This window comes from Diadema antillarum, unplaced genomic scaffold, assembly GCF_040938485.1.
Source record: "Diadema antillarum isolate AM-2024a unplaced genomic scaffold, OU_Dant_1.0 seq00000243_RagTag, whole genome shotgun sequence".
In the NCBI taxonomy this organism is placed as follows: domain Eukaryota; kingdom Metazoa; phylum Echinodermata; class Echinoidea; order Diadematoida; family Diadematidae; genus Diadema; species Diadema antillarum.
The window spans coordinates 187,080-331,258 of NW_027271287.1; the positions used below are offsets into that span (position 1 = coordinate 187,080).

Consider the following 144,179-nt stretch of genomic DNA (forward strand, 5'->3'; position numbering starts at 1 on the left):
AATTGAAGATCACAAAAACAATGTGATAATCACTATCAAAAGAAGGATTTATATGGAAGATCACATAAAATGTTTAGAAAAAAAATGACGTTCAGAAAAAAAATTATCATGATGATGATGAAATGAAAGATAAAAAGTGAGTCACATTCAGTAATTAAATGAACAGAATCAATCTTGCTTGTGTAGGTGTATTACGAAATTGAATACTCAGTTGTGGAAATCGATCGCTCAAAAAATGAATTAAATAAATGAATAAGTGCTTTGAAGTTCTTACCCCGCCCATTGCACTCATCTGAATGCACAAATTTCGACATTCATGACCAAAGTCGAAATTGAATGCTTATAACGCTTCCAACACACGAATTTGAATGCATATAAAACGAGAATGGAAGATGATTTTGCGAATTTTATTGGTTGGGAAAAAAAAAAGAATGAAACTAATTATCACCATGGGCTGTTTTAAACTGACTATTATGAGGAGATTGTGTGATGAACCATTTTTCCTACACCCTTATGGGTTCATGAAGTCATTTCGTTGAGTGATCTCTTCAACGCCACTTCATGTCAACCATCCTGCGCTCCGATGGTGAACTCTCCCGTCTTGTTGGGACTCTTCGGTTCTCCCTTATGGGTAAAGCAATGGCCCCTTATTTGATCCTCGGTTGCCCCCCTCCACGCTCCAACGCGGTATCAATTCAATCATATTTCTGTCGTTTCCCGTTCCCCCTCCGCTTAGTCAGTCTTCCCTTCGCGATCAATATCGGGCCAGAGAGGATCGTCGAGATTAGTTACTCGATATCCCCGATAAATGTCTTTTCCTTCCCGCCAACAAATCATCCAAGCTGCTGTGATGGAGCGCTTGTCACAGGGGCGAACGAATCGTCGCTGTGTAAAGCATCGCTCCTCTGATCAGTGAAATTGCTCAGCTGCTCCCGAGAGCCGGGGCAGCTCGCATCATCATCATCACCATCATCGTCATCGCAGACCCGTGGTTGGTTCATCAAACGGACGAGAGGGGCAGGTGACGAAAGGACTGGGCGCACCCAGTACCCTCTATCGATGCATTTTATGGGGTGCGTGTGTTGTCAGCGAACTCTGAAGTTGTCGCCCGCGCTGCACCTGCTCGTTCTTCCCGGTGAGGGCGCTTTGATTATGCCATATTTAGATCCCTCTAGCCATGTTTACTATAGGAGGTAGGCCCCTAACCGTCACCTCCCTGTTCCCATCTGCACTTGCAATACCTTGATCCAATTAAGTTGTGCTGTCTTAGATACCTAGCTGCTAGATCGGGGTGGGGGGGGGGGGGTAGTTGGATCCACCTCCCCGATTGAAAAAGAAATTTAAACCAACCCCTCATGATTTCAGTCTTTTTCGAATACCTAAGTGCATAGTGTTTGTCACACGCTGTTAATTCCTTTGTATCTTTAATGTCCCCGTATAATTACACCAATATCGTATTAGACTTATTCGACAACTATGACCCGTATCCACTTTCTAACAATTCATACACACTTGTTAGTGAATTTTCAAGGAAATGATCTTAAAATCGATGTTTTGTTTGTTCTGCCAACGATTCCTCGTATATAGCCTACAACACTGACTATAGTGCATGCTCATCCAATGTAATATAGGCATTTCAAATTCAATTTAGGGGCATAGAAGCTCTGTAGAGATTGTGGAAAAAACAAGGAAAAACGGAGGCAAGTTAGTAGAATTTCACTTTGTCTATATGAGGATGTCTCTCAAAGAACTTAAGTCTATCTTCGATCTTAAATGTTAAGATCGACTTAAAACTATAGTATGCTACTGATTTCCCTGCTCATTTTTATCAGCATCTCAGGATCCACTTCAAGTTGTTATCAAAGTTTACATAAAAATTCCTTTGTCACGTAAGATTTTGTTTTGTGTATTAATGGCTGCGTGAAAAAGTCTCAAAATTTTGATTTTCTTCAGGAAATTAGAACACCATTGAAGACACGCACAGCATACCATAATTCTAACTTTATCTTAACCTTAAGATCGACCTACATTCTTTGTGAAAGATCCACAGGTCCTATAGTTACTGCAAAAATAATTATCTTGTCATCTTTAAATCTGCTCCGTTAAATTTCGCTGCATATCTTGCATGGGATGAAGATGATATGAAACTTGTTAGATTCATTAAATCTGCGCAAAATTAGAATAAAATTCTCCCCAGAAAAAAAAAAATCGAGAGAATTTAAAAGAGAAAAAGTACATGCACTTCAACCTTATGTGTAGGTATGCATTGCAAATTTGTAAATCAGTTATGAATTTAGCTATTGAGGAGCTTTTCAAAAAACTTTGCTACTGAGAAAAATAATAACTCAATAGCTAAAATTAAGGATTTTTTTTTCATACTCTACCTTATGAAAGGCTATCAGTGAAATGAATTGAAGAGATGTCACAAAAGATACACAACACCAAATCGTGGAAATGCGATGTCTGTGGCTTAATGGGTTGAAACGTTTATCCTTGTTTTCATCATAATACCCCCTGCATCATCTCCCGAGAATCCTCAACAAATGCGGCATCGATTGTCTCAGATAAAGCAAGGACAAGGACGCAGTACTCCACGTTGTGTTCCTCTGTAATTATCATGCAGTTGATGGGCATTAGTCGAATTAAACAGCGGTTTTATCGAGTCGATATCACGCAGTTATAGGGTAAGGAGACATGAAATCCACTTGTCTCCATTATCTTGTCGATGTAATCACTGCATAGACAAAACATCTCTCTTTCTCTCGCTGTTTGTTTGTGTGTTTGTGTGTTGTGTGTGTGTGTGCGCGCGCGCAAATAATGAAGCTCCACAAGATATATATCATTGCCTATATTATTATTTGTTTGATTTGTTTAATGTTAATCTGTATTTACAATATTTTGCTTTATATTATTGAAATTGTTTTTGTCTGTGTTATTGTTGCCCTGCTATTTTAACTCTGTTTTGTTTGTCCTGCTTCCCCCCCCCCCCCTCTCTCTCTCTCTTGGCTCCTGCACCATTCTCTATATTTTGTAAATAACATGCAATTTTCTGTGTATATATAATTCATAATGTAATAACTCATTCTATGTGTTCAGTATGATGTTTGTTCAAATTTTCTTCAATATCCATACTTTGGGTGACATAGGAACATTAAAAAATAGTCAGTGTCATTGTCATTGTCATCGTTAGTTAAAGCCAAAACATAGTTCTGGTACGCCTGCAAAATTGTCAAATTTTGCTCAAAAATGTACGCGTATGCATAAGAAATGTGTGGAATAATGGTTTGACAAGGTATTCGTTACGTAACGACGAATATGCGAAATATTAATAAAAAAGGTTCGCATCTCAGAACTTACCCGATCGGGGTCAGGCTAACTCGGACTCGGGGACAACTCGGCCTCACTTTGATGGCGGGGCCGAGTTGTCCTTTTGGATTGTACAGTGCTGTACTTATATGGGAGCGCTTCGCGTACTGGCTGGTCGCAGTCAGTGCCGTAGAGAGTCTGGCCAATTCTGTTTTCGACTTATGAGATTTGAAGCCCGTGGTTGGTCAAAAGCTGGTCCCATGATCTACAGGCGCCATGTCGTTACCAAAGTCAATCACGCGGGCGCGAGCATAATCTCACACGCAGTGCCCATTGTTCATAACGCGCAGCTACGCGATAATAGGGAGCTTTAGATTTTAGACGCGCGGACGTTCAAATGAAAAATAAAACAAAAAAACGTCCTCTGAACGTCCGCGCGTCTAAAATCTAGAAAGCTCCCTATACTATTGCTTGCCTTTGGAACGTCCCCAATATCGGTCACGGTGCAGTGGGGGAAAATAATTGTCATTGCCGTTGTCTACCCTATTGAAGTGGAAGGTATACACAAAAGGAATTTTGATATCTTAAGCCCCCGTTCCACTATCACGATTTGGACCCCGATCTGTCCCGATCTAGCAGATCGGGAGAGAGCGGCAAAAGCGTACGGGGATCGGAAGTATCGTAGCAGCAGCGTGTAGAGGTCGGGGTTGGAGCAGGCAGTTTTTCAGATCGGGAAGAAATTTTGAACCGGTTCAAAATTTCTTCCCGATCTCCCCGATCAAAATTGACATATTTTTAATCGTACGGCAAGCGGGGAGAGCGTAGTGACAGCGTAAACGCAGCGGGGAGAGCGTAATGACGGCGTAAACGCAGCGGGATGAGCGTAACAAGGTCTTTCTGAGCGTAGTAACATCGGCACAAGAACGGGAAGTAATTTTAGCTGTAATTTTCGAAGAAGAAGAAGAGATGAAGAAAAAGAAGAGAAGAAAGCAGCGAAGCAGCTACCCAAAAGGCGAAGAAAGAGAGACTGCACGTGATGCTGAAAGAGGAGGAAGAAGACATAGCAGAATTTTGAAGAATATGAAATCATCTACAACTGGAGGAAGACGGACTATAAAAGCAAGGACATCAAGAAAAATCCTTTGAAAAATCAGCACGTCTTTGTTTATACAATGCATTGCTGCAAAAGAACCGTGAGTTGAGGAGGCTCTTCAAGTTCAAGTTCAAGTTGATTTATTTCACTTCCAACAAACAAATGATAAAAAATACAAAGAAACGCTCATATACACAGACGTCATGAAATCAGTACCACAATGCGATGAACAGAATAACATTGTAAAAGAGATACAGGCAAATTATTAACAGAGATACAAATAACAGTTACGTCACTGTGGTAAATGCATACAAAATATTGCTGGAAATGGAGGGGACTGCTAAAAAGCAGAGCTTGTAGTATTAGAATGCAGTCCCCTCATAGAGAAAAATATATAATTGCAAAAAACAACAACAACAAACTTCCCTAAGAGCTCTAAGCGGTAGCAAAAAAAAAAAGACAGACAGAGTAATACACACATATACATGCACACATACGGACGCACATTAACAAACACATGGCGGCTCTCTTGTAAGGAAAAAAAATTGATGAGAGGATAGAAAGATATAGTAGTGAAGAAGGTAGTAAGTCCGAGGTGGACAAGGGGGGGGGGGGAGGGGAGAGGAGAGGGGAATGGTGGGTCATAACCAGGGCAATGGAGGCACAGAAGCACGGGCTCGCTGATGAAGAAAGAGTAGTGAGAATAACGAAGCAACAACAACTTTGAAAATCAAAAGTAAAAAAAAGAAGAATGAATCTTCGAGGTCCACAGTATATTTCTTCGGTTCTGCATGCTAATAAGTTGACTGACTGCTGACCCACAGTCGAATCGGGGTACATCGGGGCACATCGGGCACTTTTCAGCTCTCTGAACGGGGTAACAGCGTGATAAGATCGTATAGATCGTTCAGAGCGTAGATACAGCGTGCATTGATCGGATAACATCGGCAAAATCGCACTAACAGCGTAGCTACATCGTTCTAAAGCGTACCGGCAGCGGCAGAGATCGCAATGTCTAATTTCCGATCATCGTAGTAAGAGCGTAGCAAGCACTTGGTAGTCGTAACTGCAGCGTACTTAGAGCGTTCTAACATCGTACTGTGTCCAGATCGGCTCAGGTTTTACCCGATCCTTCCCGACCTGAGAAAATTGTCAAATCGTAGCGAGAACGGCATAGTGGAACGGGGGCTTTACCGCGATAAACTGAAGATTCGTCATGCATGCCTTCCTGCGCAGCATGGCGTTGCGCGAAACGACCTGGCTCAACTGTAATGACGCACCGCTTTCTGACAGATCCAAAAGGAAGGAAAAAGTGGGAAATCAGAGTGCGACCAGAAAACTGGTCATCGAGTAGCACCTCGTTTCTATGCCAGGTGAGATTCAGTAGACAGGTTAAAGGATCAATTTAAGGTAAAGTGTTGAAATTATACTATCTATTGTTGAAATATTATTACACAGTTCCTCCATACCTTGGAGATTACCCAATGCATTCGTTGCGCTTAACGGCCTGGCTCAACTGTAATGACGCACCGCTTTCTGACAGATCCAAAAGGAAGGGAAAAGTGGGTAATTAGAGTGCGACCAGAAAACTGGTCAACGAGCAGCAATTCGTTTCTATGCCAGGTGAGATTCATTAGACAGGTTAAAGGATCAATGTCAGGTAAAATGTTGAAATTCTACTATGTATTGTTGAAATATTATTCCTCAGTTCCTCCATACCTTGGAGATTACCCAATGCTTAAAAAAACCCACGGTATTTGCATGCTACCATTAGCATTACTACACAATGACGCGTAGGGAAAGATTTTGGCTATGATGGTAAAATAAGATCAATATACTAAAATAACAGAATTTTTCCCATATTTTTAAGATAGCCACTCAAATTATTGTCACGAAAATAGATTGGTCAAAGTAAAAATGCTCAAATTCCGTAATATTTGCTCTCTACGAGTCTTTAACCATAAAAGTCCATACATTCACGCCTAGTTTAAGGAATGTAAACACTCGACGCATGAAATTTTGTGACAAACATGCCATTGTCTTTTTTTTCTGCTGAAAATGTGGAAAATCCCCCTCCTCCCCTTCCCCCCCCTCCCATCAAGGCACCCCTGGATCCGCCATAATCAAACACAAAATTTAAGTCATTAATGTCTTCAAAGCACTTACATAGCTCTATCTTTTTCGGTTCGACAGAAGAAGAAAAAATCCAGAGTTTGGGGACTTTAGGGAGGCTTCAACTCCCCCCCCCCCTCTCTCTCTCTCTCTCTCTGCAATGAGTTTTGACATTCGTGGTTGACGCGTTATGACATTTGCAGTTAAAATTGAAATTTTGACATTTGTGGTTGACTTGTTATGACACTAGTGGTAATTTTTACATTAGTGGTCGATTTTGACATTTTGTGGGCTCTACATTCCCCCAAACCCTTTCCAGAACTATGTCTTCACTTTGAGAGCAGATTCTGAAAGAGCAGCCTTTAACCAAAAAAAAAAAGAAGTGTGTATTATTGTGTGTTTTGTTTTTTGTTTGTTTGTTTGTTTGTGTGTGTGTGTGTGTGTGTGTGTGTGTGTGTGTATGTGTTTGTGTGTGTGTGTGTGTGTGTACCAACTAAACCCATTAATGCATCGAACAGGGCGGTCCCGGTAAAATATCAGATTCTATATATCGTAGGGAGTAGAGAACCTTTCGTATAGGAGTGACGCAATAAGTCCTGCCGACATTATTGCTCCAAGAAGTGCGGTAGATGCTCTGATACGACATTTTTTTTTTTTTTTTGCTCCTCCGACAGTTGCACCACCGACATTGATGAGTTTTTGTTTCCATAATAATGTGGCTGGACCAGTGGAATCCCTCATGCCTAAACTGAGAAGCAAAAAATGATAAGAATGATATTAATGATAGTATAGTGGTGATGAACGCTATCTCATATTGAAGTTATTGGTAGAACAAAATCGTATGTTCGCCTTCTCCCCTTACCTATGTCTTTGATTTCATGATGCAATCATTCGTAGGCAGAAGTAAATGACCTCAAGAGCAATGTTTCATCACAAACAAACAAAAATATTGACGGTGTAGATGTCGCGGAGCAAATGTCGCACATCTTTGGAGCTATTAGCGACGAAGCAAATACCTGCCGACTATAGTGCCGAGCAATATTGTCGGCAGAGCAAATGTCGATGGAGCAAATGTCGGCGGAGCATTTGTCACGGAAACATAGAAAAAGGGCGGAGAGTATCCGTTGAGTAGGAGTTTCATATCTAAGCTTGCAAAAATGTGATTATCATTACGATCAGACTCTGATAAGTTAGAACAAAATACTTCCAAGGTTTAGAATTAATCGTTTGCTTGCTTGCACACATTTTTCTGCATTCGTTTCAAAGTAAATGTTAACAGCAATAATATGATAACGTGATGGAAAATAATGATATTTGAGTTCTAAATTTATGACTATATAAATGTTTTTATTTTTGCATAGCCACATTGTCCAAACATTATTATTTCTGTTGAGTGTAGGGGATAATGGGATACAGTATTCTCATTACACTCTTGCTCACGTGACCTCTTCACGCTCCCGATGAAAGAAAGAAACTTTATTTCTTTTTCTTGTTAAAACGATTAGATAGAACAACTAGAAAGAGAGGATCAAATAGAAAGAGGTTACCATAAGCTACAGTTTAATCTAAGATAGCATTAAATTTTCCAGAAATATCAAACAGATTTTGTGCAGCTGTGATTATGTAGTTTGTTTGTGTGGTTTTTTTTCTTTGCCAATGTTTATCCTGGTTGGGATAGCACCACACTGTTTTATCTGCAGTATCGACAAAGGATACATCACGTCATTTTCAGGGGTAGAAAGATCAGACTAACAGGAACTGTGGAAACACAGAGCGGAAGGAAGTTTCATCATTTCCCGCCAAATCGATTCAGTAGCCATGGATGGTCGTCTGCAGTCTGTAAATCGACTTAAAACAAAATCACACTTCCACTCAGTTCCACACACATTGTAGGCCTACTTAGCGAACGCGAGGGTGAGACGCACTAGGCATTGTCCTATTCTGATCAGACCAACACCATCAATGTCACCAAGCCTATCGAGACAGTTCTCTAGCCGGTTCTACAACGGACGTACCATAAGGATCACGGTTATACCATTGTATACGGAAATCATACCTTTTTTAATTTGCGCGTGAGAGGGTTAAACCGTCAGAGACTGAACTCTTAAAGGAGGAAGCCTATCACGTGGGCTGCGCCAAAATACAATTCAGCTCACCGCGCAAGAGCTGTCTTATTATGTAGCCATTACCCAGTTAAACTCTAGAAGAAAAAACAAAGAGAGGGAAAACAGACATGCAGAGGTAATTCCGTCAGTTGAGGATATAGCGCTGACACAGATATCATCGTAAAGAGGCGCTCATCTTTTTGTATCGTCCGAGTTCGTTTCTCTCATTATCATCCCCCTTTTTCACGGATTAATACAGGCCAAGGAACCACAGCTGTTATACTGCTTATACGTCACCAGATTTTCGTCCCAGTAAGTGTCAATTTTAGTGAAAGACTAGTGTTGCTGCTGCTGCTGTGATGTTTGTTGTTCTGATGCTTGTTGTTCTGATGTTTGTTGTTCTCTTTGTTTTTGCCTTTGTCTTTGTTGTTGGTATTGTTCTTTACATTCTTCAGCCATGTCTTAATTCCCGAAACTGTGACGGTAGGTAGATCATGAGAAGTCTGCGAAATTTGCCACCGAGTTCGGCTAACTTGTGCAGATTTTAAGAAAGATGTTAACATACATGGATGGTTGACTCACGTTCAATGTTTTATTTGTAAAGAGGAAAACTCGGTTCTATCATAACTGGAAGAAAATTGGCCATGCCTCGACACCATGACCGATGGTGTGGCCGGTTTGCGGCATCTCGTTCGAGTTAATGTTGTTGTTTGTTAACATAAGTCCATCATTCCATCACTGCTTGATACTGTGTTGCCAATTTCACCACCACTTGACTGGTAACTTTCAGCAAGTACAGTATTTTGTAATACACAAAGCTCTCACTAAATTCACGCCTACCACGTTGCATACGAGGTTAATCTCAAACTCCAGCGCACTTTTTTGGATTGTTTGCATTCTCTTTCGTACACTGCGATGAAAAATACCGTCAACGATGTGTGTATACAGCTAGGGAAATGACGATGGTAAAGCTAACATGCCTGGAATTGCTATTTACTGTTGAAAACAATGCAAATTTCAAACAATGAAAATTCTTCTTGATTATCGTATTACGCCGATCTGTCGGCGCATTGTCATTGTCATTCTGCAATTTAGATTATGCGCGTGGTATAATACACACTCCCAGAGCACATGCAGATCCGTTTCGGGAGCAATGAACTTAAACGACTGTTCACACAGACTATCTGGCTCACCGCGCTCGACAGATGAAGTGATCGTGCTTCGCTGATTATGATTGTGAACGACGTGGGAAGAAGACACTGCTCTCTATATAACTGCTCTCTCCTTCTTTCTCTCCCCCCTCTTTATCTATCTATCCCACTCTCTCCCTCACTGTCTCTCACTCTATTTCCAATCTGTTTGCAGGGACACTAATAACCGAAGTGGAATTTTATTAATTTGTGGGAGTCATTGCCATGGCAGACGGTAAAGCTGCTGCTGGGATGGAGATTCTCTCGGTGAGTGTATGTGTATATCCCTACGGTTTTAACGCTATTCCTCATCGTTTGATGCCCCGAGTTCTCACCTGCTCTGGGAAAAAACAAAAAGTTTGATGTTTCGCCTTTGCGTTGTACCGCCACCGTAGCACGTTCAACGCCTTGAACATGCTTGGCATATTTAATTCCAAAAGGTGCTAAATTCACTTTATATCATCATTTGTCTATATTACTTGCATTTTCTTTCCCAGCGCGTGTGTATAAGTTGATGTGTATGTCTATGGTGTGCCTTCCGTCATATTTTATGTGCATTTCATTGTATCGTGAATTTCGACAGCTTTTGCACACAAACAGTTCTTTATTTTTTTCCAATGATGAATTTCTTCGTGTTTAGGAAAAGAAGCTGCGTGACCTTAGTAATCATCAATTACGTTCGTCATGAAACAATGTGCAACGTTGTTAATTGCAGCCAAACAATTTATCACAATCATGGTAATATAATGAGCTTATAGTGTCGCAGTATGCTTGCTATTATGAAAAAAAAATATCAACTTTCACGTATTCCGATCTAATTGAAGGGCAGACGATCATTAACTCTTTCCTCTTTGTGATGAAACCAAAAGTAGGTCGGATGGATATCTAAGAAGGCTGATGATATATGATACCATTTTGTGAAAGAGATACCCGGTCTGTTCCTAAATAATAGCGTTGCGTTGACCATAAATTACAAATGCCAGATCATAAGTGGATGATGAACTGAAACTCAATGTTTTATACCAAGTTTAGATTGTCGTCACCTACTACAGGCAATTGTATATATATACGTGCCAGCACTGTTATTCAAAATGGCCTGTCCAGTACTGTAATCCTCAGTACCCATGCAGACATAATTATAGGGCCTACATGCATACATATAATTTCTTCTTCAAAAAAAGAGAAAAAGGTATGTATAATAAAAATGATAATTAAAAAAGAGCAATAAATTCAAAAACCGAATGGCTAGTAGCACCGAGCTCAAATCAGCTATACAGTTTTGATACTTCGAAGGGTTTTTTTTTTTTTTTTTTTTTTTGGTGTGTTATTTGAAAACGAACTACATCAAGGGATCCGTAACAGTAGTGATATATTATATTAAAATACAAATTGAGACGAAAGAAAAATCCCACAATACAATAACAACAGTAGCAACAACAACAACAAAATAAATGGAGATTTGTTTGATTGATATTCATGATTTCATGGTCATTTTAACGTCGGTCAGTCACCTTACATGGATGGTCTTATTCACGTTATGTGACATCGTTGCCATTCACATACTCCCGATCTTTCCTGCGCTCGTAACTTTTGATAACTTGCTATGTAACGCTAAAATAATTGTCACACCGATCTGATCACACTTAAAAAATAAGACCCTCTTCCGCAAATTTCTCATACTTTTCCTAAGTGGAAAAGATCATTTTGAGTAGCACTTAGACAGTTAGAATATTATTTTGTAATACTGTGTTTACAAGTTGAACCCGGATGTCGGATATAATTAATGTCTTTCGGTGCGAAGACACTTCAAGCCTATTATCTGACTATTACTCTGCAAGTATATAGGGAGTATATTGCTGTAAATGAGAAGGCACCAAGTACTAATGCAGGAGCATGTTTCTCTTGTGATTCATGAATTGACATTTATGTCACAACCGTTCGCATTTTGAAAAATAAGAAATTTAAAAACGGGAGAGAAATTTTGTGTTGAGCATAGCAAGTCAGTCTGTGAAAGTAACTAAGCATGAAGCTTTCAATTTTTTAAACAATTCGGGGTGTGAGCATCTCCATGTAGCCCCTCAAGACTATGCTTTGGAATCAATTTTGATTCAATTCCGAAGTGCATTTATATCTTTGGAAAGGTTTACAAATATTATTTAGCATATCTCTTTTCTTTCCGTATACTGCTCCCGAGAAGAGTGAAGTTTATCAGTATACAGCGATTGATACCTTCGCTAACCACGTGATCATTTTAGATCACCATTTGTTACTAAGTTCTTTTGTGAGCCCAATTTATCAGACAATGTCAGAGTTTTGGCATGATGGACCATTGGTGTACACACTGACAAGAAGATTATAATAACAACATCTTAATGTCTTGCTTGTCGGACGACTAAACGCACGGAAGTTCGGCTGCAGTAATTAATAGGTCCTATACAGCTTCAGACACCAGCAATATGAAGAGTAGTTCGCACAAGGTGAGATCTTTTGCTCTCATCGGTGATGACATCGTCAAATGTAACACTCACTGTAGTCCCATGTGTTTGAGCTGATGTCATGTTTGTTACTTTAGAATTGGCGAAGGGGAGGTACATTATATCAATCATTCTATACACCATAGAACATTTTTTTTTTTATCACGCCACCTTTTACGATGATGATGTGATGCATTCAGCCACACTTCACGTTTTATTTCTACTCTGCAGTCGCTCAAATTACTCCACATACTACCACGTATATTTATGGTTTGAATGATTATTTCGGCGGAACTTGTTTTTATCACAGTGGTAATGTCCTCACCTTGCTTATAACATGTCAAGGACACAATTCAAAGCAAGCATCAAAAACTGATAACCGTGTGTCAGGAAATTACCCAAAAGGACTTCCGCGTTTTTCATTTGATAATCATGTTCATATGCCCTCGCATTTGGTCTGCCTGTGGGGTGGTTTATTGAGTGTTAAAGCAAACATAACAGAGCGCATTTGCTCAGCTTTTTAGAAGGCCACGTGCTCAATATCTAAACTTAGGTCATTCACAAGCTAATTTGTTCAGCTCTTGACCACTAACCGCTGTGGAAGGTTAATTACCATGTGATAACTTCTGTGTATTCTGTACTGCGACTTGCAAACATATTAAGGGAAACAATATGGTGTGTATCTTGAAGTAAGACAAAAGTAGAGGTTTTTGTGTTGTGTTTTTTTAGCGCGATGGGATTGTTTATAAAGGCCTCGATTACAAAGATAATTTTTCCAAATTTCTTTTCAATTACTTCATTTCCATTGAACAAAAGGCGATATATAACACAAAGTACATCAAGCAGAAAAGTAAAGGAGTACAATGTATAGCACAAAATGTATATCTACGTACTATTGTATGTATTATATATATATGTAGGATATATATATATATATATATATATATATATATATATAAATTTATAGTATATGAGACAAACAATGCATATACTGTCAAAGAATGAGGTGAGGTGAGGTTTGAGGTGAGGTTTATTGTTCCTGAAATTGGCAGCCCAGAGGCTGAAGTACATTCAGTTTACAGAGTACATGTACAGTGTATATAGACAAAAATCACAGTACCTCACAAATAACAAGGTGCTTACAATAAACATATTGAAAAATTGTACATTAAATCATACATTTATCGATCTAAATCAACAAAAAAAACCCATACATATACAGTACAACAACAGAGAGAAAAAAACCTACATCAACACACTCACTTTTCTTTACAACACTGGATTATGAATATTTATAAAAACCTGTAATCTAAGCAACAACAACAAAATGACATATGCAGGGGTGTAAAAAAAGGGGGAGACGTTATTGCACAGCAGTTCCAAAACTTTTTACCACCATCCAGCTAGAACCTCCAAAATATTGAGAAAAAAAATCAATGAAATTATTAAACACCAAAAACACCTAACATAATGATATATTTCATCAAATATTACATTTTCATTTGACTATATTATATCATATCAAAATCTATATTACATAAACGAACAGCAAATACACTATATTACAATCAGTCTTCATTACTTTCAACATATTACAAAAACACCTTTAACAAAATTTATAAACATATGATTATACAATAAAATGATATCAAGACGTATATAAGGCGATGGGCAAGAGAGATGCACTAAAAGCAGAGCGTGTAGACGTGGATCACTCGGTAAACAACCTGCAAGTAGCACATATCAATCCCAAATTTATCTATGTTGAATAAGAGCATCATTTGTTGGCTGTTTAGGATAAAAACATATTGACGAGAGTAGGCCTACTTAGTACAGAAATAACACATATGTGATATAAGATGTCAGTATTGCGGCATAGACAATATTCATCGAGCCATGTGTACCAGGAAAATAATACGTATACCTACATACACACACTCAGGTTGATCATTATTGACACCCTGCTCTGGTGTCCTTTATTCAAAACCTCACTTTATCCGCTCAAGAATATAATACGATCTCAAAATTCCAATTATGTTGTTCATGATTTTCGTTTTTGTGGCTGTCATGGGATCGATTAGTGTGAAAACTAATGCATCGTTTATACCTTAAATCAATTATTTTTTTTCTACGATTTTCTTCCTATTCGAAAATGTTATCAAATGTTACATTGCTTGATACGGAATGTGCGATAACATCACGATTTTGGTAATTCAAAATGTTTGTTGTTGTGTGAAAAAAATGTAGAGTTATCCCAAAGCAAGGTTTAATCTCCTGTGATGCATGTATGGAAATGCGTTATTGCTTTGAGTAGTGCGAAGTATGAGTAACGGACAATGTTTAGTGTGTGTGTGTGGGGGGGGGGGGGGGAGGCCGGGAATAAGCCAGTTCGGGGTTAGCTCATGTGCACTCGAGTACAAAATTAATGACCTTTCATTTTTCTCAGTTGGTTAGGCACTTCACTTGATTTTTAAAGTGACAAAATGCATAAGCTTGCCAGACGTAACAATTTATGGAATCCATCAGTCGTGTTCAAACAAAGAATGAAGTTGTGTAGACCAGGTTGACGAGAATGGCTCATCAATTTACACTTGGGAAAGCAGCCATTTCATTATTCTGCATTGATTGAATTAACTTTTTTTTTCTTTTGATATTACAATATTTGTTGTCGGGTGGATGTGCTGGCAAGTATCATGTTTAAAGATTACATGAATAATCATTACACCACAGCTGCTTATATCTTAGTGAATCTAAATACCAACGTGCCCCCATTGGTACAAATGACCTTGTTCTGCTCATGCTCAAAGTGGAACCCCGAACTGGCTTACTGGTTTACCAAAAAAGAAAGAAGGAAGGAGAAAGAAGAAAATAAAGTAATAAACAGAAAAAAATGTTGCACGCCGTGCATGTTGTGAGGGTTTCTATTACTTCCGGTGTGGAGATCGCTTACATTTCGGGAATTTCTGCCCAACCGCAGATACCCCAGAAAGAGGAACGACATCCTCAGAAAGACAGCGGAATTGACCGATGCTCGTCAGACGCTGATAGAGTGAGTGTAGACTACACGTACTCACAAATGTGCGGTCGTTGGCATCTAGACATTACACGCTGGGGAAATCACAAGTGTTGCTTCTCTGAGTACACTTTACGCGGGAAGCTTGATGAGAAGAAATCAATGGACTAGAGTGGCAGATAATCCCGGAGATAATACACATTTTTTTCCAATGGTATTTATTCAGTTCAAACTAAATAATACAGGGACAGTAAATCTAACTGACATTATTGTAAAAATATATATATAATTTTTGCATAATTTTGACGCAGCAAAATATATTTGTTTTTGTGTACTATTTCTCCTTCTTTTTTTACGCGGTAGATGTCCAAATTAAAAGTGCATACTAAAAACACATTGCGTGTCATTATGTTCAGTTGATGACAGTTAAATGAAAACACAATTGTACAGCAAAATCGAATGGGATCGTGTTACCTGTGAACAAAGCAACTCTCCGTATAGCTGCCCCTCCTAACCCTGTACCTCTGCTTCTGTCCTGTCCCCTTATGTTCACCCTCTCATTTTCTTCCCTTGCGCCTATCTTTTTTCCCCTGTAATCTTTATTTCATCTCATTCAGTACGTAAATAATTGCATAAAGTGCAAACATTCACTTGAATGTGCACTGTATATAAAACAGGCAAAGAAAAAGGACAATGAAACATAACCATCATTCATGTGAAAACTCGTACACACGAAAGAAAATGGTAAATCATTATGGGGGAAGACGTTATAAACTTTCACGTTCCACCCAAGAAAGAAAGGCCTGGCTCTCGCAAACTCATGATCTCTTCTCGTTTATGATTAACCATTGGCTCTCGAAAGAACTGCTGGACAAAGAGACATCATCTGAAACAGATACTCGAGTATACATGACACCTGTCTCTTGAAATGAGCGATGTTATGTCAATAAGTCAATGGCGAAACCGGCTAACACCTACGAGTGTGTGATTGATTTTACAGCGGTTGGATGCTTAAAGATAACGTTTCTTTTTCACCTATTATTTGATATATAAACATTAAAATTACCAGATATTTATTGTGCATAGCGCACATCGCACAAAAAAATCATAGAATATATGTATATTATATAATCTCTCTCTCTCTCTCTCTCTCTCTCTCTCTCTCTCTCTATATATATATATATATATATATATATATATATATATATATATATATAGTCCTTAATTTAAAAAAGATAATGAAAGAATCAAGATAAAGCCGATAAAAGGATAATAGGCATATTATGATAATTGCTATATCGGTATAGTAACTTAATTTTTTTTTTCCCAACCTGAACGTACTTCTCAAGCGTACAGTCCTTTTTTTTAAATCCGAGTTGAGGATGTACACTTTTATTGTAATTGGTAAGCATTGTGTTTGTTAGTTTACAATCAGCGACCGTTAATAGTTTTGGTGTTCGACACAGTCATGACCAGGCAAATGATTTCGGCATAATCGTTCATGTAGCAGTTGAGTGCAGATTTACTAACATGAGCAAGGCAGTGTGTTTGAACATATTGAATGATGATGTACATGGGATGGGGCCAAAAAAAAAATGCTTAAGAAGAATATGCATGATTATAATCATATAATACAAGCTCGACATCTTCAGGCGTTTTTTTCCCTTGTTTTTTCTTTTCTGCACATGACACAGCAGTAATGTTTTGGTGTTTTCGATTCGTGTTTCTGTTCGCAGTGGCGTGCGTACAATTCATTCATATAATTCGCCGGAGTGACCTTGAAGGTATATGAATATTGCAGACCTGTTCTGGGCGTAAGATATAACATGGTAGTTAAGCACGACCATGAAACGACCAACATGAGTCAACGCATTAGAAAAAAAAAATAAAACCAGTGTCTGCTAGCTGTAATTCATCATGTCTGAGTGTAAAAGCAAGGAGGTGCCTCCTGTAGGTGTAAGTGTTTGTCTTTCTCTCTCTCTCTCTCTCTGTGTGTGTGTGTGTGTGTCTTCTGTCTATGTCTGCATGTCTGTCTTTTTGACTGTCTGTGTGTGTGTGTGTGTGTGTGTCTTCTGTCTATGTCTGCATGTCTGTCTTTTTGACTGTCTGTGTGTGTGTGTGTGTGTGTGTCTTCTGTCTATGTCTGCATGTCTGTCTTTTTGACTGTCTGTGTGTGATGTGTGTGCGTGTGTACATCTTTCTCTCTCTCTGTGTAGATGTCTACCATGGTTGTCTGTCTCTCAGCCTTCCTTTTGTTGTATGTGTGTTTGTCTGTACGTCTGTCAGTCTATCTATCATTCTGTCCATCTCTCTTTGCCTGTTTGTATACCTGTTAGACAATATGTTTGTCCGTCTGTCCGACTTTCTATGTCTCCATCGATTGGTATGTTTTCCTTTTTGTCAACATGCATGCCTGATTGCTCCTATAGTTGTTATTTTTCCTCTATATTTACTGATATTTGCTGTTGCTTTGATATGATACAAAATTGCACAACTTTCATCCATCAAAGTGACCAGTCGTCCATATGTAACAATGAATATTTCGTTTCTGCTGAGTGGCGCACATGGAATTTAATAAGAGACTCCCGTTTAGCGAGTACACGGTGACGTAGATATGGATAGAAATGTCATCACATCATGGAAATAGGGCCTTTACTACTTGGGCACCGGCAATTACACTGCTTGCACAGGGTTGTCTTTTGTCATTTTTCTCTGATTATGGTTGGGATCGAATTCCACGCGCGATGTTGGAGTCCTGTTGGCATAATAGCATGGTTTTCAAAGAGCAGTCGGCCTGTTTGTTTTATTATGTGTTGTTGAATAACCATGCTCTCACTGAACTGCATGCGAAGGCTATAATTGTGGCCTTCAACATTTTTTTTTCTAATTTGATGATCTCATTGGCAAGTAGATGCTGGCTTTTATCAAGTCACAATTGTCTGCTTTTTAACCAGGTCTAGAGGGAAGGACAATCAACCGATATCAATTTGCCTGATAATGACCGCCACGCATCGAGCGGGGAGTATACTCATATCCCAATTCATCAGCTTTGATATAGAATACAATGGCAGCGCCGCGGTGAGTTCGCGAGAGGAGAATCGCTGATGGAAGAATCGCATTTTTTTTTCAACCGTATGATATCCTCCTGTTCAATTCATTCGTCGAGCGATGTTATTAGTCATTGCGCGAGAATTCATCCTCATGTTTTTTTTCCATCCACCTATCTATCATTCAGGTGAATTACAAGCCATTTTAATTCATTTCTGTCTGTGGAAAGCGATACGAATACATTTGACGCTGAGCAGTCCACTCGCGTCTAGAGAATGAGATTTAACCCGGAAGGGTCTTTAACTCTCTTTTGGAGCCCTCACCGGACGGGGAGCTAAGAGGGCGAGTGTAATTTCAGTCCGTGTTTTCACCCGGATTATTTTGGAATGCATCAGCAGACGTATTCATCAGTTGTTTTTTTCTTACAACGTTAACACATAGGTAAGTCGCACATCCACCATAGACTTATTAAGGATGAAAGTTTCTTACAAAATCAACTCTGATTATTCCCTACCCCCTCCCCCACTCTTTCAACTCAAACAGTGATGACCTTACTGTCAACTTCGCAAATTTTGATTTCTTATCATTCAGCAATGCAGACATCACTAAAATTTAAAGTAACGGTGAATAGTAAACCCTGTGTAACGTATATACCAGTGTCGTTCTCGTGTGCTTAGTGAGCAATGTTCTATTACACTCAGAAAATGAATTTCTAGGCACAAGCAAGATGAGTGGCAGGGTGTTTTGTAGTTTGCTGACAGATATCTGTGCACCTTTTCACTCGTTGAGGACATTTCTTCACCTTCAGGCGTCTTTTTTTTTAACTGAATCGTAATAGTACAGATTACCTTTTCTATGGAATCCCATTGCACTGCATTCCTTGAAACGCTTGAAGAGACAATTGCGTTTATTCCTTAGTACGGGAAAACCTCAGATTTGCGGCTTTTATTGGGCAACAACGCACATAATGCACTAAATGCCCGTTGTGCGTTGTGACTAGGTGCAAATTTCGCGGCCGATTGTATTGACACTTCATCCGATCATTAGAGAGGTTCTGTTTGCGTTTTTTGTTTGTTTGTTTGGACACAATGGAAGGAAAAATTTGATTGATGACAGATGGGAAGGTATGAAGGACCACGGGGGAATAACATCAGGTTTCGTGATTGGAATGGAATTTCCCCTCGGGAAGAAAATGTGGTCGAGTATACTTCCATAGTTCAAAGATACGATGAATCCAGCCAAATAACCACATAATTCTAGACACACTGAATTTTTTGTGTACTTGAGTATACTTGATATGTTGTGACTAACACTACGTATTTCGCTATAAAAATGAATATCAACGATTCTACACTCAGCAAAAAAGAAAGTAAACGCTTTTTCAGATTTAGATTTCTCATTGAATATTCGGCTGAAAGCCAATGTATTATATACCATATTGAAGGTAATTTAATTGGCTATCAACCTGGTAGGTCAACAAGAAGGGAAACTTAACGCATGAGTGAACACCATCGTTTTTCTCTTCTAGGACACAAAAGTAAAAATTGCAAAACTGAACAAGTTGTCATTCATGCGTATGTGCTCTTCCATAAGAACAATAAGAACAAACAACAAATTTCACACTAAAAGAAACATGAATTAAGTTTCAAAAACAAACCTGTGATCTCTATGATATCGTTAAAGCCTAAAAGACCAATGAAGGCTAAAAATAATGGAGGAAAATAAAGCATCTTATGTTCAATCTAAATTCAAATGAAATAAGAGAAGAAATAATAATCAACAAAAAAGGTACAAATTTGAGCTTTTTTTCAAATGAGGACATTTTAAATAATGTTAGGTTCTTGAAATTGTCTCATGGATTTTAAAAGAAATATTTATCTTATCTTTATGCTTTTTGTTCCCTATGTCATTTGAAGTTTCACTGGACAGAAAATTCTTATTTTTCCCCTTTAGTTTACCACTTTGTTTTTCTTAGAGGTTATAAAGAGATAAAGAGAACAAAAACTTATTTCTCCTATTTCATTCATGTCTCTCATTGTGTAAAAGTGGTCTTTTGTTGTCAATGTTATTGTGAAGGGCATTTGCAAATGAAAGAGAATATGTCAATTTTTGCAATTTTCAATTTTGTGCCTTGGAGGACAAAAACAAATGTGCTCACTCATAGGTAAAGTTTTCTTTTTAATTAACCTATGAACGTAACAGCCAATTAAATTACCTTTAATATGGTATATAATACAATTGATTTTCATAAAAATCTTCTATGAAAAATATGACCTCGAAAAAGTGTTTACTTTCTTTTTTTGCTGAGTGTACATTAAAGTTTGGTAAGCTAACGTAATCGGCGGGAATTTCTCCATTAAAGTTTGGTAAGCTATAGTCTTCCATCAGAGTCTTCAAAATATTTGCGCACAAATTGAAATAAAAAGAAACGAGCTTCGGCTTATTAAAACACGGTGAAAGACGGTCAGTGATTTAGGATGACAACAATTCTGAATATTAACATAGATAATTTTCTTTGAGTTGGTGATCGGTATTGACCTGATTTATTCAGTAATCAACATCAACCAAATTATCAAAACAAAAGAAAGACAACACAAAGAGTAAAAAGAACTGAGGAGTACATTTCTTTTTCCTGCATGGCCTGGGCAGAAAGCCATTGCATTATTTTGTATTCATAATCATGCCATGAATAATGTTATGCTAATCAATTAATATATCGACACTGGCGGAAATACAAAACAAGAATTTGATAAAATTCTGACTAAAGCACGTCATTAGGCCTATGCCAATTACAAAATCCATTTCTGGGAAGCTTGTTTTTGTCATGCTGTCTCATTTTTAAACATGATTTCTCAAGTCTTGTAACACAAACCCACATCGATAAGACTGATGGAGGAAAGTGAACGAGCTCTGGAATTTTTGCCGATCCTTTTTCAAGAAAAAAAAAAAGAAGACAAAGAACCAACCATATTGCAGCCAAACAAACAGTGCTCAATGTGTGTCGCTATGGAAACTGAGGTCGCATTTTGTATGTCATCTTCGAAGAGGATATCGTGGAGTGAAACGAGATTTGAATACAATAGAATGTCGCAAAGACACAGACAGACAGATAGATAGACAGACAGACAGACAGACAGACAGACGGAAGCAGAGAGAGAGAGAGAGAGAGAAGAGAGAAGTATAGGAAAAAAGATTCTCAAACGCTGTCTAATTTCAGGGTTGCGTTTCACGGACCAAAAGTATGGCCTGTGCCACGTGAACTTCCTGATAGCAGTTAATATAATTTTTTAATACGTGATACATAAGCTTGCAAGGTGGCAATATGGCAACTGGTGTTACCTGGCGGACACCTCCGCTACCTGTGACTTGTAAAAACAAGAACGAACAAACCCCTGAAACTAAAATGAGAGAAGAATCGAGAGGAAGAAAAATGTATCAGTGATAGATGTTAGACCACCCCGATAAAACAAAACTGAAATAGATAAAATACATGAATAAATTGAGTAGATCTTGCCTTCAATTATTGATGAAGCCATATCATCGCAATCATAAATAGATGCTCAAGTCTTCAGTTTATAGACGTCTCGAGCTAGCGGTCTTCACGAGAAGAATGGAACTTGACGCACGCATTACATTATTCACGAATCATACACAATCATGATTTGGCGTAAAAAGTGAAATTCGATACATGCATGCTTCATGAACTTTGTCACTGTATCAATGCCATGTCTATTCGGTATATTCGCCAAGTATCGATTCCATCCATTGTGTGTGTGTGTGTGTGTGTGTGTGTGTGTGTGTGTGTGTGTGTGTGTGTGTGTGTGTGTTTCTTTGTCGTTGCCCTTTTTGAGAGAATCATTATGCAGTGAAAATCTATCTCTACCAAAGGCGTAAAGTTGTATGACATTGATAGTGGATTTCATAGGATATTGTCCTCTGGGTGAGAGGGAAAAAAATAATGAAGAATGGATATGAAAATGAAAGTGTTACACGAGAAGTTCTCCACACCGGCTGCGGCTGATGGACGTAGTCCTAATAAGACGAGACCGGCTGAGTCTCCGCAGCACCACGGCAGAAAAGTATCCCCTAATATACGTATAATTTGTGGATTTAGCACCTGCAGAAAGGTAAGTGAAACTTCTGCTGAAAGTTTCAAAAACAGCGGACAATCCATTCAAAATAGTAGAACACCATATGACAGACCATTATTTGAAGTAAATGTGAAATTATGCTCTTTTTGTTTATCAAAAAAAAATGCACCTTTCTTGGCATGTTATTGAACTGGCATGTCTTAACAAAGTTTTGTTCCCGATGCCTTTAATAGAAGATACTAATCGGTTGAGATGCTTATTTTGTCTTAGAAAATGGAGTTTATTTATAAATTCCCTTTTTGATTTCTGCAAATCTTTCCGATATACTTTCATGAGAAACTTCTCCTTCGCATTGTGGGCGGCGTATACATGCCAAGAAAACAAGGCCGTGATATAGCACTGGAAGAAGAATACGAGAAGGAGATATCAATATGGTGATTGCATGGGTGTGGATTATTATTCATGAGCGCTGGATTGGTGTCATTTTCTGGGATTTTTGCCGCGATGAATCTCCCAGGTGAGTTGGTCCAGTGGAATAATTCATGACGATAAAACACGGACAGGTAGCATAACATTGTCAACGTTAAGGAGATGTAGTTTGCTTCTTTTTTTCATTCCCTTGATAGATTTTCTTTTACTCCCTCAGTTGGTGGAACGGTTCACCTTTTACTGTTGTTTTCTATCATTTTTTTTTTGTCACGCCGGCCAGGTAGGGAAGGGTTTTGATTTCAATTAGAGTTTGTCGATGTGCCTATGGTCATTGAGTAGAAATGTAGGTCAGTAAGATTAGTCATTACTGGTCTATAGTTTTGGTGTGTGTGTGTGGGGGGGGGGGGGGAGGGGTCATTTGTTTGTACAGTCATTGCAATAGGAGCTGTATCAGGTGAGATACGTCGATGCCATCGTTGAATACATTACGCTGATTGTATGTATAGTTTACCGAAGTAAACGAAACACTGATTAACCCCATTCAGTTGATTTCACCGAGAAAACTCGTCCTAGCATGTCTAGCAACGATGCGACACTTCATGTGGACGGTGTGCACATTGCATCGCCGACGGACAAGAGAAGCGGGTGAGCCAAGGAGGTATATTCCTAAGTGAACAAACTGGACAGCGCAATGTTTGAGATGCGCGGCTCTCATCCCCTCAAAATATAACCTGAAAATGGGGGCAAACGGCTATCATGAAGGCCCATGATATTGGGTATCGCTGCCACATGACGTCTGTAGTTTGACCTGAAACAATAAAACAAGTGCAGTTTATGTGCCTTAGATGCTAAAATGTTGTTCTTATATTATGTTGTATGTGCATGCGTAAGCGGTGTAAAGCCTATCCATCTGAACTATTTATCACCATCCAAGATCTCTTAAAGGGCTGATATAGTTTTTGTTGTTGTTGTTGAGATGGGAATTCAGGTTTTTAACTTTTTTATAATGAAATAATGAGAAAGCTCTTATGAAATATATAAAAGCATACAATTCTGAATTCAAAGTTTATTTTTACAGAAATTGGTTTTGAAATGGCCGAAAAGCAAGGAAATCGTAAAAAAAGCTGGGACCTACCTTTTGTTAGGACCACTTTGTTTTACTATATTTTGGGGTATTTTGAACTTCCTTGAGTCTGCATGATTGAACCCACTCCTTGTGTGAGGAAATGTCATTGACTAAGTCTGGTCCAACGAAGGCATAAAAACCAGATGTTGTGGTATTCTTACTCAATAAAAGGTCACTTCCGTGTAGGCAGTCCTGATATGAAGTGGCAGACGAGGAAGAATAGCACTACAAAATACCCATGGCCTTGTGCAATGACCCAGTTTATCATTATTGTAGTCCAAGTACCGGAAGACGTCAGTGATGTAGTAATGGATTAATCGTCTGACCTTTGACCTGTGTGTTGAGTCGAAAGAATCTGTTGCTATTGCACTATTTTTAATCAAACACAAGTCATGTGGTTACTCATCTTAAAACTCATAGAAAGAGTTTAACTGAACTTTTGGTGAATATAACGCAATATGTGTGTGCGTATGCATGTGTGCATTTGTGTTTTTCGAAACGACATGCCCCGAAGTATCGATCATTTCAAGTATACCAGTGTCGATGAAAGTATTCGTTCGTTTTACTATTAAATTGCTAAGCAGCGTAATAATTCTGTTAGTTAGCATTTTAAGTATTTTGCCTTGTTTTGTTTTGTTTTTGGAGGGGGTAGCAGTCGAGGCTACAAGATTTTAAATATTTCGGGCTTGTTTTCAAGACAACGAAACTTATTTCCGAGCACGCACTGCGTCGAACGTGGAACGCTTCTTTATCTAACCTTTCCCCCCAATAAACGCGCGAGAAGGGTACTTGAAGAGTAGGATAACTTGCATCGTTATTTCATGTCCGATTTCAAGTGCGAAATACTCAAATCAGCAAGATGTCCATCGTGGGAAGGTTGTAACACTTCTAAATACTTACGTCGATAGTATTGCGTGGATTTAGGCTCTGCACTAGTTTGTGGTGGGATACGGTACCTGGGAATTCCTACATGTGGTCGTATATGTGATGCATTTTTGTCATTATGCATTATGCGAGGGAATTACCACATTGCCTGTGGAAAGAGATGCATAGATAAAATGAATGAGTCATGCAGTTATACCAACTAGCACTTTAAACCCAACTTTCAATATCTGTCATATGCATTATACACATTATGATGCAAGATATTTAGTGAATAGAAAATGAAAAGATTTCAAACACCATAGAGGTAAATCTGAACGTACTCTCTTCGAAATGTTTCAATTTTACGAAAGCTAGGAAAAGCATACATATTTTAATGTGGAAATGATTTTTTTTTTTTTGGTAGATAACACTTGTTTCAGTCACGGAAACTGTTATCCTATACTGACAATATACTAAACATGGCAACAAAAAGAACAATTTGCTTAGCCTGTACACTTACTGGCACTTTGGTAACCATTTTAATTCGTCATAGAACTTAACTTAAAAAAAAAGCATAAAAAAGTAATGATGAAAATAAGTATGATTACAATAATTCAAACATGCACGGGTAGCTTCAATCTGGCAATATTTTCTGGAGTCGATCTAATCGGCAAAACAGCGGCATCACGGGCCCACGACCGGTCAAGACACACCCACATATGCGTACTTTTTTAATGATATCTTTAATTTTTCCTCTTCTATTAAATGCAAATTGTTCACATCCTTCATAACAAAATCAAGCAAATTCATAACCAAACTCAGTGCATAGTGTATTATTTGATTTTAACATTAATTGCCATAATAAAAGGAACAAATTAAGAACATTTTCAGAAACTGTTGGAACATTATTTTAAAGTACATGATTAAACTGAAAGGAATGTATCTAAGAGAGAGAGAGAGAGGGGGGGGGAGGGAGACATAAAGCACACACACACACACACACACACACACACACTTAATTAATGGAGTGTATTTCACGTCTAATTGTCTTCCAGGTGACACGGCATTTGCTCCGGTCTTCATCTCCAAGGACTTACAGGGTTAGGGTTAGGGTTGTGCATACGGGTGTTGTTCGTTATTCCGAAGGTTCGCTATTCCGAAGGTTCGTTATTCCGAAGGGTAGTTAATCCGAAACACGCAAATTCCCTATACCTACAGGTTCGTTAATCCGAAAATGAAAAAGGGTTCGTTAATCCGAAACTGAAAAAGGGTTCGTTAATCCGAAAATTTGTGGCGTTATTCCGAAGATTGGTCAATCCGAAAATGAAATTCGGAACAACGAACCTTCGGAATAACGAATCTTAGGAATAAAGAGCCTTCGGAATATCGAACCTTCGGAATAAGCTGTAACCGTGCATTCGATGGAGCTACGTTTGTAGCTCCATGAGTTGTGATAGAATTTTAGGTTTAGTCTGATATGAGGATCAGGATTAGGGTTAGGATTATGTTTGTGGGTATCATTTATGTTTGGCTTAGCGTGCAGATATTAATATTTCATGAGAGCAATTAGTGCTAGAGCAAATGTCATGGAATCAGTTTGCCATCATCCTCTTTAACCATCTAACAAAAGGCTGCTACTCGTACAAATACCACCAGACATTGTAGACACAATAAGTGCCAGTGGGAAGGACTGTATTTGTGTATACGTGATGCAACGCTGCGAATCCTGAACTGATTCCACTTAGTTCAAGTGCTTGTATAAACAAAACGACTTCTTTGCGCCTATTTCAGTACCGTTTTCATAAACGAGATGGGATCTGCATTTTAATAATACTTCCCACCTCCCTGATTATGCTGGGCAGTAGGATTGCAATTGTGGGAAATGTGCCGAGATGCCAATAATGATAGCGAAAGTATGTGCATGGATTGTCTCAGATTTCTGGGAAACTTTTTGTGTGCGATTTTTGTCTGATATTCGGAAGTGGAAATCCTCGAACCTCTCGCCATCTGTATGATGCTGTTCTTGGTGTTTGAGCGCTCAACTCCTTCGGTTTCCGGTCAAGGTACGTAGCCTACGTCAAGGTCGGGAGAGAGAGAGAGAGAGGGGGGCGCAAACTGTGAGGGTTTGGCTGATCAGGAAATCTGTCACTCGTTAAATCATCAATTCTTAATAGTTTCTGAATAAATCGGCGGACAATGGCCCTCCACCCTCTCGTTGGTCCGCGATGATCCTGATGGGGTGTCGATAACGTGGTTGACGCGTCTCGGTTACTCGCTCGAGTCGGGTGGAGGGTTGCAAAGCTCCCCCAACAGGCCACATCAGGTCTTGAATTGGAATAATTCATAATGATGACAATCCCCCGAAGGCGCCCTCGTGCGGCCGATACCCTGTCGAGAAGGTATCGGATTCTCTGTGGTGGTTTTAAAACCACATCCAGTGCTCTCTTCTCTCTCCCTCCCTCTCTCTTTCTAAAAAAGACACAGAAACAAAACGAAAACAAAACTTTTTTTCGCACGGAGGCATAATGGTGTGGCTAAAAGGTAATTTCTTCCAAGTTGGTGAGGGTGCCTTGTTCACGGCAAAAGACTGAGACAGGCAGGGAGACTTGTTCAGAGACGTTTATACGTCTAGTCCAAGACGAGAAGAGCCAGACGGGAACTCGTTTGAACTGGAGAAGGCGCCGAAGACTCCACGGCGAGTTTTAAACATGCCTTGTTCTCGGCGCTCTTTTAAAGCTCTCGTACTTTTAGCTGCAGTTCCAGCGGAGAAGGACGCCCATTTTCGTGGATGGTCGTATAGTTTCGAGGTGACAATGTTCTCCGGGTGTCCTCCGGAGGTCCTCCGGAGGCTGTGCCTCGAGTTCTGTGGTCTGTTAAGAGGAGATCAGATGACAAATCACAGTAATGACTTGAAGCATCAGTGAGTGGACATAATATGCTGGTCTCTTGGTCCAACAGTGATTTTTACTGGTCTGGATTGTAGGACTAGTGCCAGTGTGCAGCGATAGTTACGTTCAGGCGGCAGGCCCTAACCTCGAGGTTAGGAAACCTCGGGGTTTAGCTCTTGCCCCTTAACTACGACGTGTGTCCACACGACGAATCTTAACCTCGAGGTTACGAAACCTACAAATTGGCGTCTCCTGTGGCCACCCTCCTCTGCATCTAGATACAGAGGAGGGTGGCCACTGGAGACCCCAATTTGTGACAATGGCTTCTTTCTTTAAAGAGGATGGCTAGTAACTGATCAGTGGGAATCAGTGGGAATGCTAGGGGGATGATTGTTCCAATCCTTGTGGGATTCATTTAAGTGTACATTATATATCTATTGTTGATATTCAAGTAATGTACAGTTTAATGTTTCCAGGTTAGCATGCCTGTGCAGTGACGGGGCGATCGTTAACGATTCTGAAAGCAAATAATTTTCACACAACAATAGATATAATGTAGGCCCTACTTTTAAATGAATCCCACAAGGATTGGAACGATCATCCCCCCCATCCCCCAGCATTCCCACTGATTCCCACTGATCAGTTACTACCCATCCCCTTTAAATGATATGACGTGCTTTAAGTGTTTAACATGAACATAATAAAGTTGATTTTTTTTTTAATGGAGACAGATACACTCACCATGATCACTGCAAATATCTAGCTTTTTATGTACATTATAACCAAATTTATCGCACCTTCGTGAAGCAAAACTGTTACTCTGTGTGAACGTGGTTTTGGCGTATTTCTTTGAGAGTTCTCCTTTTTTATTGTATGTGAATCGTTAACCTAGATGATGTCATAGGCGCAGAAGGAGGGAATACTTTGTGAAAAAAAAGGGGGAAAAGGGAAAACTACATTATTAAGGCCAGGTAAGTTAACTGAATGATTTATTGAGCAACGCATCGGCTTTCCAAGGAGTGTATATAAGGTTCCGGGAATGGTAGACTCGGGCGAAATGCGGTTATGCGGCTAGTGGTATAGATCGATAACAGGGATGCTAGCAAGTTCATCGATCGATCTGCCTTGCAGAATTTCAATCCTAGTCTCTCTTTCAGGCCTTTGAAGTTGTATTTCATAACAGACAGCCATGTTATTTATGAAGTGATTATTTTGACGAGTAATAATGAGAAAAATGCTACACTTTAACGGACTTCTATTTTATTGATTATATGATTGCGCCTATCATGAGTATTATAGTTTTCAAAGCGGCGTGGAGCATCCTGATTATTGCCTCCGATTGATTAAATGTCAAAACCAAGAAGAATTTTCATCCAGTTGTTGTCATTTTCATTCTCCAGAGATTATTTATTGACGGCTCTCATTGGCGCCTATACGTAAACGACGGTTTTGAGTTCTACTTGATTTCGTTGGAAGTTTTTGTTTGAAGCCAACTCTAATCTCGTTAAGTGAAGATTGCGTGTGTGTATTTCTCTCTGTGTGCATGCGTGTGTGTATGCGGGGGGGGGGGGGGTGGAAATATCAACTTGACATTTCTACTGCTTGCATTTCGACACAACGATAATTTCGTTTCTGAAATGTCATGCTGAATGTAATCAATGTAATGTCGATTTGACTGCTCCGACGGAAGCATAATTTGATTTGAGTGTCGCAATTTTTAGGACTTCTCCCGGGAGAAAAGCGACAAGCGCATTCAGAAAGACGAAAATAAACTTGATAATTTCTTGGCGTAAGAAACGTTGTATGTTCACAGCAAAACATTGACATTATACGGCGCAGTATTATTGACATGAATAAATTGCCTTATCAACTTTGGTTTGAATTTAAAAACGGGTTTTTATCTCGCAATCTATTGAATTTCCGTGTCTCTTGTGGGTCAGGAATGAATGTCAAAAGGAACATGGGACAGCAGAATCAAAGAAAGAGAAGTTCCACAACGTCAGAAAAGAAAGACTAATATATGCAGTAAAACCATTGAGGAGAAACTTCCAGCTCTCTGGTAAAACACACCACTGTCGTTCGATCATGTAGGTGCATAAGATCAGCGAAAATTTCAATAATATGACATACTGTCAGAGAACATGGAAACTGCCGGCAAAATGTATCTTTTTTTGACTTGTTTCATGGCAGTACTTCGAAATTGTATCTTGAAGAAACGTGTCGCCCGCCATAACAGCAAGTCGGGAGGGGAACTACCAGGGCTAAATTGAAAGGCACTTTCTGTCAGTCATTAGTGTGTACAAGTGCACCTGACCAGGATGAGTCACCTTCCTCCGGAGCAGTGTATCGTTACAGAGAGTGGGGTGAAACATAGTCTGCCTTTCCTAGGCCCTGGACCGCGTCGTATCCATCTACGCGTGAGCGCCAGTCTGTATAAAATATTCAGAATTTCTGTTTCGAGATAAGACCATGATTTTCTCCTAACTGTGTGAACGTACATAGGACAATTTATTGCATAACAATATCGCTTAAGAGGGTCAGTTTTTTGTTTTTATATCTCTTCTATGTTCAGCACTGATCATGTTGAGGAGGTGGGGGAAAAAGAAATATCATATAGCCTGGATGCAAGGCTAGTCACGACTTCCCCCCCCCCCTACAACAGTTTTGCTGTACTTGCGTATCCTATATACTCCAAGCCAGCAGTTTCAACCCGAGATAGCACTTTGAAAAGTAATCCATTAGAGCCACAATGTTTCTCTTATAATGAACACGGTAGTCTCTCCCTCCTTTTTTTTTTTTTACAGTGACACGCTGATCACAGTACTTTATCAAGCTTTGCGTGTTGATTTAAAGAACAAGATAGTTCAACTTTATCCGCCATGGAACCCCCCGCATAATCAATACAAATTGTTTGTAATAAAATCATCTGAGTCACCGACAAACATTCATTCGACGAGATTTCGAGAATCGTTCGGGTTTAGATAGATTCACATCTCCGTCATTAGATCGTGGAATTATTAAATCAATTTGTCTTAATAGTGCCGTTTATGGAGCGGTTTAATGCCGGTGCAATTGATGCCAATACATTAAGAGTATATTTGAAGGACTTTGAATGTATGCAGACGGTCAAACTTAATGTGGTTTTGCGGTTTCAATATAATACAACATGTGACTGGTTCAGTTCTCATGTTCTTGCATACTCATCATCTATAAGCTCGTCAAATGAATCGAGGATGAACATAATACGGTGTGTCATTTTGACCAATCTACATAAATCATCTTCAATCACATGCAGACCTATGGAAGTTCGGTGACTTTTGCTCTGAATCGTACATCTGAAGATAGGCTTACGGTTTCATCAAAGAGTGTAGCCCACTCTGGAGGGCATTCATGACCGAACAGCGAACTTTTCTCCCTTTTTTTGGGGGGGGGGGGAGGAGGAGACTCGCTGCAAATTTGGGCTAATATTGTACAAGTTCATATTGTTACGGGAATTCGCCAGTATTTCTCGTTAACTCGAGAACGAGTCAATCTGAGGCGAGAAAGGAAACTTGCTCGTTAGCGCCCATTGCCGTGGTGACGAGAGAAATGATTGGAGGACATGATGATGACAGTTAAAAAAAAGTGGTAGAAAAAAAAAATCACAATTCATTCATTTATTTGTTTTATTTCAACACGCGAACTTGCTTCAGCCAAAGGCTGTTCTTCCACAAGGTTACAGAGTTGCAGCCGCTAGAGGCAGTGTTGGTAGTGGTTGTGGTTGCGGTTGCTGATGGCCGAAGTGCAACTGCGGATGTGGAGTAGAATTGACTTGGAAACGCTTGCAATATATTCTATTGAAATGTAGGACCTATATAGAACTAGTTGTGCATGATAATCTTGATAATGCGAACGTTAAGAAGTAGTAATTTTGTAATTATAATATGATCGCAGTGGCTGAAATGGTAAGTTAGTTGAGATGGTGGTAGTGGTGATGTTAGCGACAGTGAATGTAGTGGTAAAACGAGACGAGACCCAGGAGTGGCGCATAAAGAGGGAATTAGACGTCTGGCATGAGGAAATGGAACAGCTTTCTATTCACTGATACCGAAACTGCAAAAATATCCTAATTTTAATGCCACGATCGAAAATGATTATACGAGTGAGGGCTTATCGTTCGCTCATGCTTGGATATAATCCAGTCGCAATTGATAAGCTATAGAAGCGAAAATCGTTTTGGATTGCTCGTTGATGTATATCGCACAGTCATTGGCCGAGATCTGTGAAGGAAATTTAACAAGAGCCTGGAAAACTCTTTATCGATGTTTTGTTTTGTTCTGTTTGTTTGTTTCATATTGTCTATGATCCTTTGATCTACTTGAAGTATATCGCCAGAGATAATATACCGTGCCGCAGGAAAGTTTGGGATGTACTCTCTGCGCGCTTTACTTTGGAGTTTCTCTTTTTAACACTCCAGATAGAAATATTCATGAGGGGTATCACTGTACAATTCTGTGACCTATATAACTTACAAACCATGTTGAATGACTGTATAGTATGTAGTAAAGGGCATGAATCGTTTACCTCGTGCGTGGCTATTTTGGCTTTTGAATAATTCCACAATCAGTAATCCCCAGCCCCTTTTAACGATTTACTTCATATCCCTGCAATCAAAAATCAGTTGCATGAATGACAAAATCTATCAAGCGCACCAAAGTTTGCGATGATATTCACGAAATCGTGAGATTTAGGCTATAACCGAGTCGATAAACCTAAATCGAAACTTTTTTCGCCCGTCCTTTTAGAAACATCATTATTTAACAAGAGTCGTTATGCACCTCACGCGCTCATCTTGTAAGTCAGCCTCTTACAGCGTGAACTGCATACTGACAAGACCTCGGGAAATCAGTGAATAGCGAGTATATAGTTAGCAGAATGTTCTAAGCAGCGCCGCGCGCCATATCACAGGGGTTTCATCAATTATGATAAATGTTGCGATTTCTGCTCGCCGAAGAAACACCCCTCGAAGAAGCCTTGATTGATTTTTGTGGACCTCGGGGCACAGTCTCACATCCCCGCTGACTGAGTGATGGTTGTCATAAGACGGTTAGATAAGCTTTCATTGTCACCTTCGATGCGTGCGGCGTCGTGCCCTGGATCCCCCGTGACATTCTCGCAAAAAGCGCTCGTCGAAGGAAAGACGTTTCCGTCATTTTGAGGCAAATTCGCTGGATGATTGAACTGCAACCGGGTATTATCATCCTTTTTTTTTTTCTCTCTTCTTTTTCTTCGTTTCTTTGCGGATTTTTAGTATAAGCAACAGGTTGTGTCATGGTGCGTGAGGCATGGCCAATAATATTGATATCGATGGAAATGTTTCCATCTCTGCCACGTTATTATAATATGTGATTCCAGACATCATCGTGATCATTATAGTCAGACGTGACACTAATCTTATCGAACTGATGTAAGCATGGCGATATCTAAGACAGTAATGCGCTGGTGGCAGCCCTCGGCGTGATGGCGGGGCCAAGTCAAATCTCGGCCTGTTTTCGTGCTTCCTTAAATGAAACCACGCGAAAGTTTATCTTCCTTGACTTTCTTGTAAGCCAGTTACATCGTCAGGGATAAATTAGATTTACATTTTCCCCCTCAAGTACATATCATGATATTGATGCCAAAGTAGATGTGACTCTATACCTATACGCTCCGAGGCATTTCGCATGCCATTCACACCGGGGCGCGTATTTTTCGCCAGTTATGTAAATGGATGGTTGTTCGAACAATGACGAACAACACTGCAATGTACTCCAAGCAAGACTCCCTTCTGAATACGTCTCTGGCAAGGAAAATGTGGGTGGCATTCATCTTAACATTATCATTATGTTGTGGTTGCAGGTTTTTTTTATTTACCCACGATTCTTGCAGTCACAGCGTAAGTCAATCACTTACATTCCTTAGGCAATATCCATACAGATCCAATACGAACGAAAACGTGATAAACTTATTTTTGTCAGCCTCTCTAGGTGAAGCGTTATGCTCCAAGTTTAACTTTATTTTTGCTTGTTTCTTGGTGTCTATCAGATGGCGTCTTGTATATCATATTTACAACGTATATATAAGGGCTACGGAATCTCAATAAGAACCAATTCACCTCTCACCATACTCACCAGAGACTTACAGCAATCTACTTCCAGTGCTGCAAAGCTGGCTTTAAGTTTTGTGCCATACACCAGCTCAGCGAGGTGGTATATATTCAAATTCCCAGGGTTTTTCGACGAGCAGCCCCTATGGCGATGCGCAATTACCCCAGTTTTCAATCAGGGCCATTTCAGCGCCTAATGATGTGTGAGGCATGGTGGTGATTAAAATCTTGAACTAAGCCTGCTGACGGATCACATAGTGTCCATTAATGATAGCGTATTATGGGCTCACCTTTTCTTCCTCACCCACGCCCTCCCCCCACACACCTTATTTCTCTTTGTCTTCAACCGGTATGATTGCTTCATATCTATCAGAGATGTAAAACTATCTGAACAGCACAATACAAATCCCCTCCCATTTCCCCGTAATTATGGCACTTCTCAGTTTTACTTGTTTTTTATTCTAATGTTCATCCATCAGGCTTCTTACTGCCCCCGCCCCTTTTTTCTTCTATATACCTTTTTCGTGCTATAGTGGTACCGAAATGCAGTTCCTAATTGGGATGCCCGACTTTGGTTTTGACGTTACCATGGATACAAATAGTAGAGATCATGAAAGGGTTCGAAGCAATCTCTTTGCGTTGTCCAACACGGTCGCGCGTGTCACAACATTATGAGTTGGACGAATATGTTTGAAAGAACAGAAGAATGGTTCTTTATACTTCCCTGATTTCTTTTAGATATAAAATTATAATTTGCAATATGTAACATGAGTATAGTGTCTAACAGCGCAAAATAACGTATATATTCTGAGAAGAGATAAGTGACGTACTTCTGGAAATAAATCACCATGAGATTCATGGGCACGCGCATGCGCAGTCTGCCAATAGACCGTGACTGTAAACGACGCATGACGTCTTGAATCTAGGCTATAAACTGCGGATATGAATGTCGAGGGTCGGTCTCAAAACCATTCCCAAAGTATGGCACGTCTTGACAATACTGCTGATGCAACCAAGGAAATGTTACTTCCTCTTTCCTCTTTAGCAAGGAAAAGGGCCAGTAAACAATTTCTCTGTTGGTTCCAGACTGCCGTTTTGTTCTTCCTTTTTTTTTTCCATTTCTTTTCTTCTTCTTTTTTTCTGTTTCTTGCTGAAAACTTACGGAAATTATCTCAGCCACGGTACTGGCTCTGAATGTCATATTGTGTCATTCAGATCTTCATTTTGCTTATTTGATTAGTGAATTTGGAATGTCATTGTACACACCATACATCATGCAGATTATACACATATTTACATTTGTGTGAATATTTAATACTCATAATTTAGTGAAAGGAAGGTGAAGCTGCAGCGCGGCTACTGTGATTTTATGCAAGAAGGCGTTACTATACCATAGATAGTCAGGCTACTCTACTTTTAACTTTTGGAAAGAATAAGTGAAAATGTACCTTTTAAAGGTAGGGAATCCCATTTGCACGCCTTAAAAGAAGAGCTGTATAAATACAGTGGTATGTTGAAGAGAGCATCATTTTAGGAACTCCCATAAAGTATTGAAAGTGGAAGGTAACATTTAGTACATTTTTTTGGCTGTTAGATTTTGAATTGAATTGTTTTCGGGGCTCACCGTAAATTCCAGTACATTACTAGGCTACCTTTGCAGACCCATGTACTGTATGTGTGTCCATCATGTATATTTTGTGAAGAAAGTTCATCAACACTTACAAACATTTCTATATACATTCTTGCCACACACTCTATATGTTATTACATCAGCTCTTGTAGTTTTAGATTTGTGTTTATAGATCACAAATACAGAAGAATGCAACAAAAAGGCTTAAGTGTGGCTGACACACAGAACTACTGAGTAGTTGCGTTTTGTGCATTATTCAAATTTTAGATAACTGTTGACTTCCAAATTTCTAAGCAGTGGCCTAAGCAAGTCCCCTGAGGTTCATATCTAATGTTTTGCTGCATTTTGGGAGGTCTGTAAAAGGTATCCCCTACCTTTAAGCCAGGCAAAGTCTTGAGAGAAAAAAATCACACGCAGACTGACTCAATGCCGACAATGTCATCGCACAATAGCAGTGTAATTTAAGTCGTCAAGGTACCTTCTGACGAGTCATTTATATACATACATCCATGATGCGAGCGGTGACGACAGCAAGCATATATTTAAAATGCATGTACGCGAAAGATAACCTCATACTGTGTGTGCGGATCACGTAGGACCATGTAGGATCGAGATTATGCTGTAATCTTTTGGATCAGATGAACATTCAGTCTCCTTCAGATGAACATTCAGTCTCCTTAAAAAACATTTTCAATTCTAAAGACATTGCTAAAAAAAACCAACAACAACAACTCAGCGACGCTGATTGCTGTTGTCTATTAGCTTTGATTCTAAATGATATCGAAATATTATGCTGACGAACATGGTAGATGATGACTGACCCAAAACTTCAATTTTAAAACTCACGTTCTTAATATGTATTGTTATGATATTGGTGGATATATCATGTACGCTGGTATGCCGTTGGTAACATGGTTTATTGTAACACTTATGTATAATGGGCTAAACGCAGCGTGAAAAATGCTATTTCACCTGTTAATGCGTTTAAGAATTCCCTTTCCAACTATACGATAAAGTTCATTCTTACACTATGTAAACATTACTGTCAGAGGGACTGCCTTCACACGTAGGACCATCCGCATTTCAGATTGTTCAAACTGGAAACAGTATGTTTTAAACATGGCTGCAATTTTGACTGTTATCAGATTCAACGCTTTGATCCACATATCGTCGAAGATAAAGGATAGTTTGAATAGTTTTATGGACCAGTAAAGATGTTTGGCGACCATTCGTGTGTTCGTCTTATCAGTCTGCATTTCAAATGTTTACTTTGATAAATTAATATCACGCTATGGGGCTGATGTATTGACGTTATTGGAGCCGATTTCAAAATGGTTCCTGCATGTGTGTCAACTTTTCACCATTTCATGATGTAGCGGAGGTGATTCCTCCGTGGTGAAGTGAATTGGGAATCATTCAGAGCATGGACCTATAGTCGTATTAATGGTCAACAGTTTTTATTTGAGCTATGTAGCTGTAAAAGCAAGGGTTGCTCTTTTGCGGAATAGAAACAAACAAGAGATGTTACAGAGATGACCTTTGCTGTAGACACACGGAGGTTTTATTTTCAAATAATCATTTACCGACTACCTTGAATTCGTTACTGACGTGGATTGTCAATGATATTTCAACCCCCACCCCCTTCATCTGCAACTAATGTTTGTCATGTATCAAAATGTGCACGACAATACAGTCAGAATACGTGTATCATTATCATGATTACGTTTGCTGTATAACTCGCACGTCTTATTATCTCTTGATTAAATCGAGTTCACGATTTTACGGGAAAAGGAGACAGTTTAACACAGTTTAGTATATTACCCACGCACGGTACCAAATTTAATTCGCGCTAATTTCGGTACCAGCTAGTGTACGTCAGTGATTCTATCAACTCTGTGATGTGAGCGAATATGACGAATAAGAACAAAGAAAAATCAAGGCTAATTATTGCCAAGTTTAATGACAGTGAAAGAGAAACCTTCGTTGTCAGTTGTCTCTCGCTAATTGGCCATCTTACCCTTAATCAATCCAACATGCTTAAAGGGACGCGGAGTGAAGGGCTCGTGCAACAGCCTTGTACGTCGTCTTCCCTTCTCATCCTTGGCAGAAGATGGGGCGGTACTTCCTCTCTTCTTCTTCCTTTTTTTTCAAGCGAAAACCATAAAACCAGCACCGTGCCCTCGAGGATGGGACCAATTGGAGCGCTACGGCATGTATCGATGTCCGCCTCGAGCACGACCTCTGACGCGCCTGCGAACCACGTGGTCATCGATCAGTTATTAGACTCGACATATTATATCTAGAGTTGATCGGTCGCTCGGAGCTATTTTCTTTTCTTAATATATTGCGGTGCGTGACCTGGTCTCCCGGGCTGTGATTCTACGGCAAAGACTTCGCCAGCGATATCGGCGTGTAACGAAGCTGTCTGATGAGGACACACACTCAGTCCCACTGCTGGGGTTATATAGGGACGGGAATGATGAGTATAGGAAATGGATTTCAAAGCGCGCCGTGAGTTGGGTAATTATTTTGGTGTATAGTATTGTTTATCAATGCGTATAATATTTTGCTGATTATGGTGTATTCAGCTTTTGTGTATCATCAGTTACCTGTGTGTCTGTGTGTGTATGCACGTGCGCGTGTGTATGTGTGTATGCATGTCTGTGTGTGTATGTGTGTGTAATGGTGTGTATAGGCCCAATGTGTGTTTGCCTGTCTGCTTCCATGCAGCTATGTAAATGTATCAAATGCTGGATTTAAAAAGAATCTGATCATGTGATTTTACAGGATGTCACTTGAATCGAACAAAGATGGAAAGTGAAAAATCAACAAAAACAAACAGAAAATCGCCACAATTGTCGAGAAAGACTAAAAAATAAGGTCATTTGAACGTAAGAACGTAAGAAAACGAATTCAGGAATACAGGGTGTAATGTTAAAAGCTGTCGGGCAACGTCAGAATAATTGTCATGTGAGACAAATTTTAAGCCCCGTTAACGAATTCTTAACATGAAGGTGATTAGCAATCAAAGCATACACATCAATAGCCAACTTGTGTGTGTGTGTGTGTGTGAGTGTGTGTGTGTGTGTGTGTGTGTGTGTGTGTGTTTTTTAGATACCCCGGATGTTATCATAATAATCTGTGAACGTAACTGTCAATGCTATCATTGCCACTATACATTAAGGGGTCGAGACCAAAAAGAATTCAGAAGTGCAAGCAAGCAATTTTTATTCACACTGCTATGCAGGAAGTACATCCCAATACAAGTTTTCCCTGTTTGTGTAACTTCTCGGGACATGTCCTCCTTATCAGATCACTGTGTAGCTATTATGTACCATATGAATGTATCCTTGTATTTTGTGATTGATCTAACTGGAATAGATTAATTGTATGAATTGAAATCAAAGCAACCAGTCCTGATACACTCGATATTGTACACGGCACATGAAGAGCTCATACCCTCGGTAACTCTTCTCTCTTTTAGCGCTTTGCTTATCGGTGATTGATGTTCACTGTAAAGCCAGAAGAAAAAGAAAACCAATAAAACAAAAACATAAATGCATATATCCTGCTTGCTGGAAGCTTAACATCGCAAGTAAAAAGAAGTGATTGATTGAAGCCCGTGATTATCCAACCGGAAATCCTCGTTGTCAATGACCCTCGGTTTTTATTAGCGAAATGTAATAGCAATTAAAATATAGCGTTCAAAGATCATCGAGGGATGATATGGTGATCAGTTGCTGGGAATTCAATATGTGGAAAACGGAAGTAAAACGTGTAGATATTTCGCATGTTGGTCAGGAAAACTGACAAACATCAACATGCATTCATATTTATGAGTATACTCAATGAAAATAATAGCATATATACTGCCTTTGTTCAAGGAGTGACTGTTTGAAATTCCTTGATTTTTTTTAACGTTAACATGCGAGATAGAAGAGGCAACAGAAGGGGCGGGATAAGTAAAGAAAATTCTTAATGACACTGTTTTCCAGGGCTGCAAAACTGCAATGTTTACGAAATAATATCAGCCATCCAATTAGAGAGCTAGCACACTACACCTTTGTCACATTTTACCTTTAAATCTAGTTTCATCTACTTTAAATCGGCTAGAAGTATGTGTGCTGGTAGCACTCCATTTAGAATGCAGCCGACAGTATTCTGCGTTGCCTGTTGTTTTTGAAAGTCAAAGTGAGTGCACTCGAACTTACTTGAACTCAATCTCAGCCGGTCAGGTGACGCAAGTCAGTGTGTCCCGAATTGTGATACGTCCGAGAAAAAAAGAAGAAGAGAAAGGTGTATCCAGAACAACATTGACGCTTATTAAAACATGGCACGCACGGGAGATTTCGGGTGTAGGAAATGGTGACCATTATACGAGAGAGGGAGGAATAGGATCGATTCAGGAAATTAGACTGGGCCGCCCTCAACTTTGTCTAAAAATGAACTCTTTCTCGCCCACCTTTTGCCCTTCTTTCTTCATGATGACGAAAGTTCACTTTCATGCTTCGCCAAGACGTAGCTATTAGCTCCATGGTTGAAGTATAGTTAGTGTTTGTTGCGTCACTGCGCGAAAGAACGCGGTTATATTGCAAAGTTCACCCCATTTACTACCAGATGTAAGCTCTTTTTTTTTAGAAGTAGGAAGAAGGTTGGAGGTGAATCCTTAACATTCATTTTAATGCCCTCTTTTGATCAAAAAGTGCAAATAAGGCATTTTCCATTTACAAGCGTTGTTTCTTTAAATGATTGGCTTAATTTGAATTCTTTGAAAAGAGGGAGATAGAGAGAACGCATCTTTTAATAAAATGATGATGAAATATCATGCATTTACACTGTATTCTGTTCGAACTCTCTCCGTGAACAGACCGCCTAAATTAGTTTGTCTGCAGTCATGGGTGTGATTTCTTTCGTTTGAACATCATTCTCATCTCGTGTAGTATTCAAAAATATCTGTGAAAAATCGTGAGCTGAGGAACTTCGTTTTTGACATCGTAATCTTTCCAAAGAAAGAAAAAAAAAGTTCAATTAATACATAGATCTCTTCCTTCTAAGATCTAGAGGCAAGAACCTTTCACACCTTTCTGCCCTAATTCCACTGACTGAAGATGGCACGGGAAAGGGGTGGGGTTATAGTTATGGGACAACTTGCTTAAGAGGTATGAATCCTGCCTCCAGAGGTGGCCCGTGTGCACAGTTCGATGGCTTTTTGATCGGGAGGAAAGGGCAGGTGAATCGGAGCGAGCCGACATCCTTTGTTGAAGTGTCTGCCATCCAGACGCTGGGAAGTCTATGATTAAATATAGGACGGAATATACCTCGCACGTACGCTCTGACATCAATTCTGGCATCGATTTTTCGACCTTTTTTGTAGTTGTTCTCTTTCTATTTTCTTCCCTCTCTCCCTCCCTCTCTTGCGTTCTAAATGATGTCGACAAAACACCGCACTTTTAACTGCTGGAGAAACATGAATTTTGAGCTTTGCGAAGTCTATTAGAATTATCGTGCCCAATATGTCGATGCTGTAAGGTTGAGGGCAAGTTTTATCGTCTGCACTCTCTGATGTGGAAATTTTTTCGATGGAAATTTGTTAGGACAAGGCGGCGAGTGAGCAATTTTCCCCCTTATCCGGAAGGGAGCGAAGGTGTTAATTGATAGGATTTGCACCACCTTAGGAGCCACGTTCGGACAAAATGCTATTTTGAGAATGCTGCTCTTTGAAAACTTTTGGAGAATACAGGAGTTAATCGGTAATAAAACGGATATACGGATATGCCTCGATGGGTGTGGCTTGTCCTTTTATATAAAGAACCGGTTTGGTCTGGTGGTTTTCGCACCTCGTGCGATGTGGGGATGGGTCCCAGAATCTAGTCTTTTGGTCATAACATTAGTGCTCAAAAGAATAAATGCCCATCAACAAGCCAGTTCGGAGTTAGCTTATGTATATTGGGTACACAAGTGACCTTTCTTTTTTTCTCAGTTAGCAAGGCACTTCGCTCGTTTTCAAAGCGACATAATGCATAAGCTCGCCCAAAGTAACAATTCATAAAGTTCATCAGTCATGTTTTCGCTATGAATGCATTGCCAATCTCTTTCTTATTGATATTGCCAAATACACCTTTTGCTGTCAGTTGGATGTGCTGGGAAGCACCATTTATAAGGATTACTTGAATGATAAATTACACCACAGATGTTCATCTCAGTAAATTTAATGACTAAAATGCCATGTCGGTACAAATTACCCTTTTTTGCTCATGCGCAAAGTGGAACCCCGAACTGGCTTAACATTGTGCTCTTCTCTCTCTCATGAGAACGCGTGCCTGGGCATCTCACGCCCTCTCTAGACCCGTCTTGACCATAATACATACACACGGTAGCGGTCAAATGGTCAACCGTCCATCAAGATGGACCATCACCATGCATAAACGAAATGTAGGCCTATACCTGCTACCTGTGATAAAGTTAAAAGGTTGTGAGAGCTCAAATGTGAATACAAATTTCACCGTCTTAAGGTGCCATCAGTGCTTAGAGTTCAGAAGGTGTCTGTCCGTCCGTCTGTACTAGTATTCCTAAATCTAATGAAGACGACGTGTGAAAGGCTAACAGGAAAATTCGAATCATGCTTGACTAGGGTGTGAGTTACGAGAAATGATCTGTTTTGACGTTTGACAAAAGGCGGACATTAAGAATATTACCCTTTCCTAAAACAACTTCCATTGTCTTTGGCCGGAAAGGTGGAATTATGACGGAGCTAGTGAAGAAAAATTGTACGTTCATGTATTTTGTATCTTTTGTTAAAGTTTTGTGTTGCTGTGGAGATCAAGCTCATTTGTTTTTATTTCTTTGTGTATTATCTATTTAGTTATCTGCATTCTGTTTAAAATCAGTCACGTTTACGGAGGATTTAGTTTTGTTTCAATATCGGTGCTTGCTGAGTGTGTGTGTTTTTTCTTTCTTTTTTAAACTGCGGTCTGGATGTAACTTGCTTTCCTGCTTTCTAGGATGTAATTAATGATAGTAATGGGTTAAGGAATGCCGCATCAAAGCAGGAATGTTGATACAGCGGGGATTTCCCCTTATGTGAGGGGAATTCCCCTGCACTGCAGGTCGTTGCGGCAAAAGGTGTAATGAAATTATAGTCAGAATTGATAGCCTCGTGAAAAGATGAGTATGCAGCCGGGAATGATGGATTTAGGATGCTTTCGAGCTTTAGTTGGCAATTTTGTAGTAATCATCTGAGGTGAACGTACACTTAACACGGTCATACACTCAAGATTGGGGTGGAGCAAAGCCGGGGCAGAAGTACGTACAGCTTTCTGTTTTTCCTTGGTGTGTTTCACATTCCTTCACGAGAGCCTTGGGGTAATTAAAAACAGTGTTTCTTCCTGTTAGTCTTAGACACGACGATAAGACTTCAAACCGCAATTTTGTGCTTTAACAATGTTGATCATTTAAGATAACAAAGACTCCATCGTGTACGACGGTGTATTTCTTTTAGAGCGATTGGTCGTGTTATCATTGCAAACGAACAAAAACGTCATATTATTACGACACTTTTGAAACAAATCACTTCCATGAAATTTACTTTCCGGGGAATATAATAAATAAAAAAAACCTATTGCTTTAATGCAAATACGTACAATGTATTTACAGTTTCGAAGTAATCTCTTCATCTTAGCTATAGCTATAAAAGTCTCGTGGAACGATATCATTGTTTTGGGGTTTTGAATAATAGAGTGAAGTTATTGGAGAGACGAGTCAGTCTGAGGAGTAAAAAGAAAAATGTAGATTCAAAGAGACATATAGTGATACTCATGTGTTTGGTTGTTGTTAAAGGAAACCCTCCACCTACGAGCATGTATAATTGGTACAGAAGAAGTGCATTAATATTTATGTAATAGGTTTTCATGAATCCCTAAGTGTCTAAAGGGGCCGAAACAAGATTTTCAGTGTCGGCTTCAGATTTTGGCTTAATAAAGGTTTCCTATTTTTGCTTACTTACATGTTTGTTTCTCAGCCTCTTATATAATCCTTCTCCTTTACTGAAATACGCAAAATCTACAACATGTATTATGACGAATTCATATGAATATGTATAATATATGATAGTACACATCAATCTCCCATTCCATTTGAACTTCCCTATGGAGGGTGAAACGCGCTGTCAAATAATGAAAGCGCTCTGCACCCCACGGAGAAAGGTGCCAAGTTTCAACTTCCGACCGAGATGAATATGAAGAAAAGACATACCATAAAAGAAGGGGGAAAAAGAGGCTTGACTCTGGCTCGATGTCAGCTTCGTGATGACATTGAACTCGTGAAAAAGCCTTTATCTTCTTTGTAAGACTCAGCAGACGAGGAAGATTCGGGCGGAAATACGGGAGGAGACCCGTACTGTTTTGATTGCCATGGGTGCGAGTGACATCCCATGCTCTATCATAACGGAGACGATGGGGAGGAACCAGAGAGAAAGAGATTAATAAATAGATGTATTATATATATATATATATATATATATATATATATATATATATATATATATATATATATATATAATATATATACACAAGGGGAAAATCCGAAATATCAAATCTCTATAAATCTGAAATCAATTGACAATCTGATGTCACCAAAGTCAATGCAAACTTGGGATTAAATTTCCTTCTTCAGTCATGTCAAACAGGAGATCAAACTGTGCATAAAATAGAACAAGATGTAGAAATGGTGAATGTTTAGACTCTTGGGCCCGAATTCACGAAGGTGGTACAATCTTGTCCATGGTTTAAACCAGGGACGAAGACCGTAGTTTTGGGGCTCATTTCGTAACGAAATGACAACATTTCGTAGATTATTTCGTCGACAAAGAATGACTGAGTTCGTAACGAAATAGGCCATGCGACACTTGGCGCCCCATAAAAACCACGGTCTTTGTCCATGGACAAGATTGTACCACCTTCGTGAATTCGGGCCCATATTTTAGGTTTGCTTTAGAGATCAAATTTTAACTATCTAAGTATTGCATTTGTGAGCATTTGCTTGGTTGAAATGAAAATAACTTTATTCCAAATCTATTACAGAATGTACCAATATTCGAGTGTGCGGGGATGTGTGAAGAAGTGAGTCGGTTTGAGTTGTTATTGCAAGTCTGATTACTCTTGATATATTATAGAATTCAGACAAATTTGATGACAAGACCACAAATTCTTCAGGTGATTCAAATTTCACTAACACAGCTTGGCTTAGGTCGATTCCAACGGCACCCAACGAAAATCATCTTTTACTTCACTTATGCGTAAAGAGACTCTTTTAGTCAAAGCGTCAGATCACACAAACATAACAGTAGAGGTTTCACATGAAAAATATAATACAGAGTTTTTATTCAAAGTTCGACATGTTAAATGGAAACAATGGTATTGGTTAAATCGGATATCCACATTCGTATCAGGACAATTTCTGAGTAGATGATTTCGTCGTTTTACAAGTCTTCCTTGTTTTGTGCACTTAAAATATCTTGTCAATATAGATTAGCAAAAGTAATCAGGCTGGTATACGTTATGTCCTTTTAGAAGTCACTATTGCTTAATCATTTCATATCTGGAATAAGTCATTTTGACTGATAAATCTATATTTTCAATTCTTGTAGGGAAAAAAGGAGGAAAATTTGACGAAATTTTCAGAAGAATGAAAAAACAGATGTGTGTTTTCGAGATGCGTTTTAGTCCCTCTCTACTTCGCGAAAGCATCGTCATGAAAATCAGGACGTAACAACCAAATCCGGCAGAACCGACGTGGTGGGTAGGACGAGCCATCTTCAAAGCAAAGAGGGGAAAAAAAAGAAGTCTGGGCACACAAACACGGTGCGCTTAAGAAGGAAGTATGGCCTGAATTTGAGTATTGAATGTTCCCAAAAGAGTTCGGCGGCCGCGGATTTGAATTTTACTCATAGGGAACTCGAGGCTTAAAATCGGAAATACCAGGTCAGGTTACTCACTGGAAAACTTCGCAAACGCAGACGGAGTTTTCAATGTGTTCCTTCTTTTTTTTTAATTCGAAAGAAGGCTAGATCTTCTTCACCTGTCACTCTTCGGACGTGTTCAGATGTTTGTTCTCATCTCCTTCAAAGTCTCAGAAAAGGAGCAGTTGTTCAGGCATCGTCTCTACAGCCATCGTCTTGTCATGCCACCCGATGACCAGAAGTACTTTTCTTTTTCTCTCCAGCGCCTGTTTCTCATTGTTGGGTGTGATTAAACTATATAGGAATACGTGGGTCTTACCCTGATGGGACGTTGAAGAGGGGTGCTTTTTCCGTTTCTGTTAATGTGGGGAAAAACAACATGGTGACACAGGTGCAACATCTGATATTATCATCTTCTTTGTTACAGCGTGTTTTGCCAGGACATGTGAGCCTCACTACAAGAGCTTCGCGCTTGTCTTTCACATGTCTTTGGTCTTTTATTCTTGTCTTGTTTTGTCTTTGTAGTGCCGGGTTTGTCTTGAGAGTGAGTAAAACATTACTTTGAATCACAAGTAACGCTGTTGATATCTTCGGTGCACAGTATTTATTTCGTCAACGTTATCGTCACCCCTATGATTTTTTTTTCTTCTTTCCATCTTCTTATATTCCTTCTTCTTCGCCTTTATTTTTTTCCCATTACCATATTTATCATTATGATGAATCTTCTTGGGTGTTGTACTATTTCTGTCACTGTTACAAACCTTAGGCAACGTCCCCAGACATGTCCTTGTAGGTCAGCAAGCATCTAGGATCAAAACTAACCAGAGATTTTTTTTTTTTTTTTTTTTTTTTTGCTTAGGTCCTGCTTTCCTCCTTTGTAACACGTGATAAAGATATCGGATGTATACGCCAATGCATTGCGCCAAAATTTCAACACCTATATTCATATTAAGAAAAAAATACCTAAGTGATGGAAGGGTAATACAGCATGGACATTGAGAAATAAATGATTGTGTAAACAAACGTCCGTTTTACTACACTTGAGGAGATGTCGAAGTCAGTATATGTATGTCATTGTTCATTGAAACAGAAATAAACGTTCAACAAAATAGAAACAGACGTGTGATGCTATATGAAATATGGCAATTGAACGACCATCCAGCGGCACCCAATCAAATTACTAATGAAACTCAAGCCATTAAAACGGTAAACGCATTTGTCAGCATTGTCTTGTGTGTGGATGTGTGTATATGTTTGTGTTTGTACTCGCGCGATTTCCAGTAATTAAAACTTATGTGTGTTCATCAGCGACAGGATCTCATTGAGCACAATCACACTATAATTGAATGCTCGTCTGTATACCACCAGTTCGTTTCTTTTTTTTTTCGTTTCTTTTTTTGATTTACAATTATCACTATAAGTGGTTCACGTGATTGTTTTGGCAATCTAAATTGTCTCCTCGTGACACTGGTTTAGCAATATTCACGTTCATACGCACACTCTGGTGGCTCGAGAGTGGGGTTCATCGGATGGTCAGAAAGTGCGAGCGCCACCGTAAAGGTTATCTTTGTTATGAAGACGAATCGCTTCATAATGGCGGGAACCTTGCGGGGATTTTTCTTCCGGGCACTGACGCCTGGCGTCGGATGCCGCGTAATCGTCTTCACTGACACGGTCGAAATGACTTGCGAAGAGATGAATGAGGCAGCCGCAGCGATGTAAGGTAGAGGAGGAGGAGGAGGAGGAGGAAAAGGAGAAGGAGGAGGAGGAAGAGGAGGAGGAGGAAGAAGAGGAAAAACAGAAGGGACATCGCAGCGACAATTTTGCTGATCAAAAGTCTGGATCCTAAACTGCAGTTTGCGACACGGGTGTCATGTGTTGGTTTGGGAGGAGGAGGGGAGGCGGATATCTAGAGAATGACAGTCCCGATGGTCAAAGGGTGTATTCATTATGTAATGGAGTTCGGCAAGCCTTGAAGAGGGTTGGAAAAGAAGCAGTAGCAGGGTGATGATAGGCAGGAAGATTGGGAGGAGGAACTCGGGAAGGGGGCGTATGTTTTCGTGCTAGTCGAAAGTTCTGCGCTATACAGCATTGTTCGTCGAGTCGTAAGGAGGACTTGGTTTGTGATGATGGGCATCTCTCTAAGATACTTAGGATGCACAAGGATAGAATTGCCTCTGTGCATTCTACGATACGTGTAACGGGAACGGAGGTCAGCCTGTTTCAGAGGCTATCGCCATCGCAACGTGTTTCAAATAGAGCTACGAAGTATAAACGCTTTAACGGGTTTAACTATAATACGGGACTGTTTAAGATTATTATTATCATTATTATTATTATTATTATTATTATTATTATTATTATTATTATTATTGTTATCATTATCATTATTATTATCATTATTATCATTATTATTATTATTGTTATCATTGTTATTATTGTTATTATTATAATTATTATTGTCATTATTTTTACTATTATTATTATTATTATTATTATTATTATTATTATTGTTATTATTATTATTATTAGCATTATTATTATCATTTTGCAAACTCGTTTCAGAGGATTCCATAGTAGCGGCAGTGTGGATATCGATGGGTAACTGGCTCCAATGAATTGATGCAAGTGTACAGAAAACTTTATCAATATTCAGTGAAAGTATGGGATCCAGGAGATCAGTGAGTAGTTGAAGATAAGCTAAGGGGCGTGGATGATGATGATGATGATGATGATAATGATAATGATCATGACGATGGTGATGATGATGATGCAAATGAGCAGGAATCATGTTGTGAATTATTTTCTATAATTATTACAAGATTCTTGAAATTATTAAAGACTGCTTAAAATCACTGGAACTAATGAAAGGAACCTGACAGATGAACTATACCTGAGCAAAGGAAACCGTACAATAACCTTACCCCCATTCGACCAATAACAGCAATAACATCAATGACGACATCACTGCCTTGCTCAGTAATGCAATTAGGCAATGGGAATATCCTGAAGTCGTTTCGTTTCGTTTCGTTTCGTTTATTTCATTTCCAACAAAGCAAAACATTTTCATACACAAAATAACACAATATCAATACAATGTAGTAACAAAGAAAAATACGTGAAGTTAACAATACTACGCATCACAAACGCAAAAGTCATCATTGAAATTATGATTAGTGATTGGAGGCGAATCTCCACTTTGAATTAACTCATAGATTTGAAACATAGGAATGATACATCGAGGGATAGTTAAGAGTGTGCCGTGAGAAAAAAAGCATTGAAGGGGGGAATCATATCCCCCTCCCCTTCAGCGCCTTGCGGTATACACATCGATGTATCACTCACAAAATGTACATGGTTAGTATTTATACTATGGCTCCTCCCTTGTATCTATGCTACCGCTGAAATGTGATATCATTATGTATCTTTGCAGCGAAATATGTATGGGGGTGGGGTGAGAAAGAATTGGCGGGGAAAGAACGGGAGCCCCCCCCCCCCCCCCCTCCCGCCCTAGAGATTGGAACGAGGATGGTAGTAGACTATATATACAGGGCGGGATGGGGGATGTGGTTACCCACAATGAGCGTTTCCGCCTCTATTTTGTCCTGTGCCAATGCAAACAACAACAAGGCTTGTATCACACTCTCATGTTGTTGTTGTTTTACTGATTTGTATGGGTTTGATATTATACATAGTATACATACACACACAGAGTTAGACACATAAACACTATTATACATTAATATATACATTTATAATATCATACATACAAAGGCTTTATATATAATACATGATGTATTTATATATCAGTTATTTAGTAGACTGATGATTGTGTGGAGTCATATCAACTAGACAGGGTGACAGAGAATGTAAACAAGTGACTTCTCATTGGTCTCGGGGGATAATGAAGGAGGCAGACGTTTATTCCCCTGCACCCGACCCCCTTACTCCCCCCGTCCCACCCCACCCCTCGTATACCGCCGTTCCTTTCCATACACCGCCTGTCTGCTGAGATTGGGGCGTAGCGTAATTGCAGGATGCGAGCCCTGCCTCGGGCAGAGTGCTGGCAAAGGTTTGATGCTAATCCGAGTGGGTGTGATTGTTGAGCAGGAAAGCATTGTCAGGGGGAGAGGGAGGGGAATGGTAAAAAACAATGAGGTAGCAGAGATACATCTACCTATCCTCTTCACTCTCTATCCCTTTGTTTCACTGCTGGATGCCGTCAGCATTCTGCCTTTTTAAAATATCATGATCGTACAAGGGAGATGTACCACCTCCCTGACCATACAAGTCCGCATGGAATTCTGTGTGGGCGTGGCAAAACATTCTCCCATGTAAACACCCTTAGTTATCAACTTGTAGGAGAATAAAACAACAACAACAACAACAACAACAACAACAACTTAATAAACCAAAGACTCTTATGAATTTACACGTAGACGTCCATTGCCGTAAACTATATGTAAAACGAAAAATTGGAACTAATTCTAATGAGACGAACTTATTCGCAATGCTGTATTTGCTATCATAACTATACAATTTTATTTTTTGTCTTCCTTGGGTACTAAAGAAAATATAAATCACAACAATAATAATCGTAATGATGATGGTTACATTACAAAATGTTGCAATACTGATACTTCTGGTAACATCAATTTTTGACATTTAATGTGATGTAAAATATATTCTCATGAAATCCATTAGCATTTTTGCTGACAATTCCAATGTTTTATCAAACAGTGACACTTGTCACGCGTGGACGTAAAGTGATTGATGACTATCAAACAATGACACTTGTCACGCGTGGACGTAAAGTGATTGATGTGTGTAATGTGAAATAGATAACCTGGTAATAAAACATAATATTATTATGTTAGGCTATGTAGGACAGGAGGGTGGCTCGCGATCACAGAAGTGAACGCGGTTAAATACGGTCAACGGTGAAGGCAGTGACTCTGCGACTTTAGTTGACGTACAGGAGTCGAAAGATGGACAGAGGAAGGACTAGCGCGGGGGGAATTCATCCACTAAGTTGCAGTCTTCTCCTCTTACATTACCCACATTACTGACTAATAGACTCGGGCCTGGAAGCTGGAACAAATCTATTAGGATACTTCCACTCATTCAGTCGCAGCTCGCTTCGACAATAAACGCACCAAATCGGGCCGTAATGGACCGGTATTCTGAGCTGAATAAGGGGGTTACTATAGTAGTCCTCCTGCTACGCAGAGGTTATTACTATTATGGCGTGTGTTTCATTTTACACGAAGTTTGGCCAGCCGAGGAGAATGGATAGAATGTAATAATTAGGTCTGTCGAAGCCTTGTTCGATCGAATGCAGAAGTGGGAAGTGACGAACTTGATTGCATCACATCATTCGTGTCACGTTCACTGGACAGCTCCCACCCCTCTTTACGGGGAGAAAAATCACCATTCCAAGGATATCGCGCGTGCGCAGTCGGGAGGGGGATGCGGATTGCAGTGGTTACTATGGTGATGCCAATGCATTCGTTTAGATCATCGGCTGCCTGAATGACCACTCGCAATTAGTAGTTACTGTTTCAATTACCTTACCACCAGTAGCAGATGATCAAGGTCATGGCGGATACATTAGAGAACTTCTGCAGCTCCATGGCTTTAAGGTTTTTTGGTTGTTTTTGTATTTTTAAATTGTTGAGCCTTTCTTCAGTAGCTGTTTGCTGATGATATACACGGATGATAGTACAAGTTGATATGTATTGAGTCCTAAATGATATCAACACAATAGTCCGGCCACTGTAGTTTGGTATCACTTTCCTTTCACAATAGAGTATGCATTTAATATCATTCCAACGCTCATACCGAAAGTCTAGATATTACCTATTGGAAGCGTTATACTAAATCATGATACTATAATACATAGAGCCTATACGTTCAACAGACCAGATTACACAAAAAACGATCGGAAGTGTTTGTTCCTCATCACAGTTTTCATATTCAATACATGTAAACTTGTCTTGTGACTTAGGGATCATTTTTCTATTACACTAACATACTCCATTCTCTATATCGACTACCCTTTTTATCTTACTGTGGACTAAATTGCCTATTTCGTTTGTGTTTTAATTGTACTGCACCAAGTCACTTCCGAACCTTTAATCAAGATTTTGAAAGGTTCAACTATGACTTTTTCAACATTGACGTTTCCCCGACAGTTTGTACGAACTGTGCCAAAGAAAGCAGAAAAAGTGCACATTGTGACCCCCCCCCCAATATATTGTGTTGGATTTGGTCTCAATTCGACCCAGTAGCGGGAGAATGACACTGCTAAATGCAGAAAAGTACAATGTAGTTGTTTTTACACAAAATATTGCTCCCTCCTTCCCCCTCAATACGTCATGAACAGTGATGAATGGGATATGTTGCAGCTCCATGACTCTACAGTAACTTTCATAGAAAGAACCCCCATCTACAGACGATGTTTCCAGAAGAGGGTCGTAAGTCTCGCCTCCATGTAGCAATATATACCTTTGAAACTTTGCTCTAATCTTATTAGCATGGCTCATGTGGCCCAGACGGTGAAACTCCTGCTCGAAAATGCCATGAATGTGCAGTTGATATCTTTAACGGCCTCTCCCGTCTCCCTCTATCTAACTCTCTGTCTATCTATCTGTCTGTCTATCTATCTATCTATCTATCTGTCAATTCATTTATCTATCTATCTTTCCATCTATCTATCTATCTATCTATCTATCTATCTATCAATTTATTCATCTGTCTATATATCTATCTATTTATCTATCGTAAGATCATCTTGTTTCCGTTGTCATTCCAACTCGCTGTCAGGAACTGCCTTTCCGTGTAAGAGGTGTGGTGCCAGGTCGATATCTATTATGATTATGTCATTTGCCAGTTTCTTGTGAGACGAAAGGAAGAGACACAAACACAGCATGCTAATAGGAGGATGTTATCTGTGCAAGCGAAAAAGAAAAGAAAACACGAACAGAAGAAGAAAGGTGAGGTAATTCTATTGATGCCAAAAGGCGCATTATACTGGCCTCTTTCGCTTTCGTCTCATCAGTGCTTCTCATTAGGGCTTCTAGGTTGTTTTTTTCTTTTCTTTTCTCTGTGCTGCGTGAAAGCAGCTCGATATCGTCGACTTCTCTTTCATTCATCTCGTGTTCGATCGGTCAGTCGTGTTCGGTGTTTTCTACCCAGGAGTGCGGTGTCATCAAGCCCGTCCATTTGGTTTCTCCAAGGAGGTACTAGGCGTACCTCCTTGGTTCCTCCTTGATTATTCCACTTTTACTTCCAAACTGAACGGAGCTGAAAGTGATAACATTTTACCAGCTGCGGGACACTCTTGATACCTTGATACCTTTAAATCTGACCTTTATACCTATCTGTTCCATCTGCTTCGTGAATAATATGCGACATATCGTGGGAGCCGGGGGCCTTTATGGTTTGTTTGTTGTTTTTTGGGTGCTGTTCGTTATCCCGAAGGTTCGTTATTCCGAAGGTTCGTTAATCCGAAACACACAAATTTCCTATACCTAGAGGTTCGTTAATCCGAAAATGAATTTGTGGCGATATTCCAAAGGTTCGTTATTCCGAAGATTTGTTAATCCGAAAATGAAATTCGGAATAACGAACCTTCGGAATAACGAATCTTCGGACTGAAGAGCCTTCGGAATAACGAACCTTCGGAACAACGAGCTGTAACCGTTTTTTTAACTGTTATGAAGTTATTTCTTAAATATTGTTCATTTTCATGACACCCCACATCTCCCCTTTCATTTAGTTTGATTGTATATGATACGAAGATATACCCTGTTTCTTCAGCTCTCTAAGAAGTGCATGACGTGTAGAAGGTGTATGTTGATGTTGTTTTTGTTGTGTTTGTGTGTTCGTGTGTTCGTGTTTGTGTGTCATGTGTGTGTGTTACCTCTATCCTAATTTCCATTCTGTTTCCTCTGTTTTAATTGCAGAGTAACCGAATTCGAGCAATGGAGGCAATAGTGTACATCCTTGGTAAGTAACACCCTTTTCATGTTTACAGACTCAGATAATCTGGGACAAAATTCCTCACATGCAAATTAACATATACAATGCTGAACTCTGTCTTTTGATCCATAATTTCTCGGTATAATGTGCTTTTGATATTTTTGTAGCAGCAAGCTAGAAAAGATCGTATAATTTTCAGCATTATTATCATCATCATTGCAGATATGTTGTAATCAGAATCATTCCAGTAACGTAGTTTTGAGAGAGAGAAAACATTTTATACATATCAGTATACAGCGTTTGATCGGTACATACAAAAGGCATAACATCTCCACGTTAGTATATTGGGTCATAATATGTTATGCATTACATTTCACAGTCGAAAGTGGAAAAACGATTAGCATGGCAATCGACGACCATCACACGGCTTTGAATACCAATTGATACATTTTGAATTGCCGAAAATGGTTATGCGTGTCGCAATAGACGCGCATTATTTCGGCTACAGGGGCATTAGCTGGCATCATTTTATGTTCAAACGAGTCGAAACATTTATCCACAGACTTTCAATGGGGCTATAATCGTTATTACTTTCGTCAGGAATTACATCTCTAAAGGCATCACGTGAAGGTCGTACCTAGAATTTGGAAATGTTTCCTTAAAAAAAAATACAGCAACAAACTGTTGCTCTGTATAATTATAGATACTTGGTACAACACAGCGAAGGGGTTTGAATGGTGAATATCATGTAGCCATTAGCCACGTCGTTATGGATGTGATTTTTTCACGATTGCTGAAATCAAGCAAGGGCTGAATTCACACCTAACCTCGTTTGTAATCAGTCTATTACGTTTTTACGTATAAAGTTCGGTACTATTCCAGCACAAAGAATAACAGATCCGGAACCGAATTCAATTCAAGCATAGCTCGTAATACAGTCGTTTTGAGGGCTGACTACAAAAGAACCCAACGAACATAACTCAGTTTTGGTTGTTGTTGTGTTTTTTTTTTTTTTTGCTTATTCCTTCTTGTATTCATATATTGATATTTTCAACTTAAATGTCATGTTTGCAGTTAAAATTGTTAAAGCTTTCTATCGTACCTTTTCACTGATGTAATGAATCAAACAAAGTTGAACTGGCCTCACCGATCAGAGGACTTTATTTTTACACAAGGTCCTAGAAATTCGGCGTAGTAGTATCTACCCGGCATGCATGCATAGATGGAATGGATCGAGCATAAATAGTATAGGGATAAGCATAAAGCTTCTCTTGATACATATTAACTGGACATCTTCTGCCATATAGTCGCTATCAAAAATGCTAGATGTGTTTAATTGAGGGAAGAAGTAGGATACGTACACATACACAATTTACTGCAATAGCAGTTTGATTGCATGCAAACGAAAAGTTTCACATCTTTATTCTTAACCTGTTCTTTGATTGACATGATTGATGTTGAAGGGTTGTAAATGACCATTTTTTTGTGTTTTTCTGTCGAAGAAAGCCATTTACAGAGAATGTCCCTTGTTCAGGGGAAAGTCACTTGACATTCCATCCTCTTCTTTTTTTTTCCAGCAATATTCTTATCCGTGCAATCTCTGGGTGCAACAACAGAAGGCGGCAGGACGCAAAATGGGCAGGGGTCGCTGGACTCTGCTTTGCCTACTCCGGTCGTTCAGACTTCACGTGAGAGTGGAAAATTATTTGTGACGGACGCTTTAAAACAAAACACCACGACCTTGCAGAATTCTCTATTAACCGTGTTGTCCACAGTGAATAGTCACAGAGAAATTTCTACATTACATTCGGTCGGTGAAAGGACAGAATCGTCAACTACATTTTCAGTGAGCAATGCAAAAACACCGTCAAATGATAGTATTCAAAGGACTACAGCTCAAGGAGTTCGGAGCACATTGACAACGTCGAACAGTAACGACGTAAATACGTCCACTGGATATCCTGATGTATCCACAACTCCTGCAGGGAGCAGATTTAGCCCGACTTCCTCCCACGGGAATGGAGAGCACACAAGTGTTTTTGAGATTACCTCGCAGTTTTCAAAAGCGTCCGAGAACATGACAGTACTTACCACGACCGAGTTGGTTGCCCCTTCAACCCCCACACCCTCTCCGACCTCTTCAGTCACTTCTACAGCACCGCCAAAAGTTTCAGCGTCCGTCGCAACGGCTGTGTCTGATAGCATGCTTCCAGCTAACTCGACGGAAAGAAGTTCGACGGGCGCAAGTTCCAGTTTCAGCTCTGTCCATAATGTCTCCTTCACGCAGTCGATGGAACCGCAGAATGCTTCAGTACACCCAACACCTGCGAACGTGTCCACCATGCCCTCGGCAGAATCTATTGGTCCCGAAGATCCCACAACCCCAGCTCTGTCTACGAGGCAAATCACATTAAACACTGGTAGTCCCTCAAATAGGGCTCCATTTAACGTGACGAGTACTGAAGGATCGGAGACGGTCGTTACGGTCACCTCTCTTGTTACAGACTTTACGACTGAGCCTATGCTACTTACCGAAGTCCAAAAGACCGAAATTATAAGCGAACTAGCAACTGATACATCTGAATATTTGACGACGCCCAGTCTTCTGCAAAACGCCACAGTCACTCCTTCGACGACGATTCGACCGGAGCCAAGCTCGTCAATGATTACGGAAGCCATAACGGATCTCGTCACGGAGTCCGCCTCTGAAGTGTCCGTGGAGACGCCGGAGGAGTTGCTGACGGTCGAGACGTCCACCGAAGTCGTGACGTATCTCGATACGACGGATGATGGTTTGAAGGATGTTACCGACTCCATTCGCGATTCAACCACGCCCATCGCGACGACACCAGTGTCGGGTAAGAGTTCGTGGTCACCCCTTTTCAAAAGGATGGATGTGAAAACCGAAGATGAAAAACCAAGGCTTGTGAAGTTTTGCTCTGGTGTCATTCCGTTCATTTCATGTTCTCTCGGATCTTAGTCTCGTGTTATCCAACTCCCGAAATTCCCCTTAACATGTAAAACTCAAGAGGCTATGGAGAAAAGTTATTGAATGCCAGTAAATGGGTAGGTTGTAAGGGAAAATTTGTTCAGACACAACAATGTGCTGTGTGATTCTATTGCGTATGTGCACGCACATTTAATTTGAAGTTAGCATACAAAGAAGAGTAGCTCATTCATGTGGAGATTGTGGAGTTGATTGACACCAGCTGGGCAGGTGGTGACTAGTGAATTGACATCGTGATGACGTGATTGGCTCTTATTTGTCACCATTTCACCGCTTGATTTCACTGTAACTTCTACTTCATCAAATCATGGTTAGAGCTCCCAGTCGGCAAAAACTTTCACTTCCAGAGCAAATTCAATAGAACGTATCATTTTTTTTATCGGTATATAATTGCGAGTTGCTTTTCTTTAATGTTCATGATCTGATATCATGATTAACTCAGATATTTACAAATTTTGAAAGTAAGTTTGAAATGGATTGTTTATAAGCTATACGTGCTGCTGCTGAGCGAGGATATTGTTTATTAGAAGTGAGGTTTGACATCGTAATTATGTTATTTCTTTTTTTCCCCGCCATTGCAGCAACCCCGGCACCTGAGCTCTGTGACTTCGAGGTCGCACCGACATCCGTGCACGTTTGCCTCTGCAACTCGTCCCTTGCCGCGTCCAACTACACATATCGAGTGGAACTGGTGCGCTGTCTCCACGGCAACTCGACTGGTCCGGACGTACCCGTCCATACCGATCGCCAAGAGCCAAGGCCTGGGTGCTGGAATATCAGCGTTCCCCTTGGCGCTTCTTATCGGCTGGTCGTCACTGCTTTCGATGGATTCGGGGGCAACGCGAGCACGCCGACGTCCTATTTTTATACAAGTAAGTTTGCATGACAGCGCGGCAGGAAGGCGGGCTCTGAGTTGTAGGAGTCACCCGCTGACAGATATTGGTCCCTTTGCGCGCGCTTACTACTCGATGTATCACGACAGGAACACTCATAGTTCAGTGTCAAAAGCAGGTAATGCAGAATTGTGACAGGCATTTACTCGAGCAATAGTCACAGGCAGCACTGCGACCTGCCCAGTTCTGTTTGGCATTCTCCATAGATGTAAATATTTTTCGGCAAACAGAGAGCCTTGGAGCCCCTTTCGAGCCCTCTAGGAGGTTAGTAAAAAACCAAAACGAAGAAAAGTTGTTGCTAACTGAAAACGTTACTTCGCGTCACTGGTGACGTCTGCCAAGTCAGAACAAAAGCGAGATCTCTCTCCGGTGCCAAATCTCAGGCTTTGCGAAACAGTGAGACACAGCTCACCGCTTACACGACAGAGGGGCATGTCCCTTCGAAAAGGGGGAACACGTCATTTTGTTTGGGATTTTGCCTTCAGAGGAAGTGGAGCTTTAAAAACACGCTTTGGTGTCTGTTGGAAGGGTGTAAGACAAAAGCACGTCACATAACAGCAGCCGAACGTCACCTCGATTGGGCGGATGGAGTTATTACACAGTGCTAACGTGCTGGGCTTCATGACACTTCGTAGCGTGCAGGGACAGGGCTAGTTCTCGGGGGTCGGAATATCATGCGGAGTGTTACCGTGCCTGCCTCGATGTCACGTCTGCGAACCAAGTCTGAGCTTTCTAGCTGGGCTTTTCTCATCTGCCTCATTACCATGCCTTGTTGGAATAATAATCACGTGATTGCCCTTACGCCGTATTTTAAGATAGGTAAGTGGAAAAGTTCAATATACGCGCTGATTTGCTGCAAAGTGGGGGAAAGGTTTCTATCAAGGGGCATCGTGAGTCACCAAAGAGCAGAACTTTCCTAAGCGAAGACTTAACTTTGATGATTTTCCCCCTTGCTCAATAGGACCTTAGTCTTGCAAATTGACCAGCCTCAACCTAGGCATATGCTGTCATATATTATATCATATTTCTTATACTTACTAGTGACATTTTCACACGATATGACCATGTACATTTGTGTCGAGTATATTTTTTTTCTTTTCCTTCTACAATCAAAAGACATGATTGTATATATTTTGTATTCTTGTCTTGTTGTCAATTATTTTGTAATCTCATCATTGAGAAAATGGAAATATGAAATAAATTAGAGCGCAAAAAGGGTGACGAACATTTAAGTGTTATCTTTTAGTATATCGTATGCTTGGATATACTAGTATAAAGGTAACTGCTCTTGCAATGGCCAATCAGTCAGGGTAAATCACAAATTATCACTGGTGCATCATGCCAGACCATCCCATGTCGTGAAGAAACACTCACACACTGTCTCTCACCAGGGAGGTGAGACCATATTACTCACCTCCCTGCTCTCACACACAGGCACCACACATATATATTTAACCGTATATGCATATTTCTATCAGCAAAACTATCAACCATTTAGCGCTTATTACACATATCATCCCCCGAAGTAATGCCCCGCAATATAAATCTGAATCGCGATCAGCCAAAAGCTTTGCACTGCAGAATATAGTCTGGAAACAAAAAGATTGCTAGAGTAAAAACACTGGATGAACCCAACAAACGAGATTATGCCAACTAGCAAGGGCTAAAACTACGGTACATGAATTTGTTGCTTTCCAAATGCCCTTGTCTTCCGGTCAAATTCTGTAGGTGAGGTGTTGTGTTTATATCGTGTATATATCATATAATAATCACTTACAGCAGTTTCTGTTTTCGCTATCTTGTGGCGTAACACCATTACAATCTCGTATGTGCATCTTAACGAGAATACATTTTAGACTGAATAAATTACCGTGAAAATTGTCGCACTTTATAAACATGGGTACATCAAATTTTGTTTAACGAAAACCGATAGAAAACGTTTATTTGATCAAAGGAAATTGTTCCATACACGCATGACACTCGAATGTAATGCATTGGTTTTGTGTGTTTTCACAATAAAGGAGGTATACTTGTCTCGCCTAGTACCTCATTGATACGATGTATTCATGCAGGTTGTGTCAGACGAAGAACTACTGGCAGAGTACAGTAATCGTTCCTGTATAATATGTAGGTCCTACCCTCTCTTCCACGCTCTAACTCTCTGCCTGGCATTCTATCTTTCTCTCCACTTTTATATTTCGTTCTCCCTTACCGTAATATTACCTCTCTTTAGCCTCATAACATGTCGCACTGCTATCAGTTCTTCCCACGTCTTCTCTCACGGCCTCGTTTAATTTTCCGCTCCTCGTATCTCCTTGCACGTTAGTCATTCCACACCTCACCTCGAGGTAACTGAAATATCACTCGATAGATCCATGATTACTCATGATATTTTGTGTGGGTGGAAGTCATGTTTTCGACTCCCTTTCTCTAATGTGTGTTTATATCCACAAATCTCTCAACGCGCAGGTCTGCAACCGCCCTATCTCTCCGTCACCAAGCGCGCAACCCCCGACCCCACCCTTGACCTCATTTGGGACTTCCAGCAAGAAGCATTCGTGGATTACGTCACAATCTACATCCAGGTGGACGATGAGGAGTACATGCAGAAACTGACTTGGCTAAGCGTAGGAAGGAATACCATACAGGGAATGTTCTCCTACTTTAGCACAAAGTTTGGGGCGAAGCATACGTTTGAAGTGCAGATACACTCCGGTAATGAGTCTGTCTTCTCAAACAAAGCCAGCTACATTCTGGGTGAGAGTTTCGTTCTTTTCCTTTTCTCTTTCTTAAAGATTTATTCGCGGATAACTTTCTCATTTGAAGAATGTAGTACCACAATCGGATAGCTAGCCAAGGAAATTAAGACATCAGTTCAGGTTTAATCCAACAGATGAAAGACTGGCGCCTCAAATCGCTCGTAGTGTCTCACTCTGCAATAAGCAAGCATATCAAGAACTCTGTGAGAGGTGTCACAATTCTAATGCGCCGATAATTCTTCAGCGTAATACAGCTTATCATGGCTCAGTAGTCGAAATCATCTAATAATCTGACACCTGCTACAAAATGCCCACCACCCCCCCCCCCCCCCCCCCACCACGAGATCCCAAGGGGACTTCGACAATTTGTGCATTCTATCAGATACAGTTTTATGATGATACTCAAAGATTAAGAAATTAGTAAAACACACAGGAATGTATTTCCTTACAGGAACCGAAGAAACGATTTTGTGAAGTCAGGTATGAATATCTATCAGTTTCCACTTGTACGACGTTACTGTTCATTCGTAAGTCATAGTATACTAGTCACGTTGCTTCAATTGCTTCATCTTTGACTTTCCACAGCTCCGTTGATCCCTGAGAAGGCTGATGTGACAAACGTCACAGAGCGGAATATAACACTGCAGCTGGCTCCCCTGGAATGTAAGACGTGCTCGTACCTGGTTCGTTACAAACCCACGGGAGTGCGCGATCCCGTCGTAGACACGCAGCAATTGCCTGTGGAATGCCAGGCTACTCCGGGAACCCGCCACCAGAGGTCCGATTGCTACACCGTTATCACGGCTCTGGTACCAGGCACCTCCTACGACATACAGGTCTTTACGGTCAGCTACAAGAAGTCTAGCTCCGGATCATTTGGCGTCCAGAGGAGAACGTGTACGTATCAGAATGATTATGGAATTGTTAGAATGAATCCTAACCAAATGATTGTCTGAGCTATGACATGACCAGTCTTTCGTTTTGCCTATAATGGTCCAAATTTACTTCTCACAGGCCTTAATTTTCCGCTCAGATGCATAATATGCTTGTGTATCACAAATGCATTGTAGTATATTGTTTTGTGGGCGATTTCGTTAGCTCGGAGACAGTGCTAGTCTTGGAATCTTCTGAAAATGATTGCCGCGGAATTCAAATCATGACACTGTTTTATAAAACAGATAAAGCACATCATTTGGTCGGGCGTGAGTGAAATCATCCACCTTCCGTAACTTTTGAACTTTTCAAAAGACTCTCCTCGTGTGTTTCTGACTGTTCCAAGGGTATCATTGGGTGGATAATTCTTACTAACATCCTGAGTAATGTGCGTTGATTGTATATCATCATCGTGCCAGACAATTATGTCCTGTGCCCGAAGCAGGGTTCAGTCATTAAAGCTGACCACTGACAGATTATGTTATTCAAAAGTCACATCAACAAATACATTGATTCTCCACTTGAAGGTAGTCTAGTTCAGCAACCACATTGCTCACTGAGTGATGGCAAGGGCAGGTCCATGATTTAAACCTTAATCCACGATAGCAATGTATTTGCCACAAGCCACATTTCGATCATTTAATGTCATGATAAATGATACAATTATCTGTACACAAGAAGATAATGGAAGATACAATGATCATATACTAGCTCGCAAGAACAGGCGGAGAATGTAATACTATCATCACTGAGTGTAGGTAATAGTGCATGTTGTTTTGTTGGCTTCTGATAAACCCTGTTACAGAGGGTATATCTAAGACCCACATGTTCCTTTCTTTGCTTTTTATTTTGTTTAGTACCCGCGTCACCACTAAACGTGACGGTAACGAACGTTACCAGAGAGACCATCACTCTCTCGTGGTCACACGGAGAGGGCTACAGGACGCATTACGCCTTGCGAGCTTGGGCTGAACACAGCGAAGAAGTCGGAAAGGTGCACGGGGACGTCACGCACTTCACCTTCCACAATCTGTTGGCTGGGGCCAGTTACTTCGTCTCCATCACAGCCAGAGTCAACGATATACATGGTGTTTACGTCATCGTAACAGATAGGACCCTGCCGACAGGTAAAGACTGAACGCGTGCCAGACTTAAGGGTTGATTAGTCATCGAGTTGTCGACGCGTTTTGTTAAAGCTTGTGCACGTCGTCTTTTCAGCAACCCGTTTCACGGCAATTTAACTGCTGTATCAATCCATTCCCTTAGAGATTTCCATTACATAACAATGTACCATAAACTTTAAGCATGACCTACCAGATTACCATGGACAGTGGGTTCAATGACGTTTATACGTACATTTAAGCCCATATTCATACTTATAGTATTGTCTTCTTTTTTTCCGTGAAACTAGAAAGGACTTGATTATAAGAAGTAGAAAGTTATCAACGTCATCATGGACATCACGTAAAGAAATCTTATTCAATTTCTCGATCCCTTACAGACAGATGAGGCCTGATTTAAGATCGAGAGCGTCAAATACGTACTTTATAAACTTCCATCAAACTTTGTCATTGTATTCTGTTCCCTTTTTCTAAAAAAAAGGAGAGAAAGAACTGTAGTCCCACGGTTGCAATATTCACGCATAAACATATTGCTTATTGACCAATATCAGTCCAGTCCTGACCAGTCTTGTACGAGAAACTTATGGCTCAAAGTGTATGTTGCCATGATGATTTAGGCCCACTAAAATTTATCGGAAAATGGTAGATTGAATAGTTTAGTCCACCACCTCGTTAAGCACTTTTGAGTATGCTTCCAGCTTCGCAAATGCTAATGTGGTAGACATATCAATCTTCCTTTAAATGAACATGACGCATAGAGGTCATATTGTTGTAAAGCCATAACTCAGCTCAATTTTATAATTTGGTAAAGAATTTTTACACCCTCTGTACACGTAATAATGTCGCTTACCCATCCCTTGAAAAAAACTCAACTTATGCAACTTCGACTGAACAGTAAACTGTATCAATGAGATCATCGTGTTCCGAAAGAAAACGTATAATACATAAGTCAACTTTAAGGTCCTTCTGTATGGAACCTTTGACCTCATAGAACCAGGTCCTGTGGATCGTCTCCTGCTGGAATTGCTCCAAGAACCTCAACAGATCAGGCTGGGATTCCTGGCGCCGATGCGTCCCAATGGTGTTCTGCGGGGCTACAGAGTCAAGTACAGTGGCAACAGGACAGGGGTAGGTCCAGTCATACCATGGAGTCACTGCGATTAAATTATGTACCATAATATGCCTATTCAAATACACATTGTACTTTATTATTACTACGGAAGACTTGTATTAAGATACTAAACATTGTTCTTCTGAAGTCTGTCTCAGTGTATATTCGGTTTGGTTATAGAGTGACAATAACCGATTCACGTTTAAAAACACGCACGCACTACACTACACACGCGTATGCTGACACAGCACAATATAACGAATGTTCCGGCTAAAGTGCTTAGAATCCGCCTTTGCTTAGAAGTTAATCTAGCTGACTAAAGGATATCTTCCATTATGTAGAGTGGAAACTATGATCGCTTGTTTGTTAGGAAAATGTCAATTACGCTTAATTATCCCAGTGACTCTTGGTTACGACGCATGCAAATTTATCCAAATTTAGTCGAAATTATCATGTGTTTGTTTGACGTTCATGTCCACTCAACGATAATAGTATGAAAGTACCACGAGGAATGCCCTCGAAATTTACATATCTGGTTGTTGTAGGATATATTTGTTCGTTACTTCTTCATTTCGAATGGTTGAGTGTATGTCCGCATATATGCGTGCGTTTTTTTAAGTGTGTGCAAGTCTGTAGGTCCTGAGTGTAATGAACTCCGCATATTTATGTATGACAGCATGATTAACGCTTTCACAAGCTGTGGCAGATCATGTCTTAAGCATTTTTTATGATTGGATGTCACTTAACTATCTCTCTCGCTTCCCTGGATGTATTGTTTATGTGAGTTTTTTTTTTCTCAACTTTGTCAAACAGGAATCCAGAATCTGTTCGAAGGATCAAAGATATTTACCCGTATCTCAGACTTCAGTCATCATTGAACAGCTCAAAGGAGGATGTAACTACACCTTTATTGTGAGTTCCTCTGAAAAATATTTCTGATTCACCGGATTGGTTGGACAGATATCAAAATAGATGGATAGATAGATAGATAGATAGATAGATAGATAGATAGGTAAATTGATAGATAGATAGATAGATAGATAGATAGAGGGAGACAGGAGAGGCTGTTATAGTTATCAACTGCACATTCGTGGCATTTTCGAGCATGAGTTTCACCTCTGGGCCACGTGAGCCATGCTAATAAGAAACAGAGCAAAGTTTCAAAGGTATCTATTGCTACATGAAGGCGAGACTTACGACCCCTTCTGGAAATATCGTCTGTGTAGCAGGGGGTTATTTCCATGAAAGTTCCTGTAGAGTAATGGAGCTGCAACACATCCCACTCATAAATATTGAGGGGGAAGGAGGGGGGCAGTATTTGTGTAAAAATAACTACTCTCATGCATTTAGCAGTGTCATTCTCTCACCAATGGATTAAATACCAATCCAACACAATACTTCTTTATAGTGAGTTCCTCTGAAAAAATATTTCTGATTCACTGGATTGGTTGGATAGATATCAAGATAGATAGATAGATAGATAGATAGATAGATAGATAGATAGATAGATAGATAGATAAATAGATATAAGATGAATGGATAGATATACAGACGGATAGATGTTATATGGATAGGTAGGTAGATATCAATGATGTAGATAGACGGATAGATGGATAGGTAGATGGATAGATAGAGATACATTTATATATAGATAGAGAGATAGGTAGACAGATAAATACCAAGCAGAGGGTAGATACAATGAATATCGTCAAATGTCAAATGTTGCTTAAATTCTATCATAATCATTTACCTATTCTTGTATGTTTGCTCGTAAGAAATAACCTATAATATGTCAATATATGACTACTGTTAATATCATACTCGTCATGTGCTCATTATTATCTATATCATCAACGACGCTTTTTATATCATGTGGGAATTACCACCTCTCATAACAAGATAGTTCATGTAAAGGCTTCAAAACATTGGCCTTCATACCAAGTTACCTTGCGTTACAGAAAAATAGCCATGATCATTTATAACTGAATACGTCTACGAGTCTTAAACTTTCTCTCTCTCTCTCTTACCATGTTTCTTCCTCTAATAATTTTCGTTATTCAGGTTCAGGCTCAAAATGAAGTTGGATATGGCCCAGAGAGGTCTGGTGTGATATTAACCAAAATCGGAAGTAAGTAGAGATTCTGCCTCATACTTCAGTAAAACTATATGAGTAATGCATAATCTTTGTTTAAGCATATTTGTACACTTTGGATGCTCAGTTCGATGCTGTACATTTCAACGATATATAATTACACAAAACCAACATACCAATTATCATCCTGGGAACCGAAATTGAAGAACCATACATGTAGTATATACACTTGTACATGTAATCTACTCATCTTATGTAGAACATCAATGGATATGATTTTACTTCAGGTTTTTCCAGACATTGTACTGGCAATCTGCGGAGAATGTTCCTCAAAACATTCAGCATGCCTATACGTGCATATACTATGTAAATAACTATCTGCACATTAATGGACTTCTTTTGTGGGATTTTTTTAATGGAATAATGACACAATGGGAGTACATGCCTTTTCACTTTCAGTTCCTGAAATACCGAAAGTGGTGCCCTCTCATCCTGCCAGCAAGTCCATACGATCGACAGGCTTTGATGTAACCTTTGACCCCAGCATTTTCAGTGATGACAATGGACCAATCACTCACGTCAGTGTGATCGTCGCCGAAGCGGCCGGTAAGTTCTGTGAGTAAACCCCTTCCTTTACCTTCTTCTACTAACTCCGCACCTCTTACTAACATTACCCCTCCCCTCCACCCCACCCAAGAACACCACTTCAACCTTCTCTCCACCCCTAAATGTTATGTGTTGTTTGTTTGTTTGTTTGTTTTTGTTCACTCATTTTTGTACAAAAAAAAATTATAATGAAATAGATTGCAGTAGTCCTCTTTTTGAAGTAGCCATGAGTTTAAAGGTGCCATTCTATAATCATATTCAATTGAATATAAATGACAAATATCCTGAGGCAACACTTACACCAATGGGAATTAATTTTATATTCTGACAACTTTTCCTAGAGTTTAATTAAAGTTATGAAAACAAAATTATAATTGATGTTTAAATTATTTAACAAAACACCATGTACAATTACCAAGCAAGATGTAGGCAGTGGAATTCAACAGTGTAATGTTGGGTTGTGTGTCACATTGCGAATGTGTTGGGAGTTATCACGTCCCTGCTATGGTATGTACACTTCTGTGGGTATATCCATAGATGCGTGTGCTTGTGTGTGGTGTGTGTGCGTGTGTGTGTGTGCGGGCGTGTGTACTCAAAAGATATTTTAATGTATGTTAAACATAATTGATTTACGGCACAAGTTAAAAGAATAATATAGCTGCTTAGTTTCGCTTGTATTCATTTCATTGTAAACATGATGCTGTTATTGAATGAAATTTATATCAAGAACATCATAAAAAAGTGTACGCATGCGCGCGCATATAGATGTGTGTGTATGCATTGTCAGGTTTCTCTGTATCAATTATGTACTTGTGCTTTGTATCTGTCGTCTGTCAGTCGAACACGTGACTTTATTATATGAATTATCAATTCGATATACAGCTGCACACATGTATGTTAGGTCTATGATTATTGTTGTTATGATTATTTGAATGAAAACTCATTAAAATTAACGGCAAAAAATAATGCAACAAATGATTATCAAAGTTCAAGGTTTCTATAGAAAGAAGGAAAAAGCTATATGCTCTGTTCAGAATGAAATTCTGGACCTCAAAATGCCAATTTTAACCCGGTATCTGTTTTATTCCAGCTGCCAACGAGCCGGAGAGTGGGAACTCAACACATCCCAAGATGACGACTTGGGCGGAGGCTATCTCTGAAGACGTCATTCCGCCATATCAGATTAGTGATCCAATTGACATCAGTGAAATGCAATCAGGTGACTGCCAGTGACTGGCTGACAATTCACAATGATTTATCTAAATTTTTTGTCTAACTTCCAGTCAATTTCAAATGACTTTATATAACACCTTTAATGTGGTTTTGCTTGTGATAATTCAAAAGGTGTAACTATTATATAAAGTCATAATATTCATTTTCCGTGACGTTTGTCTTCTTCTTAGGTACTAGTCTATATGGCTGAAATTTAAAACGTTTGTCTTCAACAAAGCATCCCACATAAAAGTAGTTACCTTTTACAAATTAGCAATATTTACGTATCGAATGATTTAAACATACTCAATGAAACAAAATGCTACTCACGTTACTGTCAGAGAATCGGTGTTGTATATCTTGGCCACGCTAGTGCCTCTTTCGAAAGTCAGTAATGAGGTATTAGATGGATGCTTATGGGTAATGCATAGTGTCAGACAAGCTACTATACGTGAAGGCATTCCCCGGAAGTGAATAGGGGACATTCCATTTAGCGTGGGGTATTGACAGATTTCCGCATTGAGGAAGTCATTGATTAACGGTAAAGGAGACGTTGTTAGGAAGGAGACCATGCTGTTTTCGATGAAGTCTGCCAACAATAATGATACATCCTCACAAAAGACTGTGGCTTTATGAACCGCTTCGTTTCGAACCCATGCCACAAAATGGAGTCACCCCGAAACCACAGATTTTGGGGAAGAAAACATGGATGGCAAGTTTGTCGTCACACATAATTTTCCGTATGTCGTATAGCCATGTGGAAGAACAGTACTATAGTATTCTGCAGATGTCTAGTACTGTCCAACGCCTCAGTAGGGGCCAGCGGGACAGGGGGTGAGCCGATGTAATTTTACTTTACGTGGCATTTCGATGAATAACTTCTTCTTTTTGACAATATGATAATGTGTGTAGAAAGTCAGATAAAGAAGGGAAAAATTAGTCATTAATAAGACACTTTTGCGTTGTGTATTTCAGGACGTCGCAGACGTAGGAGCGTGGCGACCACTTTATCCATTGAGATAGGAGGGGAGCGGTGCTCGAAGAACGAGAAGGACGTTTACTGTAACGGGCCGCTAGCTCATGGTCGCTCTTACGTGTAAGTCTCACTCCTTCCTTTGTTCGTTCATTCACTCACTCATTCATTCATTCATGCATTCATTCATGCATGCATTCATTCATTCATTCATTCATTCATTCATTAATGTATTCTTTCGCTCATTCGTGCATTCATTCATTCGTTCATTCATGTATTCTTTTGTTCATTCGTGCATTCATTCATTCATTCATTCATGTATTCTTTCGTTCATTCGTGCATTCATTCATTCGTTCATTCATGTATTCTTTCGTTCATTCGTGCATTCATTCATTCATTCATTTTGCCAAACCACATTCTTTCATTCATCCATCCATCTGTTCTTTCATTCATTAATTCAGTCAGCATGGTCAGTGAATCAATCAGTCAGTTAGTCTTGCCTTCTTCCAGCCGTTTGTACGTGCATAATTTTATTCATTCAATCAATTCTTCATTCAAACGTATACAACATTCAGCACAATGCATGGATTGTTACAGATGAAAGGGCTGTTTTCGTAGAATAATGTCTAACAAAAATAGTGTATGATGTTTTTGTAGTAAAAGGACATTAAATCATTTTCAAACACTTTTGTGTACTGCACTAAGTGCACTTTTCACGAAGTAGCATAGGAATTTGTGGAACGGAAAGGTTGGATTTACAGTAGTTGCTTTTAAGCAATTGTTACGGATGATGTAATTAGAGCATTCCTCATATACTTATTCAAACGATAAAACACTGTTGTAGAAAACCCCCATCCCCATCCCACCCCCACCCCCCCCCCCCCCCCAAAAAAAATCCAAAGCTATTCCAATTATGTAACTGACTTCACTTTAATCATCACTGGGGTCCTCACGTCCTCCTATCCAGCAGATGGCTTGCATACCGTGAAACATTGAGGAACAGGCAATGCAGAATGTTGGCAAGTTTTAGTTGCCGCAAAGTAGTGAGATAATTTATGAGTTTTTAGTGACACACCACTATATGAAGGTTGATAGGTTCGCTGTTCATTAAGTCCACAAGGAATTATATGATTCCTGATCACACCCCTACTGAATTTTGCTGAATTTGTTGATATACATAATGAACCTAAATTTGATTTGAATTGAATTGAATTCCATCAGATACCGTTTCCGAGGGATGTCACCCGGTGGCTACGCCGATACGCCGTTCTCCCTACCCGTGCCGTTACGTAAGTACTGTAAAGGTCGAATATTGGCTCATGATTTCCCTTTAAATTTCGTTTCCTTTTACGTAGGTGTATGCCCGACTGAGCCGTATTGCGGTATATACCTCCAGTGAGAGTCTAGTTAATTCTTAACCCTTCATTTCTTCGAAAGATTCTGATTTCGCAGAAGACAATCCAACATTCGCTACAAATCGTATCGATTTGTGTTCATTAGGTCGTGAAAGCCAGTGCCTTAGGGAATTTATTTATATCCGTTGCAATATTTCACAGGTATATGAAAAGTTGATTACTACAATACGTATGATAAAACACTATGCAAAACTTTGAAGGAAAGTTCTGAAGGCACATATTTTCCGATAGACTAATGATATCTTGGTTTGTTTAATTTGTTTATCTCCACTAATCATACTCTGATCCAGTGACTACCACTGAAGTGAGGATATAATAATTTGATCTGTATTTGATTGTATTTGTTTAATGTGCATTGGAAAACAGTGAGTTAACTCTAAGCTATTTTGCTCGAGCAGCCACGAGCCCCCATACCGTCATCATCGGAATCAGCACAGCACTCTTCTCCCTCCTCGTCGTGGTCATCATCCTCTCCATCATCGTCATCGTCCGCAAGTTCAGGTCAGAAGATGACAACGTCTTATTGCATCCCCGTGTAGTCTATAGTGGGTCTAACAAACTGACTGGCCGACGTATCGGAAGGTACCGTAGCCCCTGATTTCTCACGCAGCAACACTATAGAGCGTCTGTGGCGAAGACTAGTGAACGAGGGGTCAAAGGTTTTATCCATCAAAGTCAAACAGGGAACGGTACAAACCGAAATCGCCTCGACAAATTCACCAATATAATAATATTTGGTGCTTGCGCAGTAATTTGACAATAAATGTGCAGAACGTGGCGTAACTCCGATACCTGTCGATACGATGTCCATAGCGGCAGGGGAGCTTGCAACCCTCACTTGCAAAGCACAATAATGCATGGTGGCATTGAAGAATACACTCCACTGTGATATTTTAATCATGCCTTTGGAATCATGTTCAGACAGATGCACTCCACAAGAGATATTCATACTGGTATTTGCATTGCGAACAAGCTAGTTTTGATGAGGGAAAATTTTGCATGGATTAGATTTAAAAATGCAAATCTTTCAGAAAATGCCGTGCAACAGCCAAGCAGTTTTTGGTAGAACCACAGTAGTGTGTGCCAAATAGGGCGGGTGTCTGTTAAGATTGTAGCTTCCATGCGCAAGCCTTCAAAACTTAATCAAACTTCACTCGCACATCACATTTTGGTATATGTAAAGCACTTGACACAAAATCATGCACCTTTAATTCAGCTGTTGTACACAAAATGCAATACATATATTTAAGAATTATCTTTAAAAATAATTCATGTATATATTGATTAATTATTCAGTTTATATAGTTTTGTTAAATATTTCGTTCATTCATCCATCCATTTATCATCCATTTATTTATCGTCATTACGGCATCTTCCTCTCACTGTAACAAGGGAACAAGCTATAGTGCACTAATGTTTGATTTTATAGAACGATTTTTGTGTTCTTCCAGAGGACATAGTAACAAACTATTCAACTCATTTGTTCTTCTTCCTTGTCAATTCTTGCCATTCAAATTACACCTATTAGTATATACCACGTAGATCAAGTCTTCATACAAACATCAAGCTCTTTTTTGTTTGTTTTTTAATCGAAGTTTATGCATGAAATTTGAATAAATTAGTAAAGCAGTCAATATTGATTTTGTTTCCACTGTGCCCGCGGTGCTTTTGAAATTGGGGGTGCAAACTTCAACCGCAATTATTTCTGTCTTTGTTTGAATATTTTTTCGATCAAAATCGGTGTATTTTCGGCTTTCTTCTCTTTTTGTCGTTTTGACTTTCCCTGAACATTGAGTTGTAAACTTTGCAGAATTTACGTCGGCCGAATACGCGAAAATAAAAAAGAAAGAAAGAAAAATAAAGTAAAAGAATTGACCTTATGTTGACTAGTCTTATGTTCAAGACGCCTTTCTTCTTGTTGTAGCATGAGGGATTAGCAAAGTAGTTAGTAGTAGTTAGCTGTTACAGACTAGCAAAATAGAATTTCATAGTGACATGTGATCAAACGATAATATTTGCAGTACTGAAATGATTGTCTTTCTCGCAGTTGAGGAAAGGATGAGGTGTTTCTATTTTTATACAAAAGGGAAGCTATAAAGAATGTTCTCGATGAGTAATGGGATGCGTATTTGCAGTTGGAAAGAAAAAAAACAACAAAGGAGTTTCTATTTGTTCACTTGACTGGATGATTGTGTTAATAAACCAAGTTGAACAAACGAAACCATGTGTTTACTTTGCCTCTCTTAACATTATTTTGGCTGTGTATTAAAATTACGAAAATATGTGATAAAAATATAACCGTAAGTCATCTTCAAAGCCAAATCAGAAATCCTCGTAATGAATGTCATTGGTGTGCTGCAATGATAGGGGACTTAAGCACTGGAGTATAAAAACTATTATATGTTTACTAGCCACTATATACTACGTAACAGTAATGTAACTGACCTTTAACATTCCATGTACAGATCGCGATGTCGAATTGCGCCCAGGATTCTAACCCACTGAAATTCATATTCTTTTATATTTCTTTTCGTTATTCAACCATAACGTCTGTCACCGATTCTACTTTGACACGTTTAATTTTCTTGACAAATTTAACAAAGTTTTTTTTTTCATGTACAGCAACTTTTTGTTTTGTTCAATTGCGATTTTATATTGGGTTTTACTTATTTATATGTCACCGTTTTCCATGCTCGCAGACGGAAGGTCATAACACTCGTCACTAACTCACTCTTCGTTTGTACACATTTCTTTCAGTCATTTTGTCTTCGTCTTGTCATCATTAATCCTCACACCAGCGCTTTTGTTTTAAGAAAACTTTCAGCCAATAGCAACACTTTGAATTGTCCGGAATCTTTTCCGCATAAGTTTCCCCATAAGTTTCCATGGAACAAATTCCTTGTTGAATATATTCATCTTTGCGTATTTTGAGTTATATGACATTCAAAACATAAAACAATTCATTTTCCCCGTATGTGTTCAATTTCAGACTCAGTGACATAGTGCATGTTATCTCATCAGATGGTTCATGAATGTTTTGTAAAGTTGCCATGGCTTGCTATTTCACAAAACTCATCCGAGTTATTTTAAGTTTTACATTATTTTGGATTGCTCCACACAGACTACATAAATGTCTACGAGTGGTGCTACAGTGCAAACACAGGTAATGGACTGTAAAAAAAAAGGAAAGGTAGCATGTTTTTGAGAGCTAGTTCATAATTATAGTATCAGACTTGACGTGTGTCGTGCCAATTGTTTTTCGTTTTGTAGTGCCGTTTGTCAGGTGGAAACATTTCTTTCTTTTGCATTAAAAAAAAAATCAAGATTGAATGTATAGATCTGAGTTTGGTGTTCAGATCTAACGAAGTGACCAAAGTCGGTGTATTAAGGTCCCATTTTATGAAGTGTTTTAGAATACATATAGACCACTTTAAAGTCTTGCATCGGTCTTGTCAATTCTAGAGCAACTTGAACTTAGACTCTGACCCCTGCTGAAATTTGTCTGCATCAGTCCGCACATACCTAGTACCCTAGAAGTCTTTGTTACTATGATTTTTGTGCCTGATTTTTTAGATGTCTTCGTTTATCATTTTATATTGACATTCTCAATAACATGATCTGTGTAAACACTATGTCCCCTATTCAACCTTTCCTGGGCTTTGCTTTTAAAGTGCACACTTCCTTTGCTTCCTTGCTACTAATAGAAAATTCCTCCAGCTTATTTCCTATTTGTGGTGCCTTGCAGAACCATTTTAGTGTCATGTTTCCCGCTATCATAGCCAGAACCAAAATAATAGTTCTGTTCCATGATGCATTCATGTTTGTTGTGCTGTGCAAATGTGTATTGGTCGATTGTCATATTGCAGTGATCCGTATGTGATTGTGGTAAAAGATTGTCTCGTTTTGCTTTATTGTTAGAGTAAAAGTGAAGCTGTTGTTTTTGTGGTGGTAGCCATCGATTGCAAAGTAAGGCCTATCTAAAAATTCCGTGTATCCTTATTCGCTTATCATAGGAAAAAAAAATCAAATGACACGCCCAAAACAGAAAAAGCTCTAAGTGCATTGCTTTAATGTCGTTTTGTACTTAGGATTATTGAGATTATTTTGTATACCCATACTTGCATACACGTGACCTTTATTACCCTTTCATAATGAGATTGTATGAATATTTTTGCTTGTTTGTTTATTTGTTTGTTTTAAGGGGCTAGTTGTTTTCTTGATTATTTTCTACGTGTAAATGTGGGTCTTCATGTATGCTTCGAGACAACTTGAGCTCCTTGATTGTAGATGACAGGAAAAATCAACAATCAATATTGTATGCAGACTCCGATGAAATAGACAAGGCAGTTGAAAATCATGGAATAGTTGTCATAAAGTTAAGGGGGAGGAGGGGAAGACTGTAATCGTATGCTTATGTACCTCATATTTCCAAAGAATCCTGGTATTGCCACGGAACGAGGATAGGATCAGTGCGTCATGAAATCAATAAATGATTACAAAAGATAAAAGATAGTATTCCAGCTAAACTAATAATATATAATATCTAATATAATATTAAATCATTATTTTAAAAAGGAGATAATTATACTAGGTGCAATTCGTGGGAGATTTAATTTCTTCTCTTTCAAAACCGGGGATGCATGGTTCGATTTAAACTGGCAATTCCTAATTTAGAGCGATTGTCACCATCAGATGGGATTTATGTGTGTATGTATGTGTATGTGTATGTGTATGTGTATGTGTATGTGTGTGTGGGGGGGGGGGATACGAGAACCCTTATAATACTTCCAAAGTGTTGAGGGCAGTGGATATTATCAAAGGATTGTGGGGTAGAATTTGTTGTCAAAAATAAACAATGCTTCAGATAATGTAGTGTTTAAATTGTTTATTTTGTTGTTTGTGATGACGCTGGTAATGAATGATGTTGGCTATGATGTTCCTGGTGTTCATGATGTCGACAATGTTGATAAAGGATAGTAGAGAAATGAAAAGAAAATGGGCACGGCAGCAACAAATATATTACCATTACTGCTTACCGCAGAACTCTAAGAACTCAAATAATTAAGCATTCAATCTAAAATCACGTTAAGATAAGGATCACTGAAAGAGACCCTTCAAATATTTCGACAAGGTTAAGTGTTGATAAGTTAAAAAGGAAATCCTTTTCCTACAGGATCATGGTGTAGACAAGAGATAAAACAGCTTCAAGCAATGAAGGCATTAAGTATACACATCGAAATGAAGTAGCTTTCAGTTAATGAAAGGTTCAGCTTCAGTAGGTGTACCAAGAGAAAAGAGATAGGAGAAAGGGTATTGCACTATCTGGGAACACCTAGATTCAATATTATATCGTACTCCCTTCCCTAAAGACAGTGGGAAATCGACAAAATAATTACTATAAAAGGGATTTAAAACGCTTCGCAATAGATATTCGAAATATGCTCCAAACAAGAAATATTTTGTGATAAACTTCGTGCGCCCCCTAAACTGCAGCTTCCACTTTTTTTCCTTTTTTTTAGGTGGGATAAAAGGAAAAAAAAATATGTTTACTTTTTTATCCTATTGTTACGATGTTAGTCATACTAGACTAACCACGTTCCGTTTTCTCTGGTGCAGACTCGACGGCAGAGGGCGTTATCACCCAGCCAACTTGAAAGATGTCGAGCTGACGAGAGTAGCCAATAATCATCATCAGTCCACAGTGGTCAGCAAACAGAAATACTCGAGGTACGAGCCGGACACACTCGTTGGTCAGCGCTGGATGTTAAAGGGGGAAGTTATCCCAAAATATGTGAATTGAGTGAATACAGCAATATTAGTAGATCACTTCAGTAAAGTTATACCAATTTTTAAAGTTTTTGTTAAATCCATGTGTCGTCATCGATGTAAAAAGAAGACTACCCAACATTTCGTGATGCCACAGTAGAATTATGAGAACATCGATATAAAGAGAATTCAACATAAATAATCACTTTGCTAGCGTAATGAAGGAGCGCTTACATCTTTCAGAAAGCAGCGGGAATATTTCCCCAGTATAACAATATGTCAGTAACAAGTGGAAAATATGGTCATTATTTTGTTACAAAACTGTAGTCGTCTCGCAATTTCTTGATAAATTGTTTGTTGTTTTATACATAATTGTGTAATGCGTCTGTACAGTGAATACTTTCGTTCCACCTCTGTCACTGTATTGGCAAATTTATTGATCCAACCATAGCTCTCCATTCTTTATGTGCATAATTGAAATGTTTTGTGTATTTTTCTTACTTTGTTCTTCTTTTGTTTTTCGTCTATTGACCATTATTCAAAAAATGACATCATTTGGTGCTTGGTACCAGGAAACAATCAGCGACATTATCACTTCTCTTTTTCTTTTATAGGCCGGTTCGTCTGTCCGAATTCACACGAGACTGGTACTCAATGAATGCAGACAGTAACTACGGCTACTCGCAGGAGTATGAGGTAAGTGATGACAGCAAGGACATTTATATAATATTGACTGGCCTCGAGGGAGATACCAGAAAATATTGCCGAAACTGAAAGAATATTGCCCGAGTCGAAGACGAGGGCAATATTCTTTCAGTGCAGGCAATATTTATCTGGTATCTCCCTCAAGGCCAGTCAATATCATAATTATTACCTATCCCCTAGGTAAATTAAGAAAATATGTGAATACGGCTATACACTATGATATAGATCAAGCCACATTTTGACTACCTGTAGATCATTAACATGTCGAATAATTGAAAAATTGTTCATCAATGTATATCATTCAACTCCAACTTCAAAGATACGTATGTAGTTGTAACAGGCGAACTTCAAACAGGCGAACTTCAAACATCTGAACGCTTTTTCACTTTATTTTTACTTCTGTTTAAATTTGGAGAGTTGTAAAGCTGATGGTCACTGTGCAATTATTGAGCACAAATGGATTAGTCATTGTTTGACCTGTAGTGCTGCAGTAAGTGGTCGACCTTGTGTGAGTTGATTTATCAGCGTTCTTCTGCGGTGCGTGTAACCGACACCCAGCGACGTCCTGGAATGTTTTCTTTTCGTGGTCGATGGGATTGTTTACATTTAAAGCAGGGAGGTGGGGAGAGAGATTCCACTCTTTCTCTTCCCACCTCCCTGTGTAAAGTGAATGGCGAAAACCGGAAGATTGCACTGTTTGCACACATTGTTTTGTGTACGGTACGGTGTGTGTAACCGACACGCAGCGACGTGGCGAAACGAATATTAACTGCTGACCTTTAACCCTGCCAAATAACAACTGCAATTGCCTCGCAAAACTACCTCGTATAGGTAATAATATACAATATATTGACCGGTCACGAGGACGATGTATGACAACGTGGCCCTCAGGAGGGCAATATATGAAATTATTGATTCCATCTCTTTCCATGATCCCCCCCCCTCCCTACCGAACGGAGCTCATCTGATATTACAATTTGCAGTTTAAACTTCACCGTGTCATAAACAGCATGATTTTATATAATATCAAGGGCTTGCTCGGATTAAGAGAAATGTCCATATTCAACACTATTGTGTGACGCCGGAAATGAATCTTTAATAAGTATGCTATAGCCAGGGCTCGACACTAACTTTTATTGTGATGGTCCGCTCGGACCACTGTATAATCTTTACATTTGAAAGTTTGGTGGCCTGACGTAAAAAGAAACAAAACAGTCCGTTTAGAATCTTAGTTGCCCGGTCGAGTCACCAAAATATAACCTTTGGAAATTTGGTGGCCCGACATCAATTTTTAGTGGCCCCGGGCCACCGGGCCATCGCTAATGTCGAGCCCTGCTATATCGATCACAATATTGTACTTTGTATTGTTACTATATAAGGAAACTTGTGGGGCTGATTGCTTCTTTTCATTACCATTATTACTACTCGAATGGTACTCTTTGTGTTTCTCTCAATTGCAGATTTTTATTTGCATTTGTATATTCACTCAGCTCCTTTTGCTTAAACCTTTCTTGATTTCAGGCAATTCGTAAAGTTGGCAAGAAACTGACAACCAGTACCGCCGTCTCTGCAGCAAATGTGGGCAAAAATCGTTACACGAACATCCTTCCCTGTGAGTAGAACAATATTACAGATCACTAACAATGACAGATACAGAACATGACAAGTATGTTTTTAAGGATTGAAGACTGGAGATACTTTTTAACTCGTAAATGTACCGTAAAAGAATATCATGGCATAAGGACGTGATGAGTCATTAAGAGTTTTCGTAACAAGCTATCGTTAGCTCGTTTTTGTTTTTTTATTGTCCTCTTTGCTTGCTCATTGTCGCTTGACACAAAGGAGTTAGTGCCATATCACACGTTCAATCATTTGTGTCCTCATAAATTTCTTATTTGCCTTGATAGTCTCGATTTGTGTAATTCTTTTAAAAAGAATACTAAAATGATTCTATGCAGACCAGTAAATGTGTATTCTCCGACCTCACGTACTATTTGACACAATTCTGTCACTTTGAATCAAGATATTAGGTGACATTAGAACGGTCATAGCTCAACAACAACAACAAAACAAAACCAAAACATAAATGCTTTCTTTAGGCCATTGTTTGATATTACAAAACTCATTTTGTTTTCAGTGATAACGTGAGAATGAAATGGATTTCGAGAACACACCTTCACAACAGAGGTTGCAGTCTTTCATGACATAAAAGATAATGTCATCGTCGATTACCTTTAAGCACTATAATTAAGTCTATTGATTGACTGACATAGCATACCATGCACTACTAGTATTCGATAACTAACCTCTGGAGATGGATCGATTTGAACGATTTGTTGTCTTTATTTCGACATCAGATGATCGGACGAGAGTGAAGTTGAGCTCCGTCGACGACGAGGACGGATCGGACTACATCAACGCCAACTACATCCCGGTAAGAAACAACAAACTTGACTTTACACACAAAGTGAATATAATCATGGTTGCGCCTTTAACATTAGTATCTGAATATAGACTACCGAAGTGGTGATGTCACAGTCCTTTGTTATAGCTAGTATTGGGTTGGAACCAGGTGCGGGCATGGTTAGCAACAATAGTGTTCACAGATATTCGGGCCGGTTTCTATGGCAATGAATTGCTGAAACATCACACCCTGGTACTCTACACCTTGCTCTCCTCTTCCGTTTCATTGTGACTATACATGTATGTAACATATTTCTCCAGAAATGTGGAATGATTCTGACGAACACAAGAAGTAGAAACCCAAAACACACACATACACACTCGAGTACCAGGAGATACAAGATGTAAGGAAAACTGAACAAGTTGATTTCGTTTCTTGCAACCACCGATACATTCTTCAGAATTCCGGACCTCAAGGTGAACGGAGAATTAGAAAAAAAGAAACGATATGTCACATAAAGCACATAGTTCTGCAGATATTATCATTCACTGCATTTGGAATTCACTGGACGTATAAAAATTTCTGTCCTAAATGGTAGATTGACTTGAACACTTTCAGCAAGTCACTTACAACTGACTGCAAAAGTCCATCTACATACATTGTAATATGCAGGTGACGCATGCTACAAGGGCTTGACAGAGCATGCCACATCCTTTCAACCATTTTTTTTTTTTTTTTTTAGTGACTGTAACCTTTTCTACCTGTCATATCGAAATAGGGATTTACTTCACCGCGGGAATACATCGCATTCCAGGGCCCGCTCCCTGGAACCGCAGACGACACGTGGAGGATGATTTGGGAGCAGAACGTCAGTACGGTCGTCATGGTAACGCAACTGGTGGAGAAGGGAAAAGTAAGTCATGCAAGCAATTCAGTATTACTAGTATTCAATTCGATCACCACCTTTATATTATGTTAGACTTCTGCATTTTTTTTTAATTTTTTTTTTTTTTTTTTTTGGGGGGGGGGGTCATCTGCCTTTGCCTTATTGCAATGAGAAAGTTTCTTCCCCATCTTTTCTTTACGAATTAGTAGAATTTTAAATGCAAATCAATTATGAGCATGCTTTGATAAGGCAATGCCCTACTGCCATTGGGTTATCAAATCCCTTGCCGTATACAGAGAAAAGCGTATTTATACGCTACGCAGTGGTGGTCCATGCAATAACTAAATCTTTCCGAAACGCATTAGCATAAAAATGCACAAAGTCGGAGGGAAGAAGGTAATCGCAATCATCGCAGCGTGGAGAATGGAAATATATACACCCGTAAAATTAAGGCGATGACCACTGTGTCGCTCCTGTCGAGAAGATACCAATGTGTTTCATTCTCTTCCGCTTCAGGTCAAATGTGACCAGTACTGGCCAGATGACCACAAACCAGTCTTATATGGCGACATCCAAGTGACCATGACGCAGACATTCGAGGAAACGAACTGGAACATCAAAGAATTCATTCTTCAGATTGTGAGTTAGACTGTTTCCACTTGCAACTTTTGCGCTTTGCATACAGACCCGTGGCATACTGTTTCATTTCATTTCATTTCATTTCATTTCATTTCATTTCATTTATTTCCATCATTCCACAAGGATAAAAACACATTACATACAAATCAAAACAACGTTAACACAAGGTATTGTTACATTCATATGCTATACAAATCAGCACAAAGTACACAACTGTAAATGGAATGCACATGAGAAAGCCTTTAGATGGATTGTGAGACTGTGCATACCTAATAATGTATAGAAACAGATTTGAACTGAGAAAACAAACAATACAGAAACAAAGAAACAAACAAATTGGCATGGTCAAAATACATAAGGATATCACCCAAAATCTAAGACCGATACTTTCACATGGAATTTCAGTATAAACTCAGAAGAATCTTTTAAACTGTTTTCTTTAATATTACTAAATTGTGCATTAAAAACATGGTTCACGTTCAAATCATTCCACAATACAGGTCCAGTATACCGTAATGAATATTTGGACTTATCATTTGAGAAAGACCATCGGTGAAACTGATAACATGATCTAGTATAATGAGTGTAATGTAACTTTAGGTCGTGGTTTTTTTTCTCTAAAGTCTCGATGAACTAAAAACAATTTCAGTTGCTCTCAGTTCATTTACTTCTGAGTTTTTACTTGTTATTTTGCTTTGATGTCAATATGTTTTATGGACTTGTGGAGTTCATAGGATAAGATTTACCGTTATCTGTATCAGTGTAGTGAGAGGTATATTTGCAGAACGTGCAGATGAGATATGAATAGATGAAAACCTTTGATTGTACAAATGTACTTAAGTTATTGACGCACATACTGTCAACGCTTGAAGGATTATGTGAAAAGATCACAATGTATGTGTACTTTGTTTCTCAGATACAGCGCAAATGACGCGTACAATGCATTCTGCGTCTACACAGCTTTATGTTCACTGATCAATCAATGTAAAACCAACTGAAAGATTTGAATGCTCTTTTCATGATTCTACTAACGGGGCTCTATACGTTTAGACAATTTGAGATTTGTGCTCAGCTCTTGTGAGAATTCACTAAAGAAAAGCCAATATGTCCTTGTATTACTTACAACGGCCATGGTGTAACAAAATTTACCCAAATTCAAGGTAGATCTTGGCTCAGATTAGCCTCTCCAAAGACCTCTAACCTGCAATTAATTTAAAGAACAAAAAAGATATAAGTGAAAACGTGAGGTTAAAGATTGATCATGACGGTGGGTTTCGTGCTTAATGTTGTTACGTACTGTAGCGAGACCAGAGGAGACACGTGCGTCACTGGAACTTCCTGTCGTGGCCGGACCACGGGGTGCCAGACTCCAGTCAGGACCTCCTCTCTTTCATCAGGAGGATTCGGAGCACCGTCACGCCCCCCTCGACCACGCCCATTGCAGTTCATTGCAGGTTGGTTATAGATTGGTGTGCATTAAAGTGTTGGTGACTGAACTTTTTTTTTATTGGGAGGGGGGGCAGTTTTTTGCTTTTGTTATGAGCTTTGTTGTTGTTGTTGCTGTTGTTTTACAAGATGGTGTCCGTGGGCCCCATCTGAATGGTTCAGTGCAATGTATTTATCTATCATGTAGTTGTTTTTTTATGAGGGCTAGATGTTTTTCATATACATTCATAAACACGAAACTTCAGTCACAATCTTTTCAGCTGATCCTTGCTCATTCAGTGCAATGTCACTTCTTATTTCATTCCTTTGAGACAACATGAGTGTATGAATTTTATTGTTATTAATTTCAGTGTATCTTGTCAGGAAGTTTCCTACAATAAACAAACCTCACGCATACATATACGATTGCATGACAAAGTTTACTGGCCAGAAAGCTTACCCTTGCTTATCGGGCATAGCATCCTCTAGTGCGTGCGCACTGGATTCCCCTTTTTTTAATGGAACAGAATGAGCGTCGAACAGATTACTTCAATGCACTCTATGCCATTACTCGGTCCTCAAGAGGTAAAATAATATCGACAATAAAAAGACTTTCAATTAGTAACCCGACACTTGAAAATAAAATAAATAGATTTCACAGAATTTCATCAGTGCTATAATATGTCTCAACACATTGCTAGTTAATCGTCTACCGATGTGTTTTCATCACAAGATCTTTCCCGTTGCTTTCGATTCTTTTGACAGCGCTGGCGTCGGTCGAACCGGTACGTTCATCGTCCTCGACCGCCTCCTCCAACACATCGAGCAGTACGACTACGTGGACATCATGGGTATTGTTTGCGAGATGAGGATGCATCGAAACTTCATGGTCCAGACTGAAGTAAGTTGAACAACTCATAAGGAATATTCTAACTGTACAGTATACTAGTCATAATTTGGTGTATCAATAATAACACAATACATTACGCTCTATAGCGCCATCCTCTCACTATGCAGGTAAAGTTGGGCTCCGGTGTCCTGTCGTCTCGTGAACTCGTCACTGACGGTTGCAAATAAAATGATTGAAATCTACTCTACTTCCTCTTTACAGTTCTTTTTTGGTCAAGTCGACAGCAAACTGCACTTGTAATGCAATGCTAACGTGCCTGATAATTTGATACAGAATCTCTCAGTGACTTCAGTCAGTCAGTCTGTACAAAGGAAAATGTCCGTGTCGTGTGCAAAACTTGCTACTTTCATTTCAACCGTTATATCAAACCCGGGGGCGGATCCAGGAATTCTGAAAAGGGGGGGGGGGACGTGACTAATATTTCTGGTGCCACTTCCGGGTTTCATTTCATTTTTTTTTCTTTTATTTCTTTTGTTTTTAACGAAAAATAAAGGGGGGCGTGCGCCGGTTGCGCCCCCTCTGGATCCACCACTGAAACCAGCGTCACTTTCATATTGTTTCTCCCTTTCCGTTGCATAGCAACAATACGTGTTCATCCATCGCTGCTTGCTCGACGTATTAGAGGAGAAAGGACTAGCACCGATGCCGCTCATGGGTGGGAGCCTTCCCTGAAGGTCACCGGTTCGAATCTCTGGTAGGCCCCCTAACGGGGAAGCACATAGAGCACAGCACTTCACGACAGCACGTCCCCGACTCCGGCCGAGTATATGAGCCAATGGACAGAAGTAAACTAGACTTCAGAGATGTCACTTTGGAGATGAATTATGGACGAAACATTTTGTTTTATACTTCCTTCACGGCACACGACAAGAAGTTTTGATTGTCTCTGCCTGTGTTTAAAATTCGGTGTGATGGATCCGTTCGCTGTACTGTGTCGATGGAATCGTGGAATCACGTGCTTGCTTATCAACATCGTTACAAATACACGATTTAGGCTTTTTTATTCCATCGATTTAACCGTTCTACTAATGACCTCGTGCCGTCATGCAAAAGGGGAAAGTATGCGTTGAAAAAGCAACATTTGATTTGCTTTGCTTTTCTTCAACAAACAAAACGTGGTTCAATATAGATGATGTGGTAATATGATTTGGTTTTTTTTTTAAATCAGGAATGGATCTTAGGACAATCTCAAGTGGGAATAAAATATGGTATTTTGCTGCATTTTTGCATATTTCTTTTTCAAATTATGACTGTTCATGATGAAATCCACGATGTCACATATGGACAATCACATCGTTGTAATATTCCCAACATAAACTACATATTGGTGGAAATGACAAATGTCCAACAAAACATCAAAAGACCGAGTTTCTTTTTAGTCAAAATGTAATTTACAAATTCAGAGTACATAATGGCAATTAAAGAATATTTATGGAAAATATATTTTTAGAGTGGCTATACAAAATATTGTAATGTGAGTGTTATCAGAATAATATCATGCTGTAAAAGAAAGGAATGAATTCCAAATATTTTGCCTTTGTAAATCTGACCAGTTTTTTTTTTGATCAGTCCCGTCTTTATACGAAACGATATCCCTCCGAGTAAAAGCCAACATTATGAATTGCAATTTACATCAATGGCTACCAGGGTTTTAATGGACGTGCTCTATTCTGTATTGTTTTGAACTTTTACTTTATCTTTTATTGATTGGTGCAATATTGATTTCAGCAATTTCAAGTCGTAGTGCTTGTGCTTTGGTATATGCAGTAACTTTGTGGTGTTTATCGATGTTTAGTGTTTCCTAGTGAAGTTTTTGGATGTTGACAGTTCGTGTCTTAGTGTAATGTGAAATGGTTCCACCATTTTTTTTTGTTCGATTGTGATTTATTTAGAGCTTGTCTAGTGACTATAATACAAGCTCACTGTAGGGCCTATTGATTGTGGTGTAAGTCTTTGATGACTGAAATCAGCAGTAGGAAAAGTGAACGAACAGAATCACCTCAATTGCCGATATATCGTGCGCAAAATGACGCAGTTTACAGGTGGTTCGTGATTTGACAGTTGGTACAAAACACATCAGTTTACAATGCTTTGAGATTAGACACATGGGGGACACTACTGCTGGAATAAAATATGTGGGCCTCTAAATTGCATTCCAGGTCAAAACACCGATAGATCATCACTTTCCCAAACATTATCTGTATCATTTTCATACCACCTGTATACCATGCATCGGCGAGAATTTATAGATAATTGTCAAGTCAATAAGCATTAACTGATCTTTTTATATATGTAACTGAAATAGTATGATCTAATACTACCTACACAACTGAGAAAAAAAAATGGAGAGAAAGTAAAGGTTTACCTTTAATCATCAGGGGTTAGACGGACACTATTTCCAAAGTGACAAGTACTTGCATACTAGACAGTGAACATTTATTATTAAAAAAATAGCATTTATACTTTGACATAAAATTCACTTTTTACTGGCAAACCCTTCATTTTGTATAATTTTTCAATACGAGTGAACATGTTCAGTAAAAATAATTAGTGTCGATCTCTGAAGATTGAGCACTATTGGTGATATCAGAGCACCAGATCTTACTGTAAATAATTATTTTTCACATAAAACATTCCACTATCTCTGCGGTTCTACGCAAAGAGATCAACGACATGATATAATCGCGAAAAGAAGAGCACGCTTTGTAAACATGTGTGTACCGCAGTGAACACGTCGTGCATTGTGATTGGACAAATGTTCTGAACGAAAATTTCACGCGTCGATTTCATTGGATAAGGACGAGTTGGTCTGCTTCGGATGGTCCAATGTAATCACGGATACAGTGAAGCCACGCCTCTTGTCATCACACTCTTCCTTGAAATCACCTCAGTTATCTGTTCATTTTATGTTCGCTGGTTAGCTTAAATGTTCATGTACGATACAAAAATAAACAAAGCAAAACAACCGAACAAACCAGGAGAAATTTCACTTGTTTCGGATATGTGATGAATGAACTCATCAGAGAACGAAAGTCTTCTCAAATAGTGCCATCCTAGTACAAAGAAACTCGTGAAGCTTGAAAGAACAACAACGCGAAAGTAAAAGTGACATCGCTAAATGCGAACACAGGTTTGGATCGTGTGTAATGTACACTTTGTACATTCTGACCGATTTTTTGGTTGTTTTTTCATATGTACTGTACATATCAATTTTGATTTGCTCTCGTTCTCTAGTAATTTATAAATGAATGATTGAATGATTGAATGATTCAGATGAATATGCAATTATCTCAATTTTTGACGGAAAGTCTTGTCTTGCTCGCTGTGTGCTTGTCCGCTTAGATGTCTGTTCTACGATCAATCTCAGTGTACAGTGAATGAGAACATCAAATTGCTTTTTGTGATTACATTTGAAGGATGCATACGTGTCAAATGTTACGATATGTCTCAAGGAATTTTGGTATTGTTTGAACGATAATCATTCCTTTTCACCTCACATTGTTAAACGGCTATAGAATATTTTAATGGCGTCGTTTTCTTAGTTCTTAATCATTTTCTTCCGCGTTTAGAACCCAGGAAACTAAAGGAAATGAACAGTGATGAAAAGCCATCAGGAAAAACACTTTGCTACCACTCGTGGATTTCTAGTTTCTTTGAAGGACCATGAATCTTACGCAATTTACTATGAACTGAACTGAAGTATCTTTGTACCCTAGAGCGTCTTTATCGTCTGTAGATATCATTACTACCATCGTCATAAACATTAATAATTATCAATTGGTATAACTTCGCTTCAACTCAATAAGTACGATGTATTGTAATCATCGATTTATCATGGGAACTGTACTGGATAATGTGTCATAACAATTATAGGTTTCATTCCCGCTATGAGTAGAACAATGGTTTCGTGGTTTCCTTCAAATTTTGGATTTTAGAAAGACTTATACCAAAGCTATGAAATCGAGGGGAAGAAGGGTGAAATAGGTCAATTCCCAACTGGCATAAATCCCTGGTAAATCTACTAACTTGGCTCACATCATTGTAATGCACCATACTCCGAGGGCATGTGTTGTAGGTTTCCCCGAATCACTCGTTCACAAAATGCACTGTAAGAATACTGTAAACCAAGAAGCTTACCTGCTCAAAAGGACCGCCTGTTAGATCAACTACACATCTCGTTTAAGAGGTACAGTGTAATAGTCGTCTGTAACATATTTCAAGTTAATGCACATTAATTGCCTGAGGAAAGAAAGACCCACTATGATTATACCGGGTAGGACACTTTTGTGGTACGAATATTGTCCAGTACTATGTATGCTATATGTTCTTTTTTAATTTAAATTCTGAAATGTACTATGTATTTTACTGTCGATGGACAAAACGTACGTTGTATATATATATGACTTAGTTTGTTCAAATTTGAACAGGAAAAAGGTGAAGATCTAATAATCGCTCCCAATTTTGTCCTCCAATTACTACATACTTCCACTGCTGCAATATACCCACGTGACCTATAGCATTATAACACAGGGGAACTGAACCTTGTTGTCCTAGATGTATCATAAAAGGAAGTGGTAAATTCATTCATGTCCCCCGGACAAATGGGTAAATGATGTGCATGTGTGTAGTAGAATGTCTTGAATAATTCTCCCGAGATCCACTTGTTTTGTAATATCTATCAAAAAAATTTGAAGCCAAATTTGATGTGATGAATCAAGGCAATTGAGAATGGTATCTGATAAGGTATGATGAGTGATTTTGCACTCTAATTTGACATATTCAACGGTATAACACCTGCATTTTTGACAGCTGTTTCAGCATATAAACAGATAATCCACGGTGTGTTCCTGAACTCATCTAATAAATTGATATTCGTGTAGTTTAATCGGGTTTAATATTTCTTAAAACAGAGATTAATCAACCATTACCATGCCCTTAAATATCATTCATGATTTATGAAGAGGCTAGATATGTACTTCTTTAAATTGAATTTGTGAACTTCTTGGCACAATGGATGTAACTATGTTGTGTTCAAAAATCTGATGAGTTGACCAATTTACCTGTGACCTGTATGTGTATGAACAAATACTCATGTAAAATTTAGGTAATATTCTACATTGTATTATGCTGGGAAAAAAAACATTCAAACAGCAGAAACCTTCACAGAAGAAAATTAATATCTGTTTCTCCTAGCCTTTGCCCCACAATTGGTTCACAATTGACTTAGCAGACTCAGACTTGTAATTTGTCATATTGTGTGATTTTATTCTTGTCCCTCGTAACACGTCGTACAAACTAGCCACTCTTGCCTTTGCTTTGTGTCACTTCAATAAAAAAAAACAACAACTTGGTTTCTAAAAGTGAAAGTCATGTGTCAAGAGTACATTGTTTCCAATCGTTGAGGCTTTTGAAACATGATGATCATGACAGTGTCGAGAACATAACTTAATACATGTTTCTCTTTTCTTCTCTTGTACTCTCCTCTTTCTGGGCTCTTCTTTCGCCAAACAAGTCTTTTCATCAAGGACTACATACATAAATGGTGTTACCACAAACCTCTTTTCCTCATATACATCACAATGCAACACATAATCTATTTCGGTTGCTACTTTAGATTCATCTCAATACAATGTATTGCTTAAGAAGCTGCATCAGTGGCTGATACACACATCATGGCCAACAGTAATATCAGATGATCTCATAACAGATATCATTTCATAATTGATGAACAATCTGAATAGACTGTGAAGACCAGATGGGCGTGTGACCTGTAGGCCATATCGGCTTGTGCAGAAAATTTCAATTCTTAGTTTCTAGTCATTGTCTGTGGCGTTCTAACAAGCACCAGAGAACCACTTCAATTGGCCCATCGGGGAAATCCTCTCCCACAGATATTCAATCTTGCTATTTTGACATTATTATACCCTACACAAAGAAGAGAAAATAAAGCCATTGTCACAAGTCTTATAGATTGTCATGCAGCATACTGCATACACATTTAACATCAAACAGTTCGAAGGGAAACTACAAACATGTACTTTGTGATCATCATGAGCAACTTGACTCCTTCATTATCATTATCTACAGAATATATCACCAAGAGCCATGATGCCTTTTCTTAGAAACTCCAATATATAAATGTACTGCTGTGTTCTCATACAAGACCCAAGTGTTCACATTTCCCTTTGTGGCACTGATTTTGCCAAAAAACAAGAAGCATGAAGACAAGACCAGAATGCATCATTTGTCATCTCCATAATCAAATATTCCCAGTCTTGCCAACAGTCCCATGAGAATGTCTTTCAGCAGTCTATTCTATGTATGCTGTTATCACCTCAAACTTTCATCTACAGCCCCTCTAATTCTAACTAATTCAGTGGACCCCTGTTATAACATGGACATACAAACCATGACAATACGTTGTATACTCTTTTTGGGAATGTACATGTTTTCTAATTCCAGCAAGCAAAGTGCATTCCTTTTGCTGGCACCTTCTGCAGTGTTCGGCAATGACTGCTTCAACCTTTCAAAAGTGGAATGATCCTCTTCGCTCCAGACCTATATGATGTAAAGTGTGTCACCTCCTGAGAGCATCTTCACTGTCAGGAGCACCTTTGTGTCGACTCTGTTGGCTGATATATCAGACTTGCATCCATCAATCCACCTCTCCGCTTTTGCCTCCTCCCAAAAAAAAGATGACATTATCTGGTGGAGTAGAGCGAGAACATGTGACTCATGAGTCAATGCTATTCACAGACTATGTATGCCCTTGACACTTGTGCTAGACTGAGAATACAGTACATAGATAATTGAAGTCAGAAAAAGGGGGAGAAAAATATCAATGATTACAGACCCATATCTTTTTCAACTTTGATTTCTAAAATTTTTGAAAGAATAATAATATATCCGAATTGTGCAATCTCCTATAATTAGAGATATGTTTTCAAACTTCCAATTTGGATTTAGAGAAAATCACAACACCACACTCGCGTTACTTACTTTGTTGAGAAGGATACACATGCACTCGATACATTTTTACATACAATAGGCATCTTCCTTGACTTTTCCAAGACTTTTGATACGATTACTCACGATATACTTCTCTCCAAATCATACTATTACGGCATGCGTGGAAAAAGTCTTGCAATGGTTTCACGAGTTACCTATCAAGTAAACAGATCGCAATGATTACGTACATGTCAACGGCATTGATTCCCAAATGAATACAATATTGATTGTGGCTTTCCACCAAGGGAGCTCGATCGGCCCACTGAATCTTGGGACGTGCTATTGCACGGCATTTTCTGTAAGATTCGTGGTTTTTTTTCAGTCTTCTAATCCACGTATGTCTTTTCGCAATCAGCTTGTTCATAATGCCAATAACATTATATATAGCTCGTGTGGAGTACATCTGTCTTAACATGACTCGAAATGTATGATTAATATACCAGTCTAGCTTCTTTTGTTTTTTTTTTTTCAGGGAAGGCGTTTCAGGGGCTGAGCTGGGTATAGCAAGGGCGTAGCGACCGAGCCCGAGCGAACGAAGCGAGCGAGGGGGTAGGGTGTGGAAGATTTTTCATTTTTAGGGTTGCCAGCTTGCGATTTTAAGCATACTTGCATGCTGTATTTTTTTTTTAACCCAAATTCTTTTTTTTGGGGGGGGGTGTGGGAGGAGGATAGCCCCTCCCACGATAGGGACTTTTTGTAAAAACTGAATACAAAAGTCGCGTTTATAGAGCATTTAAAAGTAAATTTCTATTACGAGATCCTCAGCGAGGGAGCGAAGCGACCGAGCGGGGGGAGGGTATTTGAGGGGGATAGCCCTTCCCACGGTAGGGATTTTTTTAAAGGAAAAAAAAGAGTATAAAAGTCGCGTTTATAGAGCATTTATATCAAATTTCGAGGGATTTAAACATAGTAAAAAAAATCACTGCGAAGGACTATGATCATGAATAAAGCAACTATTCATTTTACTGTAAGTACGGACGGAGCGAGCAAGCCACGCTCACTTTGCCAATTTTTCGTCTGAACTGCATTCATTAAACGATAAAACGTAATCGCATTGTTCGAGCAATACAAATTAATCTTGTATTACTAGAAAGCATACAAGAAAAGGAAAACGTAGGGTTTACTAAAGGTATGTTCCACGGTCACACTCGAGGACGCGAGGCTACCATTTAAACACTGAATTTACTCATAAGTAAAGATTGGTGTATAGATATAATAATGCATATTGTTAGAGCATCATAATTTTCGCCCTCTTAGGGGCGAAAATTTAGCAATTTAAGTTATGAAATTGATAACTTTTAGACAAGAAAGTGCCGTTATTGTTCTGTTTGGTCTTAAAATAATTGACTATTTGTTTGTTGTTTTTGTTTGTGTGTTCTTTCTTTTTTTTAACATGGCAGCCCAAGGGGGTGGGGGGGGGGGGGGGTTAAACCCCCGACCTCCCCCCCGAAGATCCGCCACTGATGCCACCATGCATTATGGTGCTTTGCCAGTGAGGGTTGCAAGCTTCCCTGCCACTATGGACATCGTATCGACAGGTATCGGAGTAACGCCACGTTCTGCGCAATTATTGTCAAATTACTGCACATGCACCAAAAATCATCATATTAGTGAATTTGTCGAGGCGATTTCTGTTTGTACCGTTCCCTGTTTGACTTTGCTGGATAAATCAATGACCCCTCGTTCACTAATATTCGCCACAGACGCTCTATAGTGTTGCTGCGTGAGAAATCAGGGGCTACGGTACCTTCCGATACGTCGGCCAGTCAGTTTGTTAGACCCACTATAGACTACACGGGGATGCAATAAGACGTTGTCATCTTCTGACCTGAATTTGCGGACGATGACGATGATGGAGAGGATGATGACCACGACGAGGAGGGAGAAGGATGCCGTGCTGATTCCGATGATGACGGTATGGGGGCTCGTGGCTGCTCGAGCAAAATAGCTTAGAGTTAACTCGCTGTTTTCCAAAGCACATTAAACAAATACAATCAAGTAGGCCCTACAGATCAAATTATTATAGCCTCACTTCAGTGGTAGTCACTGGATCAGAATAATTATGATTAGTGGAGATAAACAAATTAAACAAACCAAGGTATCATTAATTTATCGGATATTATGTGCCTTCAGAACTTTCCTTCAGAGTTTTGCAGTGTTTTATCATAGATTATATCGTAGTTGCCAACTTTTCATATACCTGTGAAATAATTTGCAACGGATATAAAAAAATCCATAAGCCACTGGCTTTTACAACCTATTGAACTCAAATCGATACGATTTGTAGCAAATGTTGTATCGTCTTCTGCGAAATCAGAATCTTTCGAAGAAATGAAGGGTTAAGAATTAGCTAGACTCTCACTGGAGGTACATACCGCAATACGACTCAGTCGGGCATAACCAATACGTAAAAGGAAACGAACGTTAAAGGGAAATCATGCGCCAAAATTCGACCTTTACAGTACTTACGTAACGGCACGGGTAGGGAGAACGGCGTATCGGCGTAGCCACCGGGTGACATCCCGCGAAAACGGTACCTGATGGAATTCAATTAAATTCAAATTAAATTTAGGTTAATCTACGGAAACATTGGTATGATATAAATGTATATAGGGCATGATATGGGAGCACTTGCCCACCCAAACCTTTTTTTTTTTTTTTTATGGGGGGGGGGGGGAGGGTTGCCCACCCAAACAATTTTTTTTTGGAGGGGGGGGGGGCAAAACGAGTTTTGCCCCGCCCCCTTAAAAAAAAAAGAAATCAATTATTTAAAGACCAAAATTAATAAAAGCGTTTTTCTTGTCTAAAAGTTGTCAATTTCATAACTAAAAATTATAATACACTTATTATATACTATACATTATTACATCCATATATACACTAATATTTACTTATGAGTAAATTAAGAGTGTAGATGGTAGCCCCGCGTCCTCCAGTGTGCCCCTGAAACATTCCGTTAGTAAACCTTTCATTTTTCCATTTCTTATATGCTTTCCAGCAATATAAGAATAATTTTCATTACTCAAACAATGCGATCACGTTTAAGCTTTTAATGAGTACATTTCAAACGAATGGCAAAGTGAAAGTGGCTCGCTCGCTCTTCCCGTACTTATTGCAAAATTTATAGTTTTCATAAGTTATGATCATAGTCCTTTGAAGAGTGTTTTTTTTAAATTCCATAGAAATTTGATTTAAAATGCTCTATAAATGCGATTTTTAGAGTCTGTTTTTACAAAAAGTCCTTACCGTGGGAGGGGGTATCCCTCCTTCCACACCCTTCCCCTGTTCGGTCGCTTCGCTCTCTCACCGAGGATCTCACACCGTCACATAATGTAACCCGTATGTTATAATCATAATCCTTTGCACAGTTTTTTTTTTTTTACTATGTGTAATTCCCTAGAAATGTGCTTTTAAATGCTCTGTAAATGCGACTTTTGTACTCTATTTTTACAAAAGGTCCTTACCGTGGGAGGGGGGTATCCCCCCTCCCGCACCCTCCCCCGCTCGGTCGCTTCGCTCCCTCGTCGAGGATCTCACACCGTCACATAAATATATCCCCATAATATGTTATATGAATCATAGTTCTTCACAGTGATTTTTTTTTTAAACTATGTTTAATTCCCTAGAAATTTGATTCAAAATGCTCTATTAACGCAACTGTTACCGGTATACTCTGTTTTGTTTGTTTTTTTTTACGTGGGAGGGGGGTATCCCACACCCTCCTCCCGCTCGGTTGCTTCGCTCCCTCTCCGAGGATCTCACACCGTCTCATTAATATGCCCCCGCAGAGCCCATCCCCCCCCCCCATAAAAAAAGAAAAAAAAAACCCAGAAGTGTCCTGGCGTGCTTGGGTGTGTGTGTCACTTTGTGTATTTAATTAAATAATGTTTCTAAGTATGATGTTTAAAATGATACTCTATCAAGTGTGCACAAAAGTGGCGCAATTTCACATCCCAAAATATGTGTACATTGTAAGCGCATCGTAGACAAATACTTTGAAAACAACTTATGCTAACGAATACGTGCCACCAGCAGTGTATGTATACACGCATAATAATGTACAGTGCATTATGTGCATGTACATGAGGATACAGGAACCAATAAATCAATTTTTTTTTTAAAAATCGCAGGTTACTATTAGTGTCAAACCGCACCCCCTTGAAAAAAAAAAAACTGCTGACGCCCCTGAGGTTTAACATGTTATCAACAAATTCAGTAAAATTCAGTAGAGGTATGATCAGCAAATGAAAATCTTTGTGGATTTAATGGACAAAAAGAACCTATCAACCTTCAAACAGTGATGTGTCACAAAAGACTCGAGATTTATCTCACCATTTTGACGCAAAATATGCGGCATCTAAACTTGCCAATATTCTGCAATGCTTGTTCCTTAAACCAGTTCACGGTTCCAATCTGAGCATGTGCAGATAAAGGTCATAGCAGACCTTCTCTTGAAATGGATTTACAAATGTGGTATTCAAAACCTGGATAAGGCTTCATCGCAACTGTGTTGTAAATGAACCAGGAGCAGATTGGTATTTTCAGGTGAAAGTGCATTCTTTTCAGCAACATTTAACAAAAGCAATTCATGCAGCACTGACATGTAAATTACCACTTCCTGCATGGCTGTTTTCAACTGCTCTTCATGAAGACTATTCCATGTTTTTCAAAGTCTGTGGTTGGAGAGGTCATTGCAGACTAGTGCTAACTGTGAACTGGCTTATACCACATATGCAGAATGCAAGCCATCAAGTGAATACAAATATATGAAGGCTCCAGTGATGATTAAAGTAAAGTGAGTTACAGAATTGGACTAGCTTTTGATTCTATTTTTTTTTTTTTTTTGGGTGGGGTGGGGGGGGGGGGTTCTGCAACAGTGTTTCATCGTGTAGAAGGAATACTCTAATTACATCATCCTATCACGACTGCTTAAAAGGAACGAAATCCAACCTTTCCTTTCCACAAATTCCTCTGTTACTTCGTGAAAAATGCACTTAGTGCAGGACACAAAAGTGTTTCACAAAATAATTTAATGTCCTTTGACTATAAAAACATCATACACAATATAGTCTTTTTAGACATAATTCTACGAAATCATCCTTTTTATCTGTGACAATCCATGCGTTGTGATGGATTTTGAAGACGTCCGAATGAAGAGGTGATTAAATGAATGAAAGTGTGCACGTATGAATGAATGAATAAATGAGTAAACCGAACAAAAGAAGGAATGAGACTAATACACGTAAGAGCGACCATGAGCTAGCGGCCCGTTACAGTAGACGTCCTTCTTGATCTTCGAGCACCGCTCCCCTCCTATCTCAATGGACAAAGTTGTCGCCACGCTCCTACGTCTGCGACGTCCTGAAATACACAACCAAAAAAGTCCTATTAATGGCAGAATTTTCCTGCTTTATCCATGAAATTCTACACACGGCATCATATTGTCAAACGTCTATCCACCTTTTGTACATTTCTTTACCCCCCCCCCGGAAAAAATATGTATAATTATATATATATATATATATATATATATATATATATATATATATAATATATATAGATATATATAGATACATACATATACAGTGGAAACTCGATATAACGAGATGGTCGGGACCGAGTCATTTTCCTCGTTATAGCCGATATCTCGTTATATCAGTAGGCATAAAAGAAAGCATAACATAAAGACATTAATTTGCACATGTGGGACTACCCATCATCTTTCAATCAATACTGATAACTTGATAATGCGTGTGAGGGAATTACTCACCTTTATGGGTAAGAAGATTTTTTTCGCCAATGAAATCCAATATCAAGAATTTGTTTCTTATTAATTGTAGATGTTTGAATTTGTAAATTTATATAGCTTGCGATTGTGTCAAGATCGTCTGTGGATTGGTATGTGGTTATGGTATTGGTGTGTGTTGTATGTGGAATATGGTCTGCACAATGCTGTGTGTGTATGTGACACATTCTGTATGTACATTATGACTGCGTGTGTGTGAAGATGGGGAATTCCCTACGTAGAAAGCCAATCACAGCATCAGATTGCCTCACACCTGCTAAACGTCGTGATGATGTCATGTATACGTATGGCCGTCCCACCACATTTTCTGCATGTATCAGTGTGCGCGCACACACACACATACACGTACAACATGCGGTGCTAGCTGGAGTGCACTGAAGACAATATGTGTGTACAAGACTGTTTTTGGCGCATCGAGCTTTACAATCTCGGAAGGTGATAGCACAGGCGAAGTAAAGCTTTACCCGAAGACATTTTGCTTTACCTCGCTATAACAGGTTTGATTGGCTATGTTTTTCTTTGTTTGGAAGTCACAAAATTTATCTCGTTATAGCAGTTACTTCGTTAAAGCCGATCTCGCTATAAGAGTAGCATTTTACATAGACTTGTGTGGAAGAAAATTTGGGACCGGGAAAATTTCCTCGTAATAACCGATATCTCGTTATAGCAGTGTTCGTTATACCGAGTTTCTATATATATATATATAAGGATCAAATTCATCGTATTGCCAAATTCAAAATACAACTTTAGGAACTTATTTTCTCAAAACTTGGAATAATGTTCGTATGCAGTGACCGTGACGGCGGTTTAAATTAGATTTTGTTACTTGTCGGATATATTTTAGAAATGTAATCATGTGACTTTGTTGTGTTGTCGGTGCAAGAGATGAAAGAAGTTATATTGGAGCAAAACATAACATGAGTGACATCTACGATCCGTAAACGGCGTAGTGCCGTAAGCCAGTCACTGCCAGTCACCTGATTGCATTTCACTGATGTCAATTGGATCACTAATCTGATATGGCGGAATGACGTCTTCAGAGATAGCCTCCGCCCAAGTCGTCATCTTGGGATGTGTGGCATTCCCACTCTCCGGCTCGTTGGCAGCTGGAATAAAACATAATGTGGGGTTAAATTTGGCATTTTGAGGTCGACAAATACATATTAAGCAGAGCACATAGCTTTTTCCGTCTTTGCATAGAAACCTTGAACTATGATAATCATTCGCTGCGTTATTTTTTCCCGTTAATTTTACTGAGATTTCATTCGAATTATAACAACATAAAATCATAGACCTAACATACATGTATGCAGCTGTATACCGAATGGATAATTCATATAATAATAAAGTTATGTGTTCGAATGATATACGATAGATGCAAATCACAAGTACACTGTACAGAATTGATACAGAGAAACCTAACAACGCACACACACACACGTATGAACGCGCGCGCATGCGTACATTTTTCTTTTAATGATATGAATTTCATTCAATATCAGCATCTTGTTCACAATAGAACAAAACTAAAAGCTATATCATTCTTCTAGCTTGTGCTGTAAATCACATTCTTTTTTAACATATTTAGTGAAATATCTACGCGTACACACGCACGCACACACACACACGCACACACACGCACACACATGCACATACCATAGCAGGGAAGCGATAACTCCCAATACATTCGCAATGTGACACACAACCCAACACTGTAGCATTGCACTGCTTAAATCTGCTTGGTAATTACATGACATTTTGATAATGTAAACATCAATGGTAATTTTGCTTCCATACCTTTAATGAGACTATAGGTAAAGTCGTCATAAAATTAAATGAATTCCCAGTGGTCTTAGTTTTGTTTCAGGATGGCTGTCATTTATTTTCAATTGAGTATAATTATAGAATGGCACCTTTAAACTCATGGCTAATTTAAAAAAAAAAAGGACTACTGCAATCTCTTTCATTATTACTTTTTTCTTCGAAAAATGAGTGAACAAAAAACAAAAAAACAAAAAAACAAATAACATAACATTAAGGGGTGGAGAGAAGTTGAAGTGGTGTTCTTGGATGGGGTGGAGGGGAGGGGGTAATGTTAAGGGCTTTTTACACTTGTAAAATTTTGCTTAGCCCCGGACCAACGGTGGGGCTAAGGGGGGGCCTTAGCCCCACCGTTGGTACGGGACTATCCTTAGCCCACTTTCTGTTTACACTCGTTTTTGCCAAAGTGGGCTAGCCCCACCGATAGTACGGTACTATCTGGCCCTGCAAAATAGCAGGGGTTAGCACCGCAATTGCGGTGCTAGCACCGCAATTGCGGTGCCAAGCAAGTGAGTGTAAACAGAACGAAAAAATAATCCTGGGCTAAGCGACGGAGACGAAGTCCGACTCTCACTGACCAATCAGAAACGAGGTAATCAAGTGCTGCCGGTGCGTGCGTGTACGTGTACAGTACACAGCGTAATTATGAATATTCATGTGGTTTGGAAAGTCCGGGGCTAAGAAATACGAGTGTAAAAAGGTCAGTTTTCTCCTTAGCCCCGGACAAGAGATAGTACGGGACTAATTGGCGAGTGTAAAAAGCTGAAAAAATTGGTACGGGACTAACGATAGTCCTGGGTCAGAGAAAGTCCGGGGTTAAGAAACACAAGTGTAAAAAGCCCTTTAGTATAAGAGGTGCGGAGTTAGCAGAAGAAGGTAAAGGAGGGGTTTACTCACAGAATTTACCGGCCGCTTCCGCGACGATCACACTGACATGAGTGATTGGTCCATTGTCATCACTGAAAATGCTGGGGTCAAAGGTTACGTCAAAGCCTGTCGATCGTATGGATTTGCTGGCTGGATGAGACGGCACCACTTCCGGTATTTCAGGAACTGAAAGTGAAAAGGTATGTACTTCCATTTTGTCAACATGAACACACACATCCCATTGAAAAAAGATCCCACTAAAGAAGTTCATTAATGTGCAAATGACTTTGCACAGTACATGATTGTGTATAATGCACGAAGGCACGCTCAATATTTTGAAGAAACTTCGCCGCTGATTGCCAGTTCAATGTCTGGAAAAACCCGAGGTAAAATAAAATCCATTGATGATCTATACATAAAACGTACGAATAGATTATAACTGTATACTCCATGTTTATGGTTCTTAAATTTCGGTTCCAGGACGATAATTGGTATGTTGGTGTTGTGTAATCATATATCGTTGAGATATACAGCATTGAACTGTGCATCCATAATTATGTACAAATATACTTATACAAAGATTAGCATTACTCATATAGTTTTAGTGAAGTATGAGGCAGAATCTCTACTTACTTCCGATTTTGGTTAATATCACACCAGACCTCTCTGGCCCATACCCAACTTCATTTTGAGCTTGAACCTGATTAATGAAAAATATCAAAGGCAGAAACATGGTCAAAGAGAGAAAGTTCAAGATTGGCAGACGTATGATCATAGCTGTGGTTTTTTTTTTTTTTCTGTAACGCAAGGTAACTTGGTATGAAGGACACTGTTTTGAAACCTGGGGCCCGTCGCCTAAAAGTTACATTACGGTAACTTTGCCATGCAATGGCAACTTCCATGAAATTTTTGATTTTGATTGGCTGTTGAGTATTGTTACCATAGTAGTTACCATTGGACGGCAAAGTTACCATAATTGTAACTTTTATCCAACGGGCCTCCTGGTGTCATGAACTAACTTGTTAAATGAGAAGTGATAATTCCCATATGATATAAAAGGCACCGTTGATATATTCTAGATAATAATGAGTACATGACGAGTATGATATTAACAGTAGTCATATTGATATATTACAGGTTGTTTCTTACGAGCAAACATACAAGAATTGGTAAATGATTGTGATAGAACTTAAGCAACATTTGACATCTATATATATATATATCTATCTAGTTATTTTAACACATGATAATGTTCCTTTCTCCCCCCCCCCCTCAATATTCATGAGTGTCATGTGTTGCAGTTCCATTACTCTATATAGTAACTTTCATGGAAATAACCCCCTGCTACACAGACGATATTTCCAGAAGGGGTCGTAAGTCTCGCCTTCATGTAGCAATAGATACCTTTAAAACTTTGCTCTTATTAGCATGGCTCACGTGGCCCAGAGGTGAAACTCATGCTCGAAAAGGCCACAGATGTGCAGTCGATAATTATAACAGCCTCTCCTGTCTCCCTCTATCTATCTGTCTGTCTGTCTGTCTATCTGTCTGTCTATCTATCAATTCATCTATCTATCTATCTATCTATCTATCTATCATAAGATCGTCTTGTTTCGAAAATGCCACAAATGTGCAGTTGATATCTACAACAGTCTCTCCTATCTCCCTCTATCTATCTATCTATCCATCTACATCTATCTAACTATCTCTCTCTCTCTCTCTATATATATATATACATTGATATCTATCCAACCAATCTGGTGAATCAGAGATAGTTTTCAGAGGAACTCACAATAAAGGTGTAGTTACACCCTCCTTTGAGCTGTTCAATAATGACTGAAGTCTGAGATACGGGTAAATATCTTTGATCCTTCGAACAGATTCTGGATTCCTGTTTGACAAAGTTGAACAAAAAAAAAAAAAAAACCTTACATAAAACAATACATCCAGTGAAGCGAGTGACACAGCTTAGTGACATCCAATCATAAAAATGCTTAAAAACATTATCTGTCACAGCTTGTGAAAGTGGTAATCATGCCGCCATACGTAAATATACATTGATTACACTCTGGACCTACAGACATGCACACACTTAAAGACGCAAACATATATGCGCACATAGAGTCAACAATTCAAAATGACAGAAATAACCAACAAATATATTCTACAACAACCATATATGTAGATTTAGAATGCATTCTTCTTGGTACTTTTATAACATCGTTGCGTGGACACGAACGTGGAACACATGATAATTCCGACTAAATTTGGATAAATTTGCATGCGTCGTAACCAAGAGTCACTGGGATAATTAAGCGTAATTGACATTTTCCTAACAAACAAGCGCTAATAGTTTCCACTCTTCATAAAGGAAGATATCCTTAAGTCAGCCAGATTAGCTTCTAAGCGAAGGCGGATTCTAAGCACTATAAAGGCGGAACATTCGTTATATTGTGCTGTGTCAGCATACGCGTGTGTAGCGTGTGCGTGAATCGGTTATTGTCGTTCTGCACTAAAACACAACCGGGTATACTACTACTACTACTACTACTACTACTACTATTTCGAGGGCATGTATTAGCTTTCAGCCGATGCCAACTCGGGTTCCATAAACAAAGGCACGCCTCCAAACCTCTCTATCTAACATGACTGTCCTTAGGTCATTAATGCTATCAAGGTCTGCGTCCTTCTTCAGGACACTGATTAAAGTGGCTTTACGTCTTCCTCGTTTTGCAGTTCCCTGTTTAGGTTCCCAGAGTACGAGGGAATTCGCAGATAGCTCAGGGTGTCGCGCACAATGTCCCGCTAATCGCATCCTTCTCTCACGCACTTTGTCAGACACCTTTGGCAATGTACCATACAAGTCATCATTTCTAACGTATAAGTCACTCCATGACACATTAAGGGCTATCCTGAGCATGCGTGTGTACACTCCGTCCAATGCTTTCTGTTGTCTGGCTGTAAGTGTCCACGTCTCTGCTCCATACAGTAATACAGACTCAACTGTTGTGACAAAAAGTCGCCGTTTTATGTCGTCGCTACGCTGGGATTTCCACACTTTCCTCATACTGTGCAAAGCATTCCATGCGTGGCCACGTCTGATCCTGATGTCTTGTTCTGTCGGGGCAATCCAGGAGCCCAGATACTTGAAGTCGTTCTTCACATCGAGTACTGCGCCGTCTACTAGATGATATGAAGGTTGTGATAGTGGTGTCGTCGATATTAAATGACATCACCTTTGTCTTTTTTGCATTGAGCCGTAGACCAATCTTCTTGCACTCCTTTTCCACTGCAAATAGCAGCTCCCTTGCCTTTTCAGTCGTATCAGATATTAAGGCAATATCGTCAACAAAATCAAGGTCAGTGACCATTACGGGCGGTACACGACGGCTTTGACGGGGCACCAAAGTAAATGCAAGCTCCTCCTCCTTGCCATTGATGGCAAGCCTCAAAGCATAGTCAAGGGCTACGATAAACAGAAAGGGTGCCAGTGCCAATGTGTCTCCTTGTGTTACCCCAGCCAGTATTTCAAAATACTCTGTCTCTCCATCAGGCGAGCGCACTTTTGCATGCGTCTTAATAATAATAATATAATAGTGAGACTCTTATAAAGCGCACATTTCTACCTAAAAAAAGATACTCAAGGCGCTATAGAACAGAGTACATATTGTGTCACGTTACAACAGTATCACAGAAAATAATAAGACAATAAACCAACAAACAATAGTCCTATATACGTACACATACTATACATACAGGTATACAATATTTTCAATTCAAATTAAAAATATATGTCTTGAGATTCTTTTTGAAACTATCAATGGAAGATGCTTCTCTAAGAGATTTTGGTAGGCCATTCCATAGTTTTGGGCCCATAATTATATGAAAAAGCCCGATCCCCCCAATTATGCTTGATTCGAGGTACCTGTAATTTTAGCGAGTTTGATGAACGGAGATTACGTGGTGGTTGGTGAAGATGAAGAGTATTTTGAAGGTAGTCAGGGGCAAATTTACGCAATGTACGGTAAACAAGAAGAAGAATCTTGAAGTTAATACGTTTTTCTACAGGAAGCCAGTGTAGGGACCGAAGTATTGGGGTAGTATGCACAGTTTTCTTCTTGAAAGTAAGTAATCTAGCGGCACAATTCTGAAGACGTTGCAGTTTACTGAATTCTTTTTGTGGAAGGCTGCAAAACAGAGAATTGCAGAAATCTAGACGAGACGAAATAAGAGCATGCATCAGTTTTTCTGCTGCTGATCTAGTTAAATATCTCCGAATTGAGCCCAGGTTACGCAAATGAAATCTTACAGATTGGGATACATATGAAATGTGGTCTTTGAATGTCAGATTTGCATCATAAACAACACCAAGATTACGATACGAACTTTGTTCGAAGGCTTGATATTACTATTGCCAATTCTAACAAAACATGTATCAGAATTCACTTTAGACAACATCTGTTTGGATCCTATCAGAATAAATTCTGACTTACTGTCATTAAATTTGAGACCATTTCTTTCCATCCATGCCTTAAAGGGTGTGTACAGTTCTGGTCGAGGTGAAGATTTAGCTTTTAACGTTTTGTGAGATATTCAGAAACCACTCTATGAGATGCCAAAGAGCATGCAGTTCTAAGGGGTATCAAAAGTTTATTCGATGAAAATCGGTTTTGAAATGACTGGGATATCCAAAAACAAAGTGAAACAAAGAGATACTAATAAAGTTGGGGCATGTCGCCTTTTATTATTAGCACTTTTTTGGATACCTCAGCCATTTGAAAACCAATTTTCATCAAATAAACGTTGAATCCTTCTTAAAATGACATGCTCTTGCATATTTCATAAGAGGCTTTTCATTATCTCACTTAAGAATGTTCAAAACATGAATCCCTACATCAACCAGTACTGTACAGTCCCTTTAACATCATCAATACATAATTCCAATCGTTTTACAGCTTCAGTGAGTTCAATCCTGGTTGGTGAAAAGGATACAAATATTTGTATATCATCTGCATAACAGTGATACTGAATGTCGTGTCTTTCAAAAATGTGTCTAATCCTTGAAAGATATAGTGAAAATAGAAGTGGTCCACCTACAGACCCTTGCGGGACTCCGCAAGTAAGTGCAGCCGGATCAGAGTTACTGTCATTGATCTTAACATATTGTGAACGGCTGGCAAGGTAAGATTGAAACCACTCTAATGCAAGTCCTGTGACACCAACAGATCTGAGAGTGTGGGTGAGAATGGAATGGTCAACAGTATCAAAAGCTGCCGACATATCAAGTAAAACAACTGCAGTGATATTCCCAGCATCCATTTGTCTCAAACATTGATCAGTTAGGTCAGTAAGTAATGTCTCTACACTATGATCAGGGCGATTGGCTGATTGGTGGCTATCAAGAAAATCATTCTCCTGCAAGTAGTCTCGTAGGCGTGAAAAGGAAACACGTTCCATAACTTTGCTAACAAATGGCAGGTTTGAAATTGGTCGATAATTGTTTAACATGTTCTTATCTAAATGAGGTCTTTTGAGGGTTGGAAATATCACCGCTGTTTTCAATTCATTTGGCACAACACCTGCTGCAAAACTGCCATTTATTATGCTCGTAATGGCAGGGGCAGTCACTGATACACATTTTTTTATCAGATCCGTACAAAAAGGGTCTAATTCACATCTCTTATTTGGAGACTTCATAATCATATTCTTAACCTCAGTTACAGAGGTTGGATTTAGTGAGTCTAATTTTGAAGTAGTTGCAACTTCAGCTTCACTTGTAACCACACGGACACATGGTAAGGATAAACGTATATTCGCTATCTTATCAACGAAAAACCGATTAAACTCGTTAGCCAACTCTTTGTCAGCATCATGCTCAGGTAGAGGGGATTTCTGTTTTCTGCCAAGAAGCTTATTTACAACCTGAAAGAGTTTCTTCGTGTCTTTACCACAGTCATTAACTTGTTTAGAGTGATATTCAGTTTTCTTGGAGTATAAGTGACATCAATCGCACGAACTAGTTTCTCAGGAATGCCATAAGCGTTGAGAATCTCTAGGAGCTTCCCCCGATGGATGCTGTCAAAGGCCTTCTTGAAATCGATAAATGTGATCATCGCAGGGAGGCTCCTATCTCTCACTCCTTCAAGTATTCTTCTAAGTGCTAGGATCTGTCCTACAGTCGATCGTTCTTGTCGGAAGCCATTCTGAGAGTCCCTAAGCAGTGGATCAATGTAGGGTCTGATACGATTCAAGATCATTCTGTTACATGTTTTGGCTACTACTGAGCTCAGACAAATTCCATGGTAGTTGTCAGTCTTGGAGAGATCCCCTGACTTTGGTACTGGGATGATGTTAAGTGTAGACCACTGTTCCGGCTGGTACCCATCCTCATATGAGCGGTTGATAAATTCTAAGATAATATCATCCACAGGAACATATTTCAGAACTTCAGGGGCTACCCCATCCTCCCCACTGCTTTTGTTGTTCTTCATGTCTGCTTTAGCCTTCGTGTGCTCACTCATCGTAAACGGACCATCTGGTATGGGAAGGTCACTAAAAATAGGTGCTATTGGTTCATTACTTTCTAGAAGTTCAGGAGTGTTGCCCAAGAGGTTCTTGAAGTGTGAGTACCAGGTCGCTACTCTCTTTTCTGCACTTTCACCTCGAATCCTGACAGACTGACATGCCTTTCGTCCGGAGATGTCATTGATGAGCTTCCAGCTCAGTCCAGTATACACTGAGCTCAGTCCAGTATACACTGAGCTCAGTCCAGTATACTCAGTCAACCGAGTATAAACTGAGACAGACTTCATAACAGTGTGTGGTATCTTAATATAAAATTAAGTCTGCAGTAGTTAAAAAACAATAATAAAGTATATGAATAGGCATATTATGGTACATAGTTTAAATCGTTGTGGCTCCATGGTATGTCTGGACCTACCCCTGTCCTGTTGCCACTGTACTTGACTCTGTAGCCCCGAAGAACACCATTGGGACGCATAGGGGCCAGGAATCCCAGCCTGATCTGTTGAGGTTCTTGGAGCAATTCAAGCAGGAGCCGATCCACAGGACCTGGTTCTATGAAGTCAAAGTTTACATACAGAAGGACCTTAAAGTTGACTAATGTATTATACGTTTTCTTTCGTAACACAATGATCTTATCAATACAGATTACTGTTCAGTTGAAGTTGCATAAGTCAAGCTTTCCACGGGATGAGTAAGCGACATACCGGTAATTGTGTGTACAGGTGGTGTAAGAAATCTTTATGAAAACATAGAATTGAGCTGAGTTATGGCTCTACAAAAACGTGACCTATTATATACGTAATGTTCACTAAAAAGGAATCGATATGTCTACCACATTAGCATCTATGAAGCTGGAGGCATACTCATAAGTGTTCAACGAGGTGGTAGACTAAACTATTCCATTTACCATTTTCCAATGAATTTTAGTGGGCCTAGAGCACCATGACAACATACACTTTGAGCCATAACTTTCTCGTACAAGACTGATCAAGACTGGACTAATATTGGTCAATAAGCATTGTGTTTATGCGTGCATATTGCTACCGTGAGAGGACATTTATTTAAAAAAAAATGAAACGGAATACTATGACAAAGTTTATGGAAGTTTATAAAGTACGTCTTTGATGCTTTTCATCTTAAATCGAGCCTCATCTGTTTGTAAGAGATCGAGAAATTTAATAAGACTTCTTTACGTGATGTCCATGATGACGTTGTTGATGACTTTCTTCTAATAATCGAGTCCTTTCTAGTTTCACGGAAAAAAGAAAACACGCCTTACTTTGATTTCGTGTGAGGTGATTAAGACCTGATGACAGTACTGTAAGCACGAATATGCGTTTAAATGTACGTAAACGTCATTAAACCCACTGTCCATGGTAACCTGTTAGGTCATGCTTAAAGTTTATGGTACATTGTTATATAATGGAAATCTCGAAGGAATGGATTGATACAGCAGTTAAATTGCCGTGAAACGGGTTGCTGAAAAGACGACGTGCACAAGCTTGAAACGAGCCACCCCGTTACTTCTTCGTTCACCCTGGGAGATGTCTACGCTTTATTTAACAAAACGCGTCGACAACTCGATGACTAATCATATCCCATAAGTTTGTCACGCGTTCAGTCTTTACCTGTCGGCAGGGTCCTATCTGTTACGATGACGTAAACACCATGTATATCGTTGACTCTGGCTGTGATGGAGACGAAGTAACTGGCCCCAGCCAACAGATTGTGGAAGGTGAAGTACGTGACGTCCCCGTGCACCTTTCCGACTTCTTCGCTGTGTTCAGCCCAAGCTCGCAAGGCGTAATGCATCCTGTAGCCCTCTCCGTGTGACCACGAGAGAGTGATGGTCTCTTTGGTAACGTTCGTTACCGTCACGTTTAGTGGTGACGCGGGTACTAAACAAAATAAAAAGCAAAGAAAGGAAAATTTAGATCTTGGATATAAAATCTGTAACAGGGATTTATCAGAAGCCAACAGAACAACATGCACATTTACCTAGACCCAGCGATGATAGTATTACAATCTCTGCCTGTTCTTGCGAGCTAGAATAGTATGATCATTGTATCTTCCATTATCGTCTTGTGTACAGATAATTGTATCATTTTTCATGACGATAAATGATCGAAATCTATCCCGTGGCAAATACATATTGCTATCGTGGGTTAGGGTTTAAATCATGGACCTACCCTTGCTATCACTCAGTGACCAACGTGGTTGCTGAACTAGACTACCTTCAAGTGGAGAACCAATGTATTTGGTGATGTGACTTTTGAATAACATAATCTGCCTGTGGTCAGTCTCCGTGACTGAACCTTGCTTCGTGCACAGTACATTGTTGTCTGGCACGATGATAATAGGCAATTAGCGCACAGGGTGTTAGTAAGAATTATCCATCCAAGATACCTTTGGAACAGTCAGAAACACACGAGGAGAGTCTTTTGAAAAGTTCAAAAGTTACGGAAGGTGGATGATTTCACTCACGCCCGACCAAATGATGTACATTATTTGTTTTATGAAATAGTGTCATGATTTAAATTCCGCGGCAATCATTTTCAGAAGATTCCAAGACTAGCCCTGTCTCCGAGCTAACTGAACCGCCCACAAAAACAACATACTGCAAAGTATTTGTAATACACAGGCATATGTACACGTTCTCCTCTGGACGCCAAATGATCCGGAGCTAGACTTCTTGTAGCTGACCGTAAAGACCTGTATGTCGTAGGAGGTGCCTGGTACCAGAGCCGTGATAACGGTGTAGCAATCGGACCTCTGGTGGCGGGCTCCCGGAGTAGCCTGGCATTCCACAGGCAATTGCTCCGTGTCTACGACGGGATCGCGCACTCCCGTGGGTTTGTAATGAACCAGGTACGAGCACGTCTTGCATTCCAGGGGAGCCAGCTGCAGTGTTATATTCCGCTCTGTGACGTTTGTCACATCGGCCTTCTCAGGGATCAACGGAGCTGTGGAAAGTCAAAGATGAAGCAATTGAAGCAACGTGACTAGTATACTATACCATGACTTACGAAAGAACAGTAACGTCGTACAAGGAAATATATTCCTGTGAACTTTATTAATTTCTTAATCTTTGAGTATCATCATAACACTGTCCCTGGTAGGATGCACAAATTGTCGAAGTCCCCTTGGGATCTCTTTTTTTTTGGGGGGGGGGGGGGACACTTGCAGCAGGTGTCAGATTATTAGATGGTTTCGACTACTGAGCCATGATAAGCTTTATCAGCGCATTAGAAATTACGACACCTCTCACAGAGCATTTGATATGCTTGCTCATTGCACAGTAGAACACTACGAGCGATTTCAGGCGCCAAGCTTTCTAAACAACTTGTTTGTTTTTTTCAGTCATCTGTTGGATTAAACCTGAACTGATGTCTTAATTTCCTTGACTAGCTATCCGTTTGTAACACTACTTTCTTCAAATTAGAAAGTTATCCGCGAATAAATCTCTAAGAAAGAGAAAAGGAAAAGAACGAAACTCTCACCCAGGATGTAGCTGGCTTTGTTTGAGAAGACAGATTCATTACCGGAGTGTATCTGCACTTCAAACGTATGCTTCGCCCCAAACTTTGTGCTAAAGTAGGAGAACATTCCCTGTATGGTATTCCTTCCTACGCTTAGCCAAGTCAGTTTCTGCATGTACTCATCATCGTCCACCTGGATGCAGATTGTGACGTAATCCACGAATGCTTCTTGCTGGAAGTCCCAAATGAGGTCAAGGGTGGGGTCGGGGGTTGCGCGTTTGATGACGGAGAGATAGGGCGGTTGCAGACCTGCGCGTTGAGAAATTTGTGGATATAAACACACATTAGATAAAGGGAGTCGAAAACATAACTGCCACCAACACAAAATATCATGAGTAATCATGGGTCTATTGAGTGATATTTCAGTTACCTCGAGGTGAGGTGTGGAATGACTAACGTGCAAGGAGGTACGAGGAGCGGAAAATTAAACGAGGCTGTGAGAGAAGACGTGGGAAGAACTGATAACAGTGCGACATTACAGTATAAGGGAGAACGAAATGTAACTGTATATAGAAAGATAGAATGCCAGGCAGAGAGAAGGAGAGAGAGTAGGCCCCACATGCACGATTACTGTACTTTGCCGTCCAGTAGCTGTTGATCGTAACACAACCTGCGTGAGTACGTCGTACAAAGGAGGTACTACTATAGGCGAGATTAGTAGGTCTATACCATCGCTTGATCGTACATGTACTTCTATAGGCGAGACTAGTACCTCCTTGATCGTAGGCCTACTAACGACAGAATACAGAAAATATGATTACTTCGGGAAAATAAGCCACGGGTGGTTAACACTTGGTACTCAATAGTCTCTTTGCTTTGCTAATAGAAATCATCACAGTCACATAATGTACGTGTGATATGATGTCTGGTGTGAGAGAGAAAGTTTGTGTGTGTGCGTGTGTGTGTGTGTGTAAATGTATGAGTGTGCTTTCTTCACGATATACCAAGTATCAAAAACTTACACTTAAAGCAGTAATTTATAGAGAATCTAGAAATATGACAAGTTTGATATCTACGGAAAGCTAAGAAGCTAGTTAACAAAACTGGATATCTTTTAGACGATGTAACTTTACCCCCAAACTGTTTTTGAGATTGAAAAAACACTCAATTTCCATGACCACGTAGCTCCGTTCGCTACAAGAAACATCGGATTTGAGCGACGTCACCAAATGTGTATGAGCTGATTTGCCGTACGGCTACATGAGACCCGCTCTGGCAAAACCCGAAACTTCTCGGCAAATGTGATTTCGCGCTACAGCCCGAAAAAGGTCAAAAATGACCTCAGGGGCCAAATTGACATTTTGGTATCACGTTGTAGGGGAAATTTTCTAGTTTCTGATTGATCCATATCAACAACGTTTCGAAATACAACCTGCAAAATGTGGAATTTTGAAGAGAAAAGTGGGATGTCAATCTCAAAAGTTGGCCAAAATCTTACGTCTAAAGACCAAATCGCCTTCGCTTACGGCGAAAGTGTTCTTTTGGCGATCGTGTCTTAGAGATTCTGCGTTGAACCCTGACACATTTGGTACCTACAGAAAGCTCTACCTCTGCTTATTCCAAATATGGTCATGGCATGATGTCATGCTACTCACTTTCATTCATAAATTCGTCTGAAACATGCGTACGTTTATGCAAATCGTCTCCCAGACGCGTAAACAGCCTTGTTACCAAGACACGTGATCGAAATACGTGCAACCTACGTGTTATACTATGGGGATCGCTGCAGGAGCGGTGCATGCTTGCATGCAACACGTGTATCGTGACTGCTACTCAGCACGGAAATGTTGCAGTTTCCCGCTTTGTTAGACTGGGGTTTTTTTAGCAAGTTGAGGTAGAAATTAGAATCTAAACCAACACATACGAGAAAAAGAAGGTCACATTTATCTAACAAACCTTCATCATGCCATTTCGAAGAAGAATCAAGCTGAAATCACGGCATCAAGGAATACCTCTTCACTGCCGATTCTGCTGGTACTGTTGTGCGTACACCTTATCACGGCGATCGCGAATCTTGAACTGATTACGGTAGGTTTTGTGCTTTTCAAACGTCGTATTTCCGTAAATTTATGGGTGTAAAAATGATTTCCAATCAATTGCAGCTCTTTGACTTTAATAGTTATCATCCTTCATGAGTATGTAAGATTACCTCAGCTATACGCAATTCCCCCACAATGATCGATTTGTTGTGTCAATAATAACAGCAAATTGTGGCTGTACGAAGGAACAGCTGATCACGGCGATCGTGAATCTTGAGCTGATTACGGTAGGTTTTGTGCTTTTCAAACGTCGTATTTCCGTAAATTTATGGGTGTAAAAATGATTTCCAATCAATTACAGCTCTTTGACTTAGTTATCATCCTTCATGAGTATGTAAGATTACCTCAGCTATACGCAATTCCTCCACAATGATCGATTTGTTGTGTCAATAATAACAGCAAATTGTGGCTGTACGAAGGAACAGCTGATCACGGCGATCGTGAATCTTGAGCTGACGATAGGTTTTGTGCTTTTAAAACTTTGTTTTTCTGTAAATTTATGGGTGTAAAATATTATTCCAATGAACACAAACAAACAAACAATTTCACGACGTGAATATATAGCTTTGGCGGACGATTTATACTAGATTGACAACAAATTACACACAAATTTCCTGAAAAGTGCACACAGTTTGCCTATAGATACTGTTACATTTCCAACAAGAGTCAATGAATCAATCACACCAACATAAAATCATTGCATTTACAGAGAGCACATTTATTGGCGTCTTGACTTCAGGAGGACCAAATTCAGACTGACTCCCAAACAGGAGTTTTAGCTTGGCACCATTCCCAGCCAAGTATACAAACAATTAACCAGTTGGCTACTTCCATAGTCATAGAAGAGATTAATGAGAAACTATTACAGGTACAATCGAGTAATAGGGTGGTAATTGGAAGGAGGCATGGCTACAACAATAGGACAAAGAGACATAAAGTTGAGACTACAAAGGGGTTTGGACGTCAGATGTCTAGCTACTAAGGGAGGACAAAGGATAGGTTCTTGCATGGTCAGTATAGTAGATGAGAAAAGGGCTACAATTACTGCTTTATTCTAGGCACCAACACTAAGCTTATACGTGTGTGTGTCGGTTCAATTAACACATAGGGCTAACTAAGCCCTCCACTTTATGACTTTAGGACAAAGGATATTCAATCTGTACAAGATATATGTGTGGGAGAATACTGATAAGAATTAGGACATTGACCCTGACTATGAAGTGTAACCAGTCTGCAGGACAACTTACTGACCTTTACACTACTCCCCCCTTTTGAAAAGAGGTATTGTCCTCAATACACAACCTACCACAGGGTGAATTTAGCAGTACGGATACATGACATGGAAAGACAGAGAGAGAGAAGACACTTGACAGAAAGAGAAGAGAGAAACAGAATCAGGAGGTGTGACAGAATGATAGTGAAGATTTTGTACAAGACGTTAGAGAGGTTGTCACATTTATCCAAACTATAATTGATAAATAGTCCAAATTATTCTATAACTCCCAAATAGCGAACCCATCACAAAACAACTCGAAACATATTTTACAACTGACAGCGATGTATAATCATGTACAAGTATGTGCCAAAAGTAATGACACGAACAAACAGCATGTAACAGAAATAACAACCCAAATTTACATTGTGTACATTTCCCCTCTACGTCCCTCTATCAACAAATAACGCTTACCTTTAATCTCATATTATGCAGTTACACTATAACATGCACATTGAAAATCAAATAAAGACATTGGTTATTGAAGCTTCGACAATCTAAGTTTTGTAGAAAGAATGAAACATTGCAGAAGAAAAGATAACGAAGAAGTAAGACAGTTGTAAGAGAAGAAGAGAAGAACAGACAGTATCCTAATTCGAGGCAAAACATTAAACGGAAGAGATGCTACTTTGTAAACACATCGAGATCAAGAGTAAAACGACATGTACAGTGTAGACTTGTACAATGTGGTCGCCATTGACAAGAAAATTAAAGGTTAACCACGAACAGGAGTTAAGAACAGATCAGTACTGTAAAATATTAATTCATTTTAGAACCTTTTGCAACATAAGAGCATGGGCACCACACAAATTCCTCTTTATAATGCATAGGTGTAAACATTCTGGTCTCTCAGTGTAATGAAATAAGATAGAAAACTAGAGTGAGGGATGGAATAAACGGAGACAACAAACCCTGATATGAAACTTGGATCCTATGCAAATTAAATACCAGCATCAACTGAACAATTAATCACAGTGTAAAACCTAAATTGGGTGACGAGTGGTGACGCAAATCTTGATACCCTTAGTCTACTTCAACATTCTATGAAACAACTACATGCAAAACTCTACAGGAATTTCTCTGCGGCCCGGATATATCCGGCTAAGGCATCTTTGTATAGATGCAGGGCAGATCGTTCCTTAGCCTCAACACAAGTTTGTACACTCTACAAACCTTGGAGCTTAACCTCTACAACACTGGCATGTATTATTTGTACACAACTAGTCAACTCAACTAAAGGGGTACTGTAATTGCATTCACTTGACATATCCAACTAAATTCTATCACACATGTATAAAAGTTCACCTAATCACTGGTATGCCAAGCCAGGAAAGATAACATGCTGTCATAATTTTCCATACGGTTTATTGGTACAACTGTATCTATGAAATGATATTTTTAACTACCAGCGACCCTGCGGAGAAATCCTCTTGTTATGTTTTCGATAAACTGTAGCTTTATTCACATACGTGTGCTATTACAAGTTGGATCATTGCTGCCTGAAAATTTCAGCTAAGGCAACTTTGTATAGTTGCAGGGCAATTCACCAGTAAAAACACCCATATTAATACGAACAGCAATGCACATTACTGAATTATCTCTACAATTCATGACATCTAGGCACCTTCACTCACTATCTGATTGACAACCCCAGGGTTTCAATTTCATCTGTCGTCTTCATTTTCATGCCAATAGCAAAATTCCATCACACATTTCTCGTTTTGCACGCTTTCTCTACAGCCATATCGAAACATAACGCATTACTTTCAACAACAAAAAACAGTTGTGAAACTAACTTAATTTCACCAATATCTTTAAATAATGAAATTAACTACAAATTACAAAGCCAAAGAGCATGTGTAGTAATGAGAAACGTACCGGAAAGGAGAAAAACTAATTCGTCAATCAGTGCACTCATGTCGTGGTGTGGTCAAAGTCTCTTCGTTGTCATGGTGATATTGTATGTGCCGGGTTGATCTACCAAACGATGTGCTTCCCGTCCAGCCAAGATGTCTCGATGGTCGTGCTCTTACTCATGGAGAACAGCAATCCGCTCACGTTCCTGCCAACGTTTGTCATGCTCATCCAGCCAGGTCCATGGTAGTTTGGCTTTAAAGTTGTCATCATCAGTCCTGTCGTCATCCGTGTCATCTTGCCTCCAGTGTCATCTCCACGAGGAACGTCCCCGCCCTGGATCATGACGAGATGGAACTTGCTACCTTGGTATCCGCATACTTTCAAATGAATTGCAAGTGCAGCAAAGTTCTTACTTGGCTTTAGCATCGATTTCAGTAGCAAATCAGAAACATTTCTCCTCACTTCCTTGTCGCTGGTCACGGGGTAAAAGAAACCATTTTCAGTGATCACTGTGTCTACCGATGATTCGATCCCTCTTTTGACATCTGATGATGTAACAAAGTAGACCAGAGCTACTGATGCCAAAAACAGAAGAGTAAGGACCTTCATTGTCCTTGTGGTGACGGTTGTCATGCAGACTTTACAGCATACAGAAGTCGCCAGCCTTTGCCTTGTGGTCCATCTTGTTTGCAGGTTGTTGGCAGTGCATATCCAACGTCTTTAATTTTGTGGCGTTTCAAAGATGAAAGTGTTAGCGTTTCGATGGCATGTATAAGTCTAAATCCCACCGCTGCTCACCAGTGTTGCGTTTCCAACAAGAGTCAATGAATCAATCACACCAACATAAAATCATTGCATTTACAGAGAGCACATTTATTGGCGTCTTGACTTCAGGAGGACCAAATTCAGACTGACTCCCAAACAGGAGTTTTAGCTTGGCACCATTCCCAGCCAAGTATACAAACAATTAACCAGTTGGCTACTTCCATAGTCATAGAAGAGATTAATGAGAAACTATTACAGGTACAATCGAGTAATAGGGTGGTAATTGGAAGGAGGCATGGCTACAACAATAGGACAAAGAGACATAAAGTTGAGACTACAAAGGGGTTTGGACGTCAGATGTCTAGCTACTAAGGGAGGACAAAGGATAGGTTCTTGCATGGTCAGTATAGTAGATGAGAAAAGGGCTACAATTACTGCTTTATTCTAGGCACCAACACTAAGCTTATACGTGTGTGTGTCGGTTCAATTAACACATAGGGCTAACTAAGCCCTCCACTTTATGACTTTAGGACAAAGGATATTCAATCTGTACAAGATATATGTGTGGGAGAATACTGATAAGAATTAGGACATTGACCCTGACTATGAAGTGTAACCAGTCTGCAGGACAACTTACTGACCTTAACAATACGTAAATCCCACTGGGTTGCATACACATTTGGTGACGTCGCAGATTTGGCACTTTTCGTAGCCGTATCGAACTTTTTCCAGTGCTCAAATTTGGTAAAAATAAAGATTCTTATATTCAAAGCAGAAACAACTTTATTGCATGATTTATGTCAGAAATTAAACGAAATAACATTAAATGATGGAATACAGTCAATTTATATGATATCATTTCCTATAAATTTCTTCTTTAAGTATTCGTCAATATCTAAGCACTTTAATGAATGACAGGCTAGCTACCCTGACACTTGCACGAATTTGGCTTTGCACATGGTTTCGGCATTGTCAATTATCATTTCGTGCCTATGCGAGAAACATTCGTGGCGACCTGCGGTAGGATGCTGGCCAAAGCCGTCAACACATCTTCCCCAGTAGGCAAGAGCGATCATTTAGTTCTTGAATTTGAACTCTATTTGCCAGGTTGCTACTTATCTACTGAGAAACCTGAACGTTATGCATTTTTCAGAGGAAATTATGATGGTATGAGGAAATATGTGTGTGTCAATGAACTTTTTGATGTGTTGGATACAGAAGGAGATATTAACTCTGCAAATGATGTTTTTGTGAATGTACTTGGAAAGCTTACTGATAAGTTCGTACCGAAAGTCAAACCAGGAGTGAAGGAGAAACCTCTATGGTTGAATAGCTCTGTTAAGCAAGCAATTGTTAAAAAACATAAAGCTTGGAATCGTTATCAAAAGACAAGAAGTCAGAAAGACAGAGATTGCTACAGAAAAGCTAGAAATGAAGTAACTAGAGTGGTATCTGGAGCAAAAAGGGATTTTGAATGCAAACTGATATCTGAATTGAGTTGTAACCCCAAAAGTTTTTGGAGGTATGTGCAAAGCAAAACCAAATTCAAGCCCTGTTTAAGTTCTCTGGAGAAACCAGATGGAGGTATAGCAGTAAGTGATGCACACACAGAGAAATTAGGGTTCTATTAGGGTTCATATTTTCACCCTACGAGCAAATCTAACTAAAAGGCACCTTATAGGGTTCGGGATGGGTGTAGGGGTGCAAATCCGAACCCTAAAGGGAGCCAAGTCTTAAGGGTTCGAATTTGGAACCATTCCATAGTCTTTCCCGAAAGCTGACATGTGGGTGTTGAATGGTGTTTGCTTGAAATGCCACACTATTTTTGGATATTATCGTATATTTTTATTTGAAAATATAACTACACGTTGTTAAAGAGTAACAGTGTCATCAGTAATACTGTACTAAAAAAAATACTACTTGAATTAAACATTTGTTTTTTCTTCTCGCACCGGGATCAAGAATATCATTTCAATGACGTTATCATAGAGTACACGTATTATGCGTGCACGCGTGGACCGTTCAGCACATACACAAGTTGGTCAATGGCAAAGCTAAAATCGCATGCGCACGCCACGCCGTTGGTCGCGCGGTATACGTACGTACGTGCATACTACTGACGTTCCTCGTTTGAAATGGACAGACGACCGTGAGGTTGGGATGATGAATTAATCTTTTTGATGAGCCAACCGTTGTGAGTAGATAGTTGTACTATAATTCCGTTGAAAATATTTCACAGTAATCGATGATGATATGTGTGAATTATGCTAATCGAATGCTGAGTGGTGAAAACTGATGCGAAAGAGTTGTATCGAGGTACATGTGTACTAACATGTCAGAAGTGCGATCATACATATCAGGTACATACAGTAAAGCATAGCGAATAAGTCAATGAAAGTGCACAGTAATACGGAAAGCCTCAACCAAGGTACTAACTACGACCAACAGCCCCATACGCATAGCCATAGCGTAATTACGCTATGCGTATGGGGCTGCCGGACGCAGTTACCAAGGTACGTACGTAAATAGGTGACCGGATATAGTCGCATCATATTCGTTAATAGGAATTATTACGTTTGAGCCGAGTTGAGGCTCAGTTGGATATTGGTTTCTGTGAAGTTGACACGAAGAACGATGTAGGCATGTATGATGTGCCTAATGAAGAAAAATAGCGTTCCTGGTTCATTTAGGAGAATTTAAGACATGTATGAAGATTGAAGTCAGAAAATTTAGGTTGGCCTTGACTCCTCGTTGTCTATCAATGAAAATAGAATGTGTGTTATAAATTAGCAATGCCATAGTCACAGAGCATAAGCAATGATACACGATATGTGAATTTAGATATTTTCAATATCTACTGGAGAAGTTGCATGTGCTAGACATGACATAAAATAAGTCACACAAACAAGGTATGTAAACGGTAAATCACTTCAGAAGTACAACTACTTGATCCCATACTTTAGCAGGTAGATATTCCAATATTGATTGTATGTTGAACTTTGTTTTATTCAATTACAGGTTGAGCCTTGCTGATCCATGCTGATGCATGGTGTTAGCTTGGTCTCATACTGGACCAAAGGGACCTGTGATTATTCATCATCGAGTTCACTATGCATCAAGTTCAATAATGGTCTTCAGGATGAGTGATGCAGGTCAACCTCGAGAGACTGGTGAGCCATATAGAATGCCAGAGCTGGAGATGGAAGATGTTCAGGATGTCAATCCTGGTTCCTCGTTGAGTCAGTGTGGAAGCCATGCCAGTCCTTCTGAGAGTGATGGCCAGAAGGGCATACTATTTGGCAGCTGAAGCAGGTGCTATAGAAACGCATCAAAAACTAGAGCTCGAGGAGTTTCGACTTATGCAGCGTAAGATGAGATTAGCAATGAAGACCAAGCTGCAGGTTGCTGAAGCAGAGGATCAGATATACCTTGACTACGAGAACAAGAAGTTGGGAGTCGGCTTTCCTGTGAAAGCAGAGGATGAAACCTTGCTGTACCCAACTGAATGCGCCAACCAACCAGTACACACGAGTACACCGATTTCCCTGACTAGAGAAGTAGCAAAAACGTTATTTTCAAATTTTCTTTGACTTTTAGCAGATATAGTCCAAAAGCCAATAAGATCATCAGCATCATGTAGTATCCCTGAACCAGGTTTGATGAAAGCCCATCAATTTTTCCGTAGATACATCCGCACAGACCGGGAGACAGACAGGCAACCTGAAAACATATGCCTCCGGCACCATTCAGGGCAGAGGCATAATAATGAGACTCCTATGTCATAGGCTATGTCATGTATGTTTAAACCATATACAATTTGAGACGGGTCACATTGAATCCCCCCCCCCCCCCCATTAGAATTGCTAAACACCACGGCTCTAGAAACATCTTTCCATTTTAATCCAGAAAGTAATCACCTCCCTGTTTTTAGCCGAGGGTGAGCATGAAGCCACTCCATGAAATGAAGATTAGCATTTTTTTTTTGCAAAATATATGTGAAAATGTCTAATTTCATAGATAACGATAACTATTTATTCTGTCTTCTAAACTGTTGTCAGGTTATTCCCTTTCTTAGAATGCACTGGGCTTGAATATTTACAAGAATACTCTAAAGAAATATATAATAGAAAAATACAAGAGAACGAACTGGCAAATTACAAATTTAAACACAACCTAAAGAGAACTTGACTTCTATTCACTTTTATCTTTTTTCTTTTTTCTTTTTTTTTTGGGGGGGGGGGTGGATTATGGATGAAAATATGAATCTGCTAATGGATATGAAATACTCAAATTATGCTTTCCATTATATTTCATACTAGATGGGGTTAGTTTGTATTGTTCATATATTAGATATTTCTTCACCATCGATAGCCTCAGTGCTTCAATAACACATGCACACTTTGAATTGATTGTTTAAGTAGGGAACAAAAAAAAAAAATAAGTCGCCTGCTGTTTTTTGTAGTAGACAGCCACACAATGTATGTCAATTTTGGGCAATCTCTGGCAATGCAATGTCATAAGTGGAGTAGCTTTGTGACACTTGACAGAAGCATGATTTTCTCACAAACCCTTTATGTATATAAGGATTGAAAAATAGAGTTTGTTCCAAAACCTGAGAAAACTCAACATATCATATCTACTTTTTTTTGCATATAAAAGAACACTGGACATCACTCTTTAAGAAGGCAGAAACTACATGTATTATCATTGCCCTTACATACGTCAGTGACTTGTTGAGGAAATGTGCATGTTTTACCTAAAAGAAAACAAAAAGTGAAATTCTCTTTAGGTTTTCCTTGAATTGTTCTACGCATGTGACATCATAAACTCTTCTCACTCTGCTGCGACTGCACAAATGATTTAAAGATTATTAACTTTTGAACTGAATGTCCGCTTTTCACTTTTTTTACTGATGTGTTCTAATAGTATAAGCCAGTTCGGGGTACCAGTTTGAGCATGTGCGGAAAAAGGTTATTTGTACCGAGAGACAGGTTGGTTTTTTAATTTCACTGAGATAAGCATCTGTAATGCTAGGATTATTCATGGAATCCTTATAAATGGTGCCTGCCAGTACATCCACTTGACAGCAAGCCTGGTATTTGGCAATGTTAACACACAAAAAAAGTTTGTTAACATATTCAAAACAGCACTTAATAAAATAGATGATTCCCTAAGTGTTGATTGACGAACCATACTGGTCACTTCATCTACACTGGTTAGGTTCATTCTTTGTTTGAATATGAGTTCCATAAATGGCTATGGTGGGCAAGCTGCTGCATTATGTCACTTTGAATTGAGTGAAGTACCAACTGAGAAAAATGAAAGGTCAGTTGTACCTATGTGCACATGAGCTATCTCCGGACTGGCTTATTGCTGCGCATTCACTCAATCCACATGTAGGTCTATATGAAGGTGGACTTGCCCTCTAACTCTGATTATAATTTTAAGCTTTCTTTAAGTAGGTTGTATAAAGTGCTGATATATTTGTGTAAGGTTTGGTGAAAATTAAGTGTTAAAATGATTGGAAGAGTTGTGAGACTGTAACATCAACACTTGAGGTATTTCTCATGCATGATCATAAATCTCTGTAAAATATTGATGGTAATACATGTAGTAATAATGATAATGATAATGATAATAATAATAATAGTAGTAATAATAATGATGATGATAGTAATAATAATATATTTTGCTTCTGATCATTATGCTTGTGATGGTGCCAATACCAATACCTGCTTTATGAATGTGAAAAATCGACTGCTCTTTACAATATTTTGAATGTTGGGGCTAAACTGCATACATTGTGTAATTATATTTATGGTCTACTGAGTACAATGTGCTTCTTGTTTCCATCGCTTGAAAAAACAACAACAATGTATCAAAAAAAATTGTTTTTAAACTTGTCTCACAAGACATATTCCTTCCTCTTTATGTCCAGTTTGTCATACCACTGATTGGTTAACTTTATTTTCCCTTTCTGAGGTTACATTTTCTGTGGAATTGTTAATGTTAATTTGATGCAGTGAAAAGTGTTTTCAGATGTGCTATTCTGCCCAAGATTTATAACTGGGACATATCTTTAGCTGTGTGCATAAAAAAGTAACCAAATTTAGATGTGCATTCTTCATTTTTTGATTCTTTTTTTCACCTTTCTTATCATTGGTGTAATTGTATATGAAAAACAAAATGTGAAGTATACTAATTGTATAATGGCGCACATTCGCTAGCTCTCAAGTTTGGAATTGGATGGAATATGTCAGTACAAGTAGTGAGTTTCAAATATATATGACAGAACTTTGCCATACCCTTCATTGTTTTGGCAATAACTTGTGTACGAGAAATCAGAGTTGACATATCGCTGTTAATGTCTAAGAGCGTCATAAGAGCGTCTTTTGATTACACATAAAGGTGCTTAAGATGTACCGGTAAATTCAAGGTACATATCTATGATCCATTCTAGAAGTAGAAGGACAATGTGAAAGATATTTGTCACATAGTTTACTATTACTCTGCACAAGCTTCAGGGATTTTTTTAAATAAAAAGAATTAGTGCTTTTTGTCAATGTGGTAACTTCCTTTAAAAGAAGAAAAAGTAATCATTTGATGGAAAGAACAAATATTTTTTCTTTTTCAATGCACTGACCAAATTTCATACATTTTTGATTTACATTGCCCTTTTTATGACAAAATATGCATCTCGTATTAGAATTTGTAGAAATACAATGTATATTTGATGTTCACTTTAAAGTAAACCATGAAAAAGAAAATCGCTGTTAACTTGTCCCTCTTCCATTAGACATATATTAAAATGTTAATAATTTATATGTAAGTATGCACTGTATTCATCATGTTTATGTTCTATTTGTTGTTGAATTGAAGTCTCTGACTTCATTTTTCGAAAGATTGTGGATTTAATTGACTGAGAAACTGTGTGTAAATCTATGCATGCTATTTTGCGTCATGTCTGGAGTGTTGCCTTAGGTAATTGTTTGTGAAGTCAGTGAAGGCATCCAGTAGACATTAGGTAATTGTTTGTGAAGTCAGTGAAGGCATCCAGTATATAATTATTTTGGTTTAAAAAAAAAGGTTATAATTTTCACCATATGGGGTGCAGAAAGGTAACCCTATATAGAGACGTGTGCAAATTGTATTGCATCCTATATTGCGGTGACTTTATCACCCCATAGGGTGCAAAATTACAACAATAACAATATGAACCATAATGGGTGCAGGTATGAGGTGCAGAAAGGGAACCCTGTATAGAGGTCCATATTTGCACCTTATAGGGTGTTGAATATAGGGTGCTAAATAAGAACCCCCCAAAATAGAACCCTAAATGGAGCCGCTGGTGTTACAACGATATGAACCAGAAAGGGAGCAAATTTGCACCTGAATTTTTGTTCACCATATGGGGTGCAGAAAGGGAACCCAATGTAGGGGTGCAAATATGCACCAGATATGGTGTTGAATATAGGGTGCTAAATAAGCACCCCCAAAAATAGAACCCTAAATGGAGCCGCTGGTGTTACAACGATATGAACCCTATTGGGTGCAGAAAGGGAACCCAATGGAGGGGTGCAAATATGCACCATATGTGGTGTTAAATATAGGGTGCTAAATAAGCACCCCCAAAAATAGAACCCTAAATGGAGCTGCTGGTGTTACAACGATATGCACCCTGTAGGGTGCAAATTAGAACCGTAATTTCTCTGTGTGCAGAAAAGGCAGAAACACTGAACAACTTTTTTGCCTCTGTTTTTACACATGAAGACTTATCAAATGTTCCAGTTCTGGATACTAGAATTCATGATGTACAGTTAGATACAGTCATTTTTACAGAACAAGTTGTGAAAGATGTTATATTGAAACTGGATCAAACAAAATCCCCCGGTCCAGATAATGTGCAGAATCGTATTTTGAAAGAAATTGTAGATTGCGTCTCGAAACCACTTGCAGACTTATTTACTATGTCAATGTCAAAAGGTGAACTTCCAAAGGCATGGAAGAATGCTAATGTTTCTCCAATTTATAAGCAAGGAGATACGAAGAAACCAAATAATTATCGGCCGGTGAGTTTGACTAGTAATATTTGTAAGTTAATGGAAACCATTGTCAGAGATAAGATTGTACAACACATGGACTCAAATCTGTTATTTACAGAGGAGCAATATGGTTTTAGGAAAGGAAGAAGCTGTGGTGCACAGTTATTATCTGTATCAGAAACATGGACTAAAGTATTAGACAATGGTGGAAACGTCGATTGCATATATTTAGATTATAGTAAGGCGTTTGACAGTGTACCTCACGAACGACTGATTAGGAAAGTAGAAACGTACGGGATCACTGGGAATCTTTTGAAGTGGATTAAGTCTTTTTTAAGTGAAAGATCACAACGAGTGGTGGTCAATGGTGTTTCATCTTCACATACTGCAGTATCTAGTGGAGTCCCACAAGGTAGTGTTTTGGGGCCGATTTTGTTTCTGTTGTGTGTAAACGACCTTCCTGATGTGTTGATAAGTGGCAGATGTGAAGTTAAGCTTTTTGCTGATGACACCAAGTTGTATTCGCAGATATATGATAATGATGATGTACTGAATCTGCAAGCTGAACTAATTAGAGTGATGGAATGGTCAAAAAAGTGGCAGCTTCCTTTTAACCAGGAAAAGTGTAAAGTTATCCATTATGGAAGGAATAAACCATGTGTCAATTATACAATGGATGAAACAAACGCGCCCATTCCAGTAGCTACATATGTAAAGGATCTTGGAGTGAATTATGACAAGAAGCTAGATTTTACTCATCATGTGGACATAATTTGTACTGCAGCGAATCGTAGGATTGGGATTATCAATCGTACATTTTCTACTTTTAATGAGAAAGGATTTATTCAACTGTACAAGTCTATTGTTAGACCGACATTAGAATATTGTTCATCAGTGTGGCATCCTCATTGGAAGAAGAATGTTGTAAAAGTAGAGAATGTACAGCGTCGAGCTACCAGAATGATACGTCCACTTAGACCTTTGAGTTATGAAGCAAGACTTGAACATTTGAAATTGCCTTCATTGGCATACAGACGGCATAGAGCCGATATGATACAGATTTTTAAGATTGTGAATGGGATTGATGATATGAAGTCCTCAGATTTTTTTGAGTTTTCAGTTGGAGGAAGGACGCGTGGTCATAAGTTTAAGATGATGAAGAAACATGTAAAGTCCAAAGTGAGACAGTGCTCTTTTTCTCAAAGAGTTATTAGTGAGTGGAATAAGTTGCCATCATTTGTAATCGACAGCCCATCCGTGAATAGTTTCAAGTCTAACCTAGAGAGGTTTTGGAGTCAAGACAAGAACAAATACAACCCCGATGGGATATTTTTTTGTCCATGTTACACTGCACAGCGCCTAACCAAAAGTTATTAATGTCATGTAATGACGACACCGAGGGGCAAATAAGTTAAGTATAACTTTACGCCCACATCCAAGGTATGTTAGCCAAGGTATGTAATGCGTGACAAATTTTCGAACTGTTCAAAGTTTTGGCGCGACGAAATTTTTGATCAAGTATCGCGAACCCTTCGTGAACTATGCACAACCTATGCCCCAACTAGTCGTACAAGTACGTACCAATGCGTGTCCATCAACCTAGTGGCACGCAGGTCACGACTAGATCACGACTAACTCGGAATTAGTTCACGACTAACTTGCTTATCCTTTGCGCATAAAATACGCATACTCCCGCATACTTTTCGCATGTCAATCGCATAGTCTACGCATGATGTGCGGGTTAAAGGAAACCAAAACCCAAATATGATTTTGGATTGAGTGAGAGTAGCAGTATAGGCCTATAAGTAGATCATAATATCAGCCAACGTTTGAGGAGAATTGCCTGTCGATCATAGAAAAGTCATGATTTTTTTTTTTCGCTTCAGTAATTGCTGGATAAGGATGATACTATGCAATTCATGAAAAAGTGTAATTTTCATGAAAAGTACATATTCAAGTTGCAAGTTACTGACATAGGTTAAGGGTGATATGAGTTTTTCCTCTATTTTCTGGAAGAGGAAAGCCAGATGCTCTACATAATATTAAAAAGTGAAAATATGTTAAATTGTTTTTATGTTTCTTTTATATATCGTTGTCCATAATGACATCATGAACTGTGGTACTCTACTTGTCCAGCGATGGCGGCAGCGAAACATTAAAAATTCATAACTTTTGAACGGAATGTCCGATTTTCCTCAAACTTTCACTGATGAAATCAATATTGCTGCTTCCACTCAATCTACATTTATGTTGGGGCTTTGGTTTCCTTATCAAGAGTTTCCTTATCGTCACTATCCGTACAAATGATAATCTGTTCGTATCATGGCACCAACCAGCTCCTCCTCTGACAGAACCTCTGCAATTCAAGACCAATTGTTCAAAGGCCAAAGACAAGGGAAGGAAGACAGTGGGTCAAGGAAGGATTTCTTCATACACGACAATGCTGTTTGTTGAATTTTTCACATGCATTGCATTAAAGGAAAAGAGATAAAAGACTTGTTCACAGGATGTATAAACTAAGCTTGGGTGCAGCTAGGATTACAATTTCTTATACCGTAGTTTTGTAGGTATTCCGAATGTTTGTTTATCCTAATGATGCAGGATTCGTCAATGCCAAAACATGGATAATGTTCTTTAATTAGAAGGTTCATTAATAGAAAGAAATGTGAAGGTTCTATAATCCGATGATTGCACACTTTTCACAATGTCAATCATGAAAAAAAAAATGCGTGACTCATCCTGATGGTTATATACAGAAGAGAAGAGTATTTCTTTTCATTAGAATTCATATATAACAAATTACGATAGCATCCCAGTTCCCAAATAAACGTATTACTGAGTAATCTTTATTGTATGTCTGTATATGTCAATCGCTCTGTGTGTGTGTGTGTGTGTGTGTGTGTGTGCTGATCGTTAAGTTTAAAAGGATCCTGCGTGTTCCCCTGTTCATGATGGACTAGCCCCTTCCCACACGCATATAAGTACTCGTCAGAAACAGTGATTATTAACGGATTATTAAATGACCTTCGGATTTACAAACCTTTTTTCATTGTTGGATCAACGAGGCTTTGGAATGACGAATATTCGGAACGCAACAATTCATTGATGCGATTTTATGGAACGCTATTTCATGTTAGTACTACCGAACCTTCGGAATAACGAACGTATTTCATTTTTTAAGACTTATATATCTTCGAAATAACACACATCCCGGCAAACATCATCGCAACTTTACCGACCTTTGTTTCTCATGCTTCTTGCTCCTTTTAAGATTTAGTGTTTCTCAAAAAAAAAAAAAATCTCTGTAGTCACTGCATTAAAAATACTTTCTTTGCTCTGAAACAGCTTTACAAGTATTGAACGTCTCTAATGTCGTTGATTTTCTTATTATCATTAGATACAATCAAGTAGGCCTACTTGGATGAGGAAGCAAGTTTTATGTTCTAAAAAAAGAAAGAACAAAATACTGCAAGTATAGTGCCCTGGCAACGAATGCGAATACGTAAATAATACGTAAATAATGCGTAAATGTGTCGTAAACATGACGTGTCATTTTCATTTAGAATACTTCTTGAACTACTCGTAAATTCGAAATGACTAAACTCGGCCTGCGCGCCACTAAATACCACGTACTGGCACGCCATAAAGCGATGCAGTGCGCGAGCCCAAAATCGTGCAAGTGTCAGGGTAGGCCTAACTTGAGGCTGGCAAGAACCGATGAGCAAATTTATTGAGTAAGGGACAAGTAGATCATTTAACTTAATTAAGTCCTCGCGTTGGAAAGTCCTGGGCCCCGTTGCATAAAACCTTAAAAGGAATTTTTTTCAAGGTTAAATTCAGAAACTCCGTTTAAGAATTTCTAACCTGAGTTTTTCTCAGGTTGCAACAGGGCCAGGAGTGTTACTTCCGTGATACATCGAGTGGTAAGCGCGCGCAAAGGGACCAATATCTGTCAGCGGGTGACTCCAACAACTCATAGCCCGCCTTCCTACCGCGCTGTCATCCAAACTTACTTGTATAAAAATAGGACGTCGGCGTGCTCGCGTTGCCCCCGAATCCATCGAAAGCAGTGACGACCAGCCGATAAGAACCGCCAAGAGGAACGCTGATATTCCAGCACTCAGGCCTGGGCTCTTGGCGATCGGTATGGACGGGTACGTCCGGACCAGTCGAGTTGCCGTGGAGACAGCGCACCAGTTCCACTCGATATGTGTAGTTGGACGCGGCGAGGGACGAATTGCAGAGGCAAACGTGCACGGATGTCGGTGCGACCTCGAAGTCACAGAGCTCAGGTGCCGGGGTTGCTGCAATGGTGGGGAGGAAAAAAAGTGACATGATTATGATGTCAAACCTCACTTCTAATAAACAATATCCTCGCTCAGCAGCAGCACGTTTATGCTACACACAACCCCCCTCGAACTTACTTTCCAAGTGTCTAAATATCTGAGGTAATCATGACATCAGATCATGAACATTAAAGAAAAACAACTCGCGATTATTACATACCGATGGGAAAAAGATTTTCTTGAATTTGCTCTGAAGGTGAAAGTTTTGGCAACTGGGAGCTCTAACCATGATTGATGAAGCAGAAGTTTGCAGTGAAATCAAGCAGTGAAATGGTTACAAATGTATACGAGCCAATCACGTCATTACCATGTCAATACACAAGTCACCACCTGTCCAGCTGATGTCAATCAACTCCTAATCTTTTCATGGATGAGCTATAAACTCTCTTTTTTATGCGAACTTCAAATGGTATGTGCGTGCTCATATGCGATAGAATCAAAATATTTGAACAAAATAATTTCCTCTCTCAATCGTATCACAGCAATTACCCCCCGAGGGCACTTACCTCCCGAGTGAATACTGATTAGTGTTAAGGTTACAGTAAAGCACAGGGTTAAGGTGAGGTTTACGGTTTAGAGTTTGGGTTAGGGTTAGGATTAGGTTCAGAATTAGGAGTAGGTTGGGGCCAGGGGAAGAGTCCAGGATAATGCCTAGACCCCGTTTAACCTACCCGGCTTCAATAACTTTCCTCCATAGCTTCTTGATTTATATACCTGTTCAGGGGAATTTCGGGAGTTGGATAACACAAGACCAAGTTTGATTACCAATGCGCATGATAAACTGATTGGAAAAATTTGCGAGGCGTACCTTGATGATGTGAGCGTACAGCAAAACCATTACTGATCAACTCGACAGGCTAGACGTTGTGATAGTTGAGAGACTTTGAGAACAATCAGGAGTATAAGCTCAACCGAAAAAGTGCGTCCTCCTAAGGGGACAAGTTCCTTTCATTGACCATGGGATGTAGTCCCTGCAGATAATGTGACAACAGATCTCGGTAAGATTTACTCTGTTGTGATGGTGGCCTTTTCCCAAGAGTGTGCATGACATCAGATGTTTTCCAGATCTCCTAGATTCTTGAGGGATTTTTGGATATATTTTTCGCTCTCTCCACCCATTTCGAGAGAAAGACAAGTCATTTATTTTGGCCGAAGAAAGCGAGGGATCTTTCGTGAGACTGAAACACAAGCTGATCAGAGCTTCCATATTGCCCTGTCCTACAACAGAATGATGACCAATTAATTTTAGTCTAGACACGGATGCGCGTGATGGCGGCCTTGGAGTAGTCGCCTTGCAGGCACAAGGAGGAGAAGAGAAAGGCATAGCTTCCTACATAAAATGGTTGAATAAAGTGGAAAGATGGTATTGTCTTACTCGAAAAGAAGTGCTGGCGGTACTGTGGTGTCAAGTATTTCCATTACCACCTCCATGGCGGAAATTCATCATTCGGTCTGATCACGAACCACTGCGATAGCTGACAAGCTTTCGAAATCCTGAAGGCCTGGCAGGTTGCACGGTTGTTCAAAATGTTGGGAACCTACTACTTCATAATTGAGCACAGAGCTGGTCGGGCACATTGCAATTCCGACAGTCTTTCGGGAATACCATGTGGTGATTGTGCATGTAGCCAGCGACTCGACAAAGATGCTGTCCGGACCTCCTTCATATTAAGTGGCAATGACTTAGATGACCAGAATGTTATCAATGACAAGGTTCGTATTGCTAATATCAATTGCGAAAGGTAGGAGTTGAAGAGGTGTAGATCGGTTCAGGAAAGAATGGAGAAGAGCGGAGGGGGACATCTTCACACATCAAATTGCACAGCGTCTTGACCCTCATCTGGGACTTGTGTATAGTTATACTGCAATGAAAAGAAGACGGAAGACGTCCTTCACGCCATAATCCTAAGGTGAAGTCTGTCTATGTAGAGTCAGTGGAGTTGAGTTGATACAAGAGGGAGTGTCTTCTACCTCTGCTTGGAATCTGACAGTGACAGAGAAACATTTTTTCAGTTGATCTTGCCTCAGGTGACCCTTCCCAAAAAGGAGATTCAAGAGGCACTTAGCACAAAGGTTGTTGTTCATATGGGAACAACAAGGACCTTAATCGGATAAAATAAGGCGACGATGTGTTACTCTGCATGGCCATGAGTGTAGAGTTACTTGGAACTGTGGTGTCGTCTGTGTACTCTTAGCGAATCAAAATCTACAATATTGAATATAAGTATTGTGCAGTCTTCCTTTTTTTCTAACATGTCCCAGTGAGTAGAAGTTTTTATCACTGAACGCGTACTGATGATCAGTAGAAGCACCGCTCAGGAATACGCGCGTGGCTGTGGCTTGCCGTAATCACTCTCACTTACGTCACAATTGCATATGTTAGCAATGTCGGATGGATCATCCAGGCCGCAACCATTGTGTCGACTATGCTCTTACAGCACCAATAGTATGACTTGGAACTGTACACCATGACCATACTAAGATATCATCAAGGTCGAATAAACCGGACAAGAGACCATCGAGAGTAGTGCTTAGCATATCCGGGGGAGAGAGATTTTGACAGGTGCACGGTCACCACGCAAGAAGATCACCCAAGCCCAAAACGCAAGAAAAGGGGAGCGTCAAAGGAGGGAATGGAAAGCACCATCAAAGGAGAGCAGTCGTGACGGGTGATCAGTGGCGCTGCTAAGAGAGGGTCAATAAAGTTCCAAACAGCAGATGACGGATCAGCCAAGAAAGGAGTGTCGGGCAGAACATAAAAAGGGCTGTCCACATGGGAAACCGGTGCAGAAACTCCGCTATCCTTGCGGGATCCCCAGGGTCCTGCGTACACTCAGTCGTGATGCAAGGAAAGGAAGACAAAAGGAGAAACAGGGACAAAGGGCCGGGTGATGCAAGAGAGAGTCTGAACTCCTGCTAACTATTTTTCGACCTTTTATACTGAGAGTTAGCTCGCTTCAGGTCCGCACCTTAAGCGAGCTAACGCCCAGTATAAAAGGGGTATGTGGGGATCACGACCGCCTAAAGCCCCGGTCACACAACGCTTTACGGCTTAATCACGGCCAAAACCCGTCTAAAAGTGGTTCCCGTGAAGCAGACGATATTGTTCGCGTTGATGACGAGTTTAAGACGAGCTACGGTCGATTTATAGACGTGGCAGGACACGGGGAAAATCGGAACGGCGTCGGACGCGGTAAAAAGTTTTGAACTGCTCAAAATTTTACTCCGCGGACAACCACGGGTGACAAACGTGGTAAAGACGTGCAACACACTTGAAACACACGTGATAATCCGTGTTCCGGCAGTGATTAAAACTTTGGGAGACGCGGTAAGACGCGAAAATTTAGCGGGCAGAGCACGGTCATCTGACGCGTGTTACGCGTTGGTATCACTGGAAATAGCGCGTGTCCAGTTAGCGGCTTATCACTGACAAATTGATTTTTCCCCGTACATACACGTGCCTGAACGTGGTTAGCTGTGCTTAAGCAGTGCTTCAGCAGTGGAACAGCCGACAACGGCCATACCCCGTACGAAGCACGGTGAAACCAAAATTGACCAAAAAATTACCCCTTACGACCACGTCCACGAGATTTTCATAACTTTTTGTACGTGATTTAGACGTGGAGTACTGTGTGACCAGGCTTTCATAAATGAGACTCTGGTTTACCCAGATAGGAAACTGTACAGTCTCGAAACCGAAGAATGAAACTCAGATGATCTTCAACAGTTACTGTCGTTTTCAACAGATCACAGTTTTCATAGTTTGTTTTCGTTGATTTCCTCTAGTTTCAACACGGATTATGTGAAGAATGTGTTGTATTAAATGTAAGTTGTATGGTCAGGGCTGATGAAGCAAAAGTTCACAAAAAAAGGGGGAGAAGAAATTGCTTGAATTTGGTTCGAGTGATTGTTATTGTGACGTATACTGGATGTTACACTTTCCATAATATTGTAGGGAAAGTTGATGGTTTACATTTGTGCACAACCTTTGATGTAATTAGTCTAGACAATTGCATGCCTGCTGCTATTTTGTTTCATTTTTGTAAAGATTGGGAGTCTAAATCTTGTATAACTGCACAGGAAAGGTTTGACTTTTTTTTCGATGGAAGTTAAGGAAAGTTTTTGCAGCATGAACTTAGAAAAGTCTTCAAATAATCATTGTACGACGTAATACACCATAATATCTTTCTTCTCTCTCCCTCTCTCTCTGTATATGCAACAAACACACACTTACCAACACGTACACACACATACATACACACACACACACACACACACACGCACACACATTGATACACAGTCCCAGTACAGTTTGTGTGTCTGTGAAAATAAAACAGAAGAGCCGAAAAACAAGCATCAATACCCCCTGTTTTTTGTCAATATGCCTCCATTGTCAATGACAAAACATTTTGTTGGAATTTGTTTTAACATAAAAAACGATGATCGACAGCAGACCATGAAAGGGGGATTTCCCTCATTATCTGATGTCAGAAGCCGGAAGTAGAAGAGAGTGGTCCTTGGTAAGTTTCCAAGTTGGTAAGTTTCCAAGAATCCGTTTGCACTGAAATGGGCAGAAACTGCCACGAAAATCGCGGCGTGTTTTCCGAAATAAGGCGAAATTTGCAAGTGTTTATCAAATACAGAGAGCAATACAGGGACACTAACAGAGAGGATTTTCTGAATGTTTATATCAAAAAGTAGGTGCAGTCAAACTTTTGACTTGTTAGAAGGTTCATTTAATTTTTTTTCTCAAAAGCCTCTAGTGTCATAATGAATCAGCAAATCCTCAAAGCTGTTTGTATGCACGCCATTTAGATACCAGAATGCATCTGCAGCTCGTGTAATACGAATTAAGACCATCGATGTAAAAGTTACTGTGTTTACCAATGTTCTAATGTGTGAACTATGTGTACAACGGTTAGCACTTTTTTTAAGTTTGCAGTTTTTAACCATCCTGGTTTCATTTGATTACATTTATTGGATTTCTAAGTTGTCTGAATTAAAGATTTGGACCATCTTTATGGATGGCACGTAAATCATTAAGATGTCTCGTATGTCCATAAAAGTACCAGTCAAGACTTAATCGCATATATTATTTGGAGGGCGCACTATGTATGTTTTCAAAACGTATTCAAAATGTCTATACCGCAATGTCAGTGGCAGATATCCAAAAGCATGTGAATGTGAACTACTTACCTGTATCGGATGTCCAAAAAAGTGCAGCAGGACCCTCCGAAATGATAACTTTAAGAATAGTGAATCAACCCAAATACAATTTCAGGGTATGAAACTATAACTTATTACCCACGTCTTGCAGAAAACCCAATCCGATTTGCTGCAGTGGTCAAAGAGAAATGAGGATTTCTGTAGAGCATGTCAGGAATATATCCCTTCCCTCCAAGTTCTGTCCATTGTGTTCACACAATGCAGTTCCACGAGCATCGAAGTGCTAAACTTGGAAGAATCATATCCATGACATGCTTCACAACGATTCATATTTCTCTGTGACCACATAACCAAATTGAATGGGGTTTTCTGCAAAATATAGGTATTGTGTTATATTCTTACATCCTGAGAAAAACATTCAGACAGTTTAATTATATTGGAAGTTATCAACGCAAAAATCCGATTGTATTTTTTTTTTTTGGGGGGGGGGGCTGGACCTACTGTATAGTGAATGATGGAGGTGGCATATCCCAAGAAGGAATATCATTCGTCTGTGAGTCATCACGGCGAGCATCTGTGCAGACCTGGTTATGAGAAGTAATGATTGATGAAGAATAATAAGATTTTTAAACTACAGAAAAATCAGAAGGTAGAATGATATCACTTAGTCTCCGTAAGGATTAAAACACATAATGTGCGTCCTTGCATTGTTTACATGAATAAAGTTTTTGCTGTAACAAGATACGAGACAAAAATGATTATTGTCTCTGTGAAAACGAGAAAGTTCAACAGAAATTCATGAATCACCTTAAGACACACGATGATTACGTTGGTGATGCGGAAAGAATAAATCCGATATCCAAACATTGATGTTGGAGTCAGGTCGACGGCGACGCATGTATCGGTGACAGTACTGATCGGTGAGGTCAGTATGCTTTGTATAGTGTTGTGTGAAGTCTTTAACGTGTACGTGTGTGTACAACCCATTTATTGGATAATTGCTTGGTTGGTCGTCTGCTGTATCAATCCGCGTCAAACTCTCAAGCATTTCCCCTCATTAATATCGAGAGCGTCTTGAAATTGACTCTATGATGGCTTTTTTAAAGGAAATTCAACAATACATTCAAAGAGATGATATGAGATTGTTTTGATTGTCAGATTCAATTTATACTGTGCTCAATTTGTTTGTTCTATTGACTTTGTACTTCATGTACAGTGCATGTATGAAAAAGAAATTCAGAAATAAAATCAGAATCAGATTTTGTGTTCACATCTATTTTCATTTTCGTGGAGCTGTATTGCTTGGAGACATAGATTATGACGATGATTCGCAAAATGCTGCAGTTTGGTAATCACCTTTTTTTAACTCTTCCGTTTTTTTATTGATACTTTTTCGTTTCAAATAAAACGCAATATATTTTTGCCCTCTTAGGTTTCATGACAGTTTCTGCTTCGACCAAATCGACACGATTTGAACTATACTCGATTCACTTTTCTCATAATTTCTTTTGTTTTTTTCACAGAAATTAAACAAAGATGTCCCTCTGGGATGGATATCTCACGTACAAGATTTCGTCTGTGAAATTTCAACCACATTCTCATAATATGAAGCTGGTGTTCTTGACTGTACAGAGAGCTAACATAATATCACTGCATATTTCTCTTCTAAAATGCGTCAGGTTTTTTTTACTTCTTGTTTATATAGAAAGCAAAGTGGTTGGCACTTGTTCTCATTGTTGGCAGATTTTGCTACGGACGAAACTGGATACTTGCAAGTATCTACTCGCAAGTACTCTTCATCCGTTCGAAAACAAACGTCCTATTGTTATATAATTATGTCAAAGTTTAATTCCAAACACAGTAATGTATAGCAGTCTGTAAGCTTATCATACTTATAAACTATGAGAACACAAATACATACATTGTATCCACATGCATAGGCAAGTAGAAGTTTTATGTATGTGAATTGAAGGGGTCGGTGCAATATAGTGCTAATACACAATTTGGTCAAAATTGAGTTACATGCATTTTCATAGTCCTTATCCTTTCACTCTAACCTCCGTGAAAATATCATATTTGAATTCAACCAATACGATGGTAAAATATGCATGCATTCATGTTTTATTAATGTACAATGTATGGACTTTCCAAAGATTCAACAGCGATTATCTCAAAATTACTACTGTGTGGGTTAGCACTATATTGCACCGACCCCTTCAATTATATATACCGTATATATGTCCAAAAAAAAAAAATGCAACGGGACCCTCCGCAATGGTAACTTTAGAATTAGCGAATCAATCCAAACAGAATTTCAGGGTATGAAACTATAGCTTATTATTCACATCTTACTGAAAAGCCTCTCCGATTTGCTTCAGTTGTCAAAGAGCAATGAGGAGTTTCGTAGAGCATGTCAAGAATCCCTTCCCTCCAAGTTCTATCCATTGTGTTCACACATTATGCACTACCAAGAGCATCCATGAGTGCTAAATTTGGAAGAATCAGCCCCATGACATGCTTTATAAAATATATCCACATTTCTCTGTGACAAATTAACCAAATTGAATGGGGCTTTCTGCAAAATATAGCTCAGATGTTATTTTTAAGACCCTGAAGTAGCATTTAGACAGTCTAATCAAATTGGAATTTTTCAATGCAAAAATCTGATTGTATCTTTTGGGGGGACATACTGTGTATAATACATCGAGATATTTTGATAATATGCAATTATCTAATGACACATATTAATTAGAATACTGCAGGCATTATCGAAAGTTGGTTTGATGAAAAATACTATAATTTCCTGCAATATGGTATATAGACATGGTAGGATTAATGTTTGTCGTAGCATCGCTGTTGAAAGACGGGTCATTTATTTAATTTGTGAGAAATGAAATTAATATCATTTATTTCGTTTCTCATAAATTAAATAAATCGTCAAGCTTGTTTCCTGCTGTAATGTTTGGTTGTATACCTCGCATTCTTTCCCTTGACTTTGATTGGCTGCCCTCACCATTTTGTTAAACCTAAATAGAAGAAGATGAAGAAAATATTCCTGATGATAAAAACAGACACATCATCATAACTTTCAAGAAGGTATATCAAAATTCCTTCCATATTCGTGACACCTTTACCAAATAATATAATAACACAACAACCATTGAATGGCCTGCATCATTGGTTTCCTGTAGCAAAAAGATTGTTCATTTCTGTGTTAGAGTTGCAATATGATAACCCCTTCCTTCCTATTTATATACTATACTCTATGCACACCTATTACAAAACAAAATCCGCGCTTCTGATAAGCATTTAAGCTACTTACTGTATATTAGTTTCATCCACCTTTGTACACGGAGGTCGTTCATTGGCTGTTGTCGCCGCATTATGCTCTAGCGCCATCTCTGCACCAAGTAAGTGAAGTGCATTGGACCAAGGAGCTTGTGTTTGAAGCTCCTTGATTGGACCTAGCTGTTATGTCGTTCTATGAAAATGCTCCTGTCGGTTGCAAACGAAGTGATTGAAATCAATAAGAAAGTTAGAGTTGGCTCTTCTTCTTCTTCGTGTATACTGTCCAACACCCCTTAGTAGGGGCCAACCGGACAGGGGGTGCGTTGGTGTTAAAGTTGCGCGGAGAGAGAAGTGTGGGGTTTAGTTGCTTTGCTCCTGGATGTATTGTAGGGTTGCTGCTTTAAAAGAGTCCTTGCTTGCGATGTTAGAAACTGTTGATGGGAGTGAGTTCCAGTCTATGATTGTTCTTGGAATGAACGAGTATTTATAACAGTTTTTGTTCGTGGCGATTGGGATGAAGCTTGTAGTGGATGATTTCCGGAGAACCCTTCGGACCGGACGCAGGGCTTTTCGAACTGGGATGGATAGGCGACCCGCAAGCGCTTCGCGGAATGTGGTGATGCGGCCTACTCTGCGTCGATGTTTCAGTAGCCTTTAAACAAGGCGACTCGCTCTGCGTGCCCCCGTATAGCGCGTTTACCCCACAAACCTGTTGGCCGGCGAGTGGAGCGAGCCGCCTTTATCCACTCGTTCAGGGATGTGTACTTTTGTCGTTGTTGTTGCTTTATATTCTTTGACAAATTTGCGTACAAATTTGACGCAGAAAATACACACGGCACCAAGGCAAGCCTCGTTAATATTAAGTAGAATAAGAATAGTTACTTAATATTAACGAGGCTTGCCTTGCTACTTGATATTAACGAGGCTTGCCTTGGTGCCGTGCGTATTTTCTGCGTCAAATTTGTACGCAAATTTGTCAAAGAATATAAAGCAACAACAACGACAAAAGTACACATCCCTGAACGAGTGGATAAAGGCGGCTCGCTCCACTCGCCGGCCAACAGGTTTGTGGGGTAAACGCGCTATACGGGGGCACGCAGAGCGAGTCGCCTTGTTTAAAGGCTAATGTTTCAGCAGCTCCCAGCCCAGCTCACGCTTCATTTTAGTAACACTACTGTGTCTAGAGAAATCACCTCTAACAAAATGCGCTGCTCTGCTCTGCACTGCTTCCAGTCTGTCTACCAGAGTCTGAGTGTGGGGGTCCCAGACTGTAGAACAATAATTTAGTAGTGGTCTAACAAGAGTCTTATATGTCGTATCTTTAATTCTCTTGTTACAGTCATGAAGGTTTCGCCTTAGAAATCCTGCAACTCTGTTGGCTTTAGCACATGTTCTGTCGACGTGCGCATTCCATGATAAATCTGATGATATATCAACCCCCAGGTATCTGTGACACTTTGTCTCTATCAATGTGCTGTTGTTTAATGAGTACTGGTATTTAACCGGGTTTTTTGCATGTGTGATGTGTAAGACATGACTTTTTTGGGCATTGAAGTCCATCTGCCACTTATCCTGCCACTCAGAGTGTCTAGGTCTCTCTGTAGGTTTTGTGCATCTTCTACGCTCGAGACCTGTTTGTAGATGATGCAGTCATCAGCGAATAATCGACAGGTGGAGTTTAAGTCATTAGGCAAGTCATTGATATATAATAGAAAGTAGAGTGGACCTGTGACCGTACCTTGCGGGACTCCTGAGTCTACGGTGACCCATTCTGATCTTTCTCCTTCCACCACCACCCTCTGTTTCCTGTGGGTTAAAAATTCCTTAATCCATCTGTGAGTCTTTCCTGTTATACCATACGATTGCAGTTTTGTTAGCAGTCTGTGATGTGGGACCTTGTCGAACGCCTTCTGGAAATCTAACACAATCAAATGTGCACATGGGTTAAAATAACCTTTCTTTTTCTCAGCTAGACGCTTCACTCGTTTTCAAAGCAACATCAGGATACATAAGCTTGCCCGACGTAACAATTTATGGAATTCATCGATCATGTTCAAACAAAGGATATCATTGCTACAAGTAGACCAGGGCCCCGTTTTATCAAAAGATATAATCGATTATAAATTTCCTTACCACACAGGCTTTAATGACATGCCGCACACGGCAGTCTCGCACAAAGATGGTAGAGCGGCGCTCTATCATCTTTGGTCTCGCACACAACGCCTGTGCATTCTTTGCCGCTTGGTGGCGATACCCGGAGGATTTGCACGCCCCTCAAAAAAAAAAAAAAAAAGACAAACAAAGACAAACAAAGAGAAAAACAAAACAAAACAAAAACAAATACAGAACAGAACACACACACTAACGTTCAGACCATTCCTCCGAACATTTCCAATGGTCAACTCGATATCGCAGGTGGTTCGTGATTTGACAGTTGGTATAAAACACATCAGTTTGCAATACTTTGAGATTAGACACATAGGGGGAATCTACTGAAATAAAATGTAATGGGACTCTCAATTGCATTCCATGTCAAAACGCCGATAGGTCGTCGCTATCACAAACATTACCTGTATTATTTTCATACCAACTGTATACCATGCATCGTCCAGAATTCATAGATAATTGCAGTCATAAGCATTAACCGACTTTTTGTATGGAACTGAAATAGTGTGGCCTAAACAGGGCTCGACACTAACGGTGGCCCGGTGGCCAGGGGCCACCAAAAATGAAAGTCGGGCCACCAAATTTCAAAAAAGGGCAAATTTGGTGGCCCGCCTCAGGCCACCAAAATTTTTTGAAAAGTGTCATTTATTTATGTTAAGATGTTGCAACCCATGTGCCTGTCAATGAATATTCATACTTAGTCTTACCATTCAGCAGTCAAATTTGGATGAGAAGGACTGAATGAGTGCCTGAGAGTGAGTGTTGCGAGTTTGTTGAGGTTTATTTATGAGTAGACATGTCCAGCTTCCAATTCTTACTATGATAAAACTTAAATATTTGACTTATAAAAAAAAGAAGAAAAAAAAAAGGAATTTTAATGTTTTTCATTGTTTTTGGGGGGCCACCAAATTTTTCTCTCGGGCCACCAAAAATTTGAAATTGATGATTTTGGTGGCCCCATTGGGCCACCAAATAAAAAAGTTAGTGTGGAGCCTACCTAATACTACTGACACAACTGAGAAAAAAGAATGGAGAAAGGTTTACATGTTATCATCAGAGGTTAGACTCTGACCCAATATCTAAAGTAGCGAGTACTTGTATACAGGACAGTATTTTTTACGAAAATAACGTATATACTTTGTCATAAATTTACTCTTTTTTTTTACAGACAAAACCCTTCATGAATGAAAGAAAGATATTATTCAGAGGGGTGAAGGCTCAGGTTTGAGTTTCTTCAGTTTGTCTCCCTCTACAAATGAAAATTTGTTAAGATCGCAACTGCTGATCTGTAAATTAACAAACATGTCGGAAAAAAGGAACCAGTGGGATTCGAACCTGTCATCTACTGCTTTCCGGGCAGCGACACCACCACCAGGTTGTCCCTGGTTGCCGGCAGTGACACGATGAACATGGAACAAATACCCAAGCTCCGAGATTCCATCCAACATTGTTATGTTAAGTAGTCCAAGGCGGACAAGGCATAGGATGAATGAAAGAAAGATATTATTCGGAGGGGTGAAGGCTCAGGTTTGAGTTTCTTCAGTTTGTCTCCCTCTACGAATGAAAATTTGTTAAGATTGCAACTGCTGGTTAATTTGCAGATCAGCAGTTGCGATCTTAACAAATTTTCATTTGTAGAGAGAGACAAACTGAAGAAACTTAAACCAAAACCCTTCATATTGTATAATTCATCAACACGGGCAAAGAATTTCTACATTGTATTATGCTGGGAAAAAAAACATTCAAACAGCAGAAACCTTCACAGAAGAAAATTAATATCTGTTTCTCCTAGCCTTTGCCCCACAACTGGTTCACAATTGACTCAGCAGACTCAGATTTGTAATTTGTCATATTGTGTGATTTTATTCTTGTCCCTCGTAACATGTCATACAAACTAGCCACTCTTGCCTTTGCTTTGTGTCACTTCAATAAAAAAAAAACAACTTGGTTTCTAAAAGTGAAATTCATGTGTCAAGAGTACATTGTTTCTAACCGTTGAGGCTTTTGAAACATGATGATCATGACAGTGTTGAGAACATAACTTAATATCTCCTTTGTTTCTCTTGTACATGTACTCTCCTTTTTCTAGGCTCCTCTTACGCCAAACAAGTCCTTACATCATGGACTACATACATAAATGGTGTTACCGCAAACTTCTCTTCCTCATTTACATCACAATGCAAACTTTCAAACGACACATAATCTCTTTTGGTTGCTATTTTAGATTCATCTCAATACAATGTATTGCTCAAGAAGCTGCATCAGTGGCTGATACATGAACACATCATGACCACAAGTAATATCAGATGATCTCATAACAGATATCATTTCATAATTGCTCAACAATCTGAATAGACTGTGAAGACCAGCTGGGCGTGTGACTTGTAGGCCATATCAACTTGTGCAGAAAATTTCAATTTTTAGTTTCTAGTCATTGTCTTTGGCATTCTAATATGCAGTAGAGAACCAACAGGGAAATCCTCTCCCACAGATATTCAATCTGGCTATTGTGTCACAAATTGTGCACTATACAGACTATACACAATGAAATAGAAAATAGAGCCATGGTCACAGTCTCATAGATTGTCATGTAGCATACACATTTACCATCAAACCAGTTCAAAGGGAAACTACATGTACTTTGTGATCATCATGAGCAACCTGACTTCTTCATTATTATTATTACAATATGTCACCAGGAGCCATGATGCACTTTTTATACACTCCAATATATATATACATGGAGTGTCTGTCTTCTCATACAAGACCCAAGTGTTCAAATTCCTCTTTGTGGCACTGATTTTGCCAAAAACAAGGAGCATGAAGACAAGCACAGAATGCATCCTTCAACATCTCCATAATCATCCCAGTATTTCCAACAGTCCCATGAAAATGTCTTTCTGTAGTCTATTCTCTGTACACTGTTTACAGCTCAAACTCCCAGATAATACAGTGGAACCTTGTCATGGCAAGGTCCTATACAGACCATGACAATAGACCGTTTCAGTATTGCATTCAAATTCTACAATGTGTGCATGCTTTGTTCACAAAAGTTGCCTTTGACAACCACAAAGCTTGCTGGAGGCTTGTCCTGCCTAGCAACAATTGAGTGAATTCCTGGCTAGGGAATTTCACTGGAGGGAGCTGGCAAATGAAAGGTTTTGTAACTTAATAGCCTGTAGGAAACAAACATGAATTGAAACATGAATATTGTTTAATGTGTATTACAGAAACAGTCTAATGTTGATTTGCTATACAAGTGACTCCCATTATAACAAAGTCCTTGGAACCGGCAGTACATAAAGACATATTTATGATAATTTTGGGACCTTAACTTTCACTTTGTTTTGATTGGAATTTCATTATAACCATGTTCACTATAACAGGAGTGCACTGTATAAGGTTTTGCACTAAATCAAGGTACAAAAACAAAGAAATATAAAGAATTGGGACCTGAAAAATCACCTTGTTATATGAGGACTCTGTTATATCCAACCTCTTTGTAATGAGGTTCCACGGCATGCTGGGAGTTTAGCATAATCCAGTCTGACAGTCAATATCACAGGGAGAGAGGGAGTTAGAGAGAATCAGTGACCTCTATAGATACTCAGAGTACTGTAAGATTGAAGTGTACTCTTGATGCTATTCATCACTTTCAGAAGCTGAAAATGAAAGTGACGTGAAAATGAATACACAGTTTACTGCACCCACCAATGATTCATATCATACAATGAAAAGACATGAACTTTGAAGTTGCTGCACAAGGCATAAGCAACAAGTCAAAATGCAACTGTATTACATTGCACTCCATGATATATAACTCAACCTACAGTTTTACTGTCCATAAATGTAGTTATTTGGCAAAAGTGACAACAAAGAAGACAATTTTACAAAGAAAACTAACACTTTTCTGATACACCGTGTATACAGCCATGTACAGATGATGTTAGTCCATTGCCTGCATGACTATGTCAAAGAGTTAACTCATAAACACCTTATTTGTGGAAGAAGCTGGTCAAAATAATAAACCTTTTTTAAACTGTGTATTTCAACTGATTACGATGACAATTACAAAAACAACCTATTGTTATTTGCACACTTAATCACAGCTGGTTGGGATATATAGCATCTTACCCATCAAATGTCAAAGCCCTCTCTAGCAAAGCATCACAAAGGGATGAAAAAGGCATTGTATACTCGTTTCATGACGTTCAAATGACTTGACAGGCAAACACATAAAGATGTTTTGGCACCATTGTGTCTCATGTTTTGAAAAATGTAACCCAAAACATTTCTTTACTTCCAGGGTTTATGACTTTGAAAACAAACTCACATAACATCGCAATCTCTAAATACCAACATCGATATTACAGTGTGTTTGATTCAAACGTTCATACATGCTACCAAATTTTGTCTGTGATCTATCCCTGGAGAGATCTGGAGGTAAGGAGAATTTGTAGCATAGTTTTGGACAGAGTAGGGAAGTTTGCAGAGGTCAAAAGTGTCTGGAAAGGTTGAGAGGATTTGCGAGGCTTGTCAGAAGGGTTTGCCAAGGTTGCATGTTGTTTGCAACACTGAACATCAGCCTGAAGAGCAAACCAGGTAACCACACATTGAGGGTGAAAGTCGACACTGGAGCGCAAAGCAATGTACTGCCTCTTTGCATCTTTAAGATTGCGTTTCCTGATCTCGTTGATGAGAAAGGCTATCCACTAGAGTCTTCTGTCACACCGAGTCAAACCAAGCTCTACGCCTACAATGGCTCCATTATACCGCAGTATGGAAACATTGATTTTCCACACCAGTATGCAGATGGAAAATGGTTTCGCACTGGATTTTTCATTGTGGAAACTGCGGGTCCTGCCCTTCTCGGATTACAGAGTGCAGTGAAGATGAAACTCGTCCAAGTTCATTGTGAAACTCATCAAGAGGCATTCCCAATTAGGAGCATAGGAGACCTCGAGTCAACGCACATGGACAGATTCAAAGGACTGGGGAGGCTTCCAGGTGAATGCCACATCACCCTGATGCAAGATGCTGTACCGATAGTCCATCCGCCAAGGAAATTCCCTATAAAGCTCAAGGATAAACTGAAAAAGGAGCTTGACAGGATGGAAGCAGCTGAGGTGATCGCCAAAGTCACAGACCCAACAGACTGGATTTCTTCTCTGGCTTTCAGCAGGAAGTCAAACGGCAAACTTCGAGTATGCTTAGACCCAAAGGACCTTAACAGAGCATGCAAGCGCACCTACCACAAGACAACTACCAATAGAAGAGACCACTCACAAACTCCATGGTGCACAGGTGTTTTCCAAGTTGGATGCCAGGAGTGGATATTGGAGTATTGTACTGGATGAAGAGTCAAGTTTCTTGACTACCTTCAACTTGCCATTCGGAAGGTACAGATTCAGACGCTTGCCATTTGGGATCACGGTCGCGCAGGACGTGTTCCAGGCAAGAATGGACCAGATCCTCAAACAATGTCCTAGAACCATAGGCACTGCTGACAACATTGTTGTCTTCGGACGCAATGAAGCTGAGCACGACAAGGCTTTGCATAACTTGATGACAGTCGCCAGGAAATACGGTCTGGTGTTTAATGCTGAGAAGTGCAGTATCAAGCAACTGCACATCACCTTCTTCGGATGCGTCTATGACAAAGATGGGATCCACCCAGATCCAGCAAAAGTGAGGGACATCGTGCCTGCCTGAACCAACCAACATTCGTGAACTGCAGCAGTTTCAGGGAATGGTTCAGTACTTGGCTCCGTTTACACCAAGTTTGTCGGACAAGACAGAGACACTACGGGCCCTCACCAGAAAGGAGAGTGACTTTCAATGGTCTGCATCGCACCAAAATGCGTTCGAGGAGCTTGAGAGAGTTGTATCGACACTCTGCACTCTCACCTACTTCAAACCCATGAAACACTCAACAATCCAGGCTGACGCTTCCACTCGAGGAAAGGGAGCAGTACTCCTACAGGCAGGGAAGCCTGTAGCCTTTGCCAGCAAGGCACTCACAGACACAGAAAGGAGGTATGCCAACATTGACCGTGATATGCTCGCGGTCATCTTCGGATGTACGAGATTTCACACATACGTCTATGGCTCAAAGTTCACAGTGAAATCGGGCCACAAACCGCTGGAAAACATCCACCAGAAAATCTTGCCAGTACACCTCCAAGATTGCAGAGAATGCTTCTTCGCCTCCAACCATATGACTTCAATCTGGTATACAGACCAGGATCAGAAGTGACTCTCGCTGATGGCTTGTTGCAACTCAATACAGAGGTACAGCCAAGCATCAAGTTTGATGAGACTATCCATGTGATCTCTGTCGCACCAGACAGGTTGAAACAGCTCCAGGAGGAAACAGAGAACTGTCCAGAACTGAGAACACTCAAGGAAGTGATTCATAAAGGTTAGCCAGAGACAGCAAAGAAGGTGCCAAAGGAAGTACTGCAGTACTGGTCAAGCAAAGACTCGCTGACTGTGGAAGATGGGATCATCTTGAAAGGCGAAAGGGTTGTCATACCGAAACCAGTACAGCTGGAGATACTTCACAAGCTACGTGAAGGACACCTGGGTGTGACAAAGCCCCAGCTCAGGGCAAGGAACTGTGTGTACTGGGAAGGAATCTCAAAAGACATTGAACGAATGATCAGCTCGTCTCCTACGTGCCATGAATTCCAGCATGTACAACCTAAAGAACCACTCCTCCAACACGAATTACCACACCGCCCTTGGGAATATGTTGGTACCGATCTCTTCAGCTGGAATGGAGACGAATATCTCATCATTGTTGACTACTGGTCAAAGTTCCCCTTCATTCGGAAAATGGGTGGTAAATGTTCCAGCGCTAAAGTAATTGAGGCTATGAAAGGAATCTTCAGTGAACATGGCATTCCGATGACAGTCATGAGTGACAATGGCCCACAGTTCGCTAGCCAGGAATTCAGATCATTCGCAGAAGCCTGGGGATTTCAACATCTGACGTCCAGTCCGCACTACCCCCAAAGCAACGGTTTGGTTGAAAGAACCATTCAAACAGTGAAACTGACACTGACTAAGGTGAAGCAGACAGGACAAGATCCATACAGTGCAATGCTATGCTTACGTACAACTCCACTAGCAAGCAACTTGCCCTCGCCTGCCAAACTTCTGCAGAGCAGAAAATTCAGGAGTGACTTGCCTATGATGGCAAGCAGCACATCACGTGATGAGGAAATCACAGACAAGCTTCAGAAGCGCCAAGAGAAACAAAAGGAAGATCCAGACACCTAATGGGAGTGCTTTCCGCAGAAATAAAATAAACTTACGCAGCCTCACCCCTCTACCAAAACAGGTCCGCTTTGAAGATGAGATGCCAAAAGATGGAGGCAT

At 39.5% G+C, this 144,179-nt stretch overlaps 2 protein-coding genes and 1 long non-coding RNA gene across 3 annotated transcripts; 2 read left to right on the forward strand and 1 right to left on the reverse strand.

Moving 5' to 3' along the window:
• The first annotated feature begins 9,919 nt into the window (after positions 1-9,919).
• LOC139729450 (uncharacterized) lies at positions 9,920-55,076 on the forward strand. The gene is made up of 3 exons (XR_011710868.1): positions 9,920-10,073; positions 53,416-53,458; positions 55,009-55,076. It is a non-coding gene; the product is annotated as an uncharacterized lncRNA (long non-coding RNA).
• A 49-nt stretch (positions 55,077-55,125) lies between these two features.
• Positions 55,126-85,987, forward strand: LOC139729482 (tyrosine-protein phosphatase 10D-like). Its single transcript, XM_071640407.1, has 24 exons — positions 55,126-56,289; positions 57,020-57,310; positions 58,723-58,726; positions 59,658-60,088; positions 60,676-60,987; positions 61,881-62,150; positions 63,136-63,272; positions 64,069-64,167; positions 65,317-65,383; positions 65,807-65,953; positions 67,044-67,172; positions 68,141-68,261; positions 69,360-69,427; positions 69,952-70,054; positions 72,675-72,716; positions 75,170-75,280; positions 75,934-76,015; positions 77,546-77,636; positions 78,382-78,458; positions 79,207-79,341; positions 79,831-79,953; positions 81,256-81,407; positions 82,144-82,279; positions 82,868-85,987. Exons 1-24 carry the CDS (start codon positions 55,509-55,511, stop codon positions 82,958-82,960), a joined length of 4,002 nt encoding a protein of 1,333 aa, XP_071496508.1. The 5' UTR covers positions 55,126-55,508; the 3' UTR covers positions 82,961-85,987.
• Positions 85,988-94,529: 8,542 nt separating this feature from the next.
• Positions 94,530-127,014, reverse strand: LOC139729483 (tyrosine-protein phosphatase 10D-like). Its single transcript, XM_071640408.1, has 12 exons — positions 126,942-127,014; positions 125,844-126,134; positions 113,200-113,598; positions 107,816-108,103; positions 106,967-107,278; positions 105,944-106,213; positions 104,731-104,867; positions 99,583-99,681; positions 98,424-98,490; positions 97,830-97,976; positions 96,080-96,208; positions 94,530-94,657 (listed from the first exon to the last, which is right to left on the reverse strand). The coding sequence occupies exons 1-12, from the start codon at positions 127,012-127,014 to the stop codon at positions 94,530-94,532; spliced, it is 2,340 nt and encodes a 779-aa protein (XP_071496509.1).
• Between the last annotated feature and the right edge of the window lie 17,165 nt (positions 127,015-144,179).

Excerpts from the sequence above, each read along its gene's own strand:
- LOC139729482 (XM_071640407.1), top strand. The coding sequence starts at position 55,509 with ATGACAGTACTTACCACGACCGAGTTGGTTGCCCCTTCAACCCCCACA. Across the intron at positions 65,954-67,043 it reads GATCGTCGCCGAAGCGGCCG|CTGCCAACGAGCCGGAGAGT; the intron begins GTAAGTTCTGTG and ends GTTTTATTCCAG. Across the intron at positions 76,016-77,545 it reads GCTACTCGCAGGAGTATGAG|GCAATTCGTAAAGTTGGCAA; the intron begins GTAAGTGATGAC and ends TCTTGATTTCAG.
- LOC139729483 (XM_071640408.1), bottom strand. The coding sequence starts at position 127,014 with ATGGTTTTGCTGTACGCTCACATCATCAAGGTACGCCTCGCAAATTTT. Across the intron at positions 108,104-113,199 it reads CGGATTGCTGTTCTCCATGA|GTCTGCAACCGCCCTATCTC; the intron begins GTAAGAGCACGA and ends CTCAACGCGCAG. Across the intron at positions 106,214-106,966 it reads TGGCGTCCAGAGGAGAACGT|TACCCGCGTCACCACTAAAC; the intron begins GTACATATGCCT and ends TATTTTGTTTAG.